The sequence below is a fragment of the Genypterus blacodes genome, unplaced genomic scaffold (assembly GCF_046128005.1).
Source record: "Genypterus blacodes isolate CSIRO-AG114 ecotype Tasmania unplaced genomic scaffold, CSIRO-AGI_Gbla_v1 ptg000064l_1, whole genome shotgun sequence".
NCBI lineage: Eukaryota > Metazoa > Chordata > Actinopteri > Ophidiiformes > Ophidiidae > Genypterus > Genypterus blacodes.
This window is the reverse complement of record NW_027466876.1, coordinates 2,425,001-2,532,500: the sequence shown is the minus strand read 5'-3', so window position 1 is coordinate 2,532,500 and position 107,500 is coordinate 2,425,001. Positions and strand designations below refer to the sequence as shown.

At 42.5% G+C, this 107,500-nt stretch overlaps 9 protein-coding genes and 4 long non-coding RNA genes across 23 annotated transcripts; 9 read left to right on the top strand and 4 right to left on the bottom strand.

Annotated features, from left to right (window-relative positions):
- Positions 1 to 1,428: 1,428 nt before the first annotated feature.
- On the bottom strand, positions 1,429 to 4,324 carry LOC143004052 (uncharacterized). 3 transcript variants are annotated; one of them, XM_076154890.1, is made up of 6 exons: positions 4,029 to 4,323; positions 3,302 to 3,327; positions 2,759 to 2,953; positions 2,422 to 2,618; positions 2,056 to 2,083; positions 1,429 to 1,873 (listed from the first exon to the last, which is right to left on the bottom strand). In XM_076154890.1, the coding sequence occupies exons 1-6, from the start codon at positions 4,070 to 4,072 to the stop codon at positions 1,701 to 1,703; spliced, it is 663 nt and encodes a 220-aa protein (XP_076011005.1). In that variant the 5' UTR covers positions 4,073 to 4,323; the 3' UTR covers positions 1,429 to 1,700. The 3 variants fall into 3 exon arrangements, with proteins under 3 accessions (XP_076011005.1, XP_076011006.1, XP_076011007.1); XM_076154891.1 differs by having other exon boundaries at positions 2,759 to 2,950; XM_076154892.1 differs by having other exon boundaries at positions 1,736 to 2,083; positions 4,029 to 4,324.
- An 11,998-nt stretch (positions 4,325 to 16,322) lies between these two features.
- znf512 (zinc finger protein 512) lies at positions 16,323 to 25,747 on the top strand. 4 transcript variants are annotated; one of them, XM_076154921.1, is made up of 16 exons: positions 16,323 to 16,565; positions 17,278 to 17,378; positions 17,464 to 17,519; positions 17,748 to 17,806; positions 19,228 to 19,808; positions 19,940 to 20,008; positions 20,115 to 20,237; positions 20,330 to 20,454; positions 20,612 to 20,698; positions 20,785 to 20,871; positions 20,986 to 21,153; positions 21,312 to 21,500; positions 21,629 to 21,730; positions 21,945 to 22,007; positions 22,141 to 22,239; positions 22,354 to 25,747. In XM_076154921.1, the coding sequence occupies exons 2-16, from the start codon at positions 17,279 to 17,281 to the stop codon at positions 23,095 to 23,097; spliced, it is 2,652 nt and encodes an 883-aa protein (XP_076011036.1). In that variant the 5' UTR covers positions 16,323 to 16,565; position 17,278; the 3' UTR covers positions 23,098 to 25,747. The 4 variants fall into 4 exon arrangements, with proteins under 4 accessions (XP_076011036.1, XP_076011035.1, XP_076011037.1 ...); XM_076154920.1 differs by having other exon boundaries at positions 17,245 to 17,378; XM_076154922.1 differs by lacking the exon at positions 16,323 to 16,565 and adding an exon at positions 16,580 to 16,753 and having other exon boundaries at positions 17,245 to 17,378.
- Positions 25,748 to 26,737: 990 nt separating this feature from the next.
- Positions 26,738 to 44,072, top strand: gtf3c2 (general transcription factor IIIC, polypeptide 2, beta). The gene is made up of 20 exons (XM_076154919.1): positions 26,738 to 27,033; positions 28,049 to 28,153; positions 28,256 to 28,823; positions 29,059 to 29,198; positions 29,337 to 29,536; positions 29,865 to 29,959; positions 30,364 to 30,441; positions 31,184 to 31,285; positions 31,618 to 31,845; positions 32,006 to 32,117; positions 32,205 to 32,322; positions 35,794 to 35,825; positions 36,278 to 36,407; positions 36,684 to 36,828; positions 39,436 to 39,597; positions 39,767 to 39,845; positions 39,989 to 40,117; positions 40,705 to 40,965; positions 41,102 to 41,206; positions 42,164 to 44,072. The coding sequence occupies exons 2-20, from the start codon at positions 28,135 to 28,137 to the stop codon at positions 42,455 to 42,457; spliced, it is 2,997 nt and encodes a 998-aa protein (XP_076011034.1). The 5' UTR covers positions 26,738 to 27,033; positions 28,049 to 28,134; the 3' UTR covers positions 42,458 to 44,072.
- A 3,155-nt stretch (positions 44,073 to 47,227) lies between these two features.
- Positions 47,228 to 55,680, bottom strand: slc30a2 (solute carrier family 30 member 2). The gene is made up of 8 exons (XM_076155066.1): positions 55,598 to 55,680; positions 50,172 to 50,383; positions 49,354 to 49,500; positions 49,053 to 49,206; positions 48,701 to 48,920; positions 48,104 to 48,209; positions 47,664 to 47,798; positions 47,228 to 47,373 (listed from the first exon to the last, which is right to left on the bottom strand). The coding sequence occupies exons 1-8, from the start codon at positions 55,678 to 55,680 to the stop codon at positions 47,228 to 47,230; spliced, it is 1,203 nt and encodes a 400-aa protein (XP_076011181.1).
- On the top strand, positions 47,690 to 52,062 carry LOC143004160 (uncharacterized). Its single transcript, XR_012963945.1, has 3 exons — positions 47,690 to 47,812; positions 49,348 to 49,565; positions 51,668 to 52,062. It is a non-coding gene; the product is annotated as an uncharacterized LOC143004160 (long non-coding RNA).
- A 1,557-nt stretch (positions 55,681 to 57,237) lies between the features above and the next one.
- On the top strand, positions 57,238 to 73,974 carry LOC143004158 (uridine-cytidine kinase-like 1). The gene is made up of 15 exons (XM_076155065.1): positions 57,238 to 57,387; positions 59,360 to 59,580; positions 60,911 to 61,017; positions 61,631 to 61,801; positions 64,286 to 64,357; positions 65,937 to 66,126; positions 66,391 to 66,452; positions 67,858 to 67,874; positions 70,417 to 70,515; positions 70,713 to 70,806; positions 71,141 to 71,203; positions 71,538 to 71,660; positions 71,750 to 71,857; positions 71,961 to 72,117; positions 72,759 to 73,974. Exons 1-15 carry the CDS (start codon positions 57,305 to 57,307, stop codon positions 72,833 to 72,835), a joined length of 1,644 nt encoding a protein of 547 aa, XP_076011180.1. The 5' UTR covers positions 57,238 to 57,304; the 3' UTR covers positions 72,836 to 73,974.
- A 903-nt stretch (positions 73,975 to 74,877) lies between these two features.
- mpv17 (mitochondrial inner membrane protein MPV17) lies at positions 74,878 to 83,691 on the top strand. 4 transcript variants are annotated; one of them, XM_076155015.1, is made up of 8 exons: positions 74,878 to 74,915; positions 75,647 to 75,727; positions 77,345 to 77,460; positions 78,190 to 78,282; positions 79,367 to 79,462; positions 82,074 to 82,106; positions 82,209 to 82,261; positions 82,780 to 83,691. In XM_076155015.1, exons 2-8 carry the CDS (start codon positions 75,655 to 75,657, stop codon positions 82,847 to 82,849), a joined length of 534 nt encoding a protein of 177 aa, XP_076011130.1. In that variant the 5' UTR covers positions 74,878 to 74,915; positions 75,647 to 75,654; the 3' UTR covers positions 82,850 to 83,691. The 4 variants fall into 4 exon arrangements, with proteins under 4 accessions (XP_076011130.1, XP_076011131.1, XP_076011132.1 ...); XM_076155016.1 differs by lacking the exon at positions 74,878 to 74,915 and adding an exon at positions 74,922 to 75,081; XM_076155017.1 differs by lacking the exon at positions 74,878 to 74,915 and adding an exon at positions 74,969 to 74,987.
- Positions 83,692 to 84,414: 723 nt separating this feature from the next.
- Positions 84,415 to 86,379, top strand: uts1 (urotensin 1). Its single transcript, XM_076155018.1, has 2 exons — positions 84,415 to 85,096; positions 85,486 to 86,379. The coding sequence occupies exon 2, from the start codon at positions 85,489 to 85,491 to the stop codon at positions 85,936 to 85,938; it is 450 nt and encodes a 149-aa protein (XP_076011133.1). The 5' UTR covers positions 84,415 to 85,096; positions 85,486 to 85,488; the 3' UTR covers positions 85,939 to 86,379.
- A 557-nt stretch (positions 86,380 to 86,936) lies between these two features.
- On the top strand, positions 86,937 to 89,483 carry LOC143004093 (uncharacterized). The gene is made up of 3 exons (XR_012963928.1): positions 86,937 to 87,163; positions 88,443 to 88,588; positions 89,396 to 89,483. It is a non-coding gene; the product is annotated as an uncharacterized LOC143004093 (long non-coding RNA).
- Positions 89,484 to 90,018: 535 nt separating this feature from the next.
- Positions 90,019 to 99,581, bottom strand: trim54 (tripartite motif containing 54). Of its 3 annotated transcripts, none has more exons than XM_076154952.1 (9): positions 99,524 to 99,581; positions 96,746 to 97,701; positions 96,337 to 96,494; positions 92,901 to 93,084; positions 92,097 to 92,192; positions 91,642 to 91,875; positions 90,881 to 90,903; positions 90,613 to 90,737; positions 90,019 to 90,104 (listed from the first exon to the last, which is right to left on the bottom strand). In XM_076154952.1, exons 2-9 carry the CDS (start codon positions 96,950 to 96,952, stop codon positions 90,034 to 90,036), a joined length of 1,098 nt encoding a protein of 365 aa, XP_076011067.1. In that variant the 5' UTR covers positions 96,953 to 97,701; positions 99,524 to 99,581; the 3' UTR covers positions 90,019 to 90,033. The 3 variants fall into 3 exon arrangements, with proteins under 3 accessions (XP_076011067.1, XP_076011069.1, XP_076011070.1); XM_076154954.1 differs by lacking the exon at positions 99,524 to 99,581 and having other exon boundaries at positions 96,746 to 96,991; positions 97,586 to 98,142; XM_076154955.1 differs by lacking the exon at positions 99,524 to 99,581 and having other exon boundaries at positions 96,746 to 96,991; positions 97,589 to 98,142.
- LOC143004094 (uncharacterized) lies at positions 90,749 to 94,326 on the top strand. The gene is made up of 3 exons (XR_012963929.1): positions 90,749 to 91,489; positions 91,601 to 91,927; positions 93,301 to 94,326. It is a non-coding gene; the product is annotated as an uncharacterized LOC143004094 (long non-coding RNA).
- LOC143004095 (uncharacterized) lies at positions 99,577 to 101,507 on the bottom strand. The gene is made up of 3 exons (XR_012963930.1): positions 101,399 to 101,507; positions 99,985 to 100,123; positions 99,577 to 99,594 (listed from the first exon to the last, which is right to left on the bottom strand). It is a non-coding gene; the product is annotated as an uncharacterized LOC143004095 (long non-coding RNA).
- Positions 101,508 to 102,933: 1,426 nt separating this feature from the next.
- gpr31 (G protein-coupled receptor 31) lies at positions 102,934 to 105,937 on the top strand. The gene is made up of 2 exons (XM_076154956.1): positions 102,934 to 103,831; positions 104,369 to 105,937. The coding sequence occupies exons 1-2, from the start codon at positions 103,265 to 103,267 to the stop codon at positions 104,834 to 104,836; spliced, it is 1,035 nt and encodes a 344-aa protein (XP_076011071.1). The 5' UTR covers positions 102,934 to 103,264; the 3' UTR covers positions 104,837 to 105,937.
- Positions 105,938 to 107,500: the final 1,563 nt, after the last annotated feature.

Here is a 107,500-nt window from a genome sequence, read left to right as displayed (position 1 = left end):
TACCAACTTCGGTGGAAAGTGTTAGCCGCCGAGCAGCAGACGGCTCGGTGTTGATGTGGACTGAGCCTACAGCCTTGTGTATGTCACAGGAGTCTGAAAGCTGCATAGCAAATAGCCGATACATGATAGCATCAATATTTTTAGATACTTCCAATCATGAAATTCCTCTACACACAGACAGCAATACACAACATCAAAAAGCCTCTGGGGCACAGCTGTGTTTGCAAAACAAAATTGTCCTGTGAAAGCTTTCATATCTTTGCTGGTATGCAACACAGTATATAAAGGCTTATCTCAAGCAATATAGGAGATACAATGAATGTGATGATACTGTACCTTCAACTCCCTCAGTCATTGTTTCAAACTTAAAGTTCTATTCCAACAGTAATATCCTTTGTGCAGATTAAGTTGCCATGAAAAGAAATATGGTAGCTCCTCAGGTCCTTTATGCGATTTAATCCCAGTGTTTAATTCCAACAGAGAAACGTCATGAGAGTAGATGGTGCTGAAGAAATGTGGAGCCCAAACTCTTTGGTCACTACAACCCCCTTTCCATTCGCAAGACTTCAAATCCACAATTCTCCCACTTGGTTGCTCTTTCCAAAAATCAAGAACCCTTGTTGGACAAAGAGGGTCCAAAGTATTGTGGGGGGGTCCAGTGAGCTGACTTGAGTCCCAGTGGAGTGGATGAGGCCGTGGAGACAGACAGAGACCGGTTAGAGGTGGTCAATGTCTTTGCCCTGTGCCTGGTTGGACCCCCCACCCACTCCCCCCGCCGAAGGCAATGACAGAATTAGATTGTTCACAGAGAATGACGGGTGATGGAGGGGACAGAGGGAAGTGAGATAGGGAGAGAAAGCTTGGAGGTAACTTTATCCAACCTGCCTCTGTAAAGCTGCTGGAGTCATGTGATTACTGTGTGTACAGTGGTTTCACACAACAACCATCTCTTCAAAAACTAAATCTATCAGTGCATTGGTTTGCTTCAATATTAAGAAGGGTTTCAATCTAATTTGGTCCATTTGCATTAACACCATGTCTGTGGGCCGCAGACCCTGGGTTATTCTTAGAGCGGCTCACTGCTGCTGGTATTCTGCTTCGCCTTTTTAGGCCAGAGGCGTGACCGAGCGTCTCACCCCCACCCCTGAGTGTCCCCCGTGTTAACTAACACTCCTCCTCCGGACCTCCACCGCCCAGTGCAGTGCTGTCATCAAGCATGGAAGCAGAGAGGGAAGATCTCTCTTCTAAAGGCCCTGCACACATGGTCCTTTGATTAACACATCAATTACAATATAACTGTGATATCCAATTATAATGTTTCCCCACATACAATGAATGAGTCAGGCTATTGTCTAGGCTATCAGTCAAACTATTTATTCATATTATTATTGATAAAGAATAAAATAAAATGACACATTTGGCACACAGTGTTTTCACCATTTTAATGTAATTTTTTTCATCCATTTCCCCTACGATAAAGAAATCAAATACCAGCTAACAGCAGTGTCAGACCTAACACATTAGTATCAGCCGTTACATGTTTTATAACAAAACACTGTTGATTGATTGTAGTGATAAAGTATGATTACATTTGCATGGCAAAGCACATTGAATTACACTTTCAACTTTCAAGCTTCAAGCATTGCATCATATTATACTGCAGATGTTAGAATCCAGGTCTTCATTGTGGATGTCAAGTGTCAGCCCATCCACCACTTCTTAATTCTCCTTCCCAGAGGTAACAGAGGGGGAAAAAAGTAGCAACACCAGCGCCAGACCCATGACACCAATGGTGCCGATGATGAGGCCAACCTGCCAGCAACAGCAACAACGCAGCAGAAAAGAATGGACCACAATGGATGGCTTAGGACATCTAAGACCCATGACACCAATGGTGCCAATGGTGAGGCAAAGATTCAAAAAGGAAAAAAATCAGTCCGCTGGAAACATATATTAACCATTTGATAATCACTTTGATAATCACAGTCAACATTACAGGTGACTAGTGTTTGTTACAGTTTGGATTGTATGTTCATAGTATTGAACAACACTTACAACCCTTGATCCCGTCCAACTCGCCAAACTGAAAAACAGATGTGATACAGTAAAACTATTAAAAAACTCACTCCTGTATGTGTATTAATAGTTTTTAGGATAATGAGAGTCTATACAAAACAATCATAACATATCAGGCTTTGGTTATTTAGGAAACCCTTGTTAATAAATCAAATTAATTGCTTTTTGTATTTAATTATGGCTGAGTATGATAGACAGAATAGTAACAGCAGTCCCATTTTCCCTCAATGAACTGTTCAGCAATAATAACAATTTAAACTGAGGTGATAAATGAGGGAATAAGATCAATAATTTGCAAAAAGCTGATTGACATTTGTTGTATTTGGTTAGAAATGTATCCAGTACCTTGGGAGAACCTCCAAGAAGGTTATGAACTTCAGTGATTGCGCTGTCATTGCGCTCACAATCCAGCAGACCATGATCATGGAAGAGGCAGTCCACAGTGAGGAGGACACGTTGGTCATTCACCTGTCGTCTGCTGTCACCTACAATTCTATCTTGATTTGTGTAATGCATCACCACCAGAATCAAGGGTTTACCAGCTGCCAACACAGAGAGATGACATAGAGAGAACAGCTTAATGATGTGACGAATACACAAATGTGTGTGACGTAATGTGATGCAATTTACATCCATGCATTATGTTATCAGTCCCTTAATGGGATCCAGAGGGATTTCCTACCTGGAGCCCTGTCCAGGGCATCGTTGACGTCCGTCCCAACCCGTGAGGCGACGGGACAGAAAACCAGGACGTAATCACAGTCTGCATCTGAGTTTACCTGAGTCTGGCCTGCAGCCTCAAGCCAACCCACAAACCTCTGGTGAGCCCCAAGAGTTTTTCCAGACAAAAACACCAAGAATTTCTTCATGGGCACTGCTGAGACAAAAGAGTATCTTAGTCATTACTCAGCTTAAACATCAGTGTATGGAGACAGAACCTGAGACTCCAAACACATGAGAAGAAATTCCTGACAGGGTTTTGAAATCTATAAAACTTTTGTTGAACTATTCAAACAAGATCAATATGTTTTGTATTGAACTGTTTGTGCTGTGGATATGCATTTGCATTTGCATCATTGTTTCAATCTTTTCCAGATTTGTTGATGAAACGTGGACAGATTTGTGGTGCACAATGTCATCAAGTGGTGAGAAAGTAAAACAACAAGTAGGTGTTACAGGACTAATTTATGTCTGCTGTGAGCATGCGCAGTTCGAGAGAGCTCACCAGGGGCTCCGCTGCCCTCCATGGCTCTGAGGAGAGAAGAAACAGAAAGCAAAAATTAAACCTTTAAAAAAATTATTAAACGATGAACATGCATGTTTAGTGTGTGTGTGTGTGTGTGTGTGTGTGTGTGTGTGTCAGAATGATCTATTGAACCATCAAAAATCATGGTTAATAATTAACGAGTGACAGAGATTCAATAGTTCCTGTGGTATATTTTGCTGTGATCTAGCATCTCAATAAGAACATATATTCATTCTACTAGGGAAGGCCTTAAAGCTGACAATGGACAAAGGAAAAGTGGACTGAACTGGACAAGGAATGTAAATTGCACCGGAAGTCAGCAGTTTAAGCCTTGGGCTTAAACTGCTGACATATAGATAACAGTTTATGGCCGTTATAAAGTGAACTATTATCAAATATGGTCATGAAGTGTTTACAGGGGTCCCAAGTGGTTTGTCAATATCCACTGAACGGGTCATTTCTTGAGTGACAATCAACTGTAAAAATACGTCTGAAAGTCAGAGTTCGGGAGCGACTCATTCCGGCTGCAGTCTCTCACAAGCGTTCCATGGTGCTTGTTATGATGCTGTACTTTGTATAATAAAACCCCATTATACAAGCAAAGACAGTGTCAGCTGAGATCCTTCCTTCCTTCATCTTCACATCATCGCAACCCAAGATTACACTAAATTCCCAAGCATCGTTTCAGAATGAGGTGCCTACTTACACAGACATCTGATAATCTCGCTGTTCAGACTTTGACAGGTTCATCCACGCAGTTGTTCACCCGATGTCTCCCTCTCTCTGTGTGTCTGTGTGTGTGTATGTCTGTCTCTCTTCCTCTAACACTTTCACTTTTGTTTTTACACCACAGGCACGTCGTCATTTAAAGTCACAAGGTAAATGAATGCATATTTGTGTGTCCCTTTGTGTTGAAACGCTTTATTAACGGTGTCAACTCTTGCGTTTAGATCGAGCCACGTCTCCGTGTGTGCGTGTGTGCGTGCGTGTGTGTCTTTATTTATGTCTCTGTGTTTGTGTGTTCTGACTACGCTGCGGCACTCGCGCGATTGATGAAGGACAGCTGAGCTGCCCAATCAGCGCCGGTCCAAAAATCTCACCAAAACTAATCGCCACGAGCACACTCGCGCGTCTTCCTGCCGTGTCACATTACAGTCACAAACAGGTTGTGTCACGTTGTCTGTCTATCCATCATCACGAGGCATCTTGCTCAACATTCAGGGGCGGGGCCGTGTCATCACAGACATGTACGCTGCGGTGAGGGCTTTTCAAACCCAGCTGTGTCTGTGGAAGACTCGAATGCTGCATGGAAACCTGGGCCAGTTCCCGTGCTGCCAAACCATGAAAGAGCAGATCTCCCCCTCCGTGTTGCCAAGTGCACGGTTTGTTGAATCACTCTACGTACTCAGCACCGAGTTTACCCGGCGATTTGTCGACTTTGAAGCCCAAAAATGTAAGTTTGGACTGCTTAGTAATCAGTTTGCAGCTGACGTGGAACGTGCACCAACCAACCTCCGAATGGAGCTTATTGAACTCCAGTCACGCTCAAAGTCAAAGGTTGATTCTTTTTCCTCGTTTCATCCCTGAAACAATGCCCCAACTCCGTCCCCAAGCTGCTCAAATGCTCTCTATGTTCGGCAGCACATATCTATGCATCAGAGTAAATCAGAGTGTAGCAAACCGAGCCTTTCTTTATGCCCTTTTTTCTTACTACTCCAATGCATGTACTGTGAATAGTTGCATTGTTGGATTTTCATTGAAGGAAATGATTTTATTTTGGTTGTTTTGTTCTGTGAACTAAAGGTTCAGATAGAGAGAGGCATACAAGTATTTTCTTGTATTTATCTAAATAAAAATAAGAAACGAATGCCACTGATGTATCTCTAATTTAAAAAACCATTGCTCATGTGTTTAAGTTAAGAGATAAGATAAGATAATCCTTTATCCGTCCTACAACGGGGAAATTCACATGGTACAGCAGCAAAGTAGAGAGGGCAAAGCAATAAAGGGCATTAAGATAAAATAAGAGCCTATTTATAATATTAAGCTGTGCTTGTTCCAGACTTAATGTTTAAGCTAAATTTAAGAATGTTTCCATATGAAAAAGTTGATCATGATATATCTGGAGAGAAGGGAAAACATGTCTGGCCTGCGACTTAGTCCCAGTTTTTTATTTTGGCCCACTGTGTATTTGAGTTTGACACCTCTGGTCTACGCCATCAGTCAAGCTTTTTATTCATATTATTATTGATAAAGAATAAAATAAAACCGACACATTTGACACAGCGTTTTTACCTTTTTTATGTAATTTGTTTATCCATCTCCCCTATGATATAGAAATCAAATACCAGCTAACAGCAGTGTCAGACCTAACACATTAGTATCAGCATTTACACATTATACTGTATAACAAAACACTGTTGATTGATTGTAGTGTTAAAGTAGACTCACATAATGATTACATTTGCATGACAAAGCACACTGAATTGCACTTTCACCTTTCAAGCTTCAAGCATTGCATCATATTATACTGCAGATGTCAGAGTCCAGCGGTCTGCATTGTGGATGGTAAGTGTCAGCCCACCCACCACTGCTCAATTCTCCTTCGCACAAGTAACAGAGAGGAAGACACCACACCAGCGCTAAACGCATGACACCAATGGTGAATAGAAAGAAATAAGTTAGTCAGCTGGAACCATTCATTAACCATTTGATTTTCACTTGTCAACATTACAGGTGACTAGTGTTTGTTACAGTTTGGATTTTAGGTTCATAGTATTGAGCAACACTAACCATGCTTGGTCAACCAAAACTGAAAAACACATGTGATACAGTAAAATGTCACCTCATGCATTGGCAGATCACTCCTGTATGTGTTTTAATAGTTTTTAGGATAATGAGACGGTCTATACAAAACAATCACAACATATCAGGCTTTAGTTAAATAGAAAACCCTTGTTGATAAATCAAATTAATTGCTTTTTGTATTTCATTTTGGTTGATTATGAGAGACAGAATAGTAATTGGAATCCCATTTTACCTCAATGAACTGTTCAGCAATAATAACAATTTAAACTGAGACGATAAATGAGGGAATAAGATCAATAATTAGGAAATAGCTGATTGACATTTGTTGGTTAGAAATGTATCCAGTACCTTGGGAGAACCTCCAAGAAGGTTATGAACTTCAGTGATTGCTCTGTTATTTCGCTCACAATCCAGCAGACCATGATCATGGAAGAGGCAGTCCACAGTGAGGAGGACACGTTTGTCATTCCCCTGTCGTCTGCTGTCACCTACAATTTTATCTTGAGCTGTGTAATGCATCACCACCAGAATCAAGGGTTTACCAGCTGTAGAGAGAGAAAACAGCTAAATTAAGTGACAAATACACAAATGTGTGTGACGTGTGTTATCTGCTTTTGACTGATATGTTTGTAAGTATAGTTCATACATTGTTGACTATTACTGATAGAAATCTGGCTACTTGACTATTGTATGAAAATGTAAACTTATTAACATCCATGCATTATGTTATCAATCCCTTGATGGGATCCAGAGGGATTTCCTACCTGGAGCCCTGTCCAGGGCATTGTTGGCGTCCATCCTAACCCGTGAGGCGACGGGACAGAAAACCAGGACGTAATCACAGTCTGCATCTGAGTTCACCTGAGTCTGGCCTGCAGCCTCAAGCCAACCCACAAACCTCTGGTGAGCCCCAAGAGTTCTTCCAGACAAAAACACCAAGAATTTCTTCATGGGCACTGCTGAGACAAAAGTGTATCTTAGTCATTACTCAGCTTAAACATCAGTGTATGGAGACAGAACCTGAGACACCAAACACAGGACAACAAATTCCTGACAGTCTCTAAAAGCTCCGGATTTGAAATCTATAAAATCTTTGGTTGAACTTTTCAAACAAGATCAATATGTTTTGTATTGAACTGTTTGTGCTGTGGATATGCATTTGCATTTGCATCATTGTTTCAATCTTTTCCAGATTTGTTGATGAAACGTGGACAGATTTGTGGTGCACAATGTCATCAAGTGGTGAGAAAGTAAAACAACAAGTAGGTGTTACAGGACTAATTTATGTCTGCTGTGAGCATGCGCAGTTTGAGAGAGTTCACCAGGGGCTCCGCTGCCCTCCATGCCTCTGAGGAGAGAAGAAACAGAAAGCAAAAATTAAACCTTTTCAAAATTTATAAACGATGAGCATGCATGTGCCTACTTACACAGACCTCTGATAATGTCTCGGTTCAGACTTTGACAGGCTCATCCACCCAATTGTTCACCCGAAGTCTCCCCCTCTCTCTCTGTGTATGTGTGTGTCGCCGTCTATTTTCCTAAAACACTTTCACTTTTGTTTTTACACCACAGACACGTCGTCACATAAAGACACACTGGCCTGACCAGTTGTTGAATGAATGCATATTTGTGTGTCCCTTTGTGTTGAAACGCTTTATTAAGGGTGCTTCTTGCGTTTAGAACGAGCCATGTCTCCGTGTGTGCGTGTGTGAGCAAATGCGCTCTCTCTGAGCCGCTATAAAAACAAATTTAAATTGTTCTTTGGCCAAATATGTACCTATGTGTGTGTAAAGAAGGCTGATATGGGATAAGAAACATAAGCAGTAGTCAATGTGCAAGCAGCCTGTTGAATGGTGTGAATTTATGCTACTCTGTTGAATTCATATATTTGTAAATCTGACTTTGAAAGAGTCAGTGCCTCACCAGCCAGGAACCTCACTGCGCATCACTGAATGGGTCCAAGAGTCCAGCAGAGCTCTGGCCTCTGCTGGACTCTCTTTGTGAAGATTACATAGAATTGATTTCTTAATTATTCAAAGAGCAGGTTTCAAAATGAACACCTGGTTGTTTGTATAATCGACACATCAAGCTAATAAGCAATAACAACATGACTGAAGACTTCATATCAGATCATATTTGTCTACATATAATGCATGAGTCAGGCTCCAAAGTCCAACTATGGTCGTATTTGTCTTCACAAAGAATTAAGTGAAATTGAACATGTGACATAAAGGCCATCGGTCAAACTATTTATTCATATTATTATGGATAAAGAATAAAATAAAACCGGCACATTTGACACAGTGTTATTGCCATTCACTAGCTAACAGCAGTGTCAGACCCAACACATTAGTATCATCCTTTACACGTTATATAACAAAACACTGTTGATTGAGTGCAGTGTTTAAGTAGAATCACATCATGATTACATTTGCATGGCAAAGCACATTGAATTACACTTTCACCTTTCAAGCTTCAAGCATTGCATGATATTATACTGCAGATGTTAGAGTCCAGCGGTCTTCACTGTGGATGGTAAAGCCCCGCCAGTACTGCTCAATTCTCCTTCCCAGATGTAACAGAGTGCAAAACAAGTAACCACACTAGCGCCAGACCCATGACACCAATAGAGCCAATTGTGAGGCATATCTGCCAGTAACAAGAAGAACGAAGCAGAAAGCGATAGACCTCCATGGATGGCTTAGGATATCTAAGATTCAAAAAGGAAAGAAATCGGTTAGTCAGCTGGAAACATTTATTAACCACTTGATTTTCACTTGTCAACATTACAGGTGACTAGTGTTTGTTACAGTTTGGATTTTATGTTCATAGTATTGAGCAACACTTACAATGCTTGGTCCTGTGTAACCACCAAAGCTGAAAAACAGATGTCATACAGTAAAATATCACGTCATGCATTGGCAGATCAGCCTGTAGTTTTTAAGATAATGAGACGGTTTAAACACAACAATCACAACAAATCAGGCTTTAGTTAAACAGAAAACCCTTGTTAATAGATCAAATTAAACTAAAATTGGACCAAATTCTTTGTATTTAACTTTGGTTGAGTATGATAGACAGAATAGTAACAGTAGTCCCATTTTACATAAATGAGCTGTTCAGCAATAATAACAATTTAAACAGATGATAAATGGGGGAATAAGATCAATAATTTGCGAATGGCTGAATGACATTTGTTGTATTTGGTTAGAAATGTATCCAGTACCTTGGGAGAACCTCCAAGAAGGTTATGAACTTCAGTGATTGCTCTGTTATTTCGCTCACAATCCAGCAGACCATGATCATGGAAGAGGCAGTCCACAGTGAGGAGGACACGTTGGTCATTCACCTGTCGTCTGCTGTCACCTACAATTTTATCTTGAGCTGTGTAATGCATCACCACCAGAATCAAGCGTTTACCAGCTGTAGAGAGAGAAAAAGCGAAGAGAGAAAACAGCTAAATTAAATGACAAATAGACAAATGTGTGTGACGTGTGTTTTCTGCTTTTGACTGATATGTTTGTAAGTATAGTTCATACAACAATCAATCACATCAACAATTGACTGTTAGTGATAGAAATCTGGCTACTTGACTATTGTATGAAAAAGTTGAGACTTAAATTATTGTTGAGAGATTTGTAATGTCGTAAACTAATTTACATCTATGCATTATGTAATCAGTCCCTTAATGGGATCCAGATGGATTTCCTACCTGGAGCCCTGTCCAGGGCATCGTTGACGTCTGTCCCAACCCGTGAGGCGACAGGACAGAAAACCAGGACGTAATTACAGTCTGCATCTGAGTTCACCTGAGTCTGGCCTGCAGCCTCAAGCCAACCCACAAACCTCTGGTGAGCCCCAAGAGTTCTTCCAGACAAAAACACCAAGAATTTCTTCATGGGCACTGCTGAGACAAAAGTGTATCTTAGTCATTATTCAGCTTAAACATCAGTGTATGGAGACAGAACCTGAGACACCAAACACAGGAGAAGAAATTCCTTCAGCTTTGGTTGAACTATTCAAACAAGATCAATATGTTTTGTATTTAACTGTTTGTGCTGTGGATATGCATTTGCATGAATCATTGTTTCAATCTTTACCAGATTTGTTAATGAAAAGTGGACAGAGTTGTGGTGCACAATGTCATCAAGTGGTGAGAAAGTAAAACATGTAGGTGTTACAGGACTAATATCTGTCTGCTGTGAGCATGCGCAGTTTGAGAGAGCTCACCAGGGGCTCCGCCGCCCTCCATGCCTCTGAGGAGATAAGAAACCAAAAATTAAATCTTTAAAAAAGTTATTAAATGATGAACGTGTGTCTTTGTGTGTGTGCGCGCGCGCGTGCCAGAATGATTTATTGAACCATCAAAAAATCATCGGAGAATAATTTGTGAATAATCTACGAGTGACAGAGATTCAGTAGTTCCCAAGCATCGTTTCAGAATGAGGTGCCTACTTACACAGACCTCTGATAATGTCTCGGTTCCGACTTTGATAGGTTCATCCCCCCAGTTGTTCACCCGACGTCTCCCTGTCTCTATGTGTGTGTGTGTGTGTGTGTGTGTGCCCGTCTCTTTTCCTCAAACACTTTCACTTTCGTTTTTACACCACAGACACGTCGTCATATAAAGACACACTGGCCTGACCAGTTGTTAAGGCGAATGAATGCACATTTGTGTGTTGTGTGTTATGTTTAAACGCTTGCGTTTGGAACGAGCCGTGATCTGTGTGAATGTGTGCGAGTGTGTGTCTGTCTGAATCTTTATTTATGTCTCTGTGTTTGTGGTTCCTTACCACGCTGCGGCGCTCGCGCGATTGGTGAAGGTCCGCTGAGCTGCCCTATCAGCGCCTGTCCAAAAATCTCACCAAACCTAATCGCCACGAACACACACACACACGCATACACGTACACACGTCTTCCTGCGGGGCAGACAGTCGATTCTGGATATAGACTCGTATCACATAATTGTCACAAACAGGTTGTGTCACGTTGTCTGTCTATCTTGTCTATTTGTTTGTCTCTTAGTACAACGGATGTCTATTAAACTTCGTCTAGTTGTACACGATCCACAGAACAACCCATTACATTTTAGTATCTGGTGTCATTTTGGCGTCAGCAATAGTAATACTGTTCAGCCTCTCCTAAAATGTCACCAGGCAATGCCTCTTGGCACCGAGCTAAAAACAACACACCTGGGTCAACAAACGTGTAATGGGTCCAAGAGTCCAGCAGAGCTCTGGCCTCTGCTTGACTTTCTATGTGAAGATTACATAGATTATATTTGTAAATTGTTCAAAGAGCAGGTTTCAAAATGAACACCTGGTTGTTTGTATAATCGACACATCAACAACAATGTAACTGATGACTTCATATCAGATCACATTTGTCCACATATAATGCATGAGTCAGGCTCCAAAGTCAAACTATGGTCGTATTTGTCTTTATAAAGAATAAAGTAAAATTAAACCGGTGACTTAGACTTGACATATAGTGTAAATTGTGTCTGTGAGAGTTACAGAGTACATTCGAGAAAGTCATATTTTAGCCATGTAGTTATCTGCATTGTGTAATCTTTGTAGTGCACAATGATGAATACAGGGAAGCTTATGTCCTTATGGATTTGTTTTCTTCAGCTGAACTTTTTCAAGCAAAAGAACCGTGCATGACCTTTCAGTGTTTGATTTACTATGAGTTTATTTGTCTTCATGCATTACATACAGTATATGGATAAAACATGCAAATTCTAACCAAAGTTCAGGGGGAAAAAAGAACTGCCCCAAACTGAGACAACAGTGTGTGGCAGTGTGGGGCCTCCTGTTTCAGAGATCCTTCATCATGAACGGTACCTAACCTGCTTCCTCTTCCTGTGTTACCATAGCACCATAGTTCACAGAGGGTTCAATTGAAAATCTAATACTGTTTTCCCAAAACAAAATCATTATTTTCCTTTATATAATCAGATAAACTTCAAAATTTCCACTATAATTTGGGTCAAAAATAATGCATTTCAGTATCTTAAACCAGTGAGAAACTCGTAATGTTGTCATGTACAATACCTATTTTGATATCAACATTTGATATACAACCAATGACAAATTAAGGCAAGTTTCTTATCTGCAGCCATTTCCAATGATGAGAATGACATGTTATTATTTTTAAATCATCTTCTTTTCCTTTCGGCTGCTCCCTTCAGGGCTGATCCTATCCATCCTTCTCACTCCCAAAGAGAACCTCAACATTTTCATTTCTGCTACCTCTAACTCTGCCTCCTGTCCCTTCCTCAGTGCCACTGTCTCCAAACCATGCAACATTGCTGGTCTCACCACTGTCTTGTACACCTTTCACTTCATTCTTGCTGATATTCTTTTGTCACACATCACTCCTGACACTTTTCTCCACCCGTTCCAACCTGCTTGCACACATTTCTTCACCTCTTTTACATACTCTCCGTTGCTCTGGACTGTTGACCCTAAGTACTTAAATGCCTCCACCTACTTTATTTTTTCTCCCTGTAACCTCACTGTTCCACTTGTGTCCCTCTCATTCACACACATGTACTCTGTCTTACTGCGGCTAACCTTTATCCCTCTTCTTTCCAGTGCATACCTCCACCTCTCCAGATTTTCCTCCACCTGCTCCCTGCTCTCTCTACAGATCACAATGTCATCTGCAAACATCATGGTTCATGGAGATTCCTGTCTGACTTCATCTTTAAAATCATAGTTTAATTTAATCAGGGTGTAAATGTCAATATATTTTGCTTGTTCATTTTGGTTTTGTTGATTTTGTCTTTGTTTATATCTTGCCCCTATCTACCAATTTCTAATTTTTTCATCCATTTCCCCTCCAATATAGAAATCAGCTATCGGCAGTCTCAACACATTAATAGTAGCCTTAACACGTTATATAACAAAACACTGTTTTGAATGATTAGCACATTAAAGTAGAATCATATCCTTACATTTGCATGGCACAACACATTGAATTACATTTTCACCTTTCAAGCTTCAAGCATTGCATGATATTATACTGCAGGTGTTAAAATCCCGTGGTCTTCATTGTGGAGCTTAGTGAGAGGCCTCCGAAGCCTCTACAGCGAAGTAAATGACAACGACCAGCAACACCAGCAAAGCCAAAAAAATGCAGAAGATGGCGACAGACCGCTGTGGATTGCTCTCGCAATCTAAGATTTAAAAAAAGGAAAGAAATCAACCAGTCAGCTGAACTCATGACACAACAATTACTGAACAAGTAGCTTGAGAAATGTTTAGCTTTTACTAATAATATGAGTTAGTGATTTCATTTTCACTTGTCAACATTAGGATTAGGATTTTAGGTTCATATTATTGAGCAACACTTACAATGTTTGATCCTGTGCAAACCCCAAAACTGAAAAACAGATGTGATACAGTAAAATGTGAGACATAATGAGACATAATCTACACATGACATTAATAATCTATCAGGTTTTAGCCAAAAAGAAAGCACTTGTTAATGGATCAAATTAATAAATTTGATTTAATTTTTCAGGAAGGGCTTGTTTGATGAGAGACAGAACAGAAACAGTAGCCCTATTTTACCTCATGAACTGTTCAGCTATTGTAAATAATTTAAACTGCGTCATTTCAGGTGATGAGAGAACAAGCTCAATAATCTGCAAATGGTTGATTGACATGTGTTGTATTTGGTTAGAAATGTATACAGTACCTTGGGACGACCGCCAAGAAGGTTATGAACTTCAGTGATTGCGCGGTAATTGCGCTCACAATCTAGCAGACCTTGATCATGGAAGAGGCAGTCCACAGTGAGGAGGACACGTTGGTCATTCACCTGTCGTCTGCTCTCACCTACAATTTTATCCTGAGCTGTGTAATGCATCACCACCAGAATCAAGGGTTTACCAGCTGTCGACACAGAGAGAAAGCAGCTAAATGAAGTGTCAAATACACAAATGCATGAGGTTTGTGATGTTGTAAACTCATTTACATCCACTTACAGTTTCCATGCATTATGTAATCAGTCCCTTACTGTTATGCAGAGGGATTTCCTACCTGGAGCCCTGTCCAGGGCATCGTTGACGTCCGTCCCAACCCGTGAGGCGACGGGACAGAAAACCAGGACGTAATCACAGTCTGCATCTGAGTTCGACTGAGTCTGGGCTACAGCCTCAAGCCAACCCACAAACCTCTGGTGAGCACCAAGAGTTCTTCCAGACAAAAACACCGAGAATTTGTTCATGGTCGCTCCTGAGACAGAAATTTGTCGTCAAAAATCGTCATTACTTATGTCATCTAAATCCAGACTGACATGAAAAATAATGGAAAGAAGGTCAATCAGAAGAGGCACTTAAATTTGATGTTGTTGTTCTTCCTACCAGACATCAATACAAGTTGATTAAGACTACAGATTGCCTAGTGCTGCTAATTATGCAGGTCAACATTCCTGGAGCAAAAATGTGGACAGACTGGTATTGTACAACGTTCCAACTGCATTACCATGTTAACCCTGCAAGTGGCAGTGGAGAGGCTGCTGTACTGACATCATGCATGTCTTCAATGTCAAAATACATTTATCTCCATATATTTACATGTCTTTCCAGCGTTACATTCTGTTTGTCTTGATTTGTTTCAAATGCTGCCTCGCTTTAGTGTTGGTGCTGCATTTACATAGTTGAACTTTTATCTTTATCAACAATCTCAAATGTTGTTATTGCTACATTCACCTCATTGTTTTTAGTTTTGGGAAAACTGTCATCCTGAAATTCAACTTGTGGTAACAGAAGGAAGACACGAAAGACTTAACTGTGAGCATGCGCAGTTTCAGAGGGCTCACCGTGAGCTCCGTCCCCCTGCATGGATCTGAGAAGCAATACGAAGCAAAACCACAAAAAAACAAGTAGTAAAAGTAATTAAATAATGAACAGGCGTTTGTGTGTGTGTGTGTGTGTGTGTGTGTGTGTGTGTGTGCAACAATAATCTGCGAAACCGTCAAAACGTATCGGGGAAAAACAAAAAGTCTAATCTCACAGTGACGTAAATTACATATAGTTACAAAGCATTAGTTCATAATGAGGCGCCTACTTACCGATACATATAATAATGTATACGTGCAATCTGTCTCACTACCCAGTTGTTCAACGGAAATTATAACCTCTCTCTCTTGCTCTCTCAGGGAAAAACACTTTCACTTTTGATTTTCCGACCACAGATATAGAGCCAGCACCAATAGGCGAATGGTTATCGCATGACATCCACTCCCCTTTATATTTCACAATTTGACTACACGTAGCAGAAAGAGCAATGAGGCGTATGTATACTGCTAGCACAGAGAGTGCGGATATGTGCGTCCTTATTGCGCTCATAAAAACACTTTCCCCCTCTGAAGAATACTTGAACGTAACAAAAACCTCTTTAAATAACATGTAAAATCATACATACAAGATCATACATACTAAATGTAGACATTATTTTTGAGATGGTCCTTTGTGAGCGCTTTCCTGAAATGTTACTGCTTTCATTCACAACACAGCATTACAGGCATTTTCCCTGGAATGATATTTATAATTGGATTTCCCTGAATATCGATCCCTGTTCACATGACCATGGAGCTGTGTCACTTTAATTTTGAGCTTTTTAAAGACTTTTTGTCCTAAGATTTGAGGTAAATTTAAAAAAATATATATATACTATGGATATATATTACAACAACAACAACAACAACATCAATAATAATCATAATAATAATTCTACATGTACCCAGACCCGCCCCCTTATCTCCATTGCTGCCTCCTTCATGGTTCGCTCGTAAACCTCTACAACCTGCCTAGAACACTGATTTGTTGATACATCTATCCAACCATTGAGAAATTGACTTACTAAAATAGGGGGCTATCGCAATTGAATCGATTGTAATGACTATTCTATAAAGTTCAACCAGATAAAATGACATTTGATCATAATTAGAATACGCAGCATATTACTTTCTATCATTTCAAGGGAAGTTGAGATATTTTGGTTTCAGAAGCTGCTTAAAAATCGCATATGCTGGGGGGAGGCTGCTGGGAAAGGAATGGTTGAGGACACGGTCAGCTTCTCAAAAAAAAAATCAGTTTTCACAATTGTATTAAAAATGTCAGATATTTCCATGAGCACTGAAGGCATCAGGAGCTGCGGGTCTTTATTTGTTCAGTCCAGCAGGAGGGCGTTCCTCTGAAGAACACACTGTGCTGTATTATGCCGGCGTACGCACGTATTAAGTCTTTGAAAAGACTGCTTTAAGGTTTGGTCTTGGACTTGCTGTTGAATCCCTAGACCAGGTTTTCCTTTTCTGTTAGCCTTTCTGATGCTCTCGCCGCTGGGGGACAGGCGAAGGGGGAGGCCAGGAGAAGAAGACATGGAGGCTTGGCGTCCTTGCAGACTGAGTGCGCTGTAGGACGGTAGGCTCTCACTCATTTCTGACTCCTTAAGACAATGAGCGGCACAGAGAAGCTGGAAATGCTTCCTTCCTCACGAAAAAACATTTTTATTTTTGTGTTTTAGCCCCTTCCTGTAGCTCTCAGTTGTGTTTCCCTGTCCGTCGTCGTCAGATCCGATGTGTTTTTTAGCCACGCACACAACGATGGAGGTTGGTGGGCTGAAGCCTCACAGAATCATTACTGGACTAACAGATTCTAGGAATTAACAGTCTGGAAAAACACACTTAAAGTTTATAAAATGACAGTGTTCAACTTCCACGTAGAAACAGATATGAGACATAACGCGTGATAGTCTGTAGCCGTCTAACGGAACCGTTTTTGGTACTTAAAAGAGCCTTAAACGACAACAAGCATCGAGCTACAGGTTCCACTCAAAGCGAAATCGATATGATTGTCTTGAAGTCACTGTCCTGTGCTTGAGCCCTGGCTGCTGCATTTCAAACAAACATACTCGTGACTTCTGATCTGTTTGTTGACGTTTTGTTTTTACCAATACAGCACATTTTCCACCTTTATGAATGTTTCCACAGTACACACAGTACACAAACTGTCTAGTTATACTATACTATTATGCAGCCACGTGGATATATAGTATAATCCAGAAGTGAACAGTGGATTTAAATGGATTTTCTCTCTTCAGTGGTGTGATTTGTAGGTGCATTTCCTCTCCTAGTATGGACCACACACACATTGGTGGGGATATGTCGCCTTTATATGTCCCAAGGAAGAGAAGGTCTGTCCAGTCTCAGCCAAGAAGTTGTGTGCCATGTCCAGGTAAAAACATAAACACATACCTTGCTATAGTCACCTAACCATGTAGATGTTTAGATGATTTTGACATTTCTTCTATTTCTTACAGTTGTTCAGCGAATGCCACAAAGAAACTGCGAATTGAATGTGGTGGGATACATCAAGGTGAGGATGAGTCCATGTGTTGGCTTCCTCTGTTTGTTCTGTTTCACTGTTGAAGAGTCTTCAGTCTAGAGAACATCTAAGCAAACTACTCTGGTGTTACTAGGAAGTGCTTCTAACCAATACCTGTTTGGGTTTGGTTGTCTTCTTCCTTGCTCTAATACTTGAAATCTGTTAACTTACTGCACACCGTTGGATCTCTACTTCACAGTTCTGTATTGAATGTTTTAGAATGACGAGTCTCAACCCCAAGACACTGTAAAGATGAAACGAACGTACGGTAGAAAAAGGTAAGGCACTCGGCAATTTGTCAAGAGTCAATTTGGGCTCATTTGAAGTTGCATGACAAACTGCATGTTGACATCCTATACACACACCACTAATGTATAGCTATTACAGTCACTTCACGTCAAATGCAAGGGGTATTGTAATTTAGTGAATCTAATGTCAAAAACTGTTGTGTGACTACATACTACACACACATAAGTCAACTTATTGAGGCAAAAGTATCGGAGCAACCATCTATCTTACATGATACAGCTCCTTCCTTTCCATCACGCTCACCTAATGCATCAGAAAGGCCATGAAACACCCACACAGGCGCTTTCAATGATTGGGCTAATTGGATTTTTCCCCAAGACTGTGTGGGTGTGTACAGACTGTGCCTGACTGACTTCTCTCTGGCTCTCCTTGTAAGTTTGTTGCACCTGTTGGGTGAAATCACCCCCAGTACAAAATTAGTATATGTAAGGTACATTCAGTTACTTTCAAATCTCTCAGCACACAAACTAACATAAGACTATTGTGATGTAGTCACACTTAATTAATTTGGTTTTTACCAGCAGTGATCCCAAACTGAATTTGAGCATGAAACAAGACTCTCTGGGCATCAGAGCCTGTGTGTTAGTTCATGTTGGATTCTCTCCACGAAAGAATGACTACTCGGTTCTCTTGAAATAATATTTGTTATTGGTTTATTAAATAAGAGTCAAGATCACTTCAGACCTTGCAGGGATGTCAACTATCCAACCTGTGGCTAATCCCAAGTATACTGTAGAGATGAATATTTTTATTGGAGAACACATTGAGCAGCTTGTTTTTATGAAACAGTATACGTTATATGAATCACATGTGAATTAGGTGAAAAGGGAAAAAAGCAACGGTGACGGAGCACAGCCGGTTATGATGACATCACGTGAGTTTCAGATGACATCAATGCTCTTGTTGCAATGATATCATGCAGTTTTTTCAGGATGACATCAATCCATCCTTCTGACACTCACATAATGCATCATGGACATAGATGTAGACGTAAAGTTCACTATCTGCTGTCTTTCCTCGTCTTCATTTGAGAATATAGTATAGTTACACCTTTAATGTCCCGAATGGAAGATTGTTGATTTGGTGATAAACTTATCAAATCAACTGCTAACAACATAAACATGGTAGTAATGATGTCACTCCAGTAACAGAGTCTTCAGTTCCTTTCCTATGGTGCAGAAACATCTCGGAATCATCAAAACAAAGAACAATGCTACTTGTATTCATTACATTTATTTGTATTCATAGTGAATTCTGTCAAAATGATTCAGACTATACAAGTTTAAGGCTGTTTGGCTTATGAGGCATAAGGCTCCAGCAACTCTTAATGCTTGATCAACTTTTCAACGTACACATTTGGAAAATAATTAGGATTCTTTCAATCAATCAGGTACGATGACCTCCAGAGTGTTTCCATAGGAACAGTAGAATACCCAACCACCAGCTGCTCGGTAATGTCATCGGGTAGTGTAGCCAATGGAGCAGACTCAGTATCCATGGCCCCGCCCACTGCTAGGCTTCCGCCTAGGCAAATGGCGAAGGATGCGTGGAACCAAGGCCCGGAGACCAGCAGGGAGCAATCCCAGCCTCAAGAACAGAGCTGGAACTCCAGCAGGGATCGAGGCCCTGATACCTGGGCAACAAGTAGGGACAGAGCCCAGGAGCAGGTGTGGAACTCTGGCCGAGAGAGAGGGGGACACTCTAGTCAGGACCAGGCCTGGATTCCGGGCAGGGACAGGGCCCATAGAGGAACAGACCAGGCCTGGATGACAGGCCAGGAAAGGGGTCCGGAGCAGGCCTGGGCAGCAGGGAGAGGCCGAGCCCAGGATCAGGCCTGGAATGCAGGCAGGGATCCGGGGAGAGACAGGGCCTCCTCAGGGCCAGAGCAGACATGGAGTGCTGGCCGAAACCAAGACCAAGACTACGCCCGTGCCAGCACAAGTAGAGACAGAGGACATGTCTGGAGACCAGGTACCTATTCACACACACACTGACTGCTGTTCTGTCATTACAGTAGTGATGACATTTCTCATTGGACTGGATCGTGGTTACTGTGAACGTAGCTTCTCTTCTTCTCTTTGTGTTTGTGTGTCACTTTGAAGACGTGAATATGAAAAAGGTACAGAGAGCGGAGACGAGCTTCCCACAGCCGCCAGACGGCAGAGAATCTTGTAAGCTCGGTGACCGTCTGCTGTTTAAAAATCATCAAAAATGTAAAAAATATATTGTATACTCAACCCCAATAAAGGCTTTAATCACCTAATGTAAACCATCCAGCTTCAGATGCAGGGAGTGTTGGTGGTCTACAGAATAACCCAGAAGCATCAACATCCCAGGCCAGCGGGGAGCAGAAAACCCTGGTCCTTACCAGCAGGAAGGAGCCTCCTACCTACCCTCCAGGTGAGAGAGGAGGAGCCGTCACCACTGGAGAACATATCAAGTGCTCCTACAGGAAATGATGGTTTATTGTTCTGTTTGTTTACCTCCACCAGGGAGCCAAGAGGAGCGTTGGCAGCTCCAGATTGTGGCTAAAGGTAGAGTGCCCTGCCCGAAATGTAAAAGTGTGAGCAGGAAAACTGTGGAGGGGCTGAAGAAACACATGGAGAACTGCCGGCTGGTGAGAGAGGATTTTCAGTTTGATGATTTGTGGCGTTATTTGCACATTTGGGTTTTTTTCCAAATAGCATTGACTTCTTCTAACTGCTGGGACTTAATGGTATGGAAATGAATGAATTTAAGGACATTATCGCCTGTTGTCTTTGTGTTTTGTACAGCAACCCTTTACCTGTCAGCATTGCGACAAACAGCTCAAATCTTCCACCGGGATGAAGTATCACATCATGGCCGATCACAGTCACATGGTAAAGAGATTCAAGCTTGAACTAAAGTTTCTTCCTTAAATCTGAGGAGTTGTTCTTTGGGTTTGACAGTTTCTTCCTGTTTGTAGCCATCACCAGACCTGGATGATCGTGTCATCAAAGAGAAACTGCGGAAGATTCTGAAGAGATTAGGCAAATTAAAATGCTCCAAAGAGGTAAATTGTAATCATTTGATGACAGATTTGTAAGGCCGTGACCTTTCTCCTGACCTTTAAGGGTTAAGAAACGTCATGTGTCATTTGTGTAACGTGTGTTCTATTCCATTTCAGGGCTGTAATGCTGCATTCACCAGCATCATGGGTTACGTGTACCACATGAAGAAGTGCGGGAAGGAGGAGTCTGAGCTGGAAAAAATGCTGCTTAATTGTTCTCACTGTGGGAAAGCCTACAGGTCCAAGGCGGGGCTGGAGTACCACCTCAAGTCAGAGCACGCGCCTGTGAGTCGAATCATTTACTGGATCTGCATGTAGGCCAGCTGATGGGTTACATCTACGATGTTTTGTAGCACATAGCAGATTTAACCTGTAAAACTGACTTAACAAAACTGCTTGTCATGGTCATATACTTCTCTCTCTCTCCTATCCTATTATGTTAGACGCCGCTGAAGACTGAGGAGGACGAGGCCGAGAGGGAGGGCAAACCAGAGAGGACGGCCAGCGGCAGGGTGCAGCGGGCCTCGGCTCAGGTCGCCAACTTCCACCTGGCTGAGATCGCCAACAATGACTTGCCCAAAGACTGGCCCAAGAGGAAGTTTCAGTCAGACCTGGTGCCCGATGACAATTTGGCAAGAGGAAATTCATTTTGTCACGAAACAACACATAGACATATGAATACAGTACATTAATACAATAGTTGCTATTGTAGCTTTCATACCTCCACTTGACCTTCACTTGTCCGTGTTGTCTATTCCAGCTTAAATATGCTCGACCAGGCCTGCCTGCCTTTAGTCAAGATGTGCTGAGGAAGTGGAAGAACGAGGTGAAGCTGCAGAAGAAAGTTTACTGTCCTAACCAGGTAGAACATCTAACATAACCAACAACCAACACGTACATATGAACGGGTTGATTGACACCCTCATGCAGATTGTATACTGAAGTATTTTTGTGTTCCATTTCTGAACCTATTCATTCATTTAATTACTGATGAACTGATTATATTCAATATCCCTTTGTTTATTTGAGTCACAAAGAGTCAGATTTGGTCCTCCATAGTTTGTTGTCTTCCTCAGGGCTGTGGCTGCATTTACACTAGTGTGTCTGGACTTAAAGCCCATCTGGGTCTCTGCACCAAGGTGGGCCGCCTTTTTCTCTGATCTAAATTTGAATGCACTGCTGTATACACATGACTGTAATGTAGATGCTGTGAATAGTTCTGCAAGTATTTTGCAATGCTTGACTTATTGGTTGATCCTCATCCCATTTCAGGGCGACTTTGAGGCTGGTAAATACCAGTGCCTGATCTGCACTAAAGAGTTTAACTCGGAGAGTGGAGTGAAGTACCACATCAACTCTGTCCATTCACAGGTAATCGTGTATGATAAACATTGTCATTATTGTTATTTATTATTATAGTATTCATTGTTCTTGACCTTGGCTTGTATTTCCCCTCCTCTCGTCCTTGTGTTTGTCTCTCTAAAGGATTGGTTTGTGACAAACAAAAAGGCTTCTAAAAAGTTTGAGAGGTTTATCAAAAACCGGTCAAAGGAATTTGTCCAGAATGTGGACCGGCAAATCATAGAGCACTACCACCAGCACCACCTCCAGCATCAACAACAGCAACAACAACAGCAGCAGCAGCAGCATCATCATCACCACCACCACCACCACGACACACATCATCAGCATCAGTTCCAGCACCATCATCTACAGCACCCACTGCAGCCTCTGCATCACCTCCAGCACCAAGTCCAGATTCATCATGTGGAGCACCAGAACTTTCCCCTGCAGGTAGAATGTCAGCACCAGCAGACGCTGGTCCACTACACACCTCTGGATCCTTCCATGGGAACAGTGTGGGTGGATATGGACCAGTGTGTCCCTGTGCCAGGACCAGAAGGGGCCCCAATCGAGATGGAAATGGATGATATTGATAAACCCCAAGGGGAGAGCAGTGGGATGACAGAGGTGAAGAGGAGAGAGAAAGGGGAGAAGGGGAAGGCTGATGGGAAGCATAAGGATTGCTTTGCTTTCAGCGGTGGTGGCGGCGCTGGTGGCAGCTGTGGAGGTAGCGGTGGCAGTAGCAGCAGTAATACTGGCAGCTCTTCCAGTGAATCAGAGGTGGAGCAGCAAGAGAGACAGAGACAGATCGACCAATGGAATCTCAAAAGGCCAGGCATCATGGAGGCCCACCTTGAGGTTGCTAAGCGACAGAGGAACACCTAAAGGGACCCTTTCGGTTCTAAGCAGACACAATTGGCATCAAAACTTAACACATCTTAACGGATCGTGTGCACCAGAAGTTAAAAAAGGATGCCATGGGACTCCACACACACACACACACACACACACACACACACACACACACACACACTGTGTGACTAGCTTTGACAATGTGACCTATAGAGAAATACACTTGTGTTAATACATTTAAACGTGTGATATCCACAAGAACGAAAAGGCAGCTGTAGACGAGGAGAATGACTATTGCTATATAAAGTTTGGGCAGTTAAGAATCCTTTTGGAGCGATGATGGAAGATAAACGTATGAATACAAGACGATGGCTGTCCCTGGGTTAGAAGACGAGTCTATCAGTTCTGAACTAGTTGTTGGTTTGGGAAATGTGGTGTTTCGTCTGTGTGTCTATAACAGTCTTTTCACCCATTTTCAATGTTTTCTTTTAAGAAATTTAAAAAGCTCCTTTTCGACTCTTGTTTACCTTTTTGAGGTAATATTTTGCTTTAAGCCTAACAGTGATGGCTGTAGTGTTAAACTTACCTAATCTTTTCTTTTTAGATTAATCCTTATATTGGTAGGGCTTTTCTGTTTGCACTCAGTGGGAATGGTTGGTTCTCCCTTGCTGGGAATCGTTCTACCCTTTGCTTCTCCTTTCCGTAATGTCTTCAGTGTGTCAATTATTTAAGTTAATGACATTGCATTCACAACACAAGCAATTTGGTTCCTGGGTCGCACTGTTCTGACGAGTTGTGAACAAAAAAGACAAATTATCCCTGATGAGCAATCAAGGAAAACAAATCCATGGCACAAATCTGACAAAATTCAATCCAAATCCATACATTCAAAGCTGCGCAAATTATATGCAGCCTACCTCTCTGCCCACATTTACTTCTCTTAATGCTCTTTGTGTTCTCTGCACAGATTCCATGTAAAAAAATAAATAAATAATGGAAGTAAGATGGTTTTCTAAGCATAATTTCTAGAAGTATTGCTGTGAGTGATCAATTTCACCTACACTCCAGGCATAACTGAGGCCCGTTATTATATAAAATCAGCAGGGAAATAAAGAAGCACAAAAGTGTCATAACAAACAATGGCTACTAACTTTGTTGACGACCAACAATTTAGTTGAGTTGATGGATTTGTGGTGACAGCCTGTTTATTGATGGGCGAGTCATCAGCACACATTTGCATCCTCTTGGATCACCACATGTTGACATTGGTGTGTGTGTGTGTGTGTGTGTGTGTGTGTGTGTGTGTGTGTGTGTGTGTGTGTGTGTGTGTGTGTGTGTGTGTGTGTGAGACCTTCAGTCTCAGAATATTTAACCAATAGCATGTATAGATTAATGTTTGTGTGCACTGCATTTTGTATGTACTATAGTGCTGTATGGTTGGAGATAGTTGTTCGTTTGTGATGTTTTGACACTAGTTTGTTTTGTTGTGCAGGAGATTGATATAGGAGCAGTTGTCATTTTATTTTTTTACAACACTTTGATCAGCTTTTTTACATTCATGAATGTATATGGTTATTGGTTTTTCTCCCTCTCATTGTGCACTCAAATTTAGTTTTGATAGGAAAATATATGAACAATGTTATATCTTTTTGAAACCTTTGAAGACGATTACCCTTTAATCTGTGACATGTCTAACTACTAAGTAGAAATGCTCGGTCAGACATAATTTCGGTATTTGATTGTGTTCAAAGTGGATTACTCTTCATTGCCCTTCATCAGATGCCTTTTTTGGAAGAATAGCCTGTGTCTTGTAAGTTTAATATATAGAAACTTTGTACATGGGAAGTATTTCAAAAAGCATATTGAATGGCTCTTATCAAAGTAAATCATTGGACATTGATGTCTGGCAATGAATAAGGACATGCGTGATCTCTTAATATAATCCTACATTCATTTGTTTATAAAGATACCTTTTATATTTAAGGGTATTTGCTGCGAAATTCCAAATTAATTAAAAGTCCAAAAGAATGGATTATTCCCAAGAAAGACACCAAGAGGTCAGGTTTTAAGGTTTCGCTGCTGCTGTTGAAATACTTCCTATCTTCTTATGCTTGTGACCAAAATTGACCCGACATGCATGCACTTTGAACTGTTTTAGTGGTACGAGGGAAAGAGCTGCTCAGCACAAAGAGACTGAATTTTGAGAGCCAAAAACAGATGGTCATGCATCTCCTCGACTCCTATGGGTGCTGTATAGTTGTGAACATGTACAACTTTGCTTATTTCTGAAATTCTAAACCAGAAAGATATTTGTGAGTTAGTCCTCACCTGCTGAGTCAAGGTACTCTGTGTGATAATCAGTGCCAACACGTCCAAAACTATTTGTCATGCGTTCCCCAATACAGTACATCTATAGATGGTCTATTCCAAATTCATATAAAGGTTCAGATATAAGCCTTGGACAATTTGTAAACACAACAGAAATGTATTGCAAAAGCACTTAATTTCTCCAATTTGTGGGACATCATTTATATTTAGCACCAAAAATATTGTCTCAGCCAACACTAGATTAGTAATCTGCATATGTAATACTGTACTTATTTTGTAGAAGTTATTTGCTGCTATCTCATAGTACCAGCAGTGTTATAATGGCAGGTAATAAAAAATAAAAAAATCATTGTCACGGTGGTGTCTCAGTGTCTTCGAAATATGGGTGAGACTGCAATGTTTATTATAACTAATGATGGAGGGGCTCTAACCCGACATCAGTTCTCACTTCAGGCTGAAATTGATCCCTAATGCTGTAACATATAATAACGAATCATCCCTCGTCTCTGACAAATCTCAGACAAATCCACACACACCCACAGGTCCCAGCTGTGTTTCAGTGAGTGTGAATGATTAGCCAAACTGGGAAAACACAAAACCTGACAGATCCGTGTTGTGACGTGGTTCTTCTTCTTCTTCTTTTGTTTGAGGCTGTAGATATTCAACTGAAATGTCTAATATCGCCACCTACTGAGCTGGAGTGTGGGTAGAACTAGTATTCTATTCTCATACAAAATCATATGAATTAACCCTCTATCTCGCTAAAATTAAAATGAACATTACTAGTAAAAGTTGCTATATTATCCACCGGTAAAAGATAAACATCCTCTCTCTTTCTGACATCGTCTCCATACACAATCTACCATTGTGTTTACCTATTAAGTACTTTAATGCACCTGAGTCTTGACTCTTAAAAGAGGTTTCCCCTCTTGTAAATGTAATATTTAAGTGCTATTTTATCCATTACATCATTCATTTCCCGAGAGGAGGCCCAGATGAAACTAATTGAAGTATTTGTGTAAGCAAAAGTAATGTAAAGGATATCCTACCTGCTTTGTTCCATGTAAGTGTTGCTTGTTAACAACCAATCTATAGTAATAACAGTCGACTATCACCACACCGGAAATCCGACTTAATTTTGTGAGATTTATTATAAGCCAATATTCAATTTGGCTTTCATGTAGCCGCTGAATTATTTTTTTATGTATTATTATTTTTTTATTAATTCTTTTTATTTATTTTTTTCTATTATTGTTACTATTATTTATAATATTAGTATATTTATGATGTATTTTAGCTGCCGAGGTGAGCAGCGGGTCGTTCCGCTCTGAGGTGATAGGGGGTAGTGTGGACTTCCATGCTTGTACAGTAACATGGCGGTTTAAAGCAAGTTTCTGTTTAGCAATCTGGGATGGAACAGACTGCTTAAAAGGCGGAGCCCGTATTTATTTCGTGCGATTAATGAAAATTAACACCTGGATTTATATATTGGAAATATCGCCACAATTTCGGGGATAGTACGTCGTTTCTGTGCGGGCAGCGGAGTTTGGGATTCGATCCCACTGGTCACGACTGTAGCCGGGTTTGGTACGCGGCTCTCCAGCCTTTGCCACCGGGAAGGAAGCTCCTAGACACGCCGGGGTGAGTTTTTAATGGTTACAGTTGAGTTGACTCGACTGTGTGTGTGCCACATGCTGGTTTTGAGTGTGTGTGATAAACCTCCTGAGACGGTGGAAGAAGCAGCACAGCCAAAAAAGGCACTTTAGCCACTTAGCGTTAGCTGTTTGGTGTTAGCTCCCTGTCATGGCTAACGTAACGTATGCGACACAATTTGCGACTCGCTGGTGATTGAACAAGTTAGGGAAGTTCATTTAAGTACTACTCGGTGTGTTTGCTATTAAAAATCGGCGCCGAACTAAAGAGTAACCCGAGTCTATCAAAAGCCTCGAGTTTGGGTGTGTGTGTTAGCCTCGTAGCGCTGTTAATGAGCAAGATAATGTAACGCTGTGATGATGAAGGTGCTTTGGTGTGTGTGGGTCTGTGGACTCGACCGTCTTGGGAGATGATGCAACCCCACAATACTGTCATTCCAGTCAAATGTGTCGTGAGCAGCATGTAAATCAGTCACTCTGCTCTGTTGGTGACCGACACTCTAAAAGACATTTATCATTAATACAACTCCATATCGTTTAGGGCAGTGGTTTTCAAACTGTGGCTTGCATACCACTAATGGTACTTGAATCATCCCCTGGTGAGTAAGTAACATGACTCAGGGAATTTCTGCAGAGAATCAAGTCATCAGTTGAGATCTGTATGTTATTATTGTAGCAAACTGCAATAATAAAGAAGAATTAGATCTAAAAAGGGAAAATAGCCCACTTGTGTGGAAGAGAGGACTTCATATCATAATATCATAATATCACAATGTTTTGTATTGTTTTTTATATGAGCACTTAAAGTGATTTAGTTGATGGATGATGCAAGTGTCGCTCAGTAAAAAGACACTTGCTGTTTCCCACACTTGAAAAGCGAAAGGGAAAGCAAATTTCCTATCAAGAGTAATCCAATAAATGTTTAAATGCTACATAATTCACGCTAGTTAATGAAAAGGAAAGTGAATCAATTGTTTACTGATCTTTTGTGTTTGTCTGAGCAGCAGCACTGACGGAAGGAGAAGGACTCAATTCCCACACATGAGGAGGCATCCAGTAAGACAACAACAACACAAGAAAACAAGATTCTATGGATGCCACTGACTCAGGTATGATAAAAAACAAATGTATATTCGATTATTTTCAGGTTTGGAATATTTCTTCCCCGACTGTCTGTCTTATGCTGCTATTCTTATATCAATCTGTCACAGGTTCAGAGGAGCCATCAGAGAAAATGTTTGAATTAACACCCAGCTCACATGGGCGACAGCGGAAGAAAAATCCCAAATATTTGGACTATGAAACTGATGAGAACTATGAACAAAACTCCCAGCAAAAACAACATAGAAAGACGCCAACTAGAAAGAGCTTAGGAGCTGGAGCAGCTTCTGGGGAAGCTCCAAAAAAGAGAGGAAGACCTAGGAAGGATGCAAAAAAGGTCTTAGATGGAGACCAAAAGGCATCAGAACAAACACCACAACAACCTGATGGAGATAACTCACAGGAAATTCCTAAAAAGATGGAGAGAACCAAGAAGACGCCATCAAAAAGGACTCCTGCTAAAAAAGAGTCCTCTATAAAGGACGGTCCTCCAACAGGCAAGGATGGAGTTGTTGTTGATACTTTGCAACAGGAAAATGGGACCCCAAAGCCAAAGAGGAAGTATGTGAGGAGGCAGAAGATACAGGAAGTTGTCCCGTCCAAAGAGCCGGCATGTCAGGAGGAACCGGTGGAGGAGACCACACCTGGAGGCCGTCCCAGGAGAGGTGCCGCTAAAGCGTAGGTCACATTTAGTCAGCATTCTGTGTTTTTAATGGACTATTATATATTTCAGCATTACTACATTTATTTAAGTAAGGGATTGGAGCTAAAGGATCTGTACCAACATTACAGGCTTTGGGTCCTACACTGCCTCCAGCCTTGGCAGGGTTAGAGTGTGTAGGGACCCATGGAAGTTGACTTGTTGTTGTTGCTATACTGTATATAAAAATGTCATTAAATGCATTTCCTCCAGGGCATTGAAGTACCTCCACAATCTGGCTAAAGAAGTGTTCAGCCCTAACCATGACGAGCAAGGTGACCAACCAGATGCTACAAGTGAGCGTACGAGTCCAGATCCATACTCTGGGTTGAAAGGTACCAAGGGCCGCAAAGGTACAGTAGAAATCCTTACTCTTCATCACTTATCTCAATTGTACCCACTGTTATTTTGGCGGATTTATTATTTTAAGTAAACACATTTGCATCAGTCTGTGCACCCATCGCCTGCGTTATTATTATTATATATTCCAGCCAGAAGTAAAGTACGAAAGAGGAAACGTCGTGGTGACGACAGTGATTGTTCAGAGGATGAGGACTTTGTGCCAAATGCTGAAGAAGAGCAGGCAGAGGACATGGAAGATGAAGAAGGAGAGATGGAGGACTTCGACTTGGACTCAGACTCGGGGTCAAACGGGAGGACTCCATCGGCTTTCCGTTACAACAGGAGCATTGTTAGTATTGTTCCTGATCTCTACTGTCTCCTCTTTAAGTGCTCTGTGACTCTGTGAGATTAGAGTAAAGAGATTAGAGTAGAGCAACACTAAAAAGGTTAAAAAGGATTGGTTCAGTTGGTTAATATTAAAAGTAAAACTATGTAGTTCTAAAATAATGAATTAAGTATGGTAGAAATAGCTTCCCACTTCTTTTCTATCCTGTTAATAATCTTGTGACCCACCTCAGTTTTATCCTGAGACCACTTGGCTGAGTCTTAGTCCTACTTGGTTGTACAATTCTTGTTCCAAAACTCACCTTCTCATCCCGTCTGGTCTTTTCCTGCAGCAAGGCCAGGGCAGATGCCATGGCAAAGCCCCCAACGGACTCCCAAATAGCTCCATGTTACCTGTCTGGGAAGCCATGGACACAGCCAAGAAATTGTAAGAAGCTGCACTCTGCAATTTATTGCATAAATTGAAGCGTGACAATTTTGCTATTGCCTGCTCCACGTTTGGACACTCAAATTTATGTCTTAGAAAACCTGGAATGCTGTAGAGCCATTGGATTGTGGTGTGATTGTTATCCTCGGTCTTACTAGTCAGAGTAAAGGGCTTCAAGGATGGAAACATCATCTTGTCCTTTGCTCGGTCCGTTGACATCAAACAGGAGAATCTCGTTACCTGTGTCGTTGCACCATTATGAACATTCTTAACTTCTTTCCCTCATTCTTAGCATGACTAATAGTCTGACTTGATAGTGTAATTAGCAGAAGCTTTGACCAACCCAAAATGCACGTCTGCTACACTCTCAATAATAATATGTGTTATGCTTTGTGTGTTTGCAGCCGGGAGGAGCACTACAGCAGCTGGGTGTTCCCAGAGTGGGTTCCCTCTGTCACTGACTGGCGCCTTCTACCAGAGAGGTACTTTCTTAAATGTTTGTTGTAGTTACAAAGCGTGTTTCATTTACTAAAACGGAGCAGTATTTCAGCAACGATAGTAGCACAGTGTTTTTTTCGCGGGAGATTTCTAAGGAATCTTCCTATCGAGATTACAATGAGAGATGATCAGAAATAATGCAACACAATATTTCATTCTTATGTCCCTTTCTTAATACCTGCAGTCAGGCCACTCCAGTCCAGTCTCAGCCCTGGACAAAATTAGCATACCATATTTATACGGACAGACAAAAGAGACAGACAGGAGTCTTCTAGTTTTCTGCTATATTCGAAGTGCTTTGAACGTCTCAACTCTAGTTCTGTCAGGTTGTCTTGTGTAAGTTCCTGTGACTTTATCAGTCACGTTTCCATATTTGTATTTGCAGGAGTGACTGCGCTCCAACTGTCCCCGTCTACAAGTCATTCTGTTCTTTAGCCACTTCTCCTTTTTCATTTTTCAAGTATCTAAAGATTCAGTGATAATATGATTTTAACTCTTGAAATAAGTTTCCTCACACTTGTCACCTAGTAACCAATCTACCTTGTTAGAGTATTTGTGAGAAAGTATTGAATTGGTCTAATACAGATCCCTTCCCCAGTGTTTTCACGTTTTCTTACCCGGTTTTTATATCAAAGTTGTCAACTGTGGCTGCCTCTCATATTGTGATGTCACTGTGAACGTCTGTTATAGAAGTTTATTATCATTATGTTTTTTGGTGTTCTTCAGTGATTTGGAGAAATATTTGCCTCGGGATCTTCATTCCGCCAATTTCAAAGTGTTTCGAGAACGTGTCCGTGGGGAGGAGACGCCTCTACAGAACCTCAGCAGGTGAGACTCAATAGCAACTTGATTAGGAGACAAGAGATCAAACAGTTTATAACATTTTTTTACATTACATCATAGATTTCATTATATTATAGATTCCACATCCCACAGTTTATTATTCACAAAAATAAGGGCTTACTGTTTCAGCTTTTTCATTGGAAATTCAATACTGTGTCTGTACAGATATGTAACATCCACACTGACTGACTTTTTTCATTTTTATAACCTTGGCTTTCAGCTCCTTCTCCCCTCTTTGTTTAGTTCTGGTTGCCATTCCAGGGCTACACTAGTTACTTTAAGATAGAAACATGTTTTGTGTTGCTCAAACTGACCAGGTTTGGATCCATGCCAGCTCACCCTGAGCGCTGGGACATGTTGCTGAATGCAGGTGGTCCAATGTGGGCCATGGAGTGGTGCCCAACACCTGATGGTGCTACAACCACCCAGTATATCGCTCTTGCCTGCCATCAAGGAATGGATGACCAGCACTTTATCAAGGAGATGTACACTGAACCTGGACTCATTCAGCTCTGGGATGTGGGCAACCTGCAGTTTGACCACAGGTAGGGAGGAATTGTGCACAATAGTCTTCCAGTGGTGTGCTTATGTAATGATAATCTTTACTGTGCCAATAATTATTCTCATGAATTTAGCCTTTTATATACAGTGTGTTGAGTCTTAAGAACTTTCTCAACTTTCTTAAGAACATCTCTGTATCCACAGACCAGAGTCCCAGCCAGCCCTGGCTTATGGGTTGGCCCAGGACAAAGGCTTCATCTGGCATCTCAAGTGGTGTCCTGCAGGGGCATGGGAGCTGCCCAGCTGTAGCAGAAAGGTGAGCTAGTTGAAAGACAGTTATTCAGTATTGGTTGGAAGCTTCTGTTGGCCATTGACCCTTCTAATATAAAATGCCATCCCATAGGCCCCTTTTCTGCCCAGACTTGGTCTTCTCGCAGTAGCCACCTCCTCTGGCGTGGTCACCATTTACAGCTTGCCCCATCCTGATGCTCTGCACAGCAGCAAGAGGCTCCCAGAGACAGGTAAGACTGGGAAGTTCCAGGAAGAGAAGACAAAAATCTGAACCCAAACATTGCAATATATCCTGCTCTCAGCAGAGGGCGGTGTTGCCTATTTAATTCTTGAGGTCACTTTGTGAGCTAGTTCTTGAGATGGAGGATTGCAGTGAAGCAGTGTTTAGTGGGGATTATTATTATTGGATCATGATAGGTGATTGTGATTTATCTCTTGTCCATAGAGTAACCTCACCTAAGTGCCCCACCTACCTTTTTTTAACCACATTTACAAGTTCATAAATAATATTTGAGATGTATCAGCTTTGCAACAATCCGACACAGAGCCCATATTTTTATTGTCTTCAAACAAAATATCAAAAAGGACAAGTTAAAAGAAATTAAATCAATATATAAGGGTCAATCCACCCTGTAATCAGTTCCAGATCCCCTTGTCTCCTTCTACATTCTGACAATTTGAAGACACGATGCTGTGAGCAGGCAGTGTAGTCAAGTTGTCATGAACATGAACATCAACTCGATTAAACAAACAAACACACATTAAGTCTACTGAGCAGTTGCCCCTCAATGTCAACGGTGGGAACTGCGGGGAACAGGACGCCGCAAATGAAACCAGCAGGAACGAGTGAAATTGAATATGTCTGGCCAAGTGTAAAAAGCAAGAAATATATTTTTGTTTGCGAGATTGGATCAAATGTAAATGGAGCACAGATGTGGCAAAAATCAAGCCTGTTGGAAAAGTGGAAGGGGAGGAACTGCTGTCGTTTTTTAATCAAGTCTAGATTCTATAAATGTAATATGCGTTTCAACGAGAAATTACCAACATTAACTCTATGAAATGTCATATTTCCTCAAAAGACAACGGAGGACCACAACAGTATTTCCTTATTTGCATGGCAATGAGCCTCATTCCTGCTTTCCTACTAGGCTGCATGCTAACACCCTCTGGGCACTGTGTTTCATGTATCTTTAACAATGGCAGTAGTTAGCCATTCCTTTGAAACACACACTCACGCTCAGCGCTCTCCAGCAGTGTGAGTGTATGCTGACATTATGGATGGTGGAGCCTGTGGTCCAGTCTATTCAGATCACTGCGTCGGCTGCCTGTGGGGCTCTGCTGATAGAAAACTGTGTGAATGAGATTAATGGCGAGTTTATCTGCCACATCCATCATATACAGAACCATGCTTCTGTGTGGGTGTGTGGGTGTGTGCGTGTGTCTTTTTTGTGCCCAGCAGCACACACTAATCTGATTAAACACAACAGCAGCCTAAAATCATCACATTTTATTGTACATACACCTTGGTAATAATTGCACTTGAACTATGTCACTTAACCCCACACTTGTTTGCTGTTAATCCTTATCTTGTCTATCTTGACTGATTTTGGTATATGAAAGCAGACAACAGGATTTTCTGAGTATAGCTGCTGATATTCAACATTTTCTGTAGATATCACTACTTGAAACGATGATCATTTCCAATGAAATTAGAAAAATTACAAGCAACCAGGTATTTTTACGGAATTTGTTCTTCCCACAGTGGAAAACTTCATAATTTCCTTTTGGCTACACTGCTAGTTTATGTTTCCTGTTTACAATACACATAATCTATAGTCATAAAAATGCAGCCTGACCTTTCCATTCTTTTATTCCTTGTCTCCATTGCTTCATGGCCGTTGGTTTCCGTTTTATTTTCTTGCCATGTTTCATTGGGTCCAGATTCTGAAGAGGCTCTCCATCAGCCCCCTGCCTCCCACTGTCGCTTATAGTTATTGGATGGAAAGGTTGCAGAGTACTCACATTTGAAGATGTCACCCTAAGTATAATATTAGATGACTCAGTGTTTCAGGCAGAGTAGAGTGTGTAGAGCCGTCATTCAGCTGTCTCCGTGTTTGTGGAATAAATGAGCGATTGCAAATATAATAATTGAGTTTTCCTTACTGACAGTTTGCAAAATATTACAGCGTACAGCAGTCACAATCGACTCTCATTGGTCCAATATCTCGACAGGTGTGGAAAGAGGTTAATTGTGCGGACACAATCGAGCAAAATCTGCTGTGACGCACAGCTGCTACCGTAGAGTTGAGTTTGTCAGGAGAAAAATACCTTTCATCAGCTCAAATGTTCTTCAAGGGCAAAAGGGGGAAATCATGTTTAAATGGCAGCGATGGGAGAGGGATGGAGGTGGGTAAGGAGCATTTAACCAAGTGAGAAATGACTGAATGTTGGATTTCTTTATAGCATCTTTCACCTTGACAACGCTGACTGCTAATTAAATGCATATAAGTTATCTTGCATGACCACAGTGCGTAAGACCTTATGTGTGAGTCAATATCAGCTGAGAGTGTTAAAGGTGAAACTGGTGTGGACAGGCTGAAACAGGGCGTGTGTGTGTGTGTGTGCGCTCATCTGTCAGCGTCCCTCTGCCAGACGACGACTGTTTGCGACCGATAATTATAAATGGCTTTTGTCCGTCCGGTCACAGGAATGAAGGAGCGAGTGAGAAAAGGAGACTGTTAAAGGAGGGGGGTTGTCGGAGGTGCAGAAAGAAGTGAGGGGGGGGGGGGGGGGACAGACAAAAGGAGAGAACGCACGTAATTTACAGCACCGTTCTCCATCAGACAAGGATCTATAATTGAAATGACAAAGAAGATGCATCACCCAAGCCGGTTGTTAGTGTTGGAAGCTATGAATTCCAGGTCTAGTAGCTGACACCCTCTGTATCCTCTGTCTGTCAATCATGAGGGATTGTGGGGGGAGGGAGCGGGGCAGGGGGAGGGGGGTACAGGGCGGCGGAGGAGTTATAGCTCTTAAGTGTCTGTGTTGTTCTGTCCCTGACAAGAGTCTGTCATCAATCTTTCAAGTTAGGAGTTAATGTGACAACACATTACAACAGATAAATAAAGATAAGCGTCAGGTGAGGGATTAGAATGTAATGGGTTAAAAGTGCGTTTTAGTTGAAGGTTGGAGTTATATTAACAAGTGTAAGAAGCATTAACATTGATTTCATGCAGTTTTGGACCCGATGTGACGCCATGTTGGGTGCTGGGAGGTGGAACAGTAGGGCCTGATTTAGGCTTCAGGGGGGCTCATGAGAGTATACGATAAGTCCTAACATGTGTTTCCAAGGCAAGGGCGTAGGTGATGGAGGGGGTGGGTGAGTGAAGAGGACGCCCAATCGATCTGAACTCGCAGTAATCGAAAGCGGAGAGGAAACTAATGATGGGGAACTGTCTGGCAACGTTTTGTTCGCACGTCGCAAAAACTACAGCAAACTTCATTCAAGTCTTCTCCTCAACGTTCAGGCAACAACATTTCACAGTGAATTCAGTGTGTAGATTCAATAATGCAGTTCTGAAGCAAACCTTACAAGCCAATAAGGTCTCACTTTGTTGGGAGAAACTCTTCTGAAATAAGCAAGTGCACAATTTCCATGCCAGCCCAGAGTGACTAAGTGTGACGCATGTTTCTCTCGACAGGAGAAGCCAATCAGCAGCTGTGTGTTTACCAGGTAGGCTCATATAAAAGTGTGTGTCTCTCTCTCTCTCTCTCTCTCTCTCTCTCTCTCTCTCTCTCTCTCTCTCTCTCTCTCTCTCTCTCTCTCTCTCTCTCTCTCTCTCTCTCTCTCTCTCTCTCTCTCTCTCTCTCTCTCTCTCTCTCTCTCTCTCTCTCTCTCTCTCTCTCTCTCTCTCTCTCTCTCTCTCTCTCTCAGCACAATACTTCATGATGATTCCCCCACGATCAGTGCATATTTGTGAATGTGTGGTTCTTGTCTTTCACTCGTCAAACGGAGATTCTCAGCCTGGTGACATTCTGCCCGCCCCCGCACATTAAAGTGTCACGTTGACGTGTATAACGACACACGACCGCTGCCAATACTTGAGTGATGAGTGAAAACAGTGGTGTGATGAATCTGTTTGGACAGGATAAGTGACATCTCTGCCTGATTCTTGTTCCTGGTAGGCTGAAGGAGTGTTAACGCTGAAGCTGGGCTCCCTAAAATCTCTCCACCACGAGCAGAGCGGACAAATCTTGTCTATGGATTGGGCGCCTGAGAAGCCGCACAATATAATGGCTATTGGATTTTACGATGGTATGAATTGATTGTTTGCCCGTAAGTGGATTAATTTGTTCTGTCTTCAAGAAAACAAACAAAGTAATGAGCGATGCAGGTCGTCATGGTAATCTGTACAGCCCAATAGCTCACACAGTTTTACAGGGCCACAACAACAGAACCAGTCCAAGCTCTCTAGGAAGACGAGGGCCCTAGTTTACGAGACAGTCCAGGCCCGATTCTAGCATTTCTGCTTTCCTAAGTTGCTTGATATTACGTTTCAGCTGTACCTGTGTTCTTTGTCTCTCCCACCAGGCGTCGTCGGCCTGTGGGACCTGTGCGCAAAGTCGGCCCTGTTGCTGGTGCGGGAGACGGACCAGCCGTCGACCCTGATGCCTTACCGCTGCTTCCTGGCCCACGACAACGCCGTGCGAGCCCTGTCCTTCTGCCCCGCCTCCAGGTATAAAGGGTGACACTGACAGTTCTCTTGCTTTATCTTCTACTCCCCACCTGGTCTTGGGCAAGTCCACGTTTGCCATGCAGCAGCAACAAACTCCCCGTTGATCCTAAAAGCTGTAATTATTCTTTACAGTATACTAGAGTAAATGTCATTCATCTTGCAACTGCTTGCTGTTCGGTTTAAGGCTTGAGAACACTTTGCCTTCCCTTGCCCACTTGATACCTCTCTCAAGCCAGCAAAGGAAAGCTCTGGCAGAATTGCAGAAAAACACAATGGATTGCAGGATTTTCCATTTGCTTGTTTATCTTCCTGGGCTCCATTCAACCCTATCTCTCTCTCTCTACTTTGGTTTTGGCACTTTTATTCAGAGCCAATTAAAAACCTTGAGTTGAATTCAGGTCAGGCACTCGCAGCCAAAATGCAGCCCAATAAATCTCCAATGCAGAAAGTTGTGCCGAGGTTCTTTTGGCGCGGAGCTCCCTTAGCTCAAGAATATTAAGGCACGAATTCAGAACGTAGGCTACAAGGCCGGGCGGGCACAGAGCCACCACGTCTCCTCGCCGTCCTCATTCAGATCAGGTAACCACACTTAGCTGTCAGCATCCATTGACCTTGCAGCTGCAGGCTCTCTAAATTTAAGTGTGTGTGTGTGTGTGTGTGTGTGTGTGTGTGTGTGTGTGTGTGTGTGTGTGTGTGTGTGTGTGTGTGTGTGTGTGTGTGTGTGTGTGTGTGTGTGTGTGTGTGTGTGTGTGTGTGTGTGTGTGTGTGTGTGTGTGTGCGCGAGCGTGCGCGAGCGTGCGTGCGTGCGTGCGTGCGTGTGTGTGTGTGTGTGTGTGTGTGTGTGTGTGTGTGTGTGTGTTAGCTGATTTGTGTCCAGTCTTGACATTTACATCACACCACGAGTCTTAAAGTCAGTTCTTACTCAGAACAGGGAGGGGGACCTTTCCAGAAGGTCAGTGGCCGACACTATTCCTCAAAAATCTTCCTTCAGAATGAGGGCTGCACAATATTTGGTCTACACTGTCATTTTGAAGGGTTTCACTATTGTTCTCATACTTTTGTTTGTCTGAAAAGTCATAGACGCAAAACATATATTCAAAAACAATGTAGTGTACCCGCTGTATTTATTGTTCCAGCATATTCCAGGTAACCCTAACAAGCCCTGTATGTTTATTTGTTGGAAAGAATAACTAACCCAACATGTCCGACGCCCCTCATACCATAAGAGTCTGTGTGAAGTTTTCACTTTGACCCCTGTGCAGATGTTACACCCACTCGTGGTGATGGACTCATCCCTCCGTCGCTCTGAAACTATTCCTCCCTGCTCCATTACTCAGCTGATCTATGTGCGGAGGAGAGGGAGGATGGAAGGAAGGGTCATTAACGTCATCATGTCTGCTACTCGGGATTCACTGATGACACTGATGCGCGCCGCGAGTCAGCACGAGGGGCCCGACCACTATCTCAGGCAAAATTGGCTTTTTCTTTATTAAAAAATCCCGGCTATGGACGGTTGGTGTCATCCACTTTTAACCTGAACGAGTTTCTTATCTTCTTGCGACAGCGAATCAGCAGCGAGAATGAGTCTGAATCTTAGCCTCTATTTAAAAAAAAATAGATGAATGGGACTTGCAGGGGCTTTTACACCTTGACACCAGGACAGCATTTTTGGTAGAAATGCTGAAAATCCAGTTCTGGGAGAAATGCTGACAGCCTGAAATGAATCAAAAGCTTTAACACAACAATGCTCAAATGTAAACTGAGCATCAGCACAAAATATGGGACAGCAGATTGAAACGGCGAAGTTTCTATGCATTTCTTTAACGCTATAGATTTCCAGTCGTACCCCATGCCTCTGATACAGCCAGCATACCGGTTGATTACTTCCTGGTTAATTAGTGTGTGTGTGTGTGTGTGTGTGTGTGTGTGTGTGTGTGTGTGTGTGTGTGTGTGTGTGTGTGTGTGTGTGTGTGTGTGTGTGTGTGTGTGTGTGTGTGTGTGTGTGTGTGTGTGTGTGTGTGTGTGTGTGTGTGTGTGTGTGTGTGTGTGTGTGTGTGTGTGCGCATGTGCGTGTGATACTGAATCTCACTGGAAATTATGTTTAAATACAAATTGTACAGCACAGTATCTTGAACGTCTCTATTGGTTGAGCTCTGTAATTGGCTTATATAACTCTACACTTATACATGGACTGTATACTGGTTGGAACAGTTTCCTTTTTAATTTGTTCATTTTGTTCCCTTTTATTAGTATTCAATTCCCATTTAATGTTCAGTATCATGGGCGTGACTTGCAGTAAAATCACACATTAAAAGTCTGTGTGTGTGTGTGTAGGGAGGACACATATCTTATCTGGATCACTGCCTTTCAATTACAGAACAGTGTTGAAAAAATACAAATACAATCATTCAGCAGTGAGTGGCATATTTTAATTAAAGTAAGGAGGATGATGCGTTCAAGTGCTGTGCTGGGGGGTCAGTCGCTATTTTATTTGTATTCTTTTCAGCCCGATGATGGCACTTTTCACCGTTTGCTGCCAAAGTTGACCAGGTGTGTTTCGTGCACATTTGCCTTCACGTCCTCTGCCTCGTGTTTCATCTCTCTCAGGTATCTGTTGGTGACGGGAGGAGACGACCGCATGGTGAAGACGTGGGATCTCAGGCGACTCTACGAACCCATCACCGTTCAGAAACGCAATCTGACCACTGACGTCTGCTGGCCCTTGAACGCACCGGGCGTCTTCATAGCCCAGGAGGTCGCCTACGCGGGGTAAGATGGCCTCTCTTTGGTTTCCATGTCCAAGTCTTGGGACATGTCTTTAGGATTTTTAAATTTCCCCGTTGTGGGACAAATAAAGGAATTCTGATCTATCTTGTCTCTTATCTTGTCTTTACACTGTACTTGTTTCCTTCCACCTGTTGCTTCTCCACCTACGCAGGCACACTGTACACGGAGTCCATTACTACGACCATTGCATGCGTTCAATCTTTCCGATTCCCAGGACTGCTACTCTGTGGGTGAGTGTGTGTGTGTTATATACATACAGTACCAACAGAAGGTGCATATACTGTATTCTGTATACGGGACAGAGCCGGGGATGGGGAAGATGCTCTGGCTAGCTGCCTGGACCTGAATCGTCTCCTCTCGTGTCTCGTTGCAGTCCCTGTCTTTCTCCGATTGGCTGAACGGCTTGCTGACGTCAGACACACAGGGCGAGGTGATATTCGCCCTGTTGCCTCACATATACGCCGATCCGCAATACAGCAAGCGGACGATAGACAAACGCTTTGTAAGTCTCTCTCCCCTTCCCCGTCCTCATTTCTTTCTTTTCTTCTCTTTGTTGTTCTTGTTTGTGAGTCATTAATCCTTCCTGCTTCGTTGTCGCTCACATCTAATTGCCGCCTTCTACAGCGGGCCGTTATCTTTTGTCTATGCGCTGTGAAGTCTCTTTATTTAAAAAGCTCATTTAAAAACAACACAAGCTGAAGTGCTCTGCTTATTTTCAAGGAGAGAATGGAAAACTCTGAAACGAAAGCACTTTATGTTTCTCTTTTATTCAAGACAAGTAAAAGCGAAAACTTTGCTCCGACACAAACCTGAATGAGTTTAAATGAAACCATTAAACTGGAGTATTATGGGGAAAGCTGCAGTACAACTGAATTCATTTGTTTGTCAAAGTTGAGGTCAGAATCAAACACAACAGCTTCAGCTTTGGGAACATGTAGTCCTGGAGTACACTGGTTAGTAGATCAGGAGTAGATTAGTAGAAGGCACTGGAAGGTTCCTGAAAAATCTTCCCAACAGACACAGAGTTGTAACGACAAACATGCATTTCCCCTCCTTCCGTTCACCTTCTCCCTCTTTCCCTATCTTAAGCCGGTCTACATCACAGACGTGGTGCCTTACGGAGCCGAAGACGACGGGTCGGAGGAGGAGGAGGAGGGATTAGGAGGTGTGGAAAAGAGAGGAGGGGCTGCAGAAGGCCCAGCCGCTGCGTCGGACGGGAACGACGAGAGCAGCAGCGAAAAGGGAAGCGAGGGAGGAAGAGGAGGAAAAGACGAAGGTCCCACAGTGCGGGACCAGACATACAGAGAGGCGGTGAAGAAATACTACCTCCACCTTAAAGACATCGATATGGTGGGTAGATGAACGAGCTCAAACCAGGTTTAAGAAACAGCTGGATTGATTGATTGATGGATTGATTGATTGATGTATCATTACTTGCACACTGCTGCGTGCGTCTCCGATAATAATCCTCTTCTTCAAATTGTAGCGGACCTTTATAAATCAGAAACAGGTTACGTGGAAGCACATGAGAGACACCGAGGTGAAGAGAAAACTGAACTTGGACGTGATGCCAATGGCTGCACTACATAAGGTACAGACACACACTCACACACACTCACACACACACAGGCACAGACACAGAGTTGCAGGTATCATCAGGCAGGGTGTAGCACAGCATGAAGGAGGGAAGAGAAAGGTAAACGCAGTGTAAAGAAAAATGAAAGGGCAAAGAAACGGCTGTAAGCGTGAGAGCAAGATGTGGAAGAAGAGACTCCTCCTCCTCCTCCTCCTCCTTCTCCTTCTCCTTCCTCCTCCTCTTCTCTGATGGGCAGCCATAAAGACAGGCTGAATGTAATGATGTGTAAAATGAGAAAAATGTCACCCTTGGTGGAAGTCGGGTGGGGAGATGGAGGAGCGGCCATTTGAGGATTTGATGTGTTTAATTTTAAGGCGGGGAGGGATAGAGAGAGGGGGGGAGAGGGAGAGGGGGAGAGAGAGAGAGTGAGAGTGTGGAGGCTGTCGCTTTGCCCCCCGGGATGAGATGATGGACTGTCAGTTCAAGGGATGATATGACAACACAACGCCACTGGGCTCTGACAGTGTTTTTGTCCAGGAGGGGGATAAATGGATCCCAAAGTGGAGGAGCGAGAGGCGGATTTGGAAAGTGGAAAATAAAGAAGTAAAAATGGGCCCGCTAAGGGAATTTATAGTGAGTGGAACAGATGGGCTCCAGCAGTGGAGAGGAAGGAGGAGGAGGAGGAGGAGGCCGTAATCCTGACTCACTGGGAAATACCGCTGAGTCTTTCAAACGTCAAAATCTGTCGCTTTTTATCGGGTATGTTTAAGGTTTGGTTTCTTTTGGTTAAAGCGTCAGATAAAAGGGTTTTATTGCTGCCGTAAGACGAGCGAGCAAGCAGTCGGCTTTCCCTTTCCTTTAATTTAACTGCAGTCCACAAACGTAAAGACTCCTGTAATGAAACCAGAACACCGAAACAGCTTCTCTCCCAGTGGCCACATTTGTCCGTCTCTCTCTCCCCCCCCCCCCCAGGTGTGTTTCAACCCCAACATGAGCTGCCACACCTGGCTGGCGTCTGGCGGACGGGCGGGGCTGGTCAGACTCCACTGCATGCAGAGCTTGATCAGCTCGCACAGCAAGAAGCTCATACGGGAGGCCGAGGCCCCGTTTAACGCACTGTACTCGCCCCAGGACCACACTCAGGCCGCCGACGACACTACAGACACCGCAGACGACACTGCAGACACTGCCGACGACACTGCAGACACTGCAAACACTGCAGACACTGTCGACGACACTGCAGACACTGCCGACAACCAGCTATAGCAAGAAGCTCCCTGCAGGGTGAGAAGGTAGAGCCGGTGCACAGTGTTTCTCCAGGGAAGACGCAGGGTTCAAGGCTGCCATCCAACAACGTCTAGCAAGCAATAGAAGTACTTCACAATATTTAGGAAATATTTTCATTTTGCATTCATGCCAGGAATGTCCACCAATGCCTAACCCACTGTATCAACCTTCAACACAACTACAACCTGTGCACATTTCTGCAACAACAACTTTTTTAAGACTCGTTAACCATTTTCATCGTTTCGTTTCCTGTTCCTTTAGTCGGAACAGATCAGATCAATAGAACCCGGACACTGAACTGAACATATCACAAATGGCCAATCAGCAGCTTGATTTCCAAATCGTGTCACTCTGGTCAGTCAAAAATGTCTTTGAGCGTCCTGGAGCAGTTGATAGTTTAGTGTCGCGCCTCATAGTTACACTACCTCATTAGTGTCATGTATACGTTGTTCCAATTTCATCCAAATGAAACGATATTGGGTCAATTTCAATCATCAACAGTGAATAACCTGCGTAGTCTGTTGAGTTTAGTCTGTTAGTTGACAGTTTGCTTCTAGACTGTTCGCAGACAGATTCCATAAATGTCTAATACATTCCTTACAAACACGAGGCCTGATTTTGATACAGCACCGAGTTTCAAGCGTCAATTTTCACCCAAATCACTGCAGCAGCAAAAGTTCAATGGGGAATGGAGGGAAATGTCGAAATTTGGGGGCTTTAACAAAATCGGTGAGTTTGATGGATAGATTTGGATTCTTAAAGTTTATCTTGATACCATTTCCTTGCAAATGACGCATGAGAACATTGTCAACCCTGAAAAATCTCTACTCAGACTTTGGAAAGCACTTATTAGGTTTGCTTGACCTTTTGAAAGCATTCCAGCTCTAGTAAGTCACTCTAGTACAGTGAAGACCTCAAGACCGACTTCACAATTCTGTCAGGTTTACTTTTTGTTGTGTTTTTGTGCTTCATCATATTTAAGACAAACTCAGGCTCTATCTAAAGGAGAATACTTGAATTTTTTAGGCAGTGTCGATGCAACTGTGAAGAATTTGAAGTCTTCCTTTACTTTGTGTTTCTTTCTTGTTGAACATTTCCTTTTCTTTTCTAATCTGATGATCAATTCAATTCTTAATAGCGCACAGAACTGCCTGAAGAGTTTTTTCTTTTAGATGATCACAGCTGATTTGCATTGCTGTACTGATGTTGGGCTTCATAACTTTTCAGTGACACAAAACAACACTTTCCTGTTCTCATTATGAAATTATGAAAATGTGATAACAAAGACAAGAATCTCTTCAGAGGTTTTCCTCAACTTATTAACCTCTAAGTTAAATTAGGGGGTTCAAATGGCTTTTATGTGATATGTTATTGTCCCATTTATTGCAAAGCTTGTGGTGAGTATGAATTCCATTGGCTTTCTTAGAATTATGTTAATATTGTAAATGGGAGATTGTAAATGAAATGACATGATTTATAATTTATAAATGTAGTGCACAAAAAGTTGGTCAGCTCTTGCTTTTTGTTGTTTTCCATTATTCTGTACCCAATATTTCTGAATTATTATAAATGAAATTATTTCATAATAAAACTATTTCAATACATTTTGTCAAGTTGTAATGAATTTTGTTGAAAATCTATTATACAAAAAAAATGAAAATATAGAAGTCCATTTCCAATAATGACTATCAGTTAGAATTATATAAACATAATATCTGATTCAACTTCATCTCAGCAGTGAGATGGTGAATGTTTTCCTCAGCACAAACACATGTTAACAGTTTATACTAGTATGGCTATAGTTTATTTTAGTATCTGAATACTAATTCTTAATTCCTGCCTATTTCCTGACTTGTATTCATATAATCAGTCATCCCATATTTGTTTTCCTAATCAGTGGACTGCATATTCTATCCTAACTTAGAGATGAACCTTCTGTACTGTACAGGTTTTATAATTATAACCCTCATAGATTATGCCATTTTTGTACTAAATGAAATTCAGTCTCGTTCAATCATCTGCAGCCATTTATTTCACTTTACAAAAAACTCTTGCCACCTAAAAATGAAATATCAAACATTACCGACGTGACAGGTGGATTAACCGTTTAAGCATTTAAATCACCACAAACAGACAAGTTGGACCTTCTAAAGACCAGATGTACAAGTAAAATAAATCTATTTACACAAGTATACACCAAATCATACACAGGAAATACACACTATTTAACATATTTACAACAGTCACATTAATAATATTTGTCACAGCTACAGCACAATACAGAGCATTCCCAAACATGACGCTTCCATAGTGAACAGACTGGAACAGTGTTTATGTGGAGTGGAATGAACATCATCAGACTGTAAAGAAGAAGTTTGGCTCCAGTCTCACATTAGAGCCTGAATATAAATATCATTACATTCACTTTTATACTTTGTCATTATAGCTGTTGAGTCTCTATATATTCACACTTAGTTGTGTTTTAAAGGGAAAAATAATTGCATTTAAATATACAGTATCTTATTAAAAACTGGTGAAAATATAGACTTTTTTAAATCCTCAGAATGGTATATCAACATTTTCTGATTGGCAGTTACGTGAGGATTTTTCTTACTGTACACGATGTGAAGAACAGCTAACAACCATGCAAGTATTTGGAATCGGAATGGGTGTCAACTTTTACAATGTACGACTGTCTTTCTCAAGAGCAAGTAACAACATCGACACTTAATTGTAGCTGAACAACATGGCAGGCACACTGAGTGGATGTTTGGCTTTTCGTATGGCTGCACAGTCTTTTACTATTACTTTTACTTTATGTGCACTATACATATGTACTTCAAACTAGACCGAGGATTAGATAAAGAGCAAATACACCACGCTCAATCATTTAGCTTTCAACACTAAATGATCAGAGATAAAGGGAGCTTAAATTGAAAGTTATCATCACTCTCAGTCTTCAGTAGCTTTCAGATTCAGTCATATATGTTATATACATGTTGTGCTCAGAAATGTGGCACAAATGTTTTCAGGATTTCCACCAAAAGCAGTGGAAAGGAATAAAAAGAATGACATTTAAATGAAGTGTAATGTGAAAATGATTCTGGGTGTAAAATGATTTCCTTTACTCCTCCAAAGTTCAAAGCACTTTTAGGTCCGTGACAAGGTATCCCAGTAATCCCCACATGCCCAACGGTCAGTATTCATGATCCCCAGAGGATAACCCCTTATAATTTCTGTGATACCATGACCTCAACAATAATGCACCATCAGATTACCACCAAACATGCACGTACAGTCAATTACATAACTTTCACCCAAAAATAGCCCATAATGTTTAAAATTTTGAGGCCACTGGCATCTTGGTGGACATCTAAACCAATCCACTATTTGAATTTTGGTTTGCCAATGTAGAAAATCTAGCTAATGTCTGAGACTTTGGTTCTACTCTCCAAACCCCCTGCTTAACACAGATAAATGCTAATCTTTGGTGATGTAATACAATGACAGAGTTTGGTCCAGTCTAAAAGGCTAAAAGCTTAATATTTCCAAATTCATTATCTCATAATTACGACTTTGGGCCACAGTGGCTGCTGATGAGAAAACTACAGAGGCTGATTTTGAACTAAACTGAAGTGAGTTTATGCTCCAGGAGTTGCAATGTTCCACAAGGGCAGCACTGTTTCTGCTACAATAGATAATAATATACATCATTTGTTACCAGCGAGCTCTAACGATCACTGATTGGTCTGTTAAAATACTTTCATGGAACAAAGGAGAGTTTCTGGTAGATGGTCCACTCACAGTTAGAGTTAATATTACATCCTTGGTGTCTCTAGTAGATAACTGCATCTGCTACTCCATACTAACAGTTTGGAATAGTTGGGACATATCAGATATACATTGTGAAGACTGCGAACAGTTTGTTTTTCTAAAGGCACATGGATTCTAACATTGTCAGATCCATATTGGGCCACATTCATATATGGAAATAAATCACAGATTGGAACTTTCTGACTTGCATAGAATGTGACTCTGACTTCATTTGCATGTGTATGAAGTGTGTAATCATTGCCTCACATGCCTGAAATATATAAATATAATAGGTATATAAAGTATAAAATCTAATTAAGCCATTGCGACTTTTTAAGACCTTTAAAACTGTCTTGTCTCAAATAATTTGTTATGCCTCATTTGTGTGCTCTTTAAATTAAACGATACAAAGGGCCGGTTTGATTAAAAACCATGTCCAAATACACTGTCAGGCGTCAGAATGAACAGCCAAAGAACACAAATCATGAACTTTTAAAGGACTGAATTGGACTAGTGCAATTGTTTGCATGCATAGTTTGTCTAGGAAATTGTGTCTTTTCTGTTTATTCTGCGGATGTTGCATTTGTCTTGGTTTGTTTGAAATGGGGATTTCAATTTGAGATGACCAAATTGGTTTAAAAAAGTATTGAGCTCCTCAGTGGCGCTCTGATGTGGTCTTGTGCCTTTGTTAATGTCACTAAAGTGTGAACTTGGAGGAGGAATGTTATGTTTCTGTGTTAGCATGGAGCACCCACAGTCTACTAGGAACAAGTGGATGATCTCACTACCAAAAACCCTTTAGTGGTTTCACAGCTTATACCCATCCAGTCCACCCAGAGAGACTGACGACGTGCCACAGCCACTTCCTGTCCTGTCCTGTCCTGTCCTGTCCTGTCCTGTCCTGTCCTGTCCTGTCCTGTCAAATCCACTGGAGTATCAGTCACAGGGTTCCTGGCATTGTGAACAGTGACTCATGTCTTCAGTGTAGAGCTCCACCTGGATGGTGATGCTGTGGAAACCAAACTTGCTATGGAGGAGATCGGTGGCCTCCTGCAGCACAGACTGGTGGTCAGCACCTTCCTCTGCAGGACGCACAAAGCATAACATGGAAGAGTGAGAATTTCAGCGGAGAGTGTACTTGAGATGCAGTTAACAGCAGAGCGATGACACAAGTCTGGTTGATGTCTAGAAAACATATGGACAAGGTTTTGAGCTTTAGTTCAAACAGCTCATCCAATCAAAACAGGTTTGGTAACACATCTGAGGACAATGTTTGCTTTCTGGGAAGGCTGCTGTTGTCTTCATCATACTAAAGGTCAGTAAGGTCTTAGTCTAACCCTCTGTTTTCTCAATTTGCAGTGTGATTCTTTACCTGTTGCCAGGTGAACAGAGACCAGCGTCTGACCGAGCGTCAGAGCCCAGAGGTGCAGAGAGTGTATGGACTTCACGGCCTTCACAGACAACAACAACTCCTTCACAGAGTTAAACTCGATGCCTTTTGGAGACCCTGGAAAATAACAGGTGACAATTCAATGCAAAATCGCTGCAGAAATCACCTTCATTACCACAAGTGTACTTTAAAATCAATTCACATTTCCTGCGTCATCAAAAGAATGGTGTTTTCTATTATTGAATTCATCAACTCTGGTCTTACATCATTGTATTCCTGTAGTGCAGATCAGCTCTGCTCAATATATTAGGAGTGAGTGAGATGCTTTTAACCTTTTTAACCTTTAATTATGCTACATTCAATCTTTCCTAATCAGAAATTGTTCACGCATGAGAGTGAGAACGTATCTGCAAGGTTAATACCTTCCAAAAGTATTCGGAAGACGTCTTTGAGGATGGTGACGGTGGTGCAGAGGACAAAGACAGAGAACAGGAACGTACAAATGGGATCCGCTACCTTATACTTAGGCTGGGAGAGAGAGAGAGAGAGAGAGAGAGAGAGAGAGAGAGAGAGAGAGAGAGAGAGAGAGAGAGAGAGAGAGAGAGAGAAGAGAGAAGAGAGAGGAAATGAGGTTACAGAGTATTAAAATGTAACACAAATAAAGTAAGATTGCGGAAAAGACATCAGATGGTGTTTATCCAGTGTCATAAAGGCGTTAACGTGCTCAGGGCAGCATTTCTGAAGGGGAGTGTACTGCAAGTTGATGGGCTAATTTAACTGTTTTGTCACTGAATCTCTGTTAAGCCTCCAGCATTAGTCATAACAACAAAAAAACTAAAAGAGAATAAGTAGGGCCTCCCAGTTTCTCTTTTTACAGATGTAAAAAATATGCACGCAGGGGGCCATGAAACTTTGAGATCTGAAGGGACACAAATGCTCATTTCCATATTTTCTGTCTGTATAGTTTTCTTGCTAAAAGCCAACAACACATATAAGGTAACACATGTTAGATAGTTAACCTGAAAGTAGATGACGGTCGCTGCCACCATGACGCCAACACTCTGCAGGAGGTCACCCATCACGTGGATGAATGCCGCGCGCACGCTGGTGTTGCTATGGCCACCAAGAAGTGTGTGGGAGTGGCCATGAGCGATGGGACTGTGTCCGTCCTCGTCAATGTGGTGATACCCGCTGCCGTGGGCGTGGAAAGTAGTGGAATGGTGGAGGATGTAGGCCATGCTGTAACAAGAGAGACACTTTATATTTGCTGTTTGCTGTGTTGCTCAATGGCACATGAGCAATTAGTGACTATCAAAAGCTCTAATGTACTATAACAAACTCATTAACACCGGAACGCTGAAAATGACTTACATGATATTGACAATGACAGCACAGCCGGAGGTGATGAGCATTACATGGCCATCAATCTCATAGTCATTGCGTACAATCCTCTCGATGGCTAAATAGACCAGAACCCCCGTAACGATCCAGATGGACATCACTGAGACGAATGCTCCAAGGATCTCTGTCAACACAACACAAAGCCATATAGATGGTTGTTGAAGGTGTTGGAGCTCTATTCAAGCATCCATTCAGCCTTAGAACTCTTACAACCACTCTCTTCCATCCCTCCATCCAGCCATTCATAAGTGTCTCAATCTCTCAGTCTGACCTGATCGATGCCAACCAAAGTTCATGGTTTTTGTGGGCGGTCTGGAAGAGATCCACAGGGAGAACAGGCTCACCATCATGCTGCCAAAGTCTGTGAGGAGGTGGGCAGCGTCGGTCATGATGGCCAGGCTGTGGGCCAGGTACCCTCCTGTTGGAATCAGAAAATGACCCCATTGGTGCATTGGAAAAGACCAATCATCATCATCATCAACTGTAAGTATAATTAACTGAAAGCAAGATCACCTCTGATCATTGATTGTGTCCATGGTAGCCATCTGAAGGTCTTAATGTGGAGCTACAGACCATGAACATGCGTAATTACAGAGATCCTCTTTTTTGTAAGAGTAATGCCTCGGGTTAAAAAGGTATCGGGTGATTGTCTTTTATATCGTCATAAACATCTGGGCAATCAGCCATTGAATGCAACTCACCGTGTTATATGCTTTGCCATAAAGAAGTTTTGTGATTAACCTAAGAAAAGAGGGGGAAACTGCCTTTAAAGCTTCTTTCCACATAGTTTATTTTGTGAGTTGCTTTTTGCTTGTTCATTACTTTGTAGTTCTTCATAAAATAGAAGAGGCATGGAGGTACTCAAGCATTAAGCATCGTAAACGGGAGGAACATTTTTCAGATGATATCAGCGTGTGCACGTCCACTAGGGATGGACTTTATCTCGCACGGCAGTTTTTGGCAATGAAGAAAGAGAAACTTTGCTACCGTTTCTGTCCGAGTTATCAGAACAGTTAGAACCAAATCGTGAAAGCCAGGAGGCACAACAGCCAGAACACAAATCCTATCTACCGGCTCCTAAATGTTTACCTATGACTTCCCCGATCATGAAGACGAGGCAAACGGCCGAAGCAATGTAGAGTTTCTTCTTGGCCAGCAGCTTGTCCGCGCTCTCCTCGTACACCAAAGCTTTGGCGCCATGGCAGTGGATACCAACAGGTCGTTTCAGCTCGATGGCGCCGGACATCCCTCCGTTCTTAAAAGGAAACTCAGGATACTCCTCTTTGGAGTCTGGAAATGAGCTGTGGAGGGGGGGAAAGGTGATGATGATAGGTAACCGCGGCAACCATTATAGCATAGGCCTGTGTAGATTGTGGTCAACAATTGAATTGCAGTGCTTCATCTCCTTTGTCTGTACAAGAGCAGCCATTTGCAAAGTACAACTATTCTCACTGGAGTTTGGTGCTAAATGAGCTCCACTGAAGTAATAGTGGATTCTGTAATTATGTAGATTCAATGTGTTTCTGCATAAGGATACATTAATGTTACACATGGATTTAAGAATGGACCTGGATACAATACGAGATCACCAATCATAGGTGGATGTGTTGTTTTCTATTTGCCTGATGAAGAGCTTGTTGGTTGAAATATGCTTCATATAATTGAATGTGTGTTCATTTCTTTTGTTGCTTTGAGCTGTTATTTGTCCAGCTGACCTGTCCTGATCCCAACATGGGGTGAATGTGCACACATCCCTTTGTTAGGTCTAAAGTGGGGATTACACATGTAGATGGACTTCACATGTGACACAAAAGACATCACACTGAAACTCAAACATGGGCTGGAACAAAAAGCTGACTCTCCATTCTCCTCACACACACACACACACACAGAGAGAGAGGGAGAGAGGGAGAGGTGTGTGTGTGTGAGGGGGGTGCGATGATGTGCTTAATGAGGTGGAAGAAACCTAATTTAGGCTCACAGGAGATAACACACACACTCACTTAATGTCGCTCTTCCACATGTTAATATACACACTTCACATAGGGGATCGCCAGTACTCCATGATTAGGCTTTATCTCTCTCCCTCTCACACACACACACACACACACGCACGCACACACACTACATACAGTATTCTCAGGGGAAGCCCACACTGAAAAGAATCAGCCAAGTGGAAAACAGATTCTGTTCAATTATACCACTGGGCCAGGGGGGGAAACACTCACTAAATCCACACACACACACATACATACATAAGACACACACACTCTGAGGCCTTAAGGCTGATCTCCAAATATGAGCATGCATTTTTTGATACAAAGCTGAGCGCAAATGTACAAATAATGATTGTTAATAATGTTTCGGATAGGAATTTAAAATAGAATGAATTATCAGAATTTCAAAGAAACGTTATTATTATATTATTTATTTATTATCCACTGCATTTTAAATATGAAGAAACATTGAATTTCATTTATCTTGACTATGAAATTTTTGTCCTGTATTATGTTTAGCACCTATCCAGCCAAACTAATGTGAAATGCGTTGATGCGTTTGATCTCATATCTCCCTTTCCCCTGAAGAACATGGGAGAAGATCCAGACCCCACACAGGAAAAGGTCCCAGTTAGAAGAAGCTGGTTTTGAACCCAGGACCTTCTCGCTGTGAGGTAACAGTGCTAATCACCAGGCCACAGTGCGGAACCCCCTAATCATATTTCATGCACTGTTATTAGTTTAAAGTGGTATTAAGTAAGTAGGCTGTCCTTTACTGTCCCATGGAACAGAATGGCCACAATAGATTTGCTGGGGTTGTAAAGGTTGATCAATACCAGTAAATCATTGAATGCTTTGCTAAGTAGTATGAAACTCAAAACTGTTTACTGCCAAAACTCCAAACCTGTCAGATGTCGAATCCTTTAATATCTCATTGTAACGTATCTCACACAGATATTGAATAATTGAAAACACTTGTTTGTTAAATTAACTTAACACCTTAACTAATGTTTTTGTTAACTTTTTCTCCTCAACATTTTCCCTCTAAGGATCAATTATTGAACGATGAGTGTGTTGTGACGACTATCCAATCCCGTGCTGCCGTTACAAAGATTGTAATGAACCAATGCAGTTTCCTGTCTTGAAAACGTGAACGTAAAGTCCAGCAATGATTGACATGTCAGAAACAGCGCCATCTATGGATCCTTTGGGCTCTTAAAAATGACGCTCTTCAGATTTCCTTGCACATTGCATACTGTTGTCAAGTTCTCTTCCGCACACACCCAAGTGAGCTTCTTCGCCTCCTTAAACTGTTCATGCGCTCTATGCTGCTTCAGGTCTGAACCTTGCAAAAACAAGCGTTGTTTGTAAGCCAATTAAAAACTAATATATGAAGAAGCTTTCAAAAATGTACATGAGCAAAATCTTGGAATTAGGTGTGGAGGCCTGCAGTGTAAATGAATCCTTATGTAAAATAGCCTGGCACTATTGGATGAACCTCTTTTTGAAAAGCTATCAAAAGAAAGAGATATACAGATTGATTTTTAATTGTTATTGTCTTATTGTTATTGTTGTCTCAAAGTTTCATCATGCAATAGATGGTTAATAATGTTCAATCCTGCACCAGAAAGGTTGAATTGTCAATCATCAATTGATGCAACGTTCAGACTTTAAAGTGTTGGTTTGGGGGAAAATCATTGTTGTCTATATTCAGTGACAGTATCAGCACAGTGGAGACCTGAGGGGATATTTAGTGGTGTGTGAAATGATATGATCTGAAGATGCCAAACCCTGAAATAAAAAATAGCATTGAGCACTTAATTACTGCTGCAATCTGCCATATCAGAGGATCGTGCGATATTTTGTAGCTGACACGGCTGTGCCTGGAGCTACACAGGACTGGACTGAAGAACATAAAGGTGAGAATGTGATTTATTATTATTACAACACACAGATCAAATGATACACTTTTCCTTTTCATCGATTGATTTGCTCACCAATTCTGCTAGGTTTATAATTACAACATAAAAAACACCTTCACCTTCACACAATTTTTGCATTTCTGAGACAAAATGAATGACGTTTATTTATCTTTACTTCTGAATAACAGCAAAGGTTTCAGAGCAGACCTCAGCTCATTAACAGACTGCTTGCTGTGGAGAAGCAGGCTGTGTGCTAATGAGCTTCAGTGTTTGCTTTTTCCTAAAGACCCAACTGCTGTTTCGCCCCTACAGGTGTTTTATTCATTCCTCTGAGTCATTAAACTCTCCAGTGTAAACAACAGGCCTGACTCAGGAGCCACGCAGGGACGGTCAGTGAGCTGTCAATCAAACACACAGGGCTGCTGCTGAGTTGAGGACACACAAAATTATGCCAAGACACGTGTGTGTCTGTGTCTGTGTGTGTGTGTGTGTGTGTGTGTGTGTGTGTGTGTGTGTGTGTGTGTGTGTGTGCCTGTGTGTGTGTGTGTGTGTGCCTGTGCCTGTGTCTGTGTCTGTGTCTGTGTCTGTGTTTGTGTCTGTGTTACCTTTGCCGGTGCCGGCCACCGCACCACCAGTGTTTCAGGAGCTATAATGGGGATAGAAAACCCGGAACCAGTTTTGCGCGCGCGGGCGCCGGGAACGGCACAGACAACACGTTTTTGCTTTCAGGTTATTTCCGGCCACCGGGACCACTGTCCGATATAACCAGTGGGTCTGGCGCCCCCTGTAACTCCCCCTGAAACCTCTTGTTACAGAGGGGTTACAGGGGGGAGGTTTCAAACCCGGAAGCAGTTTTGCGTGCGCGGGCGTCGGGAACGGCACAGACAACACGTTTTTGCCTTTAGACTATTTCGGGGGTACGGGAAAAACGGTTGGCGAGAGAGGCGACCACTGTCCAAAACAATCAGTCTCTGAGAGAGAGAGAGTAGATAAATTCAATTTGATGTGAAAGTTAAATAATAATAATAATAATCATAATCATAATAATACAAATCTATTCAATCTAACATGTCTACATGTGATTAAGAAGTTGTGTATACTTTCTTATATGGGTTAGGGTTAGGGGTATGCCGCCAGCTGGGGACTATTAAACACACAAACGCACACGCACAAATGCAAGCAAACACACACCAACATCCACACACGCACACGCGCGATACAAATGGTGCATGAAATCCCAAATACGGTGCCATATGAACATTATTCGCTCTCTCTCCTCCCCTCCCCAGCACACACACGCAAGCGCGGACCGCACCAAATCTAACCAAGTGTGTATTTGAACATAAATGTATTTCTGTTATTAACTAGAATATATATCATTTTTTTCCTCACAAACTTAAATAATTTGACCGCATTAACCGGCTTTTAGACGCGCCTCTGATAGCAGCTTGACAACTTCATGATAATAAAAAACCCACTTTCCTAAATCCTGCTTTCTCAATTGACCTCCTGATCAAACCTCAATTTGACTGACCTGCAATTTACCCTTGAATTTACCTTTGTAGATCAGCAGCTCATCACAGAGATCTGATCAGGATCAGAGTGACGCATCGCAGCAGGCCTGCAGATCTTGCGTGGAAACGGAGACACACTCTCACTGCCTGTGCAAACACACCCTAAAGTCAACGCTCAACAATCACGCTCGATGCTTCACTCCCTCACATGTTGTATTTTGATATACAAGGAAGAGAAATTCTATTATTATTATTATTACTAGCTGCGACATATCATTTAAACGTAATTATGTTTGGGTTTTTTTTACTTTATTTGGATTATTATTTAAGACTTATTTAAGATGATCTTAGTTTTTTTAAATCAACAAGCTGGATCTTCTTGGTTAACGTTGCTGTGTTTAGTTTTTGCAGAAGAATAAAGGCTAGTGTGGTTTTATGGATGTTGCTTGTATTATTTTTTTTCAGGAAAAACAAATACAAACATGTAAGTGACATCACTGTATTTATTTGTGTTGTCCTCTAAGAGTATCGAGTTCTGTTGTAGTTGATTGTGACGCTTTGTCTTCTTTTGGTTGTGCTGCCTGTCTGCCTGTTTCCCTACCTGTCTGTCTGCCTGTTTCCCCTGCCCGCCTGCCTTCCTGCGCTCTCTAATGACAGATGATGAGTTTTTAGCATTGCTCAGTGAACTGGCCTTGGGGCCATTTGTCACAGGCTGTCCAGAAACAAGCCAAGCATGGAAATGAATTTGTTCATTCACATAAAACAGCCCGCAAGAGCAGCAGCCTGCTTAACATGCACCACAGTAACAACTGCTCCCACCGTCCCACTACATGACTCACTCAGGCTTCATGTTTAGGATGCGGATGTGTCTCAAACACTCACTTACAATCCAATGGTTCTTGTAAACTTGCAAATTTGAATTTCACTTTCTGTAAACGTGTGTCTTTTTTTCTTATTTGCATATTTTTTTTCTGCAACAACAATCAGGCTTAATTTAACGTTGGATTAAGAAAAAGAGAGAGAGAATGCAGTGTAAATTTAATTGCAGCTGTATAAGAACATATAAAGGTGATGTCACTCACCTTTTGAGTTTGAGAGAATACATTTTAGCATTCTTCTCGTGCATCAAGTGAGATTTCTCCGAATTTGCAGCGTTATTATCCATTTGTTCTGCAGGGAGCCGCTGTCCAGAGTGTGGAGACTGAAGTCGGGTGAAGCCTTCCTCTCTCTCTCTCTCTCTCTCTCTCTCTCTCTCTCTCTCTCTCTCTCTCTCTCTCTCTCTCTTCGATAGGGAGGATGCTGCAGGAGTTCCTGGGGGGAATCGACAGGTCTGCTCCCTCCTTGGTCTTCACTCGACGCTGCGGACAGGGACAGTCAGCAGGACGTCACGCTGAGCTCGACTTAAGGAAGACACGCTTACATTCCTTCATTGCGGTGCGGAGCAGGTGGATGGAGACGCAGGTTCCAGCAAACACACACACACACACGCAGCAGACTGTGTGAAGGGCTCTGGGTTTGGTTGGAGTTGTTGTATAGCCTGTGTGCATCTGCAGCACACACACACACACACATACACACACACACACACACACACACACACACACACACACACACACACACACACACACGCACACCCACCCACACGCACTCTCTCTCAGACACATACACACAACACTGCAGCTCCCTATATTGTCGGACAGCAGCAAATACCAGTAGTGCCTGACTGAGCCCCCATTACCAGCAGCGGATCCTAATGGGACAACCAATCAGTTTGAATCAAAATCAATTAAAACATCAGACTATGTTTTGGAGAGCTTGTAATGTTCGTATATGTTCTAACAGATATTGTTTCAACAATAATTAATGATCAAACTATCATAAACACTAGTTAAACATGTATCAGACAGGCTGCTTCAATTCCAGTATACACTATAGACGTTTAATATTTATTTAATATTTAAGATTAATATTTAATATGGGAGAAGGAAAATAATTACATTCGACTCAAATTCGCATTCCTTATATTCATTTTGAAAATCTTCATTAATGTTGATCTGAAGATATACTTTCAGTGTGAAAAGATAAGCACATAAAAATGTTTTTATCATAAAAAGGCAAATATTATTGCTGTTCTAATAACAATTAAAAAATCTGATTTTAAATAGAAATATGTTGATCTGAAAAGTGAAACAGGTTTATGGCTGCACCTAAAAATAGACATTACTCACAAATAACTAAACGCAAATTGTACTGATTTTCTCAAAGTCGAAAGTACGTGTAAAAACAATAAATTGATTGTCATTATAAATTATAAATAGAGATATATGTTAAAAATAACGGTTGATGTTTTTTTTTTATAGTTAATACATTACATTTACATTCCAATATCATTATAAAACTGCATTAAGTTTAATTAACTACGGAAGAATAAAAATAAACATTTTTTCAATTCAATATTCAGCTACATAGGCTGCGTGGCACATTTACTATGCTAATGCTGGATTCAAGTGCTACAGAGTATCTGGCTGTCGTAACCTGCCGTCACAGAAGAACAGTACACATGCACAATATACTGTATATTCATCACATTACCTCACAGCAGTCTGTACGCAGAATTCAATGTAATTTCTAGATTTTGGTATGTATATGTATAATCCTGAATAAGTGAAGCGTTTAGGGAATAATGGTGTTTTTTCCGATTTAGAAAACGCAGCATTCGTTTACGCTTCGTGACGTCACGACGCTCTCCGTGTTTGGTTTCGGCGCCGCACCGGAGCCGACTGACAAACATGGAAACAACGGGGACTCTACCGGAGGAGCAGCAGGACGATGGAAGCATGGACGGGGACCGCTCCGTGTCCAGATCCGGCAGGTAGTGTGTAAAGGCAGCCTAGCGTGTCACAGGTCCCGCCGCTTTGATGGAGCTGTGAACGCCGCTTAAGTTTGCTAAGCTAGTAGCTACGCATTGGGCTAGCTAGCTGGCGTCCACGCGCATTGTGTTGTCGTGGCTGAAATATACAAAATAAAACATAAACACAGTATTCTGATAGATACGACAAAATGTACACTAACAGTAAAGCAGCAGTAGATTAGACAAATCAATAGGGAGGCGTTTGAGGTGTTTTAGCTTGGTGCTTTGTTACGTGAGAACCCTATAGCGTTATATAAAATTCTTTTATCTACCTTTGTTGAACACACTTATTGTAAGTCGCTTTGGATAAAAGCGTCTGCTAAATGATCGTAATGTAATGTAATAACGGTTCATACCGAGACCCCCTGGTTCACATACATACATATGTCGACGAAGATGAATTATTAGTCAATTCATTCCGTTTTTTTTTTTAAATGACGAAGTCCCGGTTTTCTGGATCAAAGTATGTAGTCAGGACACAGCGAGAGAAAACATTTGAGACAACATCTCCTCCATTTCACAAGTAAAGGTGTCAAACACTGTGGAATGCAGCTCTAATTATGAATCTACATTTGAGTATTTATATCTTTAAATACAGTATAATGATAGAAGTGGCACAACTCAAATGTACTTTTTAATTATTGAAACCCCACATTTGGTTAACTGGATTGAGCAAAGGTGAATTCCTCAAATTCCAGAAAGTTAGTGAGTTTATTTTTTACGTTATGATAAATTGGATACTCAGATGAAGTTAATGTCAAAGTGACATTGTTTCTGACTGAAACATGGTGAGATGTTTGTTCACACACCTGTACGCTGGGAGTTCACAGGAAGCCCTGCTAACGTCCATGTCTACTACACTGTGCTGTAATTCATAAAGGGTGAAAGAGGGGATCAGGTGTCTGGCTTTGAGCCCGGCTAAGGTGTCTCTGAGAGTGAGGATATCCTGTATCTTGGGTGTGTTGGCAGATTTCCATTTAACAGGCTTATTTCAATAGCTGGTCAGAAGTCGAGTGTGAGATCTGGATACTATCAGCCAGTACAGCTTTCATATCGTATCGGGTATAATGAAACTGAAGTACGTCTTAGCAAAAGGAGGTTGCGTTACAGTTGAGGATAGTGAGAGTTCATCCACACAATTTCAGCCAAGTGATGACAGCCTTACTCATGTGAGTGGCGGCCCTATCATATGCTGTGCTGCTTCCAGGGCAGTGGTGTGATTTCCTGGGGAGGGTTGTAAAGTACTGCCATCTCCCCCTCAAGCGCACCAACAGCAGAACCGTCACTGTGGAGAGAAGGATGAATGGGGAGGTTCTAGAGTTGGACGGGCTTCCTCTCCTCTCTCTGCAGACAATGTACTGGAGAGGGCATCTGCAGAGCTTCAAGCGTCATGTTGGCGTGCTCTTATTCTGCCCATTTATAGCCTCACAACTGAATGGGTACATTTGGGCAGAAATGAGCCGCTTTTGTTTCTTCAGTTTTTGTTACAATGTTGCTAAACCCCAGACAACTTGACTTTTTGAAACCTGCAGATGCCCTTGAGTGAATGTATTGCCTGTTTGGAGCAGCAGCACGGGGCCAGCTATGAGCATACATGGCATCTCTGATGGCAACATACACAATTAAGGGGATGCAGATTAATACTACAACAAAGTATGAATTCATTCATGTGCCTTGTGATAATCAATGTTGATGGTTTTTAGATTCATAATAAGTTATGTGGATGTTGACTCTAACCCTTGAAAAACCTGATAGGTTAGGTAGATAAGGTTGAATATTTGCTCATTTGGTGCAAGTCCTTTGATTGTTTATCTGGATTTTGGAGCTTATTATATCAATCAAGAAAATACGGCAAATGTGTGAAATATTCTGTGTGTATAAAATGTTTACTGCTGCATTGTAGTAACTCCCTGCTCCTTGTCTGTTTTTATAGCTGCACCTCCAGTGGAAGTGGCAATGACTCTTTAGACGACGTGCCAAACCATATTCCCCGGTGCCCTTTAACCCCTTCGTTATCGCCACAAAAACGGACTACCAGCCAGTCTAAGACCGAGCCTCCTCTGCTAAGAACCAATAAAAGGACCATCTATACTGCAGGGAGACCGCCCTGGTACAACGTCACAGGCACCACCTTCAAAGAGGCTTTCGTCATCGGTGAGACAACAGAAAATGTCTTCTCTCTTCTCTTGTGCTCTTGTTTACTTTTTTATTTAATTTAGTTATTTACTGTGGACTAATATCTTGTTGATCAGGACAGATAAGTTTTCGCCACAGGATGTGTCCCAGCCGTAAAATGAACTGTGACACAGAGAGAGGAAGCGAGCAAACGTGCAAAACTGTGTGTACACATCTGCAGGAGCGTGTACAAGTGTGTGGTGTGTGTTTGACACCCGCGGAGGCAGTGTTCCATGGTTAAACACATCAGATTGGCATGGGCGGGAAAGCATGGAGAAAGAGGTGGACACAGTCTTTACTAGGCAATCTGTTATTGTCAATGGGCCACAGTGACTGGTTACAATTTCACACTCGGCTGTACTGTTGTCGATGCGGCCTCTAGTTTAAAGAACCGACTGGGCAACTGAGGGGAATCGGGTGAAAGCTCCGCCCGAGTGGAAAAAACAAGCCGCATCAAAGGTCAATATAAGGTAGCGAAAGGCCGATTAACGGGAGAATGAGCAGAGTTAGAAGCTTGGGGGAGATACAAGCTTGGAGGGATAGCTAGAAAGGCGAGACGGATGAATGAAGCAGGGAAGAGGTGAGGTGAGGACAGCAAACACACAGTTGCTGTATTGCCTGTGTGGTATCTCTGCAGTCTGCTTTTATAGATAATAGAAAAGGCCATTTTATCTGCTGTAACAAGAAGCTCTGTTTCATTAATATGGGACACAGGGGAAAGGCTTTGAATGAAAAAAAAAGAAGTGTAAAATTCATATCCTTTTTGTAAGCTCTCCAAAGCCATTGCAAGTCAGCATTTTTAACCTGGATGGGTCGTATCTGCACAAAAACCCAATTCCAGCACTTCACTGCTAGTTGATTATTTCACAGACGGAGCCCCCGAGGCTATTTCTAAAACCTCTACGCACAAACACTCAAACAAACACACATAGACATTCCCAGAAAGCGCATCCAGTTCTTTGGCCCAGTTCCCAGGATCGTTGTCCAGATAGATTACTGCCGTGGTCTTAAACCCAGGAGGCTGAGTTGGGTAAAGCCGAGCCGATGATGGTAACAGTTCCTCCATCTGCTGCTCCATTACATCGGGTTCTACATAAAATGTGCCGTGGCGCTTCCCGGCAAATAACTGCTCAGTGGGTAATGGCTTATCATAAAGAACTTGTGTCACATTTACGCCAAGTGTATTATTGAAGATTACTACCATTATTTTCTAGGGACAGAGATGTGAAACCAATTTACTTATGTGATTTTTCTGGCATTATACTGTATGTCTCGTTATCCATTGGTCATGGTGGTGGCTTCTTTGTAGGTCTCTGTGGGGGTAGTGCCTCTGGAAAAACCACAGTAGCCAATAAGATCATCGAGGCTCTGGATGTCCCCTGGGTGGTTCTGCTCTCCATGGACTCTTTCTATAAGGTACCAAACCCAAATGATAACACATGAGCAGTTGCATAGATATGGTGACATTACATCCACTCAATACTGAGTTGAAGGCCCAGATTTTTAGGCCACTGTCCAGAAAGCCTTAAAACAATATTCTGGAGTTACTCACCATTGTCTTGTTCCCTTGTGGACAACGGGTCCTTAATCCTGTCTTCAGCATAATTGCTTAAATCTCCTCACTGTTTGAACAGAATAATTCTTATCAATTATAGCCCTCTCCACACTACGACTAGAAATCGATTGAATTTCCTCTGCCCCTTGAGAGAGTATAGGAAAGAGAGCCATTATGTCTGTATGTCCTCATGGATCAACCCTAGTGGCTGTAGTCTATGTCTATTTAACACTGGTGAGTAAAGTAAATGGTACGGTTTGTCAGTTTGTCCACTGATTGCTTCAATTTGAGACCCATTCCAAGAGTTATTTCGTGATGAATTGTGGTAGTTCACCCATTTTTTTCAGCAAAGGTTGTAGTATTCGCCAAAGAAAGGAAAGCCTGCTCTTGCCACTTCACCATTTATAGTAACTAGATGGTGAATGACCAAAAATACATAAGAATCAGACATGTATGTGTGTTTATGTTTCTCAGGTGTTGAACAAAGAAGAACAAGAGCTGGCAGCCAAGAACGAGTATAACTTTGACCACCCCGACGCTTTTGACTTTGAGCTGCTAGTCACCGTTCTCAGGAAGCTGAAGAAAGGAAAAAGCATCAAAGTCCCTGTCTATGACTTCACCGCTCACTGCAGACGTAAAGAATGGGTAAGACCCCCCCACCTTCTCATTTACCGTCTGCGGGGGTTGATTGGGTGTGTGCCATGAAATGAGTTTATACAGTCGGCTAAAATTCCGCCCGCACGACAGAACATTCTGTCCCCCCGCCCACCTTCTATAGAAAGTTCTTGGCAATTCTCTACCACCCTCCTTCGGGGACCTTCGACTCCCAGTTCAGTCTGACCTGCAATTACATGGTTTCTGTGCCGTGGGAGAGGGTCCTGACGGGGTTCAGCCATTTTGTGGTTATGGAGTCCTTCTGGCGATGCCCCATGCAGCTGACCCCTTAACACACAGGACCCCTATTAGACCCAGAACCTTTTGAGCGTGCCCTGACCTCTGAAACCTCAACTTCAGATACTGGGTGCCACTTGATCGCCTGGACTCAGTCTGCCCACAGCAAGACCTTGTCATAGATTCCGCCTATTACAATCTGCATGTTCTCCTATTCAACGCGGTGATCAGGACTGAAACTTTCCCTAGATAATTGTCAGGAAGATCTCACTATCCTTCTGGGGCTAAATTGCCCTCCTATGGGTACAGAAGACTGTCATTTTCCTCTCTCAGTACTCTCCATCCAATTTCATCTGGACCCTCTTAATGAGATCCTCAATGAGTTTAGATTTGGGCCCATGTAATTTATGCTCAGATCCCTCCCATACCAGAACATTCTGTTCACGCCCACCTTCTAGAGAGTTCTAGGACATTCTCTTCTTCTTGGTGTTGGAATGATAATCAGATATGTTGAAGTGATTATAGAATTGCATTTGCACTGCTGTAATGATTAGTTGAACTATGGATTACTTGATTAAAATGTCCAATCTTTAGAATTTACTGAACAATCACTAGTAATTACCAAGTTAAAAAGCCAAAGATCTTCTAATTCCAGCTTCTTTAGTGTAAACATTTGCTGATTTTTCTCTTTCATATCACTGAAAATATCTTTGGATTTAATTAGACCTAAATTGATGACATATTAGGCCATTCCTAATGATACCTACATGTTACTGCCCACTTTGTGTTTATGTTATAGTTCAGCGTTGACCAAAATAAGTGAAGTCATCCTTCATTTTTCTTACTTTAGTAATTGCAGATTCTTACACAATTTCAAATTGCTGCTGCAATTACCGATCACTGAATACAACGAAGATTAGATTAGTCCTCTGAGAAAAGACCCTCTGAGCCAATTTAGATGCTTACTAATCTGCTTATCATTCCGGGCTTAGAGCACAGGACATTACCCAAGCAAAGACCACAGATTCCCTCGCAAAAACAGTGAGGAGAATCAATCAGCCAGCGTAGCACAGTGACAAGTGCTCTCTATTTCTTTGCAGTGTAATTTCATGGCTGAAAGGCCCAACACCACGCAGGGGAATTTGCCTATCAAAGACAAATCATTTCATGGGCCTTTTGTGTGGTGGTACCACTGAATGTAATTAAGCCTCAGGCACCCAGGGGTGTCAGCTCTGAGGGTTAGCTATCTGGTGGCTGGATATAGTGTTTGTGTGAGTGTGTGTTTCTCTCCCAGGTATATGGTTGAAAGTAAAAGTAGAGGTCACCTTCTCTCTCTCTCTGTGATTCTCTCGCTCTCTCTCTGTCCCTCTCTCTCTCTCTCTCTTTCTCTCGTACTTAAACATGTTAAGTACCCACTAAATCACCTCTTTGGAAAGAACGGGGAAATGAACGAATCGATAAACACTCATCTGTTTCTTTCGAATTAATTTCACTCTTTCACACACAATTCTCTCTCCCTCACTTTTCGGCCCTTATTTTCTCGCTCTGCCTTGAAAGAAATCAATACGGAGGTGTCCACTTCATTGACTTTGGCATGAAGCTGGTCAGAGGAAGGTAATAGGATTGTGACATACTCAGCACCATTTTGTCTTTGATTGAGACAGTGATTGATAACCCCCCTCCCCCCACCCCACCTCCCTCTCTCCCTCCTTCTGTGTATCTCATGCTCTCTCTAGTTGTGTGCTATTTGTTTTTATTGAAGCAAACATTTTACATGACATTGCGTGTACAATTGTAGGATATTTTGGAGATCGTTTTTTATATAGAAAGAGTAGTAAAAGGAGAGATAGAGAGGAAGAAAGGTTGTATTGTTATTACTTTTGTTGTTGTTGAACTTTATACGCAGACCCTGAGGTAGAATACAAGTAGTTTGAAATTGCGATGATGTCATAGGGTGATTGGGCTTGTATAATATGCACATATTTTAGAACATGTGTCGGGAAAAGCAATACTTTGTAATGGAATATTATAATTAATTATATGTCTTATGTTGCCAAGAGGATTGTTCTCTATACTTTCAACATTTTGACCATATCACCCACCCTTACTGTGTAAATGTAATTGTTTTAGGTGGAGTCCACTGTTGGATGGGTGTGCCAGAGCAGTAGTTTTGCATCATTACCACGAAGAAGTTGCTTTGCGCCTCTTTTAAATCCCACTTTCCATATTTCTTCATAGAAAACGGTGTACGGGGCCAATGTTGTCATCTTTGAGGGCATCCTGGCCTTTGCCAACAAGGAGCTCCTGAAGGTAAGACTTCCTCAGGGAATCTCCTGTTCCTTCTTGGGGCTCAGCAGTTGCTTTTGTTTTTTGAAGCAAGTACACCTCAAATAATTCACATGTTCAACATCCAATTTGTTTTAGCTTGTGAATGAGATTTAAAAAGAAAGTCAAAAATGGAATCAGATATATTTATTTTTTGCTTCTTTTCCCTAAAATGGAGTTATATATGATTGCCTACAGCTGTAATTTAGTTTGCTTTTAGATCAATGTGTGAGTAAGAGGGGGAACAATGGGAGAACAATCGTTTTCACTGTAAGGTCAATGACAAAGAGAAGAGGTAAGGGCTTTACAAAACAGCTGCTCTGAGTTGTTCATTTAAGAGGTGAAGTCATTGTGAAGCTGTCAGAATAAATGGGTCTTCCTATGAACCTTCCTCCAATCCAGACCTGATCACCCCACGACCTATTTGACTGTCTTGAGTTTGAATGTGCCAAAAATTAAAGTTTGAAATCAAATTGTGTGTGTTTGAGTGCACGTGTGTGTGTGTGTGTGTGAGAGAGCTGGGCTATGATGATAAGGCGTGTATCCTCCCCTGAGACCCTCTGTGATCCCCCTCTGGTTCACTCAATGAAAGCCATTGTCCATTGTGATTAATTGTTCTGTGAACTTCAATACAATTATAGCTCCATATCTGATGCAGTGTCCACACACACAACCCAAGTGTGTGTCTGTGTGTGTGCGTCTTTGTGTGAATACTATATAAAAAAAATCAGGATCAGTTGTTTGGGGGTCTGTTTGTTTTTTCCAAGAGGTTTCTATAGGTGGAAGCATATTCTGCTCCTCCCTGTCCCTATCCCACCTTTTAATGGGAAAAGGAACAATGTCTCCTTATTTGCATTGCAACATTTCATGACATACAGGAAGCTGTCACTCTGGTCAAACAGTTTAATTATGGTCTGATCAGATGTCAGAATGTATTGGAGCTCTTGCAAAATGGTACTGTTTTTGATCATGAAGAAAATTGGTTGAAAAGCTGGAAGTTGTGTATCCTTGTAGGAGCAGGTTAGAGTTTGATCTACAGCCACAGCCTTGCTCTCTAACCTTTGAGAACAATCCACTCTTCATTCTCCTATTCCAAAAGGTTGACAACTGTGCTTATCCAGCAATATGCCTTCTTCTGGTTGGTCAGTTTGTCAGATTTACAGCAGCGGGAAGCCAACGGTTTGTTGCGCAACTGAGTTATACACCGTCATTCTCATCTAAATCACTCACGGAGTGCTCTTTATTTCAAAGTCGGTATCATCATCAGTAGTTCTCTTTGTGAGAGAGATTGTAGCCTTTTTGTTCTACCAGTATTGTGATGCAGGTCATTGATTTCTCCTGGTTTTGCTGAGTATTGGTCCAGTTTAATGGGGCTTTCCCTTTGGATCTGACATTGCATTTTGAAGTGACTGATCAGTGTGTCTTTTGTGTCCCTCCCTCCAATATGTTCTCAAAACAAGTAAGCTTTTATAATTAGGAAAGCCCCGTAAGTGCATGTCAACAAAGAAAATGATATAAAAAACTATATCCCCCAGATTGATGATATCCTTTTCCTATCTGCCAGTTATTAGATATGAAGGTCTTTGTGGACACGGACTCGGACATCCGTCTTATACGGAGGCTGAAGAGGGACATTTCACAGCGCGGGCGGAATATCAGCGGCATCATCAAACAATACAATAAGTTCGTCAAACCTGCATTTGAGCAGTACATTGAGCCCACAGTACAGGTGGCCGACATCGTGGTGCCCAGAGGTGAGTGCAGTGTGTGTCTTTGCAATATATGAACTCTGCAGGAACGTTGATATTGTAGTTTGAAGTATGACAACATTCAGGTTAAAATGTCACTAGAACTGTTGGCGACCTTGATGTCATGATGTCAGCATTTGATTGACTGATATTGATGTAAGCCAGTAATTGATCCTTTAAATCCAAAACAATCATGGAAAAAGAATCCAGTGTGAAACCTATCGTGTCCTTGTTGGTGTCCTCTGTGTGTTGACATTGTCTCATTTACAGGCGGGGAGAACTTTGTAGCATTGGATTTGATTGTCCAACATGTCCACAGTCAGCTGGAGAAGGTAAGGATTCCTACCTTTCGCTCAGATTGTCTTTCTGTCAGGGAGTTGAGCCGTGAACAAGATTTCACCGGTTCAGCTCATTAACTTTGCGTGTATTTGTAGAGAATGCGCTGCCTCAACTGCATATTGTGCTGATGAGAGGATCACACTGCACTGTTGCCATTTGAACTATAGGCTGCAGTTGCTGCTCCCATGAGTGAACGGACAGGCCTGCATCTGTAAATGGAACAGATATAACAACAATACACATGAATGCAGTGCAAGAAACATGGCTTAAATGCTACGTGTTGATGTGCTTTAAAAGAAAAACAAGCCTGAGACTCACTTACACAATTGGAAAGTCAAGATAATGGAGCTAAATCATATTTGTAGACTTGTCTATTTTACCACATAAGATGAGTGCTGGATCAGGTCAGGTGCAGGGTGTTTGTAGTGGCGTCTTCAACCACTGCCCCCTCTGCTGGCTGACTGAGGTAAATGGCGGTCACATTTTCCTGCTGTGCTCGACCGTCGTAAACTAAACCCCAGCACTGCTCAGTGAGCTGGTACTATCCTGCAAACCAGTAAAATATCATTATAATCGTTTAAATCCAAAGCTATGGGTTTATTACAAGAGGCAGTTTGAGTCAAGTTAATCAAATAACTGCTTCCTTTTTTCCCCCAGATGTGTGAGCTTGGTAATACAGGTCTGGCTATGTAAGATTAATGACCATACAAAGCAAGGAGACAAGCTCGCCATCCCTCTACACGGCATTTTCCTCTCAGCCAGCTGCTTTATGAACTGTATCAAACTATGATCTGTTACACGCTCACCATGTATTATCTCTCACTGAGAGTCATCAGGCACAGATGTGTGAAACTGGGATGACCAGAAGCACACACTAACAGGTTAACACACAGTTTGTGTGTGTGTGTGCATGCATGCATTCACGTGTGCAGGCGTGGTAAACACATGGCCTGTAGTGAGGAGTGACAGATTGCTTTAGTGTTGAACATAATTGTACACACTGAGGAATTACAAGGTTGTTCTTGGATTACAAATCTAAATGATAACGAGAATGGCATGCACCATTTGACATGTTTTTATAGTAAAAGGTATTTTCTGAAACAAGATGTGTAGAGTTTACACTCTTGTCTTACAATGAGACTCCAGAGCATTGTAGTTGAAGTGGGATGTTTGAGGCGAGGTTATCAGGATTAGATTTGAATCCAAGCATCGTTATTTTCCCCCTTTGGCTTTGTTTTTGTGGTTTTAATGGTTGACTTGATTTTACTTTCTACAATTGGCTTACCTCATGTCTTTCTCTTATGTTTCTCACTGTTTGCGCACACGTGTGTGTGTGTGTGTCTCTCCGTGTGCGTGCACGACCCCCTTGACTGGCTGAATACTGTCTAACCATTCCAGCGTGAGATCACTGTGAGGTATGCCTGTTAAGTGCTCTCTCTACGACTTCATCTCCGCCCTCCCCTTCCTCTACCTGCACCCCCCCCCCCCCCCCCCCACACACACACACACACACACACACACACACAGACCCATACTTCGTCATTAATGTGTAGCGAAAAAGGGAAAATGAACAATGTACTTGTTTTTCTGTGTGTTTTTATAGATTACACTCATTCTTCTTCCTATTCCTTAGTGTATGTACAGTTCTACAGTAGTGGCATTCACTTGCCCTCCGTCTGCCTTTTTTTCTTTCTTTTCCTGCTTCTATTAGTTTGCGTCGTTGCCTTTCATCAGAAGAGACATAAGATGCACCAACAACTTGGTGAAGATGCTGTGATAACGGGCAAACCCTGTAATCAAACACAAGATGCCTCGTGGCTTTATTGGATTCTGCTCTGTCGAGTTTAGTCAGTGCAGAAATTGATATCGCCGTCTCTCCAATGGATTTCTGTGTGTGTGTGTGTGAATGCTGAGCACTGGTGGAAACTCTCAGTGAAAGCTCTCGTCTCATTGTGATCTCTGTGGTCTTCCAGCTATACACAGGATTAAGGAGATACACAGAGAGTGAAGATCTAGAAATAGACATTTGTGTAGAAACAGGGTGAATGGAATGATTTTATCTCTCCATAATGTGTGAGTGTGCTGCTCCACGCCATCTAATGTCTGACTTTGATATTTGCTATTTACCTGAAACCCAGACAGTCTTTTTGTTCAATGCTTTGAGTCATGAATCTGGATCTTTAAAGAGAGAGATCGGCTTAGTGTTCGACAGATTGTGTTATTTTCAGACATTATAGGCGATGACCCAGTGTCAAGAGAGACAGCGGTGTCTCACTTTGCTCCGCTGTGTCTGCTCTGCTTTTGCCTGCAGGGCGTTGATTTCTCTCTCTGTGTTTCATCTTCCTCCAATGAAGCTTCTATCAGGATGTGCATGCTTTTAAGTCTGCTGCAGGCTGCTCGATATGTATAACTGCCTGCCTGTCTGTGTTCATTTGTTACTGGACCCTCTAATATCCAACCTGCCTGTGAAGCGAACAGACCAAATCAACCTAATCTGTTAATGACAGACATATTTCGCTTTAAACCCTGACCAGCACTGCAAATATCTGTCCACGCTACCACGTTTACATACAGTGCAGTGTATCCTAAGCAGAGCCAAGTGAAATCTTGTTCCACTGTTCAATTCCAACAATTACAGTGAATAAAAAATGCGATCAGTGAAGATGTCGCCTGTTTAACTCTGGGTGAGAGTGGAGCTCATCACATCTAGTCCGGCCCAAAGTCGGCGAATATTTCCCAGCGTTTGTTGCTGGCTGAGTTCATGTGGAAGTACCTGGAGTGTGTTCAGTGCAGGAGATGGAGGCTGTGAGCAATCTGTATCTTTAACTAGAACCAAGTGAGTCACCTAACATGAACCCACTTGTATGATGAATTAGATTGCTGCTCCACTTCAACCAGAAACTAGAAAGTGTGTGTGTGTGTGTTTAGGGTTGCACAGCAATGATGTATTGGGGCCTATATGTCCACTTTGACTGCTCTAATGCTGTTCTTTCTCTTATGTTTTTCTTTCTTCTTGCTCCTGGTTTATTTTCTATCCTTTTTGTTTCTCTTCTTTGCCTCTTACCCATCGTATTGTTGCCTTCAAATGAAACTCTGTGGCCCTCAGAGGAAGCTCCGCTGGGATATGTGAGGCTCAGCTTGTGCATTGTTTTTTTTTTTGCTTTGTCGTGGCCTTGGAAGCACAGCTCTGTAGATTTGATGCCCTCCTCTAATTTGTACTAAAGTATCCCAAAGAATGCATCGCCATAGTTACGCTTGTTTGTTGTCACTGGTGCCTTTTGTGACCAGAATGTCTTAAAGAGTGATGTTTTTGAATAGTTTTTGACTTCTCTATGCTGGAGGGACAAAGTGTGTCACCCTTTAACAGTAAATGCATGTGCTTGACTGTTTTTTGTGCTAAAGTTGCCGATTGGTGTAACTGCATTTTTAGTTTGCTTCCTATCACCACTGCTCTCTCTGTGTTGCTTAGATTTAGTTAAGTGATTATGTGTGGACAGAATAGAGAACATACCTACTTCACGTTTAGATCGACTGCATCATTAAATCATATCAAGATATTTTCAACGTCTTGTATCGGCCTCTTCCACATTTACTCATATTTCAGGCCGACATTATGTTTGGAAAATTTGACAATTGCACTTTCATTTAAAATCAACTTCTGTGAATTTTGACACAGTTGATGTTTTGCTTGATATGAGTTTGTGGATCCAGCAGAGTTCAGAGGTTATCACCAGTTCTGGCCAGTTTTAGTCTGACCGTCATTTTATAAACACGACACCACAGAGGCCAGTTTGCCTAATTCAATAATATACAACACAACCATGGGCTCGCCTTTGATACAGAATGTGTGTGTGTAAAGGGAAGTCTGGTCTGCTGCTTTGTGTCGTTTTGTGATTGCCGATGTCACTGTTGGTAATCTGTGTGTCTTGTCGTTGTTGTGGTGTGCGCTTGATTCAGGTCCGCTCTGGCTTCAGCTCACCAGGGGCAGCCCTTACCTGAAACCCTCAGCGTCATGGAGAGCACGCCACAGGTCCGTGGCATGCACACCATCATCAGGTCAGTGCTCAAACACACACACGCTTCACAGGTGTTTCATATTCCAGTATATATACACGACAGTAAATATAACATAATAAAAGATAGAGATTCAGATCATAGTATTTAGTTTTAAAGATGAAATATGTAAGTAGTTATAGTAATAAGTGTTGAAAGCCAGTCTAACACATCTGCTTTTCACCTTTATGTGTGTGTAGGAACAAGGAGACCAACCGTGATGAGTTTATCTTCTACTCAAAGAGATTAATGAGACTTCTGATCGAGCACGCCCTCTCCTTCTTACCGCTCAAGGTGTGTGTGTGTGTGTGTGTGTGTGTGTGTGTGTGTGTGTGTGTGTGTGTGTGTGTGTGTGTGTGTGTGTGTGTGTGTGTGTGTGTGTGTGTGTGTGTGTGTGTGTGTGTGTGTGTGTGTGTGTGTGTGTGTGTGTGTGTGTGTGTGTGTGTGTGTGTGTGTGTGTGTCCGTGTGTGTGTGTGTGTGTGTCCGTGTCCGTCCTCACTCTCAATTCTGTTTAGGGACTGAATCTTACTGGCAAAGTCCATTGAGTGAAACTGTACAAGTAGAATATAATTTCATCTTTCTCGACATGTTTGAATGTCTCTTCTTCCTCCTCTGTCCTCTTTCCAGGCGGTGTCTGTGGAGACGCCCCAGGGTGGCATCTATGAGGGCAAGAGGCTCAGCGGAAAAAGGGTAAGTGTGCTTTTAGATCCTGGTAATTGCAACAGAATCATAAACATAATCACAATAAGCACATCATGGTGCTGAACTGGTCCACTAAGATCTGGTCTACAAAGTGTTGACCAATATACAGAACATCCAGCTGATTTTACCATGGTGATGCAAATTCAAAGTCCTGATTTCTTCATGTGAGTTTCTGTGTGTGTGTGTGTGTGTGTGTGTGTGTGTGTGTGTGTGTGCGTGTGTGTGTGTGTGTGTGTGTGTGTGTGTGTGTGTGTGTGTGTGTGTGTGTGTGTGTGTGTGTGTGTGTGTGTGTCCGTGTGTGTGTGTGTGTGTGTGTGTGTAGATCACCGGTGTGTCAATCCTGAGGGCAGGGGAGACCATGGAGCAGGCTTTGATGGCTGTATGCAAAGACATCAGATTAGGGAAGATCCTCATCCAGACAAACCATGACACAGGAGAACCCGAGGTGTGTGTCTGAATTTTTGTTGGCATTCAACTAAAAGGCCCTAAAACACACTGCCTGTTCTTGACACACTCTATGTCTTTCTCCTCCAGCTTCACTACCTTCGTCTGCCCAAAGACATCAGTGAAGACTACGTCATTTTGATGGACAGCACCGTGTCTACTGGAGCTGCGGCTCTCATGGCCATCCGAGTCCTGCTGGTGGGTCCAAAAAAACCGTCTGCGTCTGATGGTTACACTGATTCTACGCTGACACCAGCTTGTTAACTAGCCCAACCCCCCGCCCTCTCTCTCTCCTGTACAGGACCATGATGTAGCGGAGGATAAGATCTTCCTGTTGTCCTTGCTCATGGCAGAGATGGGCGTTCACTCGGTGGCCTACGCCTTCCCCAAGGTCCGCATCATCACCACCGCAGTGGACAAGGAGGTCAACGATCAGTTCCACATCATACCAGGCATCGGTGAGGATGTATTTGTTTCAGTGCTGCTCAGGTGGTTTGTTTGCGTGGTCAGCTGTTGGTTAGGGTTCAAACTCAACTTCTGCTTATCAGACAGGGGGGATTGCCAGATTGTGACCCTGACACCATCACAAAGAATATCTAAGAGTCCTTAACAAAGGGACCTATGTGACATTGCAGTGGTGTAAAAGCTCACCAGAGTCGGGCAGTGTGAAGCTTTACAAGTGTCTTTAAACTTTATTGGGATTCGGCTAAAGACGGTAAGAGGCAGAGTTATATGGGAGCGAGGACAGGAGCTAAAAATTAAACAGACGCTGAATCACATTTATTGGAAAAATGTTACTGCGCTGATCTGACACGTCATGCTTCGCACCACCTATTTGATTGGTATCAGAGCCAGAAATGGAAGTCAACATGTTGTGGATGACTCTGTTCTCTAATAGCTTCCATTTGTTTCCCCTTTATTCTTCCTCCTGAGCAGTGAGTTTACAAGCAGCATGGCCATAATGCAACACGGGAACAAACACAGCACAGCTCCGTCAAGTAGCAATGAAAGTATGAATCTGTTAGGCTGTGGAATAGAAATGTTGGACTTCTTCGTATGTGATTTTAAATCAAACTTAACCTGTTGTTGTTGCCTACAGGAAACTTTGGCGATCGATACTTTGGCACTGATGCTCCCTCAGACTGGTGTGAGAGTGATGAAGGGATGGACTACTGACGGCAGAAAAGAGGGGAAATCAGGGATGTGGAGGCACTAAGCCATGTACACAAGTTGAGAGACCTTCCTCCGTCCCTCGCTGCTCTGCCCAGGGAGGGGACCTTGTTCAAAATCAAGGGGAACTGAATGGAGTTTAATATTCCATTATTATGAGTACTGCTGAGGTATTTTAATGAAGAGTTGCATTCACACCAGGCAGGATTTAACGACTACGTGCTAATGTGCTGTTGAATGAGAAGGTAACCGAAGTGTCTTTCCCGCCGCGGAGAGTGTGTTGTTTTACAGAGGCGGACACACACTCGCCTATCCAATAGACAACTTCAATCTCCAAAGCGATGACCATAAGGTGTTCTGAGAGCAAAGCTTGCTTAATGATTAAATACTTGATCATGGTGTAAAAGGTGCTGCAATTAATGGTCATTTTTCATGTTTTGCTGCAGGATGTGAAGTTTTTGGGGGGTTTTGATAAAATAATGTTAATGCTGTCCATTGGGGGGGAAACTGTTGCAGAGTGATGCTCTTTGCCTTCACAGGTCTTTGTAAATACGTTAGCTTTTCAATAATACTTGGTAAAGTTGGCAAGAGATACACTGTTTTAACGCCAACGTGTTTATAATCATTTCTTTTGCACAGACTTTGTGAAAGTTTTATCAGTAATGTCAACATTAACAATACATTTATAGAGAAGCCTTAGATTTCAGAAGTGTAGTTGGCACTGGTAAAATAGTGACATTCGTTTTCAAATAACTTCATTTTAAGTGTAGTTGACTTTACTAAAGCTACATTCACTGGAAGGGAAGGTAGGGAAATAACAGATATTTTCAGATAATGTAGAATCTACATATAGTGTTTAATTCTGTAAATGGGTTTTTAACTTCAATATGGACTGAGAGGCATAATGTTATACTGACATCACAAAGTGCAGTCAGAGATGTGTGTGTGTGCTTTTAATACGACGTGTTGCCAGGCAGCAAATCCTGACAAATGTACATCATTCTTAAATTAATCCGTTTGGTAAGTTATTTAGATGTTCGTGTGGGATGATTTTTTTAAATGAAGATCTAATGTTTCACTGATCATATGACCAGGATGGAGATTTGTACTGTCCACAAGTGACGTTTGCTGACATTGTAAAAACACAAGTTATTTGTTATGTGCAGATATTTACTTGACAAATGGTGTTGTGATCCACAAAACCTCTAACTACTTGAATTTTGTTGTATGAATTCAGGTTTTTATGCCATACCATACTTGAAATTCAGCTACAATCACTTAATGTTGTCTGAATATTTGTCAAAATCAACCAAAATGTTGTTCTATTTAATATTTCTATCTTCAGTGTTGTCACCTAATGTTAAAATGCTTCTTTAAAAAACATAGCAAAGCACAATGGCTGTCTGGTTGTTTCCTTTTGTCTGTGATTATTCTTTTTAAAATGCAAGAGCAGAATAGAAAATATTTATATTCGAGAAGATCACAATAGAAAGTTTCACTTTTAACTCAAGGGTGTATATGAAATGTGTAAACGGATAATAGATAAATACTATTAATATTAAACTCCTCTTCTTTTACTTGTATTTGGTTGGACCACTAGATGGCAGCACTCATTTTAGTTTATCGCTAAAGCGGATGTGACGCAGTTTGTAGTTGTGCTACCTTCAATACTGTAGGATACAACGCATCGGTAGAAGCGTTTATGTAACTTCAGAGAATTAATGATTGATAGTTATACTTTGTCAATGGAATATTGCATTTGTAATTGACTTAAAAGAAAAGGGGGATGTCCTTCAGTACCATAGTTATATAACATGTATGAACACCTCAACGTAGAACTGATTTCTTATTGAAAGTTAATGTTTTCTGGTCCCCTTTACTTAACTTTAACAAGAAAGTAGTTTTGGAGCACTATTATCAGCATACGTAGTATTATTCTTTGTTTTCCCAGAAGTAACAGCACATCTCAGGATAATGTACTTTCTGGATTCATCTTAGTGCATTGTACAGGACGGCAGGTACCGGGACTGATGAGGGCCAATGAAGGCAGCACCGGCTGCTCTGTCAGTGCCGCTGCCGGTTGAAGGAACGTCTAACACTTCACAGTCACACTACTTTGTCGAGTATTGTATCAGAACTGACAGTCAGTGATTGCAACGTAAGCAGCGTTTGTAAGCACGAAATTCCGGTGTCTTTAATTTTTCAACTTCTCTGCTGAGAGCGCAGAGATTCTGTGTTGACTGTATTTCCAGGTAGGAAGTTAATTTGGAACTCGTGTTTACGACAGCTGAACGCAGCATTGTTGATTAGTGGCTGTCGTTAGAAGCAAGAGTTCATGTCCAGTTCATGTTTTGGTTTCGCCAACGGCAAACATACATGTCTGACAGAAAATATCTTATTATTTTAAACAAACCTTTAGACTCCATACTTCTATTCAGCAATAATTAAATCCATAAAGAAAGGTGGTTTAATTTGATAAACCACCTTTACTGTCGGGGTTTCAAACTCCTCTACCAAACACGTGGAGAGCTGATCTATCAATTGCTAATATGAATTAAACGAAATTTCCATTTTACATACAGCATACAACACATAAACGTTTTTCAATCGACAAGTTAGCCAAGCTGTTAGTAGTAGCGTGTGCCAAATAGGCAGGAAGGCTTGATTTGAGTCACACTGTGCGCCCGTAAGGGGGTGGGTTAGTTTGTCACAAGTTCACCATTATCAAGCTGGCTCATGTTTGGATGCACATAGTGACTTGTCTGTGTGTGTGTATGTGTGTGTGTGTGTGTGTGTGTGTGTGTGTGTGTCTTGAAGTGGGCAGGATGGCCGGCATGTGGAGATCCTACCAGGCTCTGATGACCAGATACCCATGGACAGTCCAGATAGTGACGGCTGGTATGGAAAACTCACACAAACACGTACAAATGGGGAGTTTCGTAAGTTCAGTTCATCTGTAGGTCAGTGACTCAAACAGGGTCTGAAGTCGCACATATTGAGCTGTGTGACCTTTGCTCCAGCTGAGCTCACACAATGCAGCCCAGTATCGGTCATCAGAAAGAGATAGAGATTTACACACACACACAGACACACACGTAGACACACAGACCCTTGAACCGAAGGGCATCGGTCTCTCCTTAGTCTGATTCTGATCGACCCATCACATGCATGAGAACTGTCATCTGCCAAGTATGTTTTCCAGTGTAATACAGTTTAATCATCACTAGGTAGAGCCAGAGTACAACATACAGGTGGTGCAGATGCATTTTGAGTTTCGAGCTCATGATGACACACCGTCCTTCCCGCTTCTCAGTAACTTGCAGGCCAGTTGGTTGTTCGGTGGTGCGTTCAGGTGCTTCTCGTTGACTCGTAAAGTCAGGAAAAATCACATGACCACAATGCACTTGTCATTATTTTATTTAAAGGAGATTTCACAATTGACAACCTACAACATTACATCACAGGAAAGTAGAACACAGCAGGAATCAGGCTCTGAACCTTTTCTGTGTATTTCCACCCTCACTCACTCACACATCTGTTGACCTGATGAAACCTGAAGTGCACGTTGAGTGATTTCTTACCTGCATGTTGCTCTATAAGCAGCTTCAGTTCTCTCTCCTCCTGATGTTTTGCTGTTTGTCACATCGATGTAGGAAATGTGCATATTCACTGTTCTCAAGGTGAACAAGTGACATTTTCAGGGGTTTTTTTTTCGGTTTCTGTGTGTGTGTGTGCCTGTGTGTGTCCACCTTGTCACCCTTACTACCTTTATTATTTCCCCCATGACATTTTAAGGAAAGGTTAGGCTCCCTCTTGTTCAGCTGGCTCTGTGTTATTACCCTGTGCTGTCAGTTTTTAACAGTGGTATGTGGGCCGCACTGACATTATGTCTGTGCAGTTTAAAGCTCTGGGCCAATAGTTTTTTTGCAGCAGCTGAACGGCTTTTTGATTTGGCTTTTAATAAGTTAGGACGTAAAGTCTGCCCTGGATTATTATCTCATCCTGGGTTAAATTGACAGCTGTGTTTTTGTTTTATTGCACCCTGTAGACTGAAGTTCCATCTTACCTGCCACGTTCTTGCTGACATGAATATGGGCCTCTGCCCCCGAGCCCTCCACTCTAACTTTCACCTTTCCTACAGTGTAACTCTCTCCTTTATGAAGTATTGATTTGTATTGGTTAATTGATCCATAATTGTATAGAAAATGCATAAATTGCTGTTGATTTAGAGGTAAAAAAGGAAATATTTTGACTTTTGTCTAAGGAATCTCTCTCTCTCCCTCTCTCTCTCTTTCCCGATCAATTAGTCTTTATAATCTCCATATTGGTTCATTACAAACCAGCTGCCGTGTGCATTACAAAGTGGCATGTATGTCGGCTCAACCTCACCTGCAGCTGCATTGCATTGTGGTTAATTAAAGCCTGGTGTATTTGTACATTGCTCCAGAGGGAGAGTGTTCCTTGTATGTCTTTGCTCTGTGGTCTCACCGTATCTCGCCCCTGTCTCACCTCCAGGCTCTTTAGTGGGCGTGGGTGATGTCATCTCTCAGCAGCTGATTGAAAGAAGAGGATTGGCTCATCATAATGTGCAACGGACGGCCAAGATGATGAGCATCGGTTTCTTTTTTGTGGTGAGTCTCCTCTGTCCTTGCCCTGCTGTATTGGTAGGACAATCACACTCTGTGTGTGTGTGTGTGTGTGTGTGTGTGTGTGTGTGTGTGTGTGTGTGTGTGTGTGTGTGTGTGTGTGTGTCTGTGTCTGTGTTCCTTCATGTTAACTCCCCCAATCGTGTCCTGTGACAGCAGCAGAATCCACTTTGCACCTGCTGGATTCATTTTTGACATCAGCGGCGCGTAGGCAAAGTTTATTTATGTTTCTCTAATCGTTCGATCGGCTCTGACAGGCTTTGACATGTCAGATTACAGTTGAGATATTTGTCTTAAAAACCTGTAACCACAAATAGGAATGAATTTGTATTGAGACACAGTGTTATGACTCATTAGTTGTCACCTACATTTAGCTTCAGATGCTGTTGCTTCCCAACAGATCCATTGTTTCCCCCTTTAAAATAAAGTACATTTATGGCATAAACCACTGAGCCACACACTTTCCAGCATGATTAAAGTCTCACTCCGTAATCCTGATCGCCAGGATTACTTCTATTCTAGTCTCTGATGTATGTCCTAGATATGATTCGTAAAAACATTTGTTGTTTATTATTGGAAATTTTTTTTGCAACAAATATTTTATAAATAGAAATGATCCTTCCTTCCTTCCTTCCTTCCTTCCTTCCTTCCCTCCTTCCTTACTTCCTTCCCTCCTTCCCTCCTTCCTTACTTCCTTCCCTCCCTCCTTCCCAGGGTCCGGTCGTGGGCAGCTGGTACAAGGTGCTGGACAGACTCGTGACCGGAGGAAGTAAAAGTGCTGCCATGAAGAAAATGCTGGTGGACCAGGTGAGCAGAGGACAGGCATCTTGTCTTCTCGTCTCCCTCTTGTCTTCTGTCACTTCCTGTCATCTTTCTTCCCGCCCAAAAAATAAGACACCGACGATGACTCATAGCTGAAATGTCTCCATATCTATATCTGAACAGGCAATAAGAGGAAGATTTGGAGAACATTCTTATTATGTTTCCTGTTTGCCAATTTCAGTCAACAGTTATTTATATTTATCTATTACAGAGATTTCTCTCATAGCTATGAGATGGAGGTCCATTAGTTATCTCATGTTAAATCCTTGTTCAAATGAGGTCTTATGATATTAGGATTAAACTGCATCTAAACATTACATGATACATGACATTACACACAAATATTGTAACTATAAGCAGTAAAATGTACTAAATAATCCATATTTAAACACAATAATTAAAGAATAAACTGTTTATTAAAAGCTTTTAACTGCAAAAACACATGGATATACAGTACTTACTCAGAAATGCTGCAGCACCACTGTGTCTATTGAGTGAAAACAGGCAGTTTTAGAGGTGCTGATACTTGAAGGTCCTCTGCTCTGTTCTGATTTTGTTCTGACATTCAGCTTTCCTGCAAACAAAGTCAGTGTAGGAGAAACCCATGTCAGAGTAAAGACAGGACAAAGTAGGAATGAGAGCGGCAATATTTCCCTCTGGCTGAAATATTTATGGCAGCAAAGGTTCCTCTCTCACGCTGGAATAGTCATGCGATGGCGCCGCACGCTGCTCCTTCATCCTCAGTATAGAAACTGAAGTGCCATTTGGTGACTGGAACCATTTACAGTCGACCTGCGTCATCCCTGCATAACGTATTTATGTAAGGAGACATACCAACGCAAACAACAAAACAGAGATCAAGGAATTATCTTCCTACCATGCAGGAAGGAAGTGTTATTGAAGTAAACCTACATGTCCACACTTGATGGGGTAAAATTCAAACGTTACGCTTGAGGCTTAGCGCACTTGTTGCATACATCCACGTCCGGCCATAATCTCTATATGCTGTCCAAGAGTCTTCTTAGTTTGTTCTATTCTTTCTTTTTGTTATCTGTGTGTTTGTGTGTAGTTGTGTTTTGCTCCGTGCTTCTTGGGAGCTTTCCTCTCCATCTCCGGAACTCTAAATGGACTAACAGTGGAGGAAAACGTGACCAAGTTGAAGAGGGTAAGAACGCCGTATCCTCTTCCAACACTGCATACTGAGACAATCATAATCATTTGACCTGTCATTCTACATCGAGTCTTTTAAATCTGTCAAATTTCAAGCCCGGACCCAAGACATTTGCTTAATCTGACCGAAAGAGTGCAAAGAACTCCTTTTGTGATCTGTTAAAAAGTTTTGTTTTCTGTGAAGGTAGCTGAACTCCTGCTCTCACCTCTGTATTATTAGAAGCTATTTCCCTCTTCTCTTCCTCTGTTGGAGGAAGAGAAGAGGGAGACAGGAGGGGGGAGGTGGGAGGGGGGGATAGCCATAGTGACTCATATGTGTGTGTGTGTGTGTGTGTGTGTGTGTGTGTGTGTGTGTGTGTGTGTGTGTGTGTGTGTGTGTGTGTGTGTGTGTTTGCCTGTTGAAATGTATATCGGCTGTTGGTGTTCAAACGCCCCGTCAGTGCCGCTGTCACCTGGTGCCTGTAGCTCAAGCGTCCATCACCCTGCGAGACTGATCATGATCAATTATTTACAAAGGGGGAAGCATGGGGGTCGACCCTAAAAGGCCAAGCTGGTAAATGTCAGAAAAGACAGAAAATAAATGACAAATGTGCTCATTACAACCGGCTGGCTACTGAGGGAATGTGAGGTGAAAGTCAATGCAGCTGCGACCAAACAGGGCCGAGTGTGACGTCAGTGCGAGTGAGTGAGCGGCGTCCAGATAGCCTAAATGGGAAGGTGTCCATTGAAAGTCCATTTATAATCTAAGCAGGTGTTAATGTCACTTGTTTAATTTAGGATCACCGCCTTGACATGAGAGATGTATAGACGGACAACAAGATGAAGAATGAGTCAAATACTAATACTAATAATATAATTATTAAGACTTAGACTTCCTTTTATTGTCGTTGCACAAAAAACACAACAGTGAGTCTTGACAACGAAATGTCGTTGCTTGGCTTCCGGCATTACAGCGCTAAAACTTTCCCTGTACAACAATAAATAAATATGTCTACAAGGGAAAAGTAAAGGAAAGTATTCAGTTTATATATAGTCCCTCAGTTAGGAGCTAGAAAGCAGTACAAACCCTCTTGATTGATAAGTTCTAAGCCTTGCGTAGTAATATCTAACTGGGATGTGCTGCAGTGAATTATTTTCTTTATCATAACATCCTTCATCCCTCTAACTCCGCACAAGGAAACAGAATCTCTCTCTCTCTCTCTCTCTCTCTCTCTCTCTCTCTCTCTCTCTCTCTCTCTCTCTCTCTCCCTCCCTCTCTCTCTCTCTCTCTCTCTCTCTCTCTCTCTCTCTCTCTCTCTCTCTCTCTTAAAGTCATTAAAAGGCCAAGGTCACCTGAATATGGCTGCTGCAGCGCTGATGTGTTGTGATGTTTAATTATGTGCTGTTGGGTTTTTTTATAGACCCCCCACCCCTGTATGTGTAAGCTGGGGACATAATTAGTCAATCAATTTACCAGACGTGAAAGAAAATAAATGAGTCAGTTTTAACGTTTACATTCATATTTTTTGAGATTTTAAAGATTTTCTGCTTTCTAATTGCTGTTGTTTTGAGGGATTTCGCTCCGCGTGGCCTTAAACTGCCAGGAACTTTAAAGTAAATAACATAACCTGGCATAAATTCTGACTAAAGCTAGAGGGTGAAACCAGAAAGGCGAGTGTGCGCCCATAAAATGGACAAACGGGCAGATGAGGGAGGTGACGAGGCGTCTTCAGTTCAGGAGGCACAAGTATGACGTCGCTCTGACGCAGGGATGGGCTTTAGTGATTTCACCTCAGGTGGCCAAGTGGCTTGTTTAGCCTTAATTAGAAAACAGTTCAACCATCAAACAGAAGGAAACAATGGAGCAGGAACATTGGTTTCCTGTTTATATGTCGAGACAACTTGAAGTGACCTTTAAGCCCGCGACAACGGGAATGTGGTGTGGCATGGTGTTTTTGTGTGTTTGTGTATACGCTACGGCAGCAGCGAAGGATTATGTTCCTGTGTCCAAGAATCAGTGGAATATTGTTTCAATCAACTTAATTCCCTTTGTGGAATTTCAAGAAATGTTGATTGGGTTTCAGTTCACAGTGACGATCAACAGAGCAAATCCACAACCAGCTGCTTCATTTCTAACATGAACATTTATCCATCTTTAGATTCGTTGAGTTCTTTGTGTTTCCATATTTAAAGCTTTTCTTTAAATTACCAATTTCCTCCTGGGTTTTATTTCCACTCACATCAGAAGATATTTATTTCTTGTGTCAAAAATATTCAACTTTATCCCATTGTTTACAGTAAGTAGAGCCCCCTAGTGGTAGGGACAGACCACTGACAGCGCGTGGTCACAGTGTCACCAGTATATGTTTCTATCCATTTTCTGTTCTTGTTTCATATCAAAAAATAAGAGGAAAATAATAAGCATATCAAATGAAGTCAATAAAAATGATAAGCATATTTTATTTTAGGATTTATCAAATACTAAGCATGCACCATCTGCCTTGTTCAAACTCATGACACACACATATTGCTGCTTTCTCTCTCTGAGCTCGACCCTCAATTGACTCTTAAAGTGTTCGCCCTCAGTGTGATTACGATGAGCTAACTTTATATTTCCTCCATCACAGGACTACACAGACGCCCTCATCTCCAACTACTACGTAAGTTCTCCCCGTCATTTTATCGACATTTATGATCGACTTGTCCCTTTTCTCTTCATTATGTTTCTGTTGATTCTGTTGTGATTTGTGTTTTTTTTTTAGCTCTGGCCTGCTGTCCAGATCACCAATTTCTATTTTATTCCTCTACACCACAGGTAAGTGCCTATATTGGCCCATTATGACCATAAAACAAAATAATGTAGTGAAAAGTTATGAATAAGAATCTAAACTGGGCTTGCAGAATTGAGATCTGTATGGTAAAGTAGTTGGTAATTCATTGATGAACTCAAGGTGTGGAAGCTCTAACGTAACTACTTCAGCCTTTAACAGATACAAAACGACAGATGTCTATCTTCTACTCTTCACCCTGGCTCCAGTTTGTACAAGCTGTTCGTAAAGCAAAATGAGACTCACCGTCTAGCACATAGACAGCAAAACATAAAATGTATCAGACTAAATGTCACAACATGATGTCATATGTTATAGATTACATTATAACAATATACAGTATCAAAACTCAAGATCTGAAAAGGTTTTAAAGCTTTTTCGAAATCAGAATTCAGTCTGCTCCTGTAATTTGACATTGTCCCATTTTCTTCAATCAAGAAATCCCTGCTAAATGTCATGAAACACGTCTAAATGATTCATTTCATCATGGTCGTCCCTCTTGTAGGTTGGCTGTGGTGCAGATTGTCGCCGTGGCTTGGAACTCCTACCTGAGCTGGAAGGCCAATAAGATGTGAGGGATCGTCCCACTCTCCTGCCCGTGTTGCTTCTGTTACTGACGACGACTCGGATTTGAAGTGTGAGATGGGCTGCAGATAACTTTCTTTAGGATTACTTACTCTCCTCTGATATTTCCAATGTGTAAAACTGTGACTGACTCACTGGTAAAAGGTCGGGAGAAAGTGGCTCGTCTACGCTGAATGACAAATTCACACTTGAGAGTCAAACTCACATTTGTGGTATTTATGGAAAAAGGCAGAGGTACTGGAGCGCACACACACACACACACATGCACCCCCACACACACTCTCTAACATCTACAAAACTTAACCAATCAACTCAATCTCTATTGTCAATTACTTGGAAGTAAGTGCTGTTAAAGGAGGATTTACAGGTCAAGTTGGTCCATTCCAGGATTCTCCAACTGGCTCAGGAAAATGTGTTCAGTTTAAGGCTTGATTGATAAGTTCTGCATCTGATACAGTGGGTTAGACATTTTTGCGGAACTACTCGGTGATTAAAACTTACAAAATCCCAGAACAGAGGTAAGGCTGAGTTGTATAAGATGGACAGAAAGGGTCCATGAAACTAGATTGAGACCCCGACTTTATCGATGATTTGGCCCCACCAGACTTTCAGCTCTTGTTGGAAACTGATCAAACCTCCTTCTTGGCGAAAAGGGCTCAGATCTTATCAATCAATGCTCAAAAATGTAATTATCCATGTAGCTTCTTTGGATTCTGATGACTTGAGGTGGTAAATTTGTTTCTTTATACTTCAATGTAGATAGAATCTGTACACTTACGCTCTACATTCATGTTCTATCTGCCATCCAGCAGAATAAAGTTGACAAAGTGCTGTTGCTGTTGTTGTGTTTGACCTTGGTAACTTAGGTCTGGATGGGTTGGGTTGTTTGGTTGCTGGGCTGTCAACCAAATATCCACACACATCCTTCCACACTAACACACACTGGGGCTATATGAGGCAGAGGCAGTGGAGAAACGTCTGACGAATCCACTGGAAAAACTGCCAAATCTCCTGCTCCCTGAGGAGGAACCGGCCTCTCTCCAGCAAAGTTAGACTCCATTTGTGACTCTGCACCGGGGCTCGCTGCGTCTCCACGCGCCTGCCAAGGTAATTAAATGAAGACACATAGTCGTGTTGGTGCCTCAGCGTGGCTTCCATGTGGCGTGACATCTGTGTTTCAAATGTTTAGAGTCCAAGTTGGAGTCCACACACTGTCTGAGGCCAACATTCATTCATATTTTTAGCCACGTTAGCAGCTAGTGGCTCTGCTGCTCAGTGCAACGCTGCAATAACAGAAATACTTGAAAAATATAAAAATTCAAAACCTTACAAAGTTTTTAGTGTTTTCCATGTTTGTCATGCATGGTTACATATTACATACTATATATTAGCATGTAAACACTAATTATGGTTATTGGCACGCTAATTTACTTAGCATGTTTTATAGTTGCACTTACAGAATATGGACTGCACCAAAATTCATTGTTAAAATAATTTTACACATTTTAATTCCTCCAATCCCCAATGTAACATTTTAGCACTTCATCCTGCTATGATACTGAACAATAGTATGTTTAGGTGTGATGTTAAACTTTGAATACAATTAGCATTTGAACTGTAGCACGCTGAGTCACCCTGTTGGGATGCTACTGTGCGAACTGGAGGGCATTCTCACAGTTTGAGGTAGTTTTGTGGAATGTCTCTTTCCTGTGTAACGTGTTCGGGTGTTCAGTCATGTTTAGGAGTTGAACGGGCACCAGTGACGTCACCACCGTCAGCTTCAGCACCACGGATAGTTCACAGAGTCGTTCTAACTTCACTGATGTCGTGTGTGTGCAGGCAACATGTGAGCAACATTTTGAGAATCCTCTTGGCTCTTCTTCCTTAACTAAAGGATCCATGATGAAGGATCCCCAACATCTAGGCGCCCACACGAGGAGCACCCATGGGAGCAAATCACTTAGACTAAGATAAGTGGGAATAAAGGGAGGAAACACCCTTATTTGAGTCATCACCGCATCCTCAGCTGCCTCTCGGGTCTGATTGTCTTTGGGCCGATGTCTGTCCACTGTCCCCTCCGCTGTGTGTGCTCGCATTGACGTCAAAGGTGGCGGCTGGATGTATAAAACCCTCCGTCCTCTCCAAACGCCGCGCACTGGGGCTTTGGCACTGCGGGGATCGACCTGATCATCTCAGCCTGAAGGCAAAGTTCCGTCCCAACATCTGAAGATAAGAAAGTAAGTCTGAAATTTTTACTTTGTTTCATGTTTTTAAAAGCTTTGTTTCAGATTATATCGTCAATTTTGGATCATTTTGACGCGCAAAACAACCAATATACGCGCGGTGAGTTCAGGTGCCTCCCTGTTCAGTTTGACTTCGAAGTTTCCACCTATCGTTAATTGTTTTTATTCTCATTTTTTCCTGCTTGAGAGTGATTTGAATGTTAAGGAACGTGTGTGAGACACTATTTAAAGGGAATTTAATCCACTTCTAGTAGTAGAACAAGCTACAACCTCAACAAGAACTATTTTAACTGCTTTATGTTTGTTTGTTTTTATGCGTGATGCATGATACTCGATCTTTCCATTTTATTAACGATTGTACTGAATCTCCTCTCCGGTCTCAGGACATGAAGTCCGTCCCACTGCTCCTGCTCCTCTCCTCTGTCCTCCTCTCGTCCCACCTCCGCCCCGCCGCCGGCAGACCGCGCGTCCTCCCCGGCTGGCTGGATGGAAGCGGCCGCGTCCGGACGCAGCAACTCGACGAGGTGCTCCTGAAAGCCGCGGCGGCCGGAGACGATCTACTGGGGGGAAACCTCCTGAAGTTCCTCCACAGGCGGAACCGGGACCCTCTCCGCCTGCTGCCACCTGAAGAGGAGACGGCAGATGACGAGGAGGATGAAGAAGAAGCAGCAGGAGCGAGGACCACGTCCCAGCTGCTGAAACGGAGCGAGGAGCCGCCAATATCCATCGACCTGACCTTCCACCTGCTGAGGAATATGATCCAGATGGCCAACATGGAGAACCAGAGGGAGCAGGCTCAGCTCAACCGCAGGATCCTGGACGAGATCGGAAAATGAAGTTCTGAAATCAGCATCCGTGTAACAAACAGCCACACCCCTGTCAGCATCCCACACCTCTGACTTTAGTTCTTTCCTCTTGTTTTTGTGCGCCTGCCAGCCTTTACGCCATTTTTACGCACAGTTTGGTGCCAATTCACGCATCACAGCACCCCGTGATTGAAATGTAAAATTTTAGTGCCATCGAAATACTTTGATGGAAAATCTGGAAAACGGACTGCCCAGACAACTTCACCCCCCCTTACACACACACACACACACACACACACACACACACACACACACACACACACACACACACCAGTAAGGCTCCGTGTGCGTCATTGCTGCAGAAATTGGGTTTTTGATGGCACCAAAATTAGTTCTGCATCATGTTCTGATATCATTTAGAAGCTTTTTGGCCAGTTAAAGTGTTAAAGTGATCCTGCACAGTGTCATGTACCTCTGCAGGATCTGGGGGCAGGAGGCAGAGACATTCCAACACCCTCTGTTCTCCTCCAGCTCTCTTCTGAGTAACTTGGTTGTGTTACTGATCAAACATCACGCAGAGAAACAATTCAAAAAACAACAACTCTTTATGTTTACAACCAGATTCTCTCTCTGTCCGAGCTGTTTGCTGTCATTCTCTTTTCTGTCCCTTACATGTTGAACAGGAGCTCTATCATATGTACTGTATCTACTGTAGCATGCCAACCCTTAAAAAGAACAAAAAAAAAAGGCTTTGTTATTGAAAACGTTTCTGTCTGACAGTCACATTTGTTTGTTTTTGCAGAAATGAAAAAAAAGAAGCTTTTTGCCATTTATATTTTGTAATAAAAAAGTTCTGAGTAAGAATACTTTCAAACTTTCTCTTCTGTCATTGTAATGATTCTAAAATAGTATTGAGGAACATTTATCTCCGGTCAAACATTTGTAAACAAACGCCACGCGCTTGCAAGCTGCTTTGTGATTGGTCAGATTTGAACAGGAAGTGACACTCTCAACTTGGTCCGGACAACACCGGGCCGACCACAATCAAAAATGGCGTATTATCACCTGTGTGTAACATTGCTTTGCTTATCATTGTCTCGTTTATTCAACAACGTTACGTACATCGACGGTCTGAGCGAGTATCACGGCTACAAATCGAAAACAATGTCAAGTTCAAGCTACCTCTGTAGGAAAAGATGCGCTCTGAGGGAGGCAAACAACCAAATCCTCACAAACTCTTCTGAGAACGCGTCAGGTAAGCTTGGTTAGATATTTAGACTATGTATGAATCTATAAACGTTATTAACTGTTTTTCATAGCATATATAGTACAGTACTGTTTTTCATAGCATATATAGTACAGCTAGTGAGTTGTATCGTTTAATACATCGGCTGCTTGCTCCGAGTGCCACAGGGTGCCATGAACGCATCAGAAGACATTTACAATCTCGAACAAACACACAAACCTTATCCACCAGATCCATGGAAGCAATCAGAGGGACTGAACCAAAAGACCCATAGGGACTTATTTCGGATTAGTTTGGCCTTTTATATGTTGTTGATATCAAATGGCCCCAAATGCCAAAATCTACTGGCCAACATTTACAGCAGGGGTCTTCAACGTTTTTCAGGTCAAGGACCCCCAAACTGATGGAGAGATGGAGCAGGGACCCCCTACTATATATATTTAACACATTGTGTTTTATATCAAACTGGGCCTTTCTTTGTCCAAGATATGGGTCTTTTACCAAAATGACCCATTTGGTCCATGGTTACTATGACATTTTTCCTGAATTTGACCAAAATTAAAATTTGCCCCAAACTTGCAGCAAATGATCCTAGTGCCATATAGATGATGCCATTGCAGCCTGGAGGCCGTGTCTGAAATTTTAGCTCTCTCACTTTTCCTTGTCTAAGATATTGGCTTTTCTAGTTTTCTCTAGTTTTACAAAGGATGACCGCGACCGTGTCAATATTCCCCAAATTGCCCCATGTTGGATGCATGTCAATGTGCATTTAAAGACATTTAAATCCGCGACCCCCCTGTTGAAGACCTCTGATTTACAGAATTGTGGGAGCTAATATAAAATGTAGCCACTAGGAGGTGCTAGTGGGGCTTTAGATGTTTAAGTCCTTTTCTAACATGATATGTAACATTTATGTGTTGAATAACGTTTTCTGTTTGAAACGATTAAGACGTATAGACTTGTTTGATCGTTTTTCGTCTCGATGGGTTCTTTCAAGTTTCACATGTTCTTGTTTCCTGAAACCCTAAAATTAAATTTAGCCCACAAAGTCAGAAAGATTCACAAGCTGATGTTTCTGTCCCTGCCAAAACCAACACTTCCGTGGCTGCTTTGTTGACAGTTCAATCAGCGCTTCCTGCCAATCCTGGAGATGATTCAGAAGGAAAATGAGATGCAACTCCGCTGTTTTTAATTAGAATCATCGCTGAGTTGAAGACTATTGATAGAATTTGCATCATCATAAACTGGGCAAACAATTACAACTGCCTGTCGACTCTTATTGTTACAGTGTGTGAGGATCCGTGAAGTGTGGAGGCCCAGACGTGATGGAAGTGACAGTTAATGCTGCCTGAGACTCAAGAAGGGAGAAAAATCACAAAATGGACTCTGTGCCTTTTGTTTCTATGTGACTCAACTCAAGCTGTGAGTGTCTTGGTGAGTTGTCTGCATTTATCGCCTGCGCGTGTGTGTCTGTGTGTGTCTGTGTGGATTGGTAATGTTTCATACTTCTCACTTGTCACAAATGCCGTTTGACATCACTTCAGTCACTCAAAACAGTTTATTTAATCATTATTATATATACTGTGTATATATATGGTACATTTATATAATACAGAAAAAGCTTCAGTCACAGTTTGGAAAGCTTTCCCACAATGCATCACAATTATCAGCTTTTGTTGCAGCTTTCATTAGTTATTATTATGATTCATTCTATCATCTTGAGGTGTCAGATTCATTCACATAAACACTGACTACATATAAATATAAAATGCAAATGAGAAACAGGATACATGAAAAATAAACCAGCGTTAAAAATATATCTGCTTCTATAAGAAAACTTTTATCTGACTGAATTTAATCCCATGTGATTCTTTAATTCAAACCTCCTTAATCAGTGTCAAAGTGACAGAATCCTGCAGCTGTAGAGGCTTTAGGGAGTATTGTTGCAGAGAGCTGTGTAAGTGTGTTAATCCTACACATCCTTATAGCGCTCGCTGCAACACACAAAGCAGGAGTGCACAGTATACGGCACACGGCCTCTATATTTACACACAATACACAGGGTCTTTACTGAACAAAATACACAAGTGTGGGAGGCAAAAACCCGGCAAAAGTAGCCCTCTTGTGTCTGAGCTGGACTGGAAGAAGCACAGAGAGAGTTAATGTATAGAACTGTGCCATTTATATAAGTGACGTATTGACGCATTGTCTCCTCTGTCGATTGGTGTCCCAAATAAGCAGAATGACGGTGGAGTGTGTGTGGAAATGTTCCAGAGGATTACAGAGAAGCTCCCTCTGGCTCTGTCAGGACTGGAGAGGGACCCTGAGTGGAGAGGAAGAAGCAGAACACCATGAGATCAGTGTCATCGTCCCACGTCTGAACAACCACCGGCCGAGTGTCAGCCTGATGTCCGGAGGAGGAGGAGGAGGATGCTGTTGTTTTCCTCTTTTGACGGGGAATCCTTCGCACCCTGCAGGCCTTTTACGTAAGTGATGGTGATGATTTCACACTTCCCTCTGTACAATACACAGTGAACTGCTGCTGCTGACTCCGCGCCATGCCTGAGGATCCAAAAATGACAATGACAAGAACATCTATAACCAGGCTCACACAGTGGAAATATCAAAGTCCTGATATTACTGTGTGTGATGACCTCAGTGCAGCCAGGTGGAGATAGGAGAGTTACAGTACAGAACGCTACTTTGCTCCTCTCCCAGCTGATGTGTGTGTGTGTGCGCCGGAAGCTGAATGACTAATGTGAGCATGCCGGGCCCCTTTTTAAGTGAAATCAAATGCAATCCAGGCCGGCGAGCAGAAACAGTTGGATTTAAATAGAGTGACTGGAGAATGGACTCCGGGTCTTTTACCTGATTTGCTGCTAATTCCTGAAGCAGTCAAGGTCCGACTCCTCTCCTCCTTCTGCGTTCTCCTCTCCATCACCCCCTATGCCTGAAAAACACACACACACACACACACACACACACACACACACACACACACACACACACACACACACACACACACACACACACACACACACACACACACACACACACACACACACACACACACACACACACACACACACACACACACACACACACACACAGCAGGGGAGCTATTTAAACAGTGTAAATGGAGGCTGGAGGAAATGGTCTGGTGTCTCATCCTCCATGATGTCTGTGTCATTATGGGATGTGTGTGTGTTTACTGTGACTTGGGTTTGTTTTTCCAAGTAACACAGTAACTTTGAGTCTTCAGTAAACCCAAACACAGGAATAGATGACAGAAGGGGACAGAATCTGCCCGGCCCGCCTCCACTCGCCCTGTGGAGCTGCTAACAAATGATACCAATGAAACATTTAACTAAGTTTGTCCCATTAGATTTGGCGGATTGGGATTCTAGGTTGGATCTGGGTTCTGCTTCACTTTGATCCGACTATTTGATCCGTCGTACCGGAGCCAAAGTCCATGTTCCTCAGCATGTCGGCGAGGTCGTCAGTGTCGATGACAAAGTGTCTCAAACTCTCATAGCCGAGCTCGGGACGCGTTGTGTTGGAGGCTGTAGCCGTCACTGCCATTCTGCGCACACACACACACACACAGACACAGACACACACACACACACACACAGGGTTGCATATCAATAAATAGTACAATCACACAAATTTCTAAAGAAGATTAGAAAGATTTTAAGTATTCAACCAAAGGGCTTCAGCGCTCACCTCTCCAGTATGACTTTGGCACTCTGAGAGAAGAAAGAGACAAAATGAATCAGAGAGTGTGTTGGACAGATTTCAAACACCTGAGGCTCAGGTGACATCCTGGTGTGACGCAGACCTCCTGCTGAATTTAACAACAAACCAGTCCCACGGCTAGAATTGAAGAGCTAGATCATTTGAGATTGTAGTGGGGAGCCGGGGCGTTAATATTACGTAACATAAAATCAAGTATGTATGTGTGTGTGGACCAGCTGATCAATATGGCATACCTGAGGGGCTGTGTGTGTGTGTGGTTGTGTGGTTGTGTGTGTGTGTGTGTGTGTGTGTGTGTGTGTGTGTGTGTGTGTGTGTGTGTGTGTGTGTGTGTGTGTGTGTGTGTGTGTGTGTGTGTGTGTGTGTGTGTGTGTGTGTGTGTGTGTGTGTGTGTGTGTGGAAGTTAATTCCTGAAGCAGAAACTCCTGAGGGGGGAGGGGAGACTATGATGCCTCCCCCCGGGCTCATTTCTTTTCAACTCAAGCCCTTCATCATCAATAAACAGAGGCTGACACTGTCTGGGGACGAGTGACCGCAGATCCTGGCTATTGACTTCTGCGGCTGCTGAAATATTGATGGGTGAGTGCGGTGAGGAAAGTTTAAAGGGGACATAAACACATTTCCATATCATCTACATTTGAAAGGTCTTACTCTGAAGCCTCTTAATGCTTTTGTGTGGCCTTGTCGCAGCACTGCCATGCACACTGAGCAAAGAACGCCCCCGGTCACACCTGTATGAACGGAGCCATGTGCGGCTCCTCCATGGACTCTATGGCCGCCTCCACCAGTGTGACCGCCGCCTCCAGGTGATCGCTGTGGCGGCGGACCAGCTCCCGCACGCACGTCAGCCTCTCGTCCTGTTGCAGGGCGATCAGGCCCACCAGCTCCCGCTTCCGCTCGTCTAAGACGGCCACCAGGTCGTCAAAGCGCTCCGCCAGGCGCTCCTTCTGTCGCCGAGCGTTCTCCTGAGGGATGCAAGGAGGATTCTGATAGGTGAAGGGAAGGAACGCTCTCCAGGTAGCTTTCCATGTAGCATCACTTAGACTGAATATCGCTTTGCCAATGTTTCCCAAAACACCTGTACTGTTACCATTCTTACATTCAAATCATCTTTAATGCACTTTGCCATTCTTACTAAAGAGGTGTGGACTTAATGTGTGTGCGTGTGTGTTTGTGTGCATCTTACCTCTACGAAGTGGCACGTTTCTTCCATGTGAGAGATGAGTGCTTGGATGTGGTCGTTACTGGCAACCAAGGCGTCGATACCGTCGCTCAGCTCCGCCTGCAAACGTCCACACCAACACAGTCATGTTGATTTGAAACTACATGAAAACACTCGTGTGTGTGTGTGTGATAGTATTTTAGCTTTTATACTCATTGATCCAATGGCAATCATCATACCAAATCATTTCCATTGAATAAAGTGTTAGTGCACCACTTTACTACATGTAAAACCTTTCTGTGCTGAATGTTACTGTACGCCTACGCTGCCACACAATGTGTTAGGATTGTAACAAACACGCTCGCCTCAATTTAGGCAATGAGGTGTCCAGATTTAATCACCAACTTTTGCTTTTCCGAGTTAACTTTTTGTTAAAGATGGAAGATCAGCTTCTTCCCCCGCATCTAGATTTCTAATGAGAATGATTCAGACAGAGTGAGAGATGGAGAGACCGAGACTGAAATGTCAACAAAGCCAACTGCTCAATGCTTTGGATGCTGCTGCCATCTGCATGATAAAACTCTGAAAGACCTGAGCTTTGATGTCATACAGTTAACACCTAAAGTCCTTGAATGAGGACGGGGACAGAGAGAGACAGAGAGAGACAGATCCCTTTGACAATAGACAATTATTTCAAAGCCTGTGCCCGTTTGGCTGGATTGTTTGACTATTTTATACACTCGTCTGTTCGCTGACCTTTAAAGAGGCGTGTGTGTGTGTGTGTGGTCTCTGCTACTCACTCTGGTAGAAAAAAAAGCCGTGTGTTACCTTCTGTGTGGCGTAGACGCTGCTGAGCGGTGCGACGTCACAGTATTTGTGTTCCCCGAAAACTTTGCACATGGAGCAGGTGGGCGTCTGGCAGGAGAGGCAGTAGATGTTCACCTTCTCCTCCTCGTGTTCCTCACACATGAGCTGCTGCTGCTGCTGCTGCTCTGGCTTCAGATTTACGACCCTGTGACAGTCGCAGAGTTTGATTTAATCGTTCCATTGGTTGTTGTGTGACTCATCACTGGGTCTTATTTGACGATGTGAGCTGCTTTCATTTATGTTTAAAGTGAGCCAATGTTTCCTGTTGTTGGAACTCCTACATGATTTATTGTTTATGTCTGGTTTTGCATTTATGCTGCTGAATCAGTATCAACGTTGCATTGTTTCTGCTCAACATCAGCTCCCTCACCAAAAAGGCCCAGCAAAGGATGTTCTTCCTGCGGCAGCTGAAGAAGTTCAGCCTAACAAAGAGTTGAGTCCATCCTCACCTCCTCCATCACCGTCTGGTTCGCTGCAGCCACTGCCAAGGACAAGGGCAGGCTGCAGCGTATCATCCGCTGTGCGGAGAAGGTGATGGGCTGCTACCTGCCGTCCCTCCAGGACATGTACGCCTCCCGGACCCTGAAGCGGGCAGGCAAGATTCTGGCCGACCCCTCCCACCCTGGACACAAACAGTTTTGAACCCTCCCCTCTGGCAGGAGGCTGAGGTCCATCAGGACCAAAACCTCACACCACAAATCCAGCTTCTTTCCCTCTGCAGTGGGCTTTATCAGCAAGGCCCGGGTCCTCCACTGACCTCACAACAAACCTCTGCACGTTTTTTAACACTTTATTCAACAGTATTCATTTAGGTCACCCTCGTAATGTCCTCGGGGTCAAATTGACCCCAAGGACCATTCAATACTAAAAAGTTGATAAAATGTGTTTTCTTTCATCAAATGGTCTGAAATTTATAGGGGCTGTTTGATACTATGCTCTTCATGATTAGAAGAAATTTTAAGTCATTTGATTGAATTTTGGGTGTTTTATTGAATTTTTAACTCCTTTGCTCCTGGGGTCAAAATGGTGCCGAAGCACAAAGTGATGTAATGGGGCAAAAAGTCCCACCCCTACTGCTCTCCAACACATTTTTTATCTTGTATGTTTGATGTGCGTCGTCAAGCAATGGTTATTTAATAATGGCACAACAACAGGAGGTATAGGCAGCATGCAATGCCAGGTCCAAAAACATGCATTTTTTGGGCCTGCAGAAGCCCAAATCCCTGCTTTAATTGACCTACTTTTATGTAAACAAGTGCTATTGGCCCTAAATTCTAAAATTAAGGGAAATTTTTGTGGTAATGGGTTGGACTGGAGTTAGACTAAAGGTGTAACACAAAATTAATTGAAAATGTATACTTTATGCTTCAAATAACAGTCAAACCATTTTGGGGTCAATTTGACCCCAGAGGACAGTAGGTGTAAGTATTTGCTCTCATTCAAAAACGGCACCCTCACTTAACTTTGACAAATTCCACTACGGTTCATGTCAAATAGTCAAGATCATATCAAATATTTCAATATTTAACTCAAAATAGGGTGTATTTTACCCTATAGGGTGTAAACAAGACCTTTTGGCCCTAAATTACAAAATAAATGGAAAAAATTGTGGTGATGCGTTGGACTGGAGTCAGACTAAAGCTGTGACACAAAAATAATTTAAAATTTACACTTTATGGTTGGGATAACAGTCAAACAATTTGGGGTCAATTTGACCCCAGAGGGCCTTAGGTGTATGTAACACGGGAGGACATTACGAGGGTTCATTTATTTCATTTATTGTGTTTTTTAATTTAATTATTCCCGAGCTGCTGTTCTTATATGTTGTTTTATATGTTGTTTTAAATGTTGTTTCTTGTTGTCTTTTTATGTTATTTGTACGCACTAAGGACCAGAGCAAATTCCTCTTAAGTGTTAACTTAACTGGCAAATAAAGTGATTCTGATGACAGTATCGACACCTCTCAAGTCAATTTTCTACAATTTTCCTTTCCTTGCTGTATATCTCTTTAGCACAGGGGTCTTCAACGTTTTTCGGGCCAAGGATCCCCAAACTGATGGAGAGATGGAGCAGGCACCCCCCTCCTATATTGTGTTTTATATTAAACTGGGCCCAGTGCCATGTAGAAACACATCTACCCTGTTATGGTGCATTCAATTCTGAGCTATTCAGTGACGTGCGGTGAGGTCGTGGCTGGAGAGGCACTGACTCTTACAAAGTCAGATTTACACATGTATGAGTTCAGCAGAGAGAAATGCGTTCTCTCAAATGTGACAAATTCGCCCCACACTTGATCCAAGTGCCATGTAGATGATGGCTTTGACTTTCTAGAGCTCTCGCTCTTTCCTTGTCCAAGATTTGGTCTTTTACAAATGACCCTCGACCAAATGGGTATTATTTCAACAAATAGCACAAATAGCTCAGTGGGGAGAGTGGTGGACTGAAGACCGACATGTCCCTGGTTCAATCCCTGGTTTTGCATTATTTGCTGCAAGTTTGCCCGTGAAATTTTTGTGAAAAGGCCGGGTTCTGACGAAACCTGGGATCGAACCAGGGACGTGCAGATCTGCAGTCCAGCGCTCTCCCTACTGAGCTACTTCTGCTCCTTCATTCACAGCGCGCAGGCGTTTCCCACTGCCAAAATATGGGCTTTTTTATTAAAAAAAAAATTCTGATTTGACCAAAATTTTAATTAGCCTCAAACTTGGAGCAGATGATCCTAGTGCATCTGGATGATGTCCCTGGAGGCTGTGTCTGAAATTATTAGCTCTCTAGCTCCTTCCTTGTCCAAATTATTGGCTTTTCTAGTTTTACAAAACAATGACCTTGGGGGTCAACTTTTTCAGAATTTTGTCAATATTCCCCAATTTGCCTCCCCTGTTGAAGACCTCTGCTTTAGCACATAAAAGAGATCCATAAGTATCCAGTCAAAGGCCTTCAGACCTGATAAGTAAATGGCAAATATCTCCAGAAAAAAAACCTGCAAACCCCAACTACATGAAAGTCTAAGGAATTTAAAAGAAATGGTCCTCTGTCCTCCGACTCGTCTTTGAATGAATGAAACACACCAGGGGATCAGTCTGCTCCCCTCCATTCATTCAGTCAAAGTGATGCACATTTGCAGTACCGGCGGTAATGAATACAGCAGCGCCCTCTGCTGGTAATAAATTATTATTACAACGACACACAGACGCCTCAGATTCTATATGAAGACAAACCAGTCAAGAAGATAAAACCAAATAGGAAGAATAGGAAAATAGGAAAATTATTTTGAACATTACACGTACAACTCTGACCGCTCCTGTTTCTCACACCCACACCCACACACACACCTCCTTTCCCCCCTCTAGCTTTCTATCTCCCTCTATATCTCTTCCCCCTGTGTGCCCCCTCTCACCTGAAGGACTCCTGCTGTCTGTAGATGTCGATGATGTTCTCCACCAGCAGGTTCCTCTGCAGGCCGTACACTCCGTGGCGGTCCAGCACCACCTCATGGCGGCATGATGGACAGCGAAAGCGACTCCCGCTGGCTGCCAAGCTGGACGCGCTGTGCGACTGCCACATGGGATTAGAGACCAAGGGGCGAAGGCAGAATGATTAAAAACGGCTAGTCACCTTCAAGAACAAATACAAAAGTTACTCTGGATGAAAGTTCAAATCAACGACCCCTTAACTCAATAAGTTGGAGATTAAAACTTGTTAAAGGTGTAATAATGGCCCACAAGGTCACACCTTTTGAGAAACACCTCATTTGTAATGCAGTCCAACACAACGAACAGCCTCAAAGATGAAACTCGCACACTCACACTGGCCTGGAAGATGTCGTTGGCACATTTGCGGCAGAGGTTGTGCTGGCAGGGCAGGATGACCACGGGTTTGGAGAACATCTCCAGGCAGACCGGGCAGATCAGCTGTTTCTCCAGGTTCTCCATGGTGACGCTGCCGGCCCCTCCACCGCCGCCAGGCCCGGGACTGCCCGCTGCTCGAGGCCAAGAGCCGGACAGAAAGTTCATCGCCGCCGCCCTGGGCTCTTTACCGAATCCAGATAGCAGCTGAAGGCGCAAAACACGGGTGTTGAAAATGGAAATTGTTGTTTCTGTAACTCAATACCCATCAAGTATCTGCATTATCCATTTCATCGCTTTCCCTCTCAACATTTCAGCCGCATTTTCCTGTTCTTTTCCTTCTCTTTCCTCAGTTGTCCATCCCATTGCCCCCTTGCCAGCCTGTTTCATCCCCTGCACAGACCCACCCGTGCCCCTGGGCTCAAACACACACACACACGGCTGATATATTTAGCCCTTCGGTTTGTTCTGGATTGGGTTACTGTCTAAACTACATTCCACAGATAGACATGGAGTAGAATCACTGTGTGTGTGGGGGCTGGGGTCAGGATTGAGGTTCAGATGTGTTATCATTTCCAAGTTTGTATTGGGTAATACATCAACAAGACTCAGATTGGTCTTCTTTTAAACACACACACACACACACACACACACACACACACACACACACACACACACACACACACACACACACACACACACACACACACACACACACACACACACACACACACACACACACACACACACACTCCTGTTGAGCCGAACAGCAAAGAACACAGCAACGGGCTTCAAACTCACAACCACGTGATCGCTAACCAATCAGCTTTCTCTGGCAGCGACTCCAGCTGGAACATCGAACTACCGATAAATCAGTCTCCCTCTGCTCAAACGGCTGCTGGCAGAGCCTCCGTCTGCTGCTTGGAGGCAGGCACACACACACACACACACACACACATTAAAAACATCTTCAAAATCAGGACATAGCTCTGTAGGTGAGTCATGTGTTGACTTTGTTAAGATGTGGGAGGTTGTGTGTACATATTTGCACCGCCGAGTGTTTAGCTTCTCAGTATTACACCTCACGACAAGAATATCCAAACAGGAAATGTGTACTTCCTTTCAATACAAGGGTTGAGTGATCACTTCTGAGCCCAGCATGTAAATATCTATCTTCTCTATCTGTTGCGTCGACACACTCCCCTTCCTTACACTCCTCTGTGATTGCTTGATAAAGGAGGGATGTTAATCCAAGTTTGAGTCCTTTTCCCAAAAACTCCTCCTCAGCTGACATGACATCATCTTAATGACAAACAGCTTCAGGCTAACCAGTACAGGCCGATTCAGTAAAACATCCTGAATGAAGAATGTTGATGCTGAGAGATTTATCATCGTCATTAAAATAATCACAGAGCCCTAACATACTGTATGTAGAGTATACTTAAATACGTCAGGCTACTAACTTTGCCGTTTTATTAGGTGTCAAAGGGGCAAAGATAATGATTTCCAGCGAATCCAGCAGATGAATGACATCAGATGAATCCGGACAGAGAAACCTGCTTCAAGGGAAATGTTTCGACACCGACCTGTTAGGGCAACAACGTTGAGTCAGAATACACAGGAATATAGACGTCAAAGTTTGTAAAAGTTGCCAGTGCAGGGCAGAAAGAACACAAAATAAACAGAGAGCAGCACACCTGAGTACAAATCACACACACAGGCTAAACACTCACATGATGGTTCATATTCTGATTACGAAAAGATACTTTTAAGAATTATTATTAATAGTGGGGGTCTTTAAATGTGTTTATACTGTGCATATACAGGTGCAGCTCAATACATTAGAATATTAGAATATTAGAATATAAGTTCATTTATTTATTTGTGTTTTAATTTGGATGATTATTGGCTTCCAGCTCATAACAAACCCCAAGTTCAGTATCTCAGAAAATTTGAATATTGTGGAAAAAGTTCAACATTGTATTCAAACCAGCTGCTGAGGCTTCCTGAGCCTTTCAATTGTCTCTCAGTCTGGTTCAGTCGGCTACAAAATCATGAGGAAGATACAATATACAAATTTAATGGGATGCACCTGCACATACACACATACAGTACACACAGATTACACACACACACACACACACACACACACACAGGAACAGGCATAAGTGTTGTAACAGGTTCCTCTTTTTCCCCAATGGAGTAACCCCACTGACCTCATAAGAGCAGGGATCCAATGACTTGTGCTTTATGCGCCAAACAAAAGTGACATACTCACTATTGCTTGGAAGTATTGCATTGTATTGGTAAAGGGAGATCGTTGCGTTCACACGGAAACGACGGTGACGCAACGCGGCGGCGATACCAGTTCAGCAACATTTAAAGTGCTTAAGGGCTTTTACTGTGAAGAGCCATTTGAGGCTGTGGAGCTGTAAATCATTTACGCAGCAGACGGCACAGGGCCCTCACCACACATTCATTGAAATGGAGAAGTGATTAAGGGTTAATAGTGTTATCTTAAATCACACACCCTTATTTTAAATGAATGAGTTGTTACTTTTATTGCATAGAAGTGAAACATGGCTCAGCATAAGCAACAGGAAATGCTCCGTTTAATTTATGGATCAAATCTGAATTAACCTTAACATTTTTTAAAGATGTTAATTAACAAACACCTTAACATCTTTAATCTGTCGGCTTTACACCCACTTGTCCCAGTTTTTCCGACCAAACACTGACCTTGATTCCTCTGGATCCCGCTGTGTGCAGACTGAGTTGTGTTTCCTCCTCTGCTCCTCTGCTCCTTCATTCTGCACAAAGATTTAAGAACAAATCTTTGTGTCATTGCTGATCTCTGTGTGACATTGAGACCTTTTTTTATTCTGAATGAGAATTTTATTTAAAAATGTGAAAAGAACTGAAAGCACACAGGACGGGTTAGAGGCTTCATTTCGTGGGCAGAGTATGAAACTGAAAATGTGATAAACCAGCAGAGATTTTTCCTTTTGATAAGCAGATAAAAAAAGGTTGATTGTGAGCAAAAACTGCAAAAAACAAATCACCACATCACATCCTGGCATCTGTGGTTTGACTGAGATGTTGAAGAGTAACACACATTGTTTCCACCCCCCTGACATTTCACTTGTGTGTCAGTGCGATGCAGTTTCCCGTCATGGTCTCCATGGCAGTGTGACTCTTACCTCTGTGTCTGGATCCAGGTGTTGCACTCCACTCTGAGGAGGCCACATGTCCCGGGTTCTCCGTCGTTCCTCTGCTGTTTGGCGGTGCTTTCTGTGGATGAGGTCACCGTGAGCTGTGATGTGTTGGACTCCATCAGGTCTGCGAAAGAGAAGTGTGGAAATGTGTAAGAAACCCTCAAAGTGACATCCAAACATGTGCATTAAGTGTTTATGAGACACTTGACACCTTGCGACCTCACGTATAGCAGCAATCCATCCTGCATCGTCCTCAGGCGAGCCCACAGCCTGAGGTGTGTGTTTGAAAGTGCATGTTAAAGTCCTCACAGCTCTGTGGGCCCCTGATACCCGTCTGTAGCAACTGAAACTAGGATCTCTCTCCCTTGACAGCTGACAAGTTGCACATCCTTCCTATCCTCGTGGGAATGTGTCCTTCCTCCTGCCGCCTCACTCTTTTTTTCCCCCTCCTGTTTCCGGAATCTCAATTTTGAGATACTAATAAAATAATACAAGATACTTAAACGTGTAAAATAAAAAGCTATCCATGTCTATTCTCCCGTGCTGCACTGTGCACACAGAGTGAAAACACACCGCTTTAGCTCCTGTCTCCTCACATAAAACTCAACCTGCTCTGATTTGCCAGCTGCATCACACACACACGTTACCAAACACAGACACTGACCACATTAACTCAATAGCCTTGGATTTTGTGGGCGTGTCTAACCAGGTGTGTGGTCCCACTGATGTTAGAACTTGTTATCAACGAGTTTTGACTGATATGCAAGAAATTGTACACGAAGACGAGGAATGAATGGAACAAAAATAATCAAACGCTTCAATCAAAATAGATGCAAACTGACGCATAATCCTATCAAATTCAAATTCAAAGTTTTCCGGGCGTCAGATCCAGAGCTCAGGTTCTGTCTTGCTCTCTGGATCCTCACGCCTCCTCATTGTGCCTGGGGGGCATGACTGGCACATCAGCATCATATGTGAGGTCTGACATGTGAGTCTTGACATGCAGGGAGGGGTGGGGGAGCTTGGGAAGCGGGTGACACAGGGGAGGAGGATGGGTTCATCTTCATCCTCACAGCTGACACCACTGCTTGCACTGCTTTTTGTGGAATGCATGGGAACAGCAGAGCGTTGCAGGGGTGCTGAAGGGCGACTCGGAGTAAGGAAAACTGTTTTTGTTGGAACATGTTTTAGACCTTTGACCCTCGTTCAAGCATGTGTTGTTTGACACGTCGGGCTGGCAGGGCAGAGAATGGTTTCACAGTCTGAAAACATTCTGCAGACCTGAAGGAACAACAACAACATCTTATCCTTCTAAATTCAATCGCAACGTTGGGGTGTTTGGGTGACACAATCTGATGCCTGGACTGTTCCAATAGGTGGCACCAGATGATGTCACTACCTGGTTTTGATGAGGTCCTGGTCCTCCGGCTGGTCTAGTAGCTGCTTGCGAGTGTGTGTTCTCTCTCCCCTCTGCACACTGATGATCTGTTGGGTAGAGTGTTAAAGTAAAGTTAGTTTTCTGGTTTGAGGATTCTCTTACAGATGAAGACTGAGGCCCTGTAATGTCCCGGCCTCATTGTTCTGCTCACTGTGTCTGCATTCAGGCTGCATTCCTTCATCTCTACTGGTCCAACGATGCTAAACAGAAGTACGATGATGAGTTTGTGTACCTGCAGCCACCCACCAGGTCAATGTTTAATGGTTTTTAATTACACAGAAGAAGAAGTACAATTACACCATTGTCTGAGGAGACAGTAGAGGGGAGGGAGCGGGTCAAGGGTCAACTAGATAAAAACAAGTAAGGAAGTCATCTTGAATAACACTGAATAGCTTTGGTGTTTAAATTGTGAAATTGTTCAGTCTAATAGACAGTTGGTTCGTACACAAGCACAAATGCTCTGTCATTATTTCTTTCCACATATTTTGCATTTCTGCTTATTCTGACCCTGAAAACTTGTCTGACAACCAGACTGAGACTGATGAGGCTTCACTGCTGCACTCTAACAGAGATGAGTTTGGCTTTTCCCCCCCTCTTTGGTTTCTCTTAAGTAAGCAGATGTTAGACTAACTCTCATTAATGTTTAACAGTTATCTTTTGAGAGGAGTCATTTGTAATGTAATGATGGCATTTAAATCATAAATCAGACCTGGAGAGAGTTCATGTCCTCTCCTAGTCTGAAGCGTGTCCCTGGAGAGAGTCTGAACCTTCAGCGTTGTCTGGACTTGCCACTGAAAAGGAGAATGAGTTGCAGGCATGAAGGCTGCACCGTGGAGCCTAAGGCTTGATGCCTAACTCCTCCCCCCGCTCCCTTAGGACGCCACATTCCATGCGATTTCATTTACTTTTCCTTACATAGACTAAACATTTTAGCAGCCGCGACAACACATGTCCATCTTCTTGCTCTCACATACAAAATCAATCATAATTCCCAGAGATGCACTTCTGCGTCCTCTATGGAGAACAGCTCAGTAACATTTATAGCATTTCAGTGGGAGAGAGATGAAAGCAAACGCTGTCATTCACGAGGGGCCGCTGACTCCATACAGTAGCCTGTGAGATTTATTGAACCCTTCGGAACTGCGAAAGATTCTCACAGTTTGTGCCAGCAGCCAGCAGTAAACTCTGAGAGGTGGAGAAATGTTTTTTTTCCTCACAGGGTTGACTGTTTGTGCAATCACTGTCTGACTGGGCTAAACCTAGAGTTTGACTTTAGTTTGTAGAAGTAAACAAATCTTGATGCACCTTGTTGCGTACCTTAAAGATTTACAAAGTTGTAGTTATACATATCACAAAAGGAGCTATATTATAAGTGTAACAAGTTGCCCCTGGCCCCTGTAAGCCTGATTGGCCAATCGGTGCACAGCGGAGAGGCAGCTGGTGACTCAGCCCTTCACACACTGCAGGGAGGAGCTTAGACACCAGGACAAACCCCACATAAGCAGCTCACCATTTGTTCTTCCCTGTGCGCTGGGAGAATTCATTCCAGACCTTGAGGTTAACAGCACAGGACCCAAAACTCGAAAGTCTTCCACTGACAAAACACAGGGACTGAAAGGAGACTTTTAAAAGCAGAAACCGGAGAAGAACAAGTAGAACAACTGGTTTGGCGGGATTATTTGCTTTGTTTTCCAAAACTCCTGTTGCAACTTGTGGAGGGAGAGTTTCTGAAGAAGAGAGGAGAGACGACAACAGAGCGCTTTAGGTGCATAGAGGACACGCCTACTCATTCCTGTGATTAGTGTTTGCATATTGATCAGGGTGCAAATGGAAAAGATGAGCAATTCCTCCTTCCAAAACATTGAAGACTGCGAGGCCACAAACAAGGCTCTGTATAAGTTCTATGCAGCGGTCATGATTGTGATTTTCATCTTGGCTTTGCCTCTGAACGCCTCCGTCCTTCATCTCTTCATATTCAAGCTCAAGTTCTGGAAATCCAACACCAATAACATCTTCCTCTTCAACCTGGTGTTAGCAGACATCCTGCTGCTCTTCTGTTTGCCCATCAAGGCCTACAACTTCATCCATGGAGAGAGGAGGAGCGTCAACGACAGCATCTGCAAGGCCATGCTCTTCATGCTCTTCCTCAACCGAGGAGCCAGCATCGCCTTTCTGACAGTGACGTCCATCGACCGCTACTTCAATGTGGTCCACCCCGGTCGGAAGAATCTCCTAAAAGCTCTAAAGAAATCGCCTCAGATCTCCATCGTCATCTGGCTCCTTCTCCTGCCTCTCACCATCCCCACCATGCTGCAGACCTTCGAGTGCTGCAACAGCCACAAGGACATCAACCCCATTGATGGGAAAGTGAAGAAGGAGGACGTCCTGATCAAGGTATGATGTCTTAACTGTGTACGTCTAGAAACACCTACTTCAAGTAGAGAACCGGGATGAAATGGCTGCAGGATTCCATTTTCCCAACCTGTTGTTTTCCTTGTCGGGCTCTGATCAAAGCATTTCTTCTTTCAGGTTCAAACAGGGACAGCGATGCTCTCATGACTTACAAATCAATAACAAACAGTAGAAATCCGGGTTTCTAAAGATTACACCATCATACAAAAATGATGGAAGGGTCTTGCTCTGATGACAAAGACGATTATTCAGAAATAGATTATATTCCAGTTTATCTTCACTGAGTTAGAGCTGAAGAGCTTGAAGCTTGAAGAGAGAGAGCGATGTCTGCCTTTACTTGGTTGTTGAGTTGAAACACAAACTGTTTAAAGTCATCTGCACCTGATTTCTGTCAGTTTGAATCATGAAATACCATTATGAAGTATTAGATATTAAACATGGGTCTTGACAGTGGCTTCACTCAGAATAGAGAATGAAGTCATGTTGCTGTGGTTACTGATTTTGTGATCCTGATTTTAGGACGTGGTGGACAGCCTACGAGAAGTGGTCTTCTTCACCCAGATCCTCATCCCCTTCATCATTCTGGTATACTGCACTGTGCACATCACCAGGAGGCTGAAGAAGAAAACCATTGGGGATAAGACCAAACTGAAGAGAGCCGTCTTCCTGGTGACCTCCGTCATGGTGGTCTTCTCCCTCTGCTTCCTGCCGTGCGCCATCGCCAGGATGTTTCTCCTGATTGCCCGGGTGGAGGAATGGGGAGAATACTATGAGGATAAAGCCGCGGTGATCTTTGACGGCCTCATGGTCCTCTCCTACATGGACTGTTTACTGGATCCGCTCGTCTACTGCTTTTGCAGCACCAAGTTCAAAGCTCTCTATCTCTCCAATTATCTCCCCTTTTTAGTGAGTGGAGACCCGATGCCTATAGAGAGCACAAATTCTGCAGGGATTACACCAAATACCATGCGAAACACTGTCATTTAAAATGGATGAAATGGGCCGGATGTGTCCTTCATCAGTTTACTACCTGAGGAAAACGTGGTTATAGAAAGAGGCTGAAATGTTTTGTATGAAAAATCTCCAATCTCATCCAAATCACCCTCACTCCAAAGAGCGCTATGAAGACAGTTTAGGCTCATGTATATTGTTTTTGTGACTTTTTTGCATGTTAATAGCATTGTTAAGTTGTCAATGTCTAAATGAAAATGTCCCAATTGAACGGTTGTTGATTTGTGGTGTCGCCTCCTGTCCCTCAGCCTTCATCTGCACAGGAATGGAACATTTCCCCAACGTGGAATTTCCCAAAATGAATCCTACATTGTAAACCATGTGTCACGCAATAAACCAGGCTTACTTAAGATACTGTCCTTCAGCCACACTCTGGGTGCCCTGACTCACCTGAGTGACATCATTACTAACAGTGCAGTAAGGGTGAGAGGTCCAATTCTAACTGTCTGCCTCTTTGTTATTCTTTCATCAGAGCTTGAGTCATTTCTGCGTTACTGTGTTACTGACTTTCTGTATTTCCCATGAATGGAGAAGTGAAAGAAAGAGGTGATTAAAGGTAAACGGTGCTTTACTCGAGTCTCCTGATGCACAAGTCACGGAAGTATAGAAAGAGATGATGCTTATGGTTAGGGTTGACATGAAGTACAACAGGGCTGCATTCATGCGGCTACATGATTTAAAAACAAGACACTGAACGCACCTTCGTCCTTTATCATACTCACTCTAGTGAATAAAGGGTCTTGTATTTACTATTACATTTATATTCGGTCATCTGGCAGATACTTTGATCCAAAGGGACATATGAGATTTGATACAACACAAGCATTGAGCTGACTATAGATTCCACATCTGAATATACTGTATATACATTTGAATTGTTTAACTGTAAATCACTATAAACCTTTTAAGTGTAACATCTAGTTTTTAACGCCTCACTGTATTAATATTTTGTAAGAATTCCTGTTTTTGTTTTTTTCCCCTGTTCTACTTGCAGAAATACCTCCATTGCTTTTTTTAAAAATGTATTTCAATCCTGCAGCAACATGTGAATGTGTATATAAAACCCATCTTTGAGTACGTTTGCATTGACTGATCATCTTCCTTTTCCCCCCCTCTATGAATTTGGAAATATACAAGTTGCTTGCAACATCATTGTAACTTCTTGCAAAATATCAAAATTCAGTCAGTAGTGTGTGTGTGTGTGTGTGTGTGTGTGTGTGTGCGTGTGCGTGTGCGTGTGCGTGTGCGTGCGTGTGCTGAATGTATCAAAGCTGCTTTCAGACAAACGTTCCCATGAAGTTCAGATATGAGTCATGATGCATCTATAACAGTTTGCTCTGGGATAATGAGGGTGTGGTTCTGATACGTGGCTCTGTTGTGTGTGAAAAGAGCTTTTTCATTATTGACACATTGGGGGGAAAAAAACAGCTGAGGACCGAAGAGAACAGTCGACTCACAGCTACGACGTGTGACTCCTCCCTCCCTTGGTACAGCCGTCTGACCGTGTGGTAACATGTGCATTATGTCACATATAGTGGAACACAAATAATTCTCAGTAACCCTGTCAACGCATATAAACTTGGCTAATATGCAAGCAGCGCGTAAGCAGACATGTTTGCATTTGCATTAGTTGCATTGAAGTAAACATGAATTGAACTAACCACACGTTTTCATTAGGTTTTGTGTAGCGTGCATTGTTGTGAGAGTCACGCCTTGACCTTACCCAGGCTGGGACGTGTGGGGACAGAATGTGCCTCGGGCCTCTTTCCATCTGACAAACGGGATGCTGCTGGGAATGCTGGGAGCTGTGAGGCAACACACACAAATCAAGATCAGATGGTGAAATATGTCAATAAGAGAAGAGAGAGAGAGAGCGAGAGCGAGAGCGAGAGAGAGACACAGAGAGAGAGGAGCAGAAGGAGACAAGTAGACACAGCACAGGGACAGTTAAGGTATCAAAAGGTCCTCACAGGTCCATTTGGTTCCTAGGATCCCAGACCCGACCTAGGACTCATTGGATCCGGGTAAAGTCCTGTGCTACTGCTCCACTGGATCAAAATGATCAGATAATCACTGCAGGATCAAATGTGTGCTTTGTGTGGAGACGCTGGTATTCAGAGTTGATACAGGCGTGTGCACGTTGGAGTTCATACTACGATTGCAACCAAGTGTGCCTCAATCCTGTATGCTTCCTTTATGGTTAATGGTTATGGTCAGTTGCACCACACATTAGGCTAGTGTGTGTATTTGTATGTAACAATGCACATCAGTGACATCAGTCCAAGTGTTGGGAAGGCAGGTGCTTGTTTTCAAAGAGAGAGGAAAGAAAGTCTCATTGGACGTGACTGATTTGAATGCTCTGAAGGGGAGAGGTTTGATGGTCCCATACACCCAACTAAAGACTAAATGACTCGGAGAAATCAATCCATTCATTCTATCGTTATCTGCTGGCTGTTTCCCCTGGATGAGGCTGTGGGTGGAGCCGGCTGCGAGCGAACACAGGCTGAGGAAGGTAGAAGCCAAGTCGCTCATTCTCTTGACCTTTGTAAATGTTTACTGAGAACGCTTGCCTGACAGGGAACCGTCGCCTGACAGGGGGGAAGGGAAGCTTATGGTTTGGGCCACGGTGCCTACTTTCAT

Coding starts and splice junctions, on each gene's coding strand:
- LOC143004052 (XM_076154890.1), bottom strand. CDS start 4,072: ATGAACCTGTCAAAGTCTGAACAGCGAGATTATCAGATGTCTGT. Junction 3,328..4,028: donor CGAGATTATCAGATGTCTGT/GTAAGTAGGCAC, acceptor TTCTCTCCTCAG/AGCCATGGAGGGCAGCGGAG. Junction 2,954..3,301: donor GGAGGGCAGCGGAGCCCCTG/GTGAGCTCTCTC, acceptor CTTTTGTCTCAG/CAGTGCCCATGAAGAAATTC.
- znf512 (XM_076154921.1), top strand. CDS start 17,279: ATGGACCACACACACATTGGTGGGGATATGTCGCCTTTATATGTCCCA. Junction 20,872..20,985: donor AATTAAAATGCTCCAAAGAG/GTAAATTGTAAT, acceptor ATTCCATTTCAG/GGCTGTAATGCTGCATTCAC. Junction 22,240..22,353: donor TCAACTCTGTCCATTCACAG/GTAATCGTGTAT, acceptor GTCTCTCTAAAG/GATTGGTTTGTGACAAACAA.
- gtf3c2 (XM_076154919.1), top strand. Junction 29,960..30,363: donor ATGGACACAGCCAAGAAATT/GTAAGAAGCTGC, acceptor GTGTGTTTGCAG/CCGGGAGGAGCACTACAGCA. Junction 39,598..39,766: donor CAGGAGGTCGCCTACGCGGG/GTAAGATGGCCT, acceptor CCACCTACGCAG/GCACACTGTACACGGAGTCC.
- slc30a2 (XM_076155066.1), bottom strand. CDS start 55,680: ATGGATAATAACGCTGCAAATTCGGAGAAATCTCACTTGATGCACGAG. Junction 49,501..50,171: donor CATGATCGGGGAAGTCATAG/GTAAACATTTAG, acceptor TGATTCCAACAG/GAGGGTACCTGGCCCACAGC. Junction 47,374..47,663: donor CTCTGTTCACCTGGCAACAG/GTAAAGAATCAC, acceptor TGCGTCCTGCAG/AGGAAGGTGCTGACCACCAG.
- LOC143004158 (XM_076155065.1), top strand. CDS start 57,305: ATGGAAACAACGGGGACTCTACCGGAGGAGCAGCAGGACGATGGAAGC. Junction 59,581..60,910: donor CAAAGAGGCTTTCGTCATCG/GTGAGACAACAG, acceptor GCTTCTTTGTAG/GTCTCTGTGGGGGTAGTGCC. Junction 71,858..71,960: donor TGGCCATCCGAGTCCTGCTG/GTGGGTCCAAAA, acceptor TCTCCTGTACAG/GACCATGATGTAGCGGAGGA.
- mpv17 (XM_076155014.1), top strand. CDS start 75,574: ATGCACATAGTGACTTGTCTGTGTGTGTGTATGTGTGTGTGTGTGTGT. Junction 77,461..78,189: donor GCATCGGTTTCTTTTTTGTG/GTGAGTCTCCTC, acceptor CCTCCTTCCCAG/GGTCCGGTCGTGGGCAGCTG. Junction 82,107..82,208: donor CCCTCATCTCCAACTACTAC/GTAAGTTCTCCC, acceptor TTTTTTTTTTAG/CTCTGGCCTGCTGTCCAGAT.
- uts1 (XM_076155018.1), top strand. CDS start 85,489: ATGAAGTCCGTCCCACTGCTCCTGCTCCTCTCCTCTGTCCTCCTCTCG.
- trim54 (XM_076154952.1), bottom strand. CDS start 96,952: ATGAACTTTCTGTCCGGCTCTTGGCCTCGAGCAGCGGGCAGTCCCGGG. Junction 93,085..96,336: donor AGACAGCAGGAGTCCTTCAG/GTGAGAGGGGGC, acceptor CGACTGTCACAG/GGTCGTAAATCTGAAGCCAG. Junction 90,738..90,880: donor GCCAAAGTCATACTGGAGAG/GTGAGCGCTGAA, acceptor GTGTGTGCGCAG/AATGGCAGTGACGGCTACAG.
- gpr31 (XM_076154956.1), top strand. CDS start 103,265: ATGGAAAAGATGAGCAATTCCTCCTTCCAAAACATTGAAGACTGCGAG. Junction 103,832..104,368: donor AGGAGGACGTCCTGATCAAG/GTATGATGTCTT, acceptor TCCTGATTTTAG/GACGTGGTGGACAGCCTACG.